This window comes from Nomia melanderi, chromosome 13 (genome assembly GCF_051020985.1).
Source record: "Nomia melanderi isolate GNS246 chromosome 13, iyNomMela1, whole genome shotgun sequence".
In the NCBI taxonomy this organism is placed as follows: Eukaryota; Metazoa; Arthropoda; class Insecta; order Hymenoptera; family Halictidae; genus Nomia; species Nomia melanderi.
The window spans coordinates 7,230,724-7,374,233 of NC_135011.1; the positions used below are offsets into that span (position 1 = coordinate 7,230,724).

General features: G+C 42.6%; 10 protein-coding genes and 2 long non-coding RNA genes across 19 annotated transcripts; 7 read left to right on the forward strand and 5 right to left on the reverse strand.

Annotated features, from left to right (window-relative positions):
* The first annotated feature begins 540 nt into the window (after window positions 1-540).
* LOC116424051 (heat shock 70 kDa protein cognate 4) lies at window positions 541-5,611 on the forward strand. The gene is made up of 4 exons (XM_031969976.2): window positions 541-698; window positions 2,275-2,491; window positions 3,372-4,616; window positions 4,927-5,611. Exons 2-4 carry the CDS (start codon window positions 2,284-2,286, stop codon window positions 5,418-5,420), a joined length of 1,947 nt encoding a protein of 648 aa, XP_031825836.1. The 5' UTR covers window positions 541-698; window positions 2,275-2,283; the 3' UTR covers window positions 5,421-5,611.
* LOC143175196 (uncharacterized) lies at window positions 3,784-8,027 on the reverse strand. The gene is made up of 3 exons (XM_076373079.1): window positions 6,882-8,027; window positions 6,065-6,579; window positions 3,784-5,996 (listed from the first exon to the last, which is right to left on the reverse strand). The coding sequence occupies exons 1-3, from the start codon at window positions 7,570-7,572 to the stop codon at window positions 5,931-5,933; spliced, it is 1,272 nt and encodes a 423-aa protein (XP_076229194.1). The 5' UTR covers window positions 7,573-8,027; the 3' UTR covers window positions 3,784-5,930.
* Window positions 8,028-8,047: 20 nt separating this feature from the next.
* Window positions 8,048-28,122, reverse strand: LOC116424043 (uncharacterized). 5 transcript variants are annotated; one of them, XR_012999932.1, is made up of 8 exons: window positions 27,373-28,122; window positions 22,452-22,595; window positions 21,152-21,313; window positions 20,140-20,316; window positions 17,701-17,961; window positions 11,622-11,881; window positions 11,184-11,376; window positions 10,973-11,061 (listed from the first exon to the last, which is right to left on the reverse strand). XR_012999932.1 is itself a non-coding variant. In XM_031969963.2 (7 exons), the coding sequence occupies exons 1-7, from the start codon at window positions 27,635-27,637 to the stop codon at window positions 10,885-10,887; spliced, it is 1,446 nt and encodes a 481-aa protein (XP_031825823.1). In that variant the 5' UTR covers window positions 27,638-28,122; the 3' UTR covers window positions 8,048-10,884. The 5 variants fall into 5 exon arrangements, 4 of the variants coding, with proteins under 4 accessions (XP_031825823.1, XP_031825824.1, XP_031825822.1 ...); XM_031969963.2 differs by lacking the exon at window positions 11,184-11,376 and having other exon boundaries at window positions 8,048-11,061; XM_031969964.2 differs by lacking the exon at window positions 11,184-11,376 and having other exon boundaries at window positions 8,048-11,064; window positions 17,818-17,961; window positions 27,373-28,121.
* Window positions 28,123-29,263: 1,141 nt separating this feature from the next.
* On the reverse strand, window positions 29,264-38,976 carry LOC116424055 (uncharacterized). Its single transcript, XM_076373362.1, has 14 exons — window positions 38,613-38,976; window positions 37,631-37,709; window positions 36,274-36,731; window positions 34,755-35,833; window positions 34,235-34,345; window positions 33,795-33,993; window positions 33,627-33,726; window positions 31,782-32,993; window positions 31,394-31,658; window positions 30,943-31,207; window positions 30,342-30,845; window positions 30,112-30,278; window positions 29,523-29,678; window positions 29,264-29,433 (listed from the first exon to the last, which is right to left on the reverse strand). Exons 1-14 carry the CDS (start codon window positions 38,801-38,803, stop codon window positions 29,366-29,368), a joined length of 4,854 nt encoding a protein of 1,617 aa, XP_076229477.1. The 5' UTR covers window positions 38,804-38,976; the 3' UTR covers window positions 29,264-29,365.
* Window positions 38,977-43,611: 4,635 nt separating this feature from the next.
* LOC116424056 (uncharacterized) lies at window positions 43,612-69,685 on the reverse strand. Of its 3 annotated transcripts, none has more exons than XM_076373076.1 (11): window positions 69,315-69,685; window positions 64,301-64,478; window positions 63,676-63,806; window positions 63,100-63,226; window positions 51,556-51,736; window positions 49,987-50,104; window positions 47,982-48,205; window positions 47,112-47,408; window positions 46,087-46,314; window positions 45,338-45,481; window positions 43,612-44,885 (listed from the first exon to the last, which is right to left on the reverse strand). In XM_076373076.1, the coding sequence occupies exons 3-11, from the start codon at window positions 63,768-63,770 to the stop codon at window positions 44,743-44,745; spliced, it is 1,557 nt and encodes a 518-aa protein (XP_076229191.1). In that variant the 5' UTR covers window positions 63,771-63,806; window positions 64,301-64,478; window positions 69,315-69,685; the 3' UTR covers window positions 43,612-44,742. The 3 variants fall into 3 exon arrangements, with proteins under 3 accessions (XP_076229191.1, XP_076229190.1, XP_076229192.1); XM_076373075.1 differs by having other exon boundaries at window positions 64,301-64,452; window positions 69,315-69,681; XM_076373077.1 differs by lacking the exon at window positions 43,612-44,885 and adding an exon at window positions 44,912-45,127 and having other exon boundaries at window positions 64,301-64,452; window positions 69,315-69,684.
* Window positions 69,686-81,037: 11,352 nt separating this feature from the next.
* On the reverse strand, window positions 81,038-143,252 carry Ance-3 (angiotensin-converting enzyme Ance-3). Of its 2 annotated transcripts, XM_031969972.2 has the most exons (14): window positions 143,186-143,252; window positions 141,571-141,647; window positions 135,279-135,518; window positions 133,043-133,201; window positions 132,449-132,545; window positions 131,042-131,185; window positions 130,505-130,696; window positions 130,280-130,377; window positions 129,426-129,595; window positions 129,206-129,330; window positions 127,004-127,346; window positions 100,192-100,332; window positions 87,049-87,215; window positions 81,038-82,802 (listed from the first exon to the last, which is right to left on the reverse strand). In XM_031969972.2, the coding sequence occupies exons 3-14, from the start codon at window positions 135,513-135,515 to the stop codon at window positions 82,660-82,662; spliced, it is 2,016 nt and encodes a 671-aa protein (XP_031825832.1). In that variant the 5' UTR covers window positions 135,516-135,518; window positions 141,571-141,647; window positions 143,186-143,252; the 3' UTR covers window positions 81,038-82,659. The 2 variants fall into 2 exon arrangements, with proteins under 2 accessions (XP_031825832.1, XP_031825829.1); XM_031969969.2 differs by lacking the exons at window positions 141,571-141,647; window positions 143,186-143,252 and adding an exon at window positions 136,686-136,867.
* Window positions 106,907-108,912, forward strand: LOC116424049 (uncharacterized). Its single transcript, XM_031969974.2, has 2 exons — window positions 106,907-107,017; window positions 107,408-108,912. Exons 1-2 carry the CDS (start codon window positions 107,006-107,008, stop codon window positions 108,494-108,496), a joined length of 1,101 nt encoding a protein of 366 aa, XP_031825834.1. The 5' UTR covers window positions 106,907-107,005; the 3' UTR covers window positions 108,497-108,912.
* Window positions 113,424-116,503, forward strand: LOC116424048 (uncharacterized). The gene is made up of 3 exons (XM_031969973.2): window positions 113,424-113,624; window positions 113,987-114,191; window positions 114,428-116,503. The coding sequence occupies exons 1-3, from the start codon at window positions 113,613-113,615 to the stop codon at window positions 115,459-115,461; spliced, it is 1,251 nt and encodes a 416-aa protein (XP_031825833.2). The 5' UTR covers window positions 113,424-113,612; the 3' UTR covers window positions 115,462-116,503.
* LOC116424044 (uncharacterized) lies at window positions 118,628-119,959 on the forward strand (the record flags this gene model as incomplete). Its single annotated transcript, XM_031969965.2, has 1 exon — window positions 118,628-119,959. A coding segment is annotated over one exon (1,332 nt), but the record flags the coding sequence as incomplete, so codon positions are not given.
* On the forward strand, window positions 124,151-125,971 carry LOC116424053 (uncharacterized). The gene is made up of 2 exons (XM_031969977.2): window positions 124,151-124,301; window positions 124,436-125,971. The coding sequence occupies exons 1-2, from the start codon at window positions 124,290-124,292 to the stop codon at window positions 125,615-125,617; spliced, it is 1,194 nt and encodes a 397-aa protein (XP_031825837.2). The 5' UTR covers window positions 124,151-124,289; the 3' UTR covers window positions 125,618-125,971.
* Window positions 133,356-135,237, forward strand: LOC143175197 (uncharacterized). Its single transcript, XR_012999934.1, has 3 exons — window positions 133,356-133,757; window positions 133,837-133,921; window positions 134,155-135,237. It is a non-coding gene; the product is annotated as an uncharacterized LOC143175197 (long non-coding RNA).
* Window positions 136,896-139,844, forward strand: LOC116424050 (uncharacterized). Its single transcript, XR_012999933.1, has 3 exons — window positions 136,896-137,034; window positions 137,966-138,193; window positions 138,495-139,844. It is a non-coding gene; the product is annotated as an uncharacterized LOC116424050 (long non-coding RNA).
* Window positions 143,253-143,510: the final 258 nt, after the last annotated feature.

Sequence of the window (143,510 nt, forward strand, 5' to 3'; positions counted from 1 at the left end):
TATGTATGAATTATAAAATAGAACTATAATTCAATTATAATTCAAATTAATAATATAACTTAAATGAACAATATGTACGAACTATAAAATAGAATTATAATCCAATTATTATCCAAATTAATAATACAATTAACAATATGTACGAACTCTAAAATGAAACATGTTTTTACGAAATAAAAATTAAATGGTTATTTCATGCACAATTCTTCATGATGAAATCCTACCGGAAAAGGTTCAATTTAATTCAGAAAAACAACGGCGTACCGATACGACTGCGTGTTATTGGAAAGTATAATTTTCAGCAAACGATTCTCGAACAAACAAGACAAGATTTAGCGTGCTAATTATAACCGAGATCGCGAATGCAACGAGTTCCAGCACCTTCATACGTGTGGCTGTTCACGCGGCTCGGTCTCTCTCGTTCTCTCCGACGCTCTCGCGTCCCGTTGCGATATATTTATCCTCGTTCTCGATGTGTCTAGAAGCGGCCGGCCAATGGGAGCCGGCCGTTGGATCGCGCAGCAGAACGCGATTGGTCGGCGCTTCGAAGATTCTCGAAGCGCGAGATATGAAGTATAAAGGTGCCGGCGCGCGGCCGACGTTCAGTCTGAATTTCACAAGCAAACTACGAACACTGTGCGCAACTGGCGATAACAGTGCGACTTATCGAGACAAACGAAAACCGAACGATACGAAAGGTGAGTACACCTTGCTCTGATTTCATTTGCCTATCCAATCGACTTCCATTCTCCGAATCTAAATACGTTTCGAATTTCATTTCGCATTTTCGGGGATTTAACATTGAATTGTTTTCGTGAATTATTTGAAATCTACTTGGCAAACGTGACCCAAATATAACACTGACGCAATTTGGACATAACTGCTGTGTTTGAATTTGATTTTCGTTTGTGAATGAATACTGGTAATTTCTTTATCATACGTTGGATCATATTTTAGTGGATAATTGAATGAATTGATTTGTAATTTTATTTGATATTCTTTGGGGATTTAATAGTGAATTATTTTCGTGAATTATTTGAAATCTACTTGGCAAACGTTGACCCAAATATAACAATGACGCAATTTGGACTAGGCTCCTCTCTTTAAATTCAATTTTACTTTGTGAATGAATGTTAGTAATTTCTTTATCGTACGTTAACTTTGTTTTAGTGGATAATTGAGTATATAAATTTCCAATTTGATATTCTTTGGGGATTTAATACTGAATTATTTTCGTGAATTATGTGCAATCTACTTGGCAAACGTGACCTAAATATAACACTGACGCAATTTGGACCAGTATCTCTCTTTAAATTCGATTTTTTGTGAATGAATACTAGTAATTCTTTTATCATACGTTGACTTGTATCGTATTTTAGTGGATAATTAAGGATTACGTTTGAATTCGATTTTATCGAACGTTTTATTCAATTCGAGAGTTCCCACTGTGAAATACTATCGTCTCTGCCTCTGAGTTCGTTTTTACGTAACGAGACACCGTCGTCGCTGTGTCGGTTTCGTTGTTCCAGCATCGTAAGACGAAACGAAACGATGACGGTGCGCGACGAAGGGCAACGTTGCACGACGTATTTAGCTGTGGCCATTGAAATTCGCGGTATCACTGTGAATTAAACTGGGATGAGTTAGGAATACCTGGGAATAGTGTCTGGAGCTGTCATTTATTCCGCGATCGTATTGAATTCGTTTGGCATGCGTGCGCGGCAAGTTATTTTGGAATCGAACAACCGATTTGGGATAAGAATATCGCGGCGGGACTTGATAAAATTATCGAATAGCTAGCCAACGATTATTGCGTCGCGTCATTGAGCCCGTCACGGGGACTAAAAATAGCCGCGGCACCATCTGAAATGATTTTAACGGTGATTTTTCACCTGTTAACCGGGGAAGACGAATTTATTTGCCGTTTCCAGTAGATTTTATCTATCAGTGATCTTTCATTTCTTTTAATAATCTCTTCTTTCTTTCAATTATTTTTTATTTCAATCTTTCGATTATTTTTTTATTTATTCAATATTCTATTGTTTACATCGGATATTCTTGTACTCGAGTGCATCAGGTTCGCAATGTACAATGAATTAAAATATAATCTCATCGATCGGAATATTAATATTTAAGTGAATTTTTTAAATTTCAGTTTTGTTGATATAACTCGAGTTGATTGTTAAATTGTTGAAAAGTCGAGACGGGGTAATGTTTCTTATTTTGTGAAATGGGCTATTATTCGTAACTGGATTTTCGTGTTTCCTTTCGCAGCGATAAAGAATGGCGCCAAGAGCCCCAGCAGTCGGAATCGATTTGGGCACCACGTACTCGTGCGTGGGTGTCTTCCAGCATGGAAAAGTTGAGATCATTGCCAATGATCAAGGAAACCGGACGACACCGAGCTATGTCGCGTTCACGGATACGGAAAGGCTGATCGGCGACGCGGCCAAAAATCAGGTCGCGATGAATCCCAACAACACCATTTTCGGTGAGTATTTAAATCCATTAAAATCAATTTAAATAAATTTTAATCCATTTTTATATCTCCACTGCGAATTTTCGAATGCGACGAATAATGAAACAGTGGAATGTAAAATATATTTCAAACTCTTCCAAAAATGAAAGTAAATTGTTTGCGAATTGCATCAAAGAAATTTGCTTCTATTCGAAGATCAACGATTTAAACGTATCCCTTCGAAACTGATTATCATTCTGTGACTTAATGAATGATCGCATCCAATCAACAAGTTTGTATACACGTTTACTAGCGTATAAATAGTATACTATTTATATATAGTATACTATTATATAGAGCACGTAACTGATCTTGCACAACCGTGCGCGTCGTGCGCGTCACTGATGTGTCTGCCCTCCTTCCGCTGACAGTGGAATTGTGTAACAGCAATTTCCTCGCCAGGTGACGCAGCGTTTCAAGTTTACACCGCGTTGCTCGTCGTCAACGCAACCGTTTCATATACATGCAGAAAAGATGGCATTAACGTACCGTTCATTTGCAATCGGTGATCGGCGATTCGTACGAAAATATTGATTTTTTATGAAACTATAGTCCACTGAGAATAATTTTCTCCACTATAAACAACGACTATATGTCAATTAGAATATACTAAATGTGCCAATATTTTCTTCAGTCCTTGCTAATCTTTTACAACACACACGCAAATGTAAAGCATCAACATTAAATCGATTAAACTCGTTTATCAATCTGTACAAATTTCAATGCAATCTTACCATCAACCCTTTAATTTCGAAAATTCGCATCTAAATGGAATCTTGCAATAAAGTCTCAACATCTAAATATCTGTATGATACCCACATATGTACATACTAAATATTTTTCATTTCGATAGACGCCAAGAGGTTGATCGGCCGCCGTTTCGACGACGCGACGGTGCAGAGCGACATGAAGCACTGGCCGTTCACCGTGGTAAACGAGGGCGGCCGTCCAAAGATCACAGTCATGTACAAAGGCGAAACGAAGAGCTTCTTCGCCGAAGAAGTGTCCTCTATGGTGCTAACGAAGATGAAGGAAACAGCAGAGGCCTACTTAGGAGTAACAGTCACGGACGCGGTGATCACGGTGCCAGCGTACTTCAACGATTCTCAAAGACAAGCGACAAAGGATGCTGGCGCGATCGCTGGATTGAACGTTTTGAGGATCATCAACGAGCCAACGGCAGCTGCGATCGCCTATGGCCTAGACAAGAAGACAGCTGGCGAGAAGAACGTATTGATCTTCGACTTGGGCGGCGGCACTTTCGACGTGTCGATCCTGACGATCGAAGAAGGTATCTTCGAGGTGAAGTCAACTGCTGGCGACACTCACTTGGGAGGCGAGGACTTCGACAACCGAATGGTGAACCACTTCGTCCAGGAGTTCAAGAGGAAATACAAAAAGGATTTAAGCGTTAACAAGAGAGCTTTAAGGAGACTGAGGACAGCCTGCGAGAGGGCCAAGAGGACGCTCAGCTCTTCCACGCAGGCTAGCATCGAAATCGATTCCCTGTTCGAAGGAGTTGACTTCTACACATCGATCACCAGGGCCAGGTTCGAGGAACTCTGCGCTGATCTCTTCAGGAGCACGCTGGAACCCGTAGAGAAGGCTCTGAGGGATGCTAAAATGGATAAAGGCCAAGTCCACAGTATTGTCCTAGTCGGTGGCTCCACCAGGATACCAAAGATCCAGAAGCTGCTCCAAGATTTCTTCAACGGAAAGGAACTGAACAAGTCTATCAACCCTGACGAGGCTGTCGCTTACGGAGCCGCTGTTCAGGCTGCCATCCTCCATGGAGACAAGTCTGAACAGGTGCAGGATTTGCTGCTGTTGGATGTCACGCCTTTGTCATTGGGTATTGAAACCGCTGGAGGAGTGATGACCACTTTGATCAAGAGGAACACTACGATACCAACCAAGCAGACCCAGACGTTCACCACGTATTCCGATAATCAGCCTGGTGTGCTGATTCAAGTCTACGAGGGTGAACGAGCGATGACTAAAGATAATAATATTCTTGGCAAGTTCGAGCTGACTGGAATACCTCCTGCGCCTAGGGGCGTGCCTCAGATCGAGGTTACTTTCGACATTGACGCTAATGGTAGGTGCTACTTTCAAGAATTTGTTACTCTTGCTTTCAAATTGCACTCTGACACTTTCAACTCACGATTTGTATCATGGGAAACCTTGGATTTCGACTAAATTTCCTTTGACATCTCGTTACATATATTAACTTCTCATTCCTCTTAATTATATTGTCACTATACAATAATCCCTTACAGCCTCATCAAACTCGGTATTCAAAGTCGAAAAAATACAATTCCTCCAATACAGTAACTTCAAACAAGTCCAAGAGCAATAGATTCCAGTTCTACGTGCAAACCACTAACATATATTCGTAACTTCTCCAGGTATCCTGAACGTGTCAGCAGTCGAGAAGTCCACCGGAAAGGAGAACAAGATCACCATCACAAACGACAAGGGCAGACTGTCGAAGGAGGACATCGAGAGGATGGTGAACGAGGCGGAGAGGTACCGAAGCGAGGACGAAATGCAGCGTGACAGAATCGCCGCGAAGAACGCTCTTGAATCTTATTGCTTCAACATGAAGAGCACGATGGAGGACGAGAAGATCAAGGACAAGGTCGACGAGTCCGACAAACAGAAGGTCCTCAACAAGTGCAACGAGGTGATCGCCTGGATGGACGCGAATCAATTGGCGGAGAAGGAAGAGTTCACTGACAAGCAGAAGGAGCTGGAATCGGTCTGCAATCCGATAGTGACGAAACTGTACCAGGCCGGAGGCGGCGCACCTGGCGGATTCCCTGGCGCGCCTGGCGGTGCACCTGGAGGCGGTGCGCCCACCGGTGGCTCCGGCGGGCCGACAATCGAAGAAGTAGATTAAAGGCAGCGAATTCATTCGTCGAAAGCACTGACTCATTGTTCCTCATTTCATACTCCATTGTATTTAATTCATGTAGCCGCCATACCTTCATTTCGATCATGTATTTGTACCTTGGATTCTTGTGAAAGAATTTAGAGACTTTATTTTTCTGCTGGACAGTATTGCAATAAAGTTTCTTAATTTGTTATAAATTCACTGTGTGCTTCTTTTGGGATATCCTTCCTGTATACCCGAGAAACGTGGTTTATTGAATGTTAGCGATCGCAGATGCTTTTTTTGTTATTATTGGTGTTAGAGGAATATTGTACAAGAGTTCCGAGTAGGTTTCTGGTATCGAGTTAGGGTATTCTTGGGATTTATGGTGCATGAAACAGGTAATCGCACGCTTTTAAAGTTCGATAAATTTAGATTTTGAAGCTTGGATCAAGGCTTGGATATTTTGAAGCTTAAATGTTATTAAAGCAGAGATTAAATTTCACTTTGCGGTTGCGTAACTCTTGCGCGAGGACATCAGAAACCGTCAGGCTTGTAGAACTGCACGAGAATGATTAAGTATGTCGTGATCACGCTGACAAACTGAAAAACAGTGAATAATTACATTAATGGAATCGATAATTCGAATTTCACTTGGAATTCTTACTTACCCTTGTTAGCAAAGAATTGTCCATTTCGAAGAAATCGCAAGCAGTGAACTTGACACGAAGCTGTTGCAGCTGCAACGATAAATCGTTCGCCTCGTTCCGAACGCAGTCACGTTCGAAGTTTGCACGTAAGAGACTGTCCATTCCGAAATTATTTAAATTCATGTTCGATTGTTCATCATAAATGTTAGTCCGTTCATCGTTACAGAAGTCTCTAAAAGAAGCTAATTTATTGAATTTCGTTGAATGCTGTGCATTCAGTACGAAGTCCCCTATCAGCGGTCCAATTTGATTTATCTCTCGATGAGTTAGGGTGCACACCCAGCACATTAGGACGAATTGGCCGCCGTAGATCATCCAAATTAAGTTGTTCAAGAATATGAACCCGTTTTTTCGTTCTGCTGCGCTCATGTATATCCTGAACAACTTGGCGACCACCATTATGAACGCGTTCGTGGAGCATAATAATAAATCCATCCCGAAAATCTCGTTCACCGTTGTTATTACCGAATAAGCCTCTGGAAGAAAGAAACAGAGCTAGGAAAAGTTTCCTTCTATATAATTATTGAAAGGATGTAAATATCTATATAAGAAATTATACGTTGATTTAACAATATGTATACTGAAATATAATTCATATAGTACAAATTAATTTCTATAAGGAAATACGAACGAGATAATTTAATTTCTGACATGTTCTAACAGTATTGCATTTATAATATATTATTATATCATCAGATAATCATATTTTCATATTATCATGGTATCATGGTATCATGGTATCATGGTATATAATTATCATATTCCAAAATTCACTCACCACTATGCAGTTTCCTAATCCTCCTAATTTTCAAAGCGATCCAATAATTCCCCAATCTCTCATCCAACCCCTTGATCGCATGATTAATCGCTCTGAACCGCACACAGATCATGTAAACCACAATATCAAACACAAAACTGTTCACCAAGGTCTGCGGAATTGTGTAATAAAGAAGCAAATCAGAAGCATAGATCTGTTCAGGATCAGTAAAATAATAATAAAGAACGTGACCAGCCAGTGAAATAGGTCCACACACACAGATAGTCAATATAGCCAGGATCTGTCTGATCCTGACACCTTTGTCATCGATCAACAGCTCTTTGCTAATGTGTTCATCCAACGATTTCATTGTCCTCATCAATTCTGGCCATTTGTCGTAGTGTTGGGCTATATGGCAGACGTAATAATACGCCGCAACGTGGCAAATGGTTTCGTTCATGTAGTACATGATCTCGAACAGTTTGCTGGTGAACTGTTGGCCGAAATTCGTGAAATCCATCACGCTGAATGCGACGATCACCGAGCAGATCCCCAAATGGATCATTCGAAGTATCACGGTGACCAGTTTCGGACACTTCTTAGGCCACGCGACGCCCACGCCGAGGAACCAGGACACGTATGTTATCGGACACAGTGTACATTCCGGTTCTGAGGTATTCCCTTCTATCTGCACTGTTATTTCTTCCTCCATAATTGAGAATATTAGATTAAATATTGACCAAAACGAAAGACTACCAGTTCAGATTTTCAGGAAAGTTAGTGTTGTCTGCGAGGGAACTCAGAACAGTCTGCCGAGGAATCGGTAGTCTGTACTGGCTGTTGGTGGATTTAGATTAGAACGATAAGCGGGATCATACAAAATTCAGGGAAATTCGGCGGATTTATGGGACGGAGGTTCCTTTGGCTAGATTCGGCATGGATAGACACGGAAAGGGACTTTCTGCTCGTCAACTCTTCTGGAATCAGCCATTTAGAAACATACGATGAAATACATATTTTTCACTGAAGAAAGTTTCATAGAAAATTTATAGAAAGTACCTGGTCGTTAAGAAAGAATTACTGTTCAGACATCAACTGATAGTAGACGATAAATCGGGGACCAACGATGAAAGTTTGATCCCAAAAGGATTGACGACATCCTCGGATCGCAAGATTCACGGGTGTAATTATCGAAAAACGAGCTTTATTTGCCCAACGACTATATTACAATGTTATCATACAGTAAACATTTAAAATTGGGATAAAACGATAACGCTGAACATCGACCATTTCTTTTGTTTCTTTTATAATTCTTGCGTGTCATCTTGCGTTTGAGTTTGTCCTCGGTGTTTCGTGTACCTCTTTGTTCGCAGTTCTCCTTTTTTTGTTCTTTTTGTTTTAGAAATCTGGCGGCGTGGCGGGTCGAGTCGAATAGTTCGGGAGAATATTTAATTGTGGGCTGTGACGATAGAATTCTTCGTTTTATATTTGCTCGTTCGGACCGGCGCGGCCGCGATCGATCGGTCCCCGAGCGAAAGACGATCGAACCGCGGAACGGAACGCGTCGAATCTCTCGAGACGTTCTCTTCTACTATTTTTATTCTTTTTTTTGTCGTTTTCTTTTATGGTTTTTAACGTTTCTTTCTACTGTCGTCTCGTCCGTGCGCTTCTTCACTTTTGTTTGTGTATTTAATCGGGAAAGGCAGCGTAATTATTCGAACACCGGACGCCGGCACGCGTTTCCATCGACCCCCAAGACAGGAATGTTTCCTTTCACGACGCTCGTGAAACGTGGACACAGCCTGTCGCGCGTGGCCGCTTCTTACGTATTTTACACGCGTATATTGTATATAACATATATGTATAATTTCATCTGTTAACGATTCATTATCACTACGATTCGCCGGGCGACCCGAGAGACTCGCGGGGCTGAAATTAAATGGCCGCCGTTACGTGACCCGGCCTCGTAAAGCTTTGAAATCCTCGCGTCAGTACTCTGTTCACGAGCAAAATATTTCATTTGGTAATTTGGATAATGAGTTCTTGAACATTCGACAAACAATTCTGTGACACGAAGGGACACAAAGAAACCGATATTATAATTTACGAAGGTAACAATGAACACAATAAAGAGGCAGTTAGTCTTTCTCGAGAATGCCATTAATATCTTGCGAATGATCTATTAACCCTTTACAGGAGGAAGATGACTCTCGCCATTTGATTCGATATAGAAGAATTATTAAGTCTTATATATAATAAGCTTTATACAATGCGTCAACATGTGGAATATTGAAATAAAATAGCTTTGGTTTTTAATTTACGCGTGTTTTCACATTAGTTAGAATGTCGTCTATATCTCATCGGAAAATGTTGAATATTTTTGTAGAACTTCCGAGTGCAAAGGGCTAACGAGGTTTCCTTCGAATCTGATGAATGGCTATATTGTAAAGGAAAACTAAGAAACGGTAAATTTTGTCATTTATAAGGGCAGTAATGAACGTAATAGGCAGTTGTTTTCATTTGTGAATGTCCTTGATATTTGTACGTGAGACAAATCAATGGAGAAATGAACGAAACGAAGTGGAAACGCGATTTGATTCTCGCACGATCCTCGGGACGCCCATTGCCCGCCGCCATTTTGTTCGCGGCGCGTCGTTGCAGCCGCACAGTATTCTGACTCCGTCCGTCTCGTTTTGGTTTTTTAATAGTTTACCTAAGATTAGAGGTATGTTTAGCCTCGACCCACTCGAGAATGCCCTGCCAATTGCTTTTCTGTCGCGGCGAGTCCCGTGTCGAGCGAACGAAACGATTGAACGCGTCGGTATCATCGCGTCAGACGGAATGTGTATCGATACAGGTGCGCATTCTTCTTTAATACATGCCACAACGATGTTCGGATCAATCCTTTTCCCCACCGCATCCTCTTTATTTTTCTATTTTAATGCCACTGTGCATCACGATTCTCCATACTCCTTCGCGATCGTTTGAATCGTTAGAATCATCTTCATTTTATATAGGCGCTTCAACGAATTATTCTCTCCCTTCGTTATTCCTCCTGCTGGATCGATTTGTGCTCTTCGATTCGATCGTTTCAATCTGTTGCTGATATGTGAGATTAAATTGTTCTGTCGAATAGTTGCGTAGGAAATAAGGAATTGTAGAAAGTCGCGACTTAAAATTATATTCGTCGAAGGTCGATCATTGTGCCATCGAGCTGATGAATCTACTGAAAATACAACCCAACCTCCACTTGCAAACGATTACTGTCCGCCGAAAGGAAAATCGATATTTCTTTGATATGTAAGTAAACGGTAAACGGAGTTTAACTTGTAAATCGGTACAGCCTGACATCGATTCCCTTCGAGAACTCTAATCTTGAATCAACGGCTCGCGCAGGTTTCAAAAATTCAAGCTGTACGAAATCATCCTTAGGATATCCTTCGATCTTCGATCCTTGCCCGTAAAGCGAAGATTATTGTCGCTAAAAAATGAACGATTTCGACTACGTGAAACACTTTGTCTTCGAATGTTACAATAAATTCTCTTATATCGACTCGCGAACGATATATAATGAACTAAACGATTTAAACAGGATCATTACGGTCTGAATTGAGTTCACCAGGCAAGGAATTTCCGAAAAATCCAATGCGATTGAACGTTTAAATTATTCTTCGAAGATCGTCCCCTGTCTTCCGGTGTTACTGGCCAAATGTCGCGCGTTTCACAATCGAACGATCGCACGATCTCCGATCGCATCGACCCAACATTCTCGTTTCCGATTTAAGTGCAGCCGGTGTTATTGAAAAATATATCTTTTAGAATAAACAATTCTAGGCCGTCGCGCTTGGCTCGAACAAACAGCTTTAACGATCCTTCTCGCGGTTCCCTCAATCATCGTTAGCGCTTCGTCGTCGTCCTTTCTTTCGGAGGACTTCGGGCGAGGATATTACGCTCGGTCTTTTAGAATTGTATTTTTCCGCCGTGTTCCCGCCCCTGGGTCACATTTTCGGTCGATCAATCGCGACTACACTTGGAAAATGTCGCCGGTGGCGCGCGGCGCGATGTTCGTCTCGAAAATGGAGCTCGTCGGCGTGGTGGCCGCCGCCATTTCGACGAACCTGCCCGCGTTTACGTTGCCCGTAATGGCGGTCGTCATCGTCTTCACCGGTGTTTCTTCGGTGATGTCTGATGTCGTTGGAACCTGCTGATTTAACAGTAACAATGTTAACGGTATACTTATTGCACACGCCTACCGCCAATCATAATTTCCGTGCAAACATTGAACGACAATAAAAGAACATAGAAATAACGTTGAACATTTACAGTTTCTCAAGATCTCGAGGAAAGAGCAAAGCAGAAATTTCAGTAATCTTTTCATTTCTCGTTTTTCTAAACCTCTCGAAGCCATTAAGGCCAGAACGATCCCGTTTTCGCCGAATCTCCGAATTCCCGATCATCGGCTATACAAATCTAAATTTGTAAAAACGTCCGAAGTCCGCTGGTGAACAACTGAATACTAGAACAAAATCAAACAGCAATTAGAAAGTGGAACAAAATTCAAATGAATATAATGGAAAGAAATAAAATCAGGCGGGGTGCAAGGATAGTTTTCAGTAACAAAGAGTTGTAACAAGTCTCTGATAATACGATTAAATCTAATTTTTATGAAGAATATTCGTGATGAGCAAAGTCTATTGAGTTTAGAAATGATCCTCTGACGACGATTTACAAATGTAAGATGACCGTTAATCCGGAGGATACCTCGTTATAGAAGACCTCTTTCCCTTCCTCGACAGAGGGCAAAAGCTCGTCGGTTGAGTGGGGCGTCCTAGGGCTGGGGGTGGGTGCGACTTGATTTTGCTGTTGTTGCTTTTCCTGCTCCCTCTGCTTGGCTAATCGGAGCTCTTGAAGCGCCTGCCGTTGCTCCTTCTCGTTCCTCTCCTTCTCCAAACGCCGGGCGCTGTAGCTACGCGCCGACGACGTTGAACTGTGAACCGAGGTTAAGCTAGGACGACGAGAACCTATTAGAAACAAGGACGAGAAGTTCAGTTCGAGCTTGTAGACCTGCCATACCTATACTTTCTCGCTGTTCTAAACTCGCGAGAGCCAATTTGCTAAGTCGATACCGTAAACGAGTTGAAAGTCTAGCTGGTTCTGATCGACTATTGCACCGTCCCGTTTTCTATATGATTGATTTCGCCTACGATCTATCAACGATAATCCGTCGTTCTAAGTCGTTAATGATAATGCAAGCTCAATGATCGTTACGAGATATGCTCTCAACTTATACATTCTTAATTCCCTGAAGATGGACATATATTCGTAGCAAGCGCGAGTCGATCGAGTGTTATTCAACGTTGAATTTAAACTATGAAAGCTTCAAGGAGAATAATCGGATAATTAACGCGAACGAAATTGGACCAAAGATGACGTCCAATTAGGAGAACAGGTTTATCTGCACGTCAATCGTCGTAAATTCCATCGAATTATAATTGGAGACGGAGATTTACTTTTCAATTTCGATTCCCATTCGTCGGGAACGCGTAATCAGATCCCGTTGCACCCAACGCCGTCTCAATCCACTCCCGTTAATTAAACAACTGGCTCGTGTGTCAAAGGACATTGAGTCGATTCGAGACTCCACCGATGTGAATAGAGATCGCTGTTAACGATCTCGCGAGATCGGGGGATCTCGCGGTCCAAGCACAGGGAACACAGGGCTCGTGTGAGATTAATCCATCGAGAATGATCTTTATGCGTCCGTGCGACTTGTTTCTTGTGTGAGGGGGGCATGTGGTGATTCAGAGTGAACGTCTATCACAGGTGTAACGCCGTAACCGCGTTCGACCAACGGGGCGAAGCATTCTCCGCGAAGCGCATACGAAAAAGCGGATGCAGCGGATCTCGGTCGGGTCCGTTCAAGAGAGCTCCCCTTCGCTGTCCGTTCACGCGTTGACTGCCGAACTAATATTCCTTGGAATCTCAGGCAATCGAAGATAATCGTTCGCTCGATTATTGAGCTTCTATAAATCTTTCGGAAATAAACTCTGGCAAGCAAGTGAAAAAGCGAATCGAGTAAATATTAATTCTAATAGAATCGCGTGAAGTAAAAAATTGAATCTCTAAGATTTCCTATGTTAGTGGGCAATTTTATAGAATCAATACAGTAAAGTATACAATAAATGTGATCGATTGTTAAAGATTAAACATTCTTAAGATACAGGAAAGTTGAAATTATTGTGAAAAACTTTCTTTTATAAAACACATAATGTACATTTCAAGTTTTTCACGATCATTTCAACTTTCTTGCTCCTTGAGAATAATTAACTTCTAACAGTAGATTTCGGGACACGTATTGCACACTTTACTTATTGATCCTAGGAAAGTGCTAACCCGCATAGATCTCGAAAATAGAAGTTCCAATAAATTTAATACATTTTACTAATTGTAAATGATATTTATGAAATGTAATATCCCTAAAATCGACGGGTTCTGTAAATCCAGCGTCAAGTTTGTAGAGAAGTTTGTGTTACTCGTATCCGAGTCGTGTGGCAGTGAACGTGTCCATCAATTCCAGGACCGCTGATGCTCCTCTCCCCAGGTTTAAGTGTGGGCCTTGATATTATTTTCGAATCGAGAGATTCCTTAATGTCAAGAGTGAGAACGTCACACGTGGCGACGAAGGAACGCAGGTTTCCTGGGGAGCGGCCGCCTTTCGAGCGTTCCCAATTCAGGGGACCTCGTTACCAGTCCTTATTGATTAACGGCGCGCGCGAAGGGCGACAGAGAAAATGCGGGCTAGACAGAGAAAGAGTGGCGTGTTTGTGCATCCTGTTGCATATAGACCGTCTATAGGTTGGCTCTCGTTTAATTGCTCGCTCAAGGCTGACGGACTCTGCTGAATTGCCCAAGGACGTTCGCCCGTTCGTTTCGCTCGAACGTCTTGTCATTTTCGGGTCCTCCCTTATTAACCCTTCACGGTCCTGTGTCGAGAACTAAGAGATTCGACGTTTCATTTTATTTCAATGGTTAAGTATTGTATTAATTTACACTACAATTATTCATAGTGTCAATTATATGATTTATTATTGCAATTAAAATTGAAGTAAAAGTATTAAAATGCTTCTCGAGTGTTCTTAGATAAATGATTAAACTGTAATTTAAACTATAATTAAACTAACACTAGAGATTTATTGTACACTTTATTTTATTGTTTCTAGAAAAATAGGTGATCACTTGTATAGATAAACTTTTACCAAAATGATATTTCCAAAATTTAGTATTAATCAATTTGAAAATTATTTATTATATTATATTTATTTGAAAATGTTCAATTTTAATATTAAAACAGTTCCCTAAATGTAGTGTCGCGAAACGTTGATACAACTTCTATAATGAAAAACCAATTGTACCGCAAAGGGCTAAAGGAGACAACGAGTAGCAGCAGTGACAATAGCCTGGAACGTTCAATTATTTCTGGCACGGCTGTACAGAGAAAAGCTACCGGTGTATACCACATTTTCGATTGTTAGCAAGCACATCCAGCCGAGAAGTCCGCGGGAGTCCTTGTTTTTAATTGTCAATGTGTCAAGCAGACGGTCTTTCGCGAAGCGGAAAGCGTAAGTAGTTTTTCGAAGCGGATTGGACGCACGCATGGTTGCTGGATGCTAGGAAAATGGATTTCTGCATTTTCCTAGTACCCTGAGGGCTTTTAATCTCTTCGGTGGCCATATTTGCCGGGTGACGATTGCCGGTACGTGCAATAATAAATAGCAATTTATAATAAATTGTAAATCTATTGAAATCATTCTAATGTATTCTAATGAAATTAAATTGAATGAAATTGAATAAAATATAATTGAACTAAATCGAATCCAATATAACTGAATTAAATTAAATGATATAATATAGAAGGACTTCGATTAATTGAGTTACCATTTTCAACGGTCTCGAATATTCTTAATTATCGACGAGCTCGATAATCAGATTTTTTAGAATGTACAATGAATATTCACTGAAACAAGTACTCGGCAATAATGATATAATAAAAGGTAGTAAATCAGAATCAATGATAAATAATGATTAATTAATCAGGAACAGAAAATAATTTCCATCCGAGTTTTCATTTATTCGGTCCGTTAATCGCCCAATTAAATTATATAACCGAGGTTCCGAAGTGCATACGAAATAGAATATACGCGACGCGTGTCGCGAAGTTTCTAATTGACGCTGGCACCGGAGAGATTAAAGGATTCGGGGGTCCTGATCCCACAGTTCGCGGAGAACAGAGAGAAGCGAGACTCGCGAGGCCGTTCCCCAATTAGTAAATAAGCGTCGAAAATTCTCCCTCGTCGAATTTATTTATTTTTCCTCATTTTCCCGTAGTTTTCGTTTGAATGCGACGTTGAAAAAGCACGGAGAAGAAACAAAAAAATAAATGGCAGGCGAGAAACCACCCCCGGCCGAGCTTAATTGGAAGATTCGCCGTGGGAACCGTCGGGTGTTCATTAAAAAAGGAAACAGAGTGAAAAAATAGAACGGGCGGGAAATAAAGATGAGAAAAAGAGAGGAGAAAGAAGAAGAGTTTGAAAATGGAGAAAGAAAAAAAGACGAAGAAAAGAGAAAGAGAGAGAGAGAGAGAGAAAGAGAGGAACTCGAGGACCCTCGCATGCGATCCGACACTGTGATTATGCGTGCGTGTGCGGCGAGCTAGCTAGTGCGTAAAGATTTCGTGTCTCTCTACGTCTTACCAGAGAACAGTTCGTTCGTTAACGAGCAACGAAATCGGCCGCTGCCATCTTGCTATCTCGTAACACACTCGTGCAGCGCTTTATTATTTTGGACAGTACAATTAGAATCGTTTCGGTCGTGGTGTGTGAGCTCTTCCGTGTATCTTTGTGTGCGCATGTTCCATTGTGTACGTGTACAGACTTAGGTATATACTTAGGTACATACGTGGTGTCATATTGTTTTCAACGCGATCGTTCTATCATCATTTTCTCGATCGATATCTCGAGCGATTGTATTCGTGTAGCACAGTCAACATTTAAACAGAAGTTTCCTTCCTCCTTTTCGCGTTAGAACGGTTGCTCGAAATGCCCGGCAGCCGTTAAACGGCTGCAGCGAAGTGAGAATGTCGAGCTGAGTGGAAGAAAACAACATTCTAATTCTGGGCAAACAACAGAGAAGGAGGGCCGGGTTCATTGTGTCGGGGAACGTGAACGAATTTCCGAGCGCTTCCTCGTTTCTTTCGTTCCCTTTCGATGGGACCATCGTCTTCTGTATTGAGCTACGAAACTTTAGACGAATTTATGAAGAATTCAAGGAAAAATGAATCTAGTGAAATTTTATTCGGTGTCTCCGGCTGATCGATATCAGGTCTATCGGAAAGTCCGTTTTGTAATTCGGAGGAAATAGTATATTCTCAATATACGTTTATTAATATTTACTATATAATATGATTTCTATCGTTATAAATGACTTCTTACTGACATGACGGTGATTTGTGGATTTCGTTTCTGTAGAATGACTCATTTTTGGAAACTTGTGATCACATTATCGCAGAGAACTGTCCGGTAGACTTAATATATCGAAGTTTTTTTATATTTAATTTTTGTTTGCATTTTACAAATTGACGATGTGTTTCGCACGAATGTAGAAAGATCCGTAGCGTGTTAATAATTGCATCGAGAATCGATTTGAACGAAAGTCAACCAGGAAACGCAGTCGGGAGGGGTAAACGCTAAATATAACCAGTCACAACAACTACGACACAACAGCGACAACGGCACGGTACGACTCGAAGCACCACCATCATCTTCTTCTTCTTCGTCGTCGGTCTCGCCTCCTTACCGTGCGACTCGCATAAGATAAGAAACCAGGGGAATAACAAATGGAACCAATTGATAGAATTCATTTCAGTGAATGGATAATGGGAGTCGAGTGGTACTACTCCGTGGTTCGAGGCAACAGGAGGCTAACGAGGACCGTGCTTAACTTGTTAATCGGACGATCTTCCAGTCACGAGCAGCGTTCAATAAATGTAATCCGATCGATTGGCACTAGAGATGTTGGGAATTTTAGTGAAAAATAAGTGCAATTAAAATCGAGAGCATTCTGCAATCCTTTTCACGCAGAGACTAACACTTTGATCAGTTGGATCCTACAAACTTAATTTAAATGCGAACAAGAGTCATCGTACATTTAAATTTCGTCAAATTCTGTGGGTACACTGATATTGGAACTACTGAGTAATTGGCATAACTGTTTCACACTTTATTACACAAATTGCAAGAGTATGTTTATTGAAATCTGGCTTCACCTGTATTTTAGATTATATTACTAAATCAACTTACTTGATCATTCCACAAATCGTAAGACTAGCGGTCTATCTTTCTAATAATCGTAAGAAGAGTACCTACTTTAAACAAAAATTAATTATCCGGTAATTCTAATGTTAACCTTCTCATTGGACCCAACAGTAAATTTCTATTAGCTTCATAATCAATAATTTACCTACTGCAAATGAACAATTTTAATAATAATCTTCAATGATCTTCCCGTTGCGTCGAGCGCAAGATTTCAGTGCCGCTCTAAGGCAGATGAAGTCAGAAGGGAGGCTGAAGAGCGAAGAACGAATCATTCGAAGGAGAAGAAGAGGAGGAATCATAAACGGACACAGGTGGCGGTGTTTCAGTGTGAACGGTGTTTCCTGTGTGTCCGTGTCAATTGTGTTCGATGTGTTTCTCTGTACGTGTACTGTACACACTGTGACAGATGCGGGCAGATAGAAGAGAAGACAGACAACGAAAGAGTTAGAAATTGATCGTTGATCGTCTACCGAGGCCGTCGGACGATCCCTCAGCAACGTCGCTAAGGGTACGTCGATGCTTGTTCCCGCCTTCGGTCGCCTGCAGGTGATACGATATAAGCAAGATGGCGGCGGCTCGTGCCGCACCTGTTCTCGACACTGGCACCGGGGGACCACGGCTGCCGCCGCTGCTGGGTCGTCTGGTGAACGCGTAGGTCAACGGTCCTCCTGTGCTGCTCCTTTGGCTGGATCGAGAGGACGGTCGGCCGGTGTGAAGCGTCAATGGTATACCTGTTGGATTTTAGTTTCTCCTTTTATATCGATCTTCTTTATTCTATTAGGTCATCGCGTAAGTAACGTCGTTTCTTATCTTACTTTGTAGGATATTCTTTGACACTTTGATTGCTGTGTCAGCTGAATTCGGGCATCTTTTACGTCAACTTAGAAATTAATTTTCTTGGTGACGAGCGAACTGAATTTTTTTGGATGTGCTAAATATAGAAAGGACAGTGTAGCGATCGTTATGAACGGTTTTGACTTTTTAGTTTCCGTTTTGTTAAGAAGATTGTTTCGATTGTATGGGAGTTTTGTGAGTGTTTATTTGGCAGTGAACGTGTTACATTGAGAAATTAATCGAAAAATGGGGGAAGGTTGTATATAACGATGGTCAATACGTCGATGGTTAAAAAGGTATATTAATTTGTTATACCAGAAGTTGGTGTTAGAAAACATTACTTATGGGATGACCTTGTATTTAAAATTGTTCTTCGTTTCATTAGAATTTAAATAACCACTCATTAGGGTCTTAAAGATTTTAATCTCCGTAACTACTAAATGATGATGCTGCGTTATATGATAGATTGCAGATAAACTTGTAAAGTTTACTGGTTTTTAGAAACGAATAAATGAGGTTACGCGTTCCTGTAGTAGATAATATTCAGTGAATGTTCCATAGAAGACATAATTAATATCTTAGTGCAACATTTATTTCCGTGAATGCTAGCGACATAGTTTAATTCACTGAGAAACTCGTTAAGCAGAGCTCGAGGTATTTCGAATTTAATTGTCATCGACATGAAAGGTTAATTCCCAGCAATTTCTAATATACTAGCCTGAAAGTTTCCTCGAAATAGGACGAAGCGAAGATTGGAGTGCTCCTCGATACTTAGAGTTATTGATTCCGCGGCGGGGAGAGCGTCATAATGGAATATAGAACGGTTTCGCTGCAGGTAGCGCGACTAGACACGGATTACTGGTATCGTTGGGCCTGGAGATCAGGCTGACATGATTAGACTGCGGATGTGTATGAAAATATTCACGTTTCTCGAACTACGAGTAATGGAAACTGGGATTTTTACGTCAACCAATGTGCCTCGCTAGTAATGTAATCGATCACGAAGCGCATTAACTCTCCGACAGCTAGATTTTCCTTATTTATGTAATAACCAACTCTAAAACGTTTTAAAACTTTCAACCTTAATTTAAAATTCACCTTGTTACACGACTGAGCAATTTTTACAAGCAGCATTATTCTATCATCAGAAGAATGAAGGAAAACAAATAATCCTGTAGTACTGACACACGAAACTTTTAACACAAAACGTTCTATCAGATCGAACATGAACGTGTACGACAGTGAAACGTGACCCAGAATCAACTCCATTACTCACAGATTAAGTCCACGTTCAAGTTGATCAAAATTTGTGCACTTTACTGTGATCGATAAAACTCGTTATAAATAAATTCATAAAGATTCGCAAACCGTGCACGACTGTTTCATTAAACAAGTCTTTCTTAATACAAGAACTACCAAGTACTTGAACTGACTTAAAATTTCTTTGTAAGTGCTACAAGTCTGTAGTCATTAAGATTTCAATTGACTTATATATCGATTTAGGTATTACTAAATCAGTTTCCTTAATAATTTCTATTTCTTAATAATTTCAAAGAAGTATCTGTACGTTTTCAGTGATTACAAAAGAAGAAATCAGGAACGGATTATTTTGAACCATCTCGTAGTTCTAGTGTTAAGAGGGGACATTACCTACACGAATAAAAAGAATTAATCTGTTCCTTTCTTAATTTTTCCGTAACATCAAGTATATAGAACAATTAGTAAAAGGATCGTTCCAAATTCAAACCATCCAACGGAGTTATAGCAATGTATACGGATTAAAGAACGGTCGAAAAAAATCACATGAAAATTAAAGGAAAATGTGGAAACTACTAACAAAAAATCAAAGAAACTAACTACAAATAGTTTTAAATGGTGTCTGCCCTGAAATCAGGACAATCAACTGCGTTTTTCCAGCATTTTCTAATTTTCTAATTTCGTTGAGTGTTATCCTAGTCCCGGTACCGCGGAGTTGATCACTTGGCCAAATGAACGGCTCGAGTTTCGATCGTGTTCGAGATATCGACCGGCAATGAAGATTCGGCCGCTGGCTGTTGCGCGAGAGTGGTACTCACCCGTGTCGCTGGAGAACAGCATGGGCGGCGCGTGGTTCGCGTTGGCGTAGTGCCGCGGTCTTGAGTATCTCGCGCGGCTGAACAACTTGAGCACGAAGCATATCATCGCCGTGAATATAGCGATTCCCGATGCTATGCAGAGCAGGGTCGGAATATCCGTAGTTATCAGCACCAGATCTGCCAACAGACGCGAACGCTTCGGCTTCACAAACACTTTCGCGCGGAATTGAAAGGTCGCCCCGCGAGCCGCCGCCGCCACCGCGGCGGGGAATACTTTGTGGACTAGTTTCGTGTGGAGTTGTCGAAACTTTTCTTTGAAGGCGGCCTATACGTGTCAGGTGGATCTATAATGGCGCACCCGGCGCGCTGTGTTACTTTTGCATGCAGTGCTCGAAGAATGAGATAATGTTCGTCGTCGATTTACAATCATTTCATTTTCTGCTCGCAGCGACGCGGCGTGAAAGAATTATGGGCATTGTGAGTTTCTAGGGTATACGAGAGGATTAATTCATCTGGGATTAACGCGAGGAGTAATTATTTCTCTTTGAGAGCTGTGCGATATTATTGTTGCTCGACGCTGGTTAGTGTGTCGAATACATGTTATTGATAGAGAGAATATTTGATCATTGATTTGTCGTATTTTAATAGAAATAACGAAAGTGAGTGTTTGAGCTTTTGTGTACTCGGCACGTGCATCCTGATATGAATGACGAGGAATTTCATAAAATAATAGGCTAAAGACTACTGGATTTTTCATATTTTCTTCAGAATTATAAGTTATATAATCCGTTATTTTTAAACTGTTTCAATATTCATTTAATTTATTGACTTATTATTTAAAAAAATAGTACGGACGTATTAGTTTAGACAGATTGACACAAAAATAAGCAGGCACTTGCAAATATTGGTACTAATGTAATTTTTGCAATAATGGTAAAGAAAACGTGATAGGAAGTATGTTTAAATATTGACAATGTTCAAGAGAGGTTGATAATTAGCTAGTGCATTGTACCTTCGGCGCAGAACACCTTCTTGTTAGGCCTGGACAGGGAGACCCTATGGTAGCCCTCCTCGCAGTCGCACACAGCATTGTGCTGCACTTGAGTGCAGGTCGAGTGCTGATCCGCAAAAGTGCAAGTCGCGCGATAGAAGCACTGCTCCCCGAGTCTTTTGGCTGGAAAAACCGGTTCGCCGTTCGATTACTTGACCTATACTACTTCTCGATAGCGTCTGACCGAGTCCTCGACTCCTTTACTAATAACACAAATCTTGGACAATACTGTTTACAACAGTGTGTAGCTCCGACACTTGGGACAGGAGTAACAAACTGTGAAAAGCGAAATGGCAGACTATAAACTCTTTTATTACCCTTGCTTCGCGTTTTAAGAGGATGTTTAAAGAGGCAGGTCTCATTTTAATTGACTTCGATATTTCGAGAATTTTTAAGCTATTCTTATTAACAAGTTCGCTATCAGTGACATATATATTCACAGTTTACAATAAATATAATTCTGTATTTCATATAAAGGAAACATAATTACTTTTACATGAATTTTTATCTAGAATCATAACATGGTCTAACATTTACCAAGTTAATCAAATCTATTCCTCAAATATTCACATTTCATGACGATAATACGTTCAATTCAATGAAATATGAATTTATACTAACACAATAATAACTATTATCCATAATGCTATCATAAATAATCAGTCACAATTTCAATATAAACGATCATTCATAATCAAACTATAACAATTCCCAATCTATACTTCTCCACACCGAACACCCTCAAACACGAACAACTGTAAAATCTTGTTGATCAGCTAATTCTATTTACCTCCTAGTTCCCTGTCAACGTACACGCGGCGATGCGTTGAAAGGTAAATAGTACCGCGCGCGGAACGTCCCCGGAAAAAACGCGAAAGACGAGCGTACAATGGGTCGCAATGGAAGCGCGCGATCAATTATCATTCGTTAAAAGCGGCGCGGCGCGGCGGGGCCGATGAATGCTCGTTTGTAACAGATAGAGGGATGAGACGCGTTAATCCGTGACAACTGTCTGAATAAGCGGGCCGTGGCGCGGGACGGATCCGTGGGCAGAGAAAGCGACACAAAACGCTTCTATTCACGACGCGTCGGACAATCGTTTGAAGATGAACGCGCGCGCGGGAGGGTGGGTGGGCAAGCCGACATTTATTTTCACCCCCTTTCCACCCTGTCGCAGCTGGTTCCGCTCGCGTTACCATGGAGTTTTTGATATCGGAACGACCTACTTGAACACAGGCGCGCACGCCCGCGTGCTACATACGTTTGGCACATCCTTTGCTGGACCCGAGGCGAACCGGATAGAATTTCTCGCACTCGCAGAGACCGGTGACCGTGTCGCAGAACACGTGCAGCAGCTTCGGGTTGCACGAGACATCGCACGGCGAGCCCAGGTACTTTCCTTTCGCTGGAATACACAGGAATCGATCGGTATTGGCTGGTTTCGGTGCCGCCTCGATTTGTAAATGAAATATGTATGGTGGTCCGCAAATAGCGGACCTATCGAGCGCCGAATTAATGATCCCACCCTGCGGCAGCGAGTGACGGAGACGCTTCGAGGGCTAAGAAGCACCCTTGTATTCTCTCGATTCACCGTTCAGGGAATTGTGATTTTGTAAATTGATAGACTGAAGTTGCTTTTGTAAACTTGTGAAGGAGATGTAATAAAGAGGAATGATTTAAAATTAAAAATTGTTCTTTCACCCCTTGTATCGTAATGAAATTCTTTACTGTTATTATTAAGCTTAACGTTTCAGATTATTGGAACAGTGATATCGATAATGGTGGAGATTCAGTGTGTTTTAGATATTGAAGTAGTCGATTCTGAAACACGTTAATATTAGCAAAAATGATTCTCCACTCTGGCGCAATTGGTTGTATTACAGAAATCAATTGGAAGTCAAAATATGAAAACTATTATATTCTCCAAAGTAAACTGAATGAGGTTGAGTCTGATAGTTTTAAAGGATCAACAATACGTTCCTTCGCTCCCTTTGTCTCCCTAAGCCCTTTTGTACTATTAACAAAGGGAGAAAAAGCATTGTAGCGAGCAGTATCTATTTCCTCGATCAAAGGGTGCCAGTGCGGCGTGTTTCTTTGTAGCCAACAATCGAGCGGCCTTCCGTGCATAACCGAGATATACCGCAGAACACGTCCGCGTATCTCGCTGAAGCACGATCTCCATTGGCCCGATCATCTTGTTTGGGCAATTAACGTGGCAACTTTTCTCGCGTTAATTGCGCCGTTCGCGCGAGAAGCTACCAGGTCCGGGCAACTCGCCAGAGAGTAGTCTCGCTATCGATTTCACCTTAATTACGGTATTACATCGTTATTAAATGCTCCACGAGCCGAGCTGCGCCGCGGAGGCGGCCATTAGTTTCTTTGGCCAGTGTTCAGCGCGCGATATGCCGTTTCCTTGTTAATTCAGGCTCCACTGGGAGCTGCACTGCAAGGAAAATGAAACGAGACCCCGCGATTGGAATTAGATTTCTTTTATTAGGTCCGGCGATCGATTGATTCTTTGGTGCATCGGTTCTCGCAAAGGCTTCTTGAAATTTTCATTCGATGGGACTTCGGTCGGTTAATTGAATCCACGCGAAAACGGAATTCTTTCTCGACACCGAGGAGCACGTAATTTGTTTAACAGTTTTTGCTTGACTGAAGACTAGATAATTTGTTCAGATGTACGAAATAATGTAGATAATAGATTTTTAGCGGTACTTCGTAATTTGTTCTAGAAACTACTTGCACATCAATATTTTTAGAGTCAACGAAGAACGCTCGATCGGGGTGACCGAAGGCACTGACAAGAATTTAAAGTCTATACGAAATATTCCCCTTCCATTACAGTGAGTGCTGCAGATCACAGAATCGAAGTTACTTCAATCCTCGCGATTTCTATACAACCGTCATACGTTTCTGCAACATGGTGATCCATTAAATCACTCCTTCTCCTACTTAACTGAATCTGTATACTCAAAACATCATCCACGAATCAACCCTCTACCCAATAATTACAAAGCAAAATTCGCATCTATGAACACAACTTTTATGAGCACCTCAATCTATCCTCCGCAGCTAACAACAAACTGCTTCTCGACTGTAGTCGAACCTTAATGTCCAAGGAAAACGTGCACTGCGCGTTAAATGCGAAATTCTCTTAGCTTCCCTGAGTTTCTCAATAACGAAGTACCACCGTTACAGAAAGAAATCGCGAGGCCAGGGGATAAATTGGAATTACGAGGTCTGAAGGCATCTCCCAGGAAACCGGGCCCCCCGGAGCCGAATAAAACGGATCGTCGGGAACGCGATTACGGTGGTGACCTCGTTCGGCGAGTCCACGGGGCGCGATCCGCCGGCGTTCGCCGGTTATCGAGCTCGCTCGCAAGTGGGACTCGACTGAATGGCATCGGGGCAGGGGAAAAAAGAAAACGGAGGTGAATGACGCACAGGCTCTCCCTTCGTTAACCTTTTCGCTGTGGAGCAAGCGGCCCGAGGAAGGAGAGGCCTTCCTTTGAAGCTCACGCAGCCTGCAGGCGGTGTTGCGAGCCTCCCACACGCGGACGCCGTGCGAGAGAGCTTGCAGCATCCATTAAAATCAATACCGACGGCGTGGTTGGCGCGAAAATCAAGAAGGACGAGGCTCCGGCCCGTGCTCGCGCGACCACGCACGCGCACCAGATACGTTCCGCGTACTATTTGTTTTCTTCCACCCCCGACAGACCCAGTTTTCCTGCGGATTCAGGGGATCCGTGCAACTCCGATTAGGCTGGCGAGAAATTTGTCGATCTCGACTTCGATGGAGGAAAATCGCAGCTGCGAATAGACGATGAATGACTGAACAGAGATGAAAGAGAAGACTGATTTTCTTGGAATGTTAATTGATTAATTTGTGATGTCTTGGGGTTGACTTGAATTTTATTCTATTTTGATAGAATAGAACTTTAGTTTGTTCCGATGGAATGGAATTTTATTTTATTTCGATGAAATGGGGTTTGTTTTTATTTCAATTGGAATTTAGATTTTATGAGAATTTTGGAGAATTTTGTTTCACCCTTTGATTGGGTAGGTTAGGCACATATGCTATGTAGATTAAACGTTTTTTCATGAGGATATATTCGGGAGAATTTTCGTAGGATCCGTGAGATGAGGGTCGGCTGAGTTATCGCTAAGACGTATCATGATTACGCAGTTCGTACGACGTTAAATGAATTGCTTCCATTTCGCGGGATTTTATGAGCGCTGGGATGTGACGATAATAGGCGGATTGAGTTATTTCAGACTTAGTATGAAGTATATGGTTCACGTGTTGAGTATTAACTTATTTCGAGTTTTAGAGTTTCTGCTCGACAGTGAGAACAGGCTTTTTGAAGGAGTATATCGAGTTATTAAACGATTGATGGTAGAATCGAAGATTGATATGAGAAACTACTAAACTACCCTTTCGAAAGTGAAACTGATCTTTTAGAATTATGTTCTCTATACACATATGCATCCATTAACTGTTTAATCACAAAAGAATTAGTTTTCTAAAGATAGCTTATCATATTTCGATACTTTAAACTTTTCATCAATAATTTTCTTCGCTAAGTATAATATTGTTAATTAATAAAAGACTTTCTTCTGCTATCAAGTAATAAAAAACCTATAAATCTTCTCAATGACCATTTGTAAAGCCACTCTCAAAACATCCAGCCGAGAAACGAAAATTCAAACACTGTTGGAGATCCTTCTAGACTGAAAGGAAGTTTAGAAACTTCGAATTTAAGACTCGTGAAGCCTTCTCTTCAAAGACTCTCGTTCGAGGAGAAATTAATCTATGCAGAGATGTAACCGCGATTGGTAGTGTTCGAGCAAACGTCTCGATTGAATGACGATGACAATGACAAGTGTTTACTCTCCGGCTGAAGGTTCCGGAACAGAGTGTTTGTACGCTCGGTATCGAGCGAAGGAGAAGAGCCGAGGCGAGATAGTTCCGAGTAGAACACGCGTGATACGTTCGATCGTCCTTGTTTCCCGTGAAAATAAGATAAACGCTCTTCCTGCGAAGGGCGTGTATCGATTCGGAAGTAAACTGGTCGGACGAACTACGCAAAACCGAGAGAGCTTCGGGGTTAAAGCGAGCCGAGGGCCGCTTCCAGAACCCCGACTGTGCCCTCGATTCGATAACATCCTCGGTAGTTTATTCAACGACTCTCAAATTAGCTTTTAAAGGGTCCTTCATTTGTTGCAGGCTCCACCGACGAGTCTTTATATAATCCATTTAGCTGGGGATGACCAGAAGCAACCATTCTCGACAGTCTTCGTTTCTCCAACCCTTGCAAATATAACCAAAGTGTTCAAGTTAAAGTTCGAATATATAAATTTTCAAAGCGAAAAGAAGATTCCTAGCTAAAAATATCGTAATATTTTAAAGAACAGACATTCTGGAATGAAAATTTTGAAATGGATAGTAGGTCATCTATACATAAATATTGAAATCTTGATTTTGTTGAAGCTGACGGTAGCTAATGCAATCTAGGAAGAAGATAATAAGAAGAAATCCCAAAGGTGAGTTCTGAAACACTGAATGTCCATTGCTCAAACAGGAAGATTCCATTGAAGAATTTCCAATCCACCTGAAAAATGGCTGCAAGAATTCCTCGTAGCCATAGCACTCAAGAAGATTCTACTACTTCAAGAAACGATCAAAAGACGACGTTGCAGTCGTTCTTACAGGTGCACCCTCGCCAGGGCGTCTCGCCCTACTTATTCCTCCGACCGAAGCTGCAGGTTCACCGCAAGCTGCCCGCCCCAAAAGCACACGAACCGTTCTCCACTGTACCCAATCAGCAAAATTCCAGCAGCCTCCTCCGTGCAAGCGTAAAACTACCAATCCTACACCTGCTGCTCGCGAAACATATCCGTAGAGACACTCCGCGGCACTCGTCCCATCTCCGTGGCCTCCAAACGTGTCAACAACCCTCCAACCTCCTCGTCCCAATTTCCAACCCCATCGAACCATCCAACGTTTCCAGTTGCGTCCTCATCTCTCATCACCATCAGCGTCCCACTGGAATCCATTTACTATCAACGGACACCGTCGACCAGCAACCCATTAGAAACACATCCTCTCCACAGCCCCATGGAAAAGGGATCGCGTCCTCGCGTCCTTTAACAAGGTCATCAGGGTTCCTCCGACTCACCCGCAGTGATGTTCTCCTCGAGGTAGTCCTCCTCTTCATCGTACGCGTCGACGTTCTCGTCGTCGTCGTCGTCGTTGTTGTTATGATTATTGTTGTTGTTGCCGTAGGTGGAGCCGCGCAGGTCATCACCTGCGTGGAGGAGTCGCGGTGTCAAGCGATCGTGGCTTGCGCCGCGGCTGCAGCTCGAGGCCAGGAACACGAGGCAGATCAGCAGGAGCCAGGAACGGCAGCAGGTCAGTCTCAGGGCGTAGGGAAGTGCGCTCATCGCCCCCGCGGCGCGAGTCAACCCCCGAAACCGACCACCGGCGGCGCATCGACATCCTTCCCCGTCGCCTGCCCTCCTCCGCCCCCCCGCCCGCCCTACAGTACGCCCTCTCGCCTTGATCGGCAACCGACCAGCGACTTTATTCGATCACGACCGACCAGTACTCCAACGAAACTCTAGACTCCTGGCCCAAAATATTGGACCCGACTCCTGAATCCTCGGCCCGACCTGGTTCGATCCGATCCGGAGAAGGTTTGCCAGGTCACCGGGTATCACCTGTTCACGCAAGCACACACTAACACGCGCGCGCGCGCGCGCAGATCAGTTCTCTCTCGGACCCAGCCAGCACCGCGGGCCAAAACCAGGGAGTTCGCCGATACTGGACACGGCCCCGTGTCGCCGGACAGCGTTCTCCGTCCCGTTGCTCCCCGTTCACTGACGCCTTCCTTCCGTTAGCCGGTCGACCACCGCGGCCAGCTCGCAGCTGCGCGATGCACCGCCACCCGTTGACCCCTTCCGCCCTCCCTTTCGGGCCGACGCGACGCGACGCGACGCAACGCGGCGCGGCGCGACGCTTCTCGCCGATCGAGATCTCGCGCCGCGGCTCTCCGTCCCTACCTTCTCGGTCTACTCTTCTGAACTGTGAACTGGACAAGCATACGGCGTATCGACAGTTGAATCCGTCGGTTTAACGTCTGGCGAAGAGTCTAGGTGACTACTTATGTGTGATAAGGTGTTTTCGTGATTAAATAGTTCTGAAAGCCTTCCGTTGAGTTGGTTTGTCGTCAAGAATGTTGGATTGGGAGGATTTGGGCAATGGACGAGTGGGAGGTTGAAGATGTATGAGAGTGTTTCAGGGATACCTCTTGTTCTACTTTGTTGTTGCTTGAAGATTGGTTTGAAATAAATTGTTTCTTGAGGAAGTTCGTTCTGTATCTCTTTTTTTTATGAGTTTCGTGTATGTATGTTTCTGGTGGATGAATTCAAAATCGTGAGTGGGGGAGGCTTTGCAGGATGTTCAATGTGTGATGATGTTGGAGCCTAGAAAGATCCCGATGAATCCATACATAGAAACGACTCCACGAAGAGTGCATGCGTGAAGACTATTTTACGAAGGGAGTGGAGGTGCAGAGGGGATAATGGAGGTTCGTGCATCGCGTTGGAGGCAGTAGTTTGGCTTCGGTTGACACTGTAGGACACATGTACCGTGATTCTTGATTGCATATCGATTTCAAACGTGAATGCGACGGTTCTTGCAGGTTATACACGTTTCGGAGCGCAACATGCAGTTAGCGTCGTGATGTATGCAATGGTTTATGACTCATTTTCAATTTATTTCTGTTCTTTGTGAACTGCGGGTAGAATTAAACGACAGGAAACTGTTTATCATTGTCATTATCACGCTTTGTTAACGTTCCAGCGGAAGCGAGGCGCCGCGTTTATCTTCCTATAAGTTTCAGTCCGCTTTCCTGTTTATGTCTTCTTTATTATTGCTTCAAAACATAATATTTTTATCAATATTTCGTGTAATCAAAATTTATCGATTCGCCCTTGTACTAGTAAACTCAAAATGGTCATACGAAATGGACACCCATGTTATTTATCGATTAACCAGAATACTGGGAATATTGAAGAATATATTAACTTATTTATTAAGAATCATAATAATAAAGTCTATTTAACTATTAGTTTAACAAATTGTAATTAGTATGAGGTCGTCTCACAACGCTAAAGAGTACTGTCCTCCGCGGGCAGCAGCGACGCGCAGCTATTCAATGCACTCGTTTGGGCAGCACCTGAATAGGACGGAATTAATGTAGTTAATCATTTTTCGATGCTTCGCGTATAAATTGTTTTTATTCTTTTATATCAAGGTAATGATTACTTATAGCAAAACTCCTTGTTCTGTACTTCCGTATCGCCACAAGCAATGCGATGATGGCTAATATCATGATAACCAGATTGCCTGCGATTAAGATGAAGGTATAAGAGTTGGCAATTTTGCTCTCTTTCCCCGCGGCGATCGTGTAACAGGTCGAATCTAAAATGGCAACCGAGTAACCATTGGATGTTATCGTTCCTGCTTCTCATTGTCACTTTACTTTAAACACTTTTGAAATCGTTAAGACGTAAATACATAGGGCGGTGCTTTAACTAAATTAATTCGAGGAAACAACTATTACCTTAGCTCTTTACATTTTGAAGCTAAGTATCGAGCACACATTTAACCAAACCTGTTAAACTTTCTCAAGTACCATTCCATACATTCATGTCCTAACGAACGGAACAGTAAACTAGAACCATTAATTCAAGACTCAGAAGCTGAAAGTATTATCATGGCAAAAAATGACCCAACAAAAAGTGATTAAATGATAAATTACTATATCTTTGTACACTTATTTTATTTGTATCTTCTAGTCCATTTCATTAATAGGCACACTCAAACGAATAAATAAATAAAAGAAAACTCTTACCAGTGTTCATGAGGCACGCGACAAAATCATTTTCCTCGCCGACAGGCCTATACTTGTCAAAGCACAACGTCTCGTTACCGATCTCGTCCAAGCAGTCGTTGAAACATATCGGGCTGCTGGAGAACGTGCTCACGATCGTGTCGTTCACGTTATCGGCGACGCTCGTTCTGCCGAAAAGACGAGGAAAAGAAGAAAATTTCCATTATCAATCACGCTGATCCCATACTCACGCGTTCAAGTACTCGGTGCCATTTTCAACGACCAAAATGCAGAACGCCGGCTGCTCGCAGAGCGGACCGTTCCATCCGTAATAACATTCGCAGGTGCCGTTCTCAGTGACGCATAAGCCGCGATCGTTGCAATTGTTCCCGCAGGCGCTCACGCAGCCGGTGTCGTTGCCGTTTTTCACGAAACCGACGTCGCATTCGCACTCGCCGACCGCCACACATTTTCCGTTCGTGCAATTGCCGCAGGTGATCTCGCAGAAGCTTCTATTTCCCTGCGCAACGAGAGCGTAGCCTTCGTCGCACTGGCACACCTCGGGAGCTACGCAGGTGCCATTCTCGCAGGAGGCGCAGGTAGGTTGGCAACGACCGTCTTCGTCCTTCGCAAAGCCCGAATGGCAGGTGCAAACGTTCGGAGCCTCGCAGGTACCGTTCTGGCAGTCCAAGTCGCAGACTGGTTCGCAGGTGAACTCTGTCGTGTTGTTAACGTAGCGATAGCCATCGTTGCACCTGTGAGATGGGGAATGGAGAAAATGAATGGAAGATATGAACGAATAATCCAGTAACGGTGATTACATTCCAGCCGACTTTCGTTCGACCGATGTACCTGCAAGCTCCCGGTGCCACGCAGAGTCCATATTCGCCGCAGGGCTCCGTACAGACCGGCGTGCAGGTCAGTCCGTCTAACACGTAGCCGTCGTAGCAGACAGGTACACAGACGTTGGGTTTCCCCTGCAGGTAGCGATGAACATTTGAATTCAAGTTTCCAAGCAATCCGTTGTTTTCGAGACAGTTGAAGTTCGAATTACGATTGAATCTCGGTAACTTGAATCGCGAGAAATGACACAAGATCTTCAAGGTATAGCGATCTTATCGAGTCTCCGAGCAAAAGGAGCTCAGCGAACGAAAGTCCAACTTGTTGAGGTTTTTTAAAGGGTTCGACGTATGTATAAATGTGAGTTTCGATGTGGACAGTTTAATAACATTGTGAAGGCTTCTAAACGTTTGAGGTGTTCAAGAGTTGCAAGGTATCGAATTCTATTCGAATTGATTCGAACTTTCCCAGCACGTGGATACAAGGGTTCGACGACTTGCCGTTAGAGGTTCATAATTCGACAGGCAGCCGCATTTGTTCGGTGTGTCGCAGTAACCGTTCACGCACTCCTCGTCGCAGACAGGCAAGCACATCATCAAGTGTTGATGGAACTGGTAACCGGGATCGCAGGTGCAGACACGTGGTGAGCTGCAATGGCCATGCTGCTTGCACCACTCCTCGCATTCCGGTTGGCAGACAACAAATCGTTCGACGGTAGAGATCGACGTCTGAAAAATCGTTCGATGTTCCGATGAGAATCATTAACCAGTGGAGCGACGTTTTTCATTTGTTACACCGTTCGATGTCCGAAAATAGAGTAACCAAGGTTCTATGGTAATTTATTGACTCACGTTGACAGAATGATCCATGCTTTCAGCGTAGTATCCCTCTAAGCAGGTGCAGGTGTTAGGCGCGGTGCACTCTCCGTAAGGTCCGCAGGGCGGGTCGCAGTGAGGCTTGCAGACGTGTTGCTCGGATTCGTCGTCAGAAAGGACGAATCCTTCGTGGCAGTCACAGATGCCAGGAGCCGTGCAGGTACCGTTCACGCAGGCTTTCTCACAAACCGGCTCGCAGATGTAGGCTGAGCGTTCGGTTAGTCCGTAACCGTAATAGCAGGTACAGATCTCGGGAGCGATGCACGTACCCATTTCACAGGGTTTAGAGCAGACTGGTCTGCAAGTGTTCTCAATTAGCTGATAGCCCGGGTCACATTCACAGACATTAGGTTCGATACAGACGCCGAACGAACAGCCGCCGTCGCAGACGGGCACGCAGACGAATGAACCGTACAGAAGTGGGCCCGACATGTAGCCCGTGTAGCAGGTACAGGTTTCCGGCGCTGTACAGTTTCCATTCACGCAGGTATTCTCGCAGACTGGTTCACAGATGTGCGCCGAGCCTTCAAGTAACTTGTAACCGTACTCGCAGAGACAGGTCTCGGGAGCGATGCATTTGCCCATATGGCAGGGTTCAGAGCAGACTGGTTCGCAAGTGTTCTCAATTAGCTGATAGCCCATGTTGCATTCGCAGGTGTTGGGTGCGACACAGGCACCGAACAAACACCCGTTGTCGCAGATGGGTTCGCAGACGAACGGGTTTGTTAAGTCCTGTTTGTAGCCTGTGTTGCAGGTGCAGGTTTCCGGCGCTGTACAGTTTCCATTCACGCAGGTATTCTCGCAGACTGGTTCACAGATGTGCGCCGAGCCTTCAAGTAACTTGTAACCGTACTCGCAGAGACAGGTCTCGGGAGCGATGCATTTGCCCATATGGCAGGGTTCAGAGCAGACTGGTTCGCAAGTGTTCTCAATTAGCTGATAGCCCATGTTGCATTCGCAGGTGTTGGGTGCGACACAGGTGCCGAACAGACACCCGTTGTTGCAGATAGGACGGCAATAGAACTCAGAATGCAAGTCGTCCCTTTGGAAGCCATCGTTGCAGGTGCATGTGTTAGGATAAGTACAGGTCGCGTTGCGCGATTCGCAGTCAATTTCGCATATTGGCCTGCATAAACCATAGACATTCTCATAGCCGTAGCAGCAATCCCAAAAGTGATCGAGGTAACTCTGAAACGATCGCTCGTTACGCGTGTATTCGTGTCGCGGGAGTTATCGGATAGTAACATGAACAAATCTGGCAGCATCTATAAATATATTCTAATTCTGAGAATTAAATTGTGAGTTACCTAAATCTAAATTATATAATTTTTTTGTATACAAATTGAATATCACTCTTCTGTCATATAGTAGCCCTATCGAACACAGTCACGAAATAAATCATAGGACAAAGGGTTAAAGAAACCATGCAACTGAAGTACCGTATTAGATTGGGTTGATGCAAAAGTTTTGACATTTTTGCATAAGAAATAAAAGAATAGTTTTCAACTGTTCGCTGGCTAAACCGAAGCTGAGCGAAAACAAAGCAAGAAGTATTCCTAGCCGTGTACGAAAAACGTAAAATTATTGCATGAACTCAACGCAAGAGTTGCCTGCGCTCTAACTCACTCGCCGCCGCCGCGGTTCAGTGACAGTGCGCGCAGCGTGGCTAAACAAAGAAACCGTGGGTCCAACTGGCGCCTAATTACCACCACCACTGTATCGAGTCCGACAACCCTGCCACTTGTCACCGGAATTTTTCTTAATCGAAACGATCCGCGATTGTCGCGCGAGTAACTGGAAACGTGCGAACGCGCGACTTACCACCACCTTGTAGTTCACCCTCATTTTCGTAGTGTAGAAGATGCCCCACGTCTTCGCGCGATACGTTTCCAGGTACGACTGATACTTCGTTCTCCGTGCGCTGTGGGACACATTCAAATCTCACTTAAGATTGATCGATTCGTCTGAAAATCGTAGCAATCTACCTACGTTTTGTAACTTTTGCATCCAGATTGAGGAGAAACAATTGAGAAGAGGATAATGACGAACACGAGAAGCTTCATCTCGCAACTGTTGGAACGAACGATGGAAGCAAAACTAACACGACGTTGGGAGGAGCTCAGCGTTTCGCCGTCCCTTATCGCCGCTTGCGCCTCTGGTAGCCGCATCCAGAAGGATGACACAGGATGTTAGGCGATATCTATTGATAAGAACCGCGTGTCTCTCTCCCGTCGCGACTCATTACGTTGCCCGGGCTCTCTGTCTTTGCGTCTACGGCATCTGTGATAAGGCTAGGGCATGCAACTTCGACACGTAGCATCTTAAACTAATTTACGCGAAATCTAAATTAGGTACCGTGTAGGTCCCACGTTAACCAAGCCGACCTTTGGTTCAAAAGTAAAGAGGGGCAAGGGAACTCTTCCACTCACAGCATTCGACTTTCGGACGCATGGTCATTATTGGCGCTCGCTGAGGCTCGAGCGTCTTGAATGGAGAGGTCCCTTTATCCCTCTTCACTTTTGAACCAAAGGTCGGCTTGGCTAACATGAGGCATCCACAATAAGCATTTTACAACTCGTATTCACTAGGAATCGGTTCATTAGAGATGGATGTCGCGCGTTTGAATGCCTTGCTATAATATTGGAAAGAAGAGAAAACCAAAATCAACAACCGCAGCGCGTTCCACGCTTGTGTGGACGGTTGCATTGGACTACATCTTTAATGTGCAACATGCCCCGTGCAACACGCTCGTAGTAAGCTTGCCCGAATCCTCGTGACAATTCCAGCCGCCAAATCCCTTTATTCGTGAATCAATGTTACAAACGATACAATTAAACAATATCGGCGTCTATGATTATCGCTACACCTCGAGATTCACAGTTACGCGGATGATGATCTCCAATCGTGGATTGCCGCTCCGAAGTCCGGATTCCGTCGATCGGGTCTATTAAACCGGCACGCATCTCTGTCTGCCCTTGACCCCTGTCTCCTTCCTGTAGCCGATATTGCAGATACAGAAGTTGGGTGCGGTGCAGACGCCGTTGGGGCAGCCGCCGATGCAGACTGGCAGGCATCTGGACCGGGTCGGGTCCGCTAGGTCCATCGTGTAGCCGCGTTTGCAGTTGCACTGGTTCAGTCCGACGCAGTCGCCGTTCAGACAAGGCGTCTCGCAGATCGGTTCACCCGCCTGCGATGGATCCCTAGTGGGTTGCGTGCAGCGGCCGGTCTGGAGATCCATCACGTAGCCCGCCTCGCAGATGCACTGGTTGGGTCCAACGCACCTGCCGTACGGGCCACAGCCGTATCTGCACATGGACGGCGTCCGGTCGGTGGGTCTTGGCTCGGGACACTTGCCAGTCTCCGGGTCCACCATCAACCCGTAGTCGCAGATGCACAGGTCGGGCCCGACGCAAACCCCATGAGACCCGCAACCGTTTCTGCACTGGAATGAAGTCAGCGACGGTATGCACATGCCGGTGTCCGGGTCCACGCGGGACCCCAAGTCGCACACGCAACGGTTCGGTCCCACGCAGGTCCCGTTCGCGCCGCAACCGTATTTGCACAGCGGCCCGGTGCTGGACATGCCTGGCAGGGGAACGCAGCTGCCGGTTGAGTCGCGCGTGAAGCCGATCTTGCAGTTGCAGACACCCGGGGAGACGCACTCGCCGTTCGGGCAGCCTTGGGGACACTCGGGTATGCAGTTGCCACTGGGGTCTTGGGTGTAACCTGGACTACAGTTGCAGGTATTTGGAGCCACGCACACGCCGTTCGTGCATCCTCGAAGACACTGGGGTGCGCATTTGCCTGTAGGGTCTATTGAGTAGCCTGGTTTGCAAGTGCAGACTCCTGGGGCCACGCACTCGCCGTTGGGACATCCTGTGGGGCAGTCTGGGACGCAGCGGCCGTCCGGACCTAGAGTGAAACCTGGTTTGCACTTGCAGACTCCCGGGGAAACGCAGTCCCCTCCTTCGCAGAGGTTTAGACAGACTGGGTTGCAGGTCTCGGTGTCGCCTGGGGGATTCTTGTATCTGAGGAATTGGATGATGCAGGTAAAGTATTGACTACCTAAGTGTGCGCTAAAGCTTACTGTGGGGTAAGTTGGGAAGCGATGGCCCATGTTTCTTAAGAGAACTATTAGATTATAAATATCATTGATGACTAACAAGCAAAATATATTTATAAAAGCAAATATATATATATATATATATGTGCCTCTTCTCCCGTTAATCGTCGTCTCGTATAGTCGTGGCGTTTATATCTCTACCGCGCACTCTCGCACACATATATATATATATATATATAAGGAGAATAATTAAATAGGCCTTTGAGCAAGAGTCAATGCGCCACTGAAAACAATAGAAAATACAGAAATTTGACAATCTAAATGAAATTAGGCCATCTCACCTGGAATTAACCTGTTTACTGTATTTACTAGTTTCACCAATGCCATTATATCAAGAAAGCTTACCCTTCGTGACAGGTGCAAACTCCTGGAGCAGTACACTCTCCATTGCGACAGTTCTCGCAGACTGGCACGCATATCTTAGGCTCAATCACTGATGCAGGGTCCGCAGAAGACTGCAACGAATAGCCAGGCTTGCACCTGCAAACCCTCGGTGCTACGCAGTCTCCATTGTTGCAACCACCTGGACAAATAGGCTTGCACTCGCCGTTCACCTCGTCGTAGCCTAATTTACAGGCGCACACGTTCGGCGAGAAGCAGTAGGCGTCCTTTTGACAGGGCATCTCGCAGTACGGCATACAGACACCCTCCTGCGGGAACCAACCTGGCGGACAACTGCAAACGTTCGGCGCGGTGCACTTGCCCCCGTAACAGCCCTGGTTGCAGCGAGGCTCGCAGCCTCCGGACATCAAGTTGCGCTCATAGCCGTCGCAGCAGTCTAGGATCGTGATCAGTCCATTTGTCTAGTGGATTTGGGGGAATTCTTAGATTGCATGTCCTTCATCGAGATCTCTGTTGCTTAAAGAAATTGGAGGGGACTGTTTTTGTTCGGACATCGTGCAGATTTTTGTATTCCAACGTTTCATTCGTCGAATCGAATGGAACAATATTGGAATGAATTTAGAAATTTGAAATTTCATTTGACGCATTTTCACCAATCTTTGCTGAAACATGTTACATATATGCAGTACTGACAAGAGGTGTTCACATTGACGATCATATCCTGTGACGTCAACATGTCTGCGAAGTTATGATTAAATCCGATACATCCTTATCAGAGTTCAAAGAATTTCAAGTTCCCGGGCTCTTTAAGACCTTCAGAATTTAGGGTATGCGGTCAGGGATCTTCAGAATACCAAACATTTTACGAGAATTTGGGTTCGTTCCTGTCTCAGATAAGACTGTGCCACGAAGAGCGAGCATAGCCACTTTAGTATCACGATTTCACTGTCTCAACGACAATAAATTGTTTTTCCCTCGGTTAAACCTCAAAGGCTATCAAAATGACCCATTACGGAATTTCTGTTTTCACAAGTATTGTAATTACAAAGAAGTTCCTGTGAAAGATCATTAATCTAATTTACGCATTTGCTGAGATAAAATAATAAAGGTAACTCAGAATCTCAACTACATAATCTCGCATTTTTAAAGGGGAATTTCAAATAAGTCACCATAACTATACGATAGTTCTAGTTTCAACATATTAAGGGTTCTCTTGTTTTCATGTAACATGTTATCCTATTTTTACAGTCCCCAGACACTGCACCCAAGATGTCTACCAAACGAGTCCTCCAATCATTTCGAGCAGCATGTTATCAACTGTTGTAACAGGTCTATGCCTTGGCTAGCAAAACGTATTTACCGTTCCAGCCTCGTGTGTCGAGGGAAGAGTGTTATGAGGGAATTGTCCCGTGGAGTTCATAGCCAGTGCATCTGCGTAGCTGTAAGTACACGAAGTCGCATGAAAACATAAGCAAACTCGGGAGCTCACGTTGCCGTGATAACCGCAGGGGCCAAAGGTTAACCGCGTTCTTACGCCGAACCCCGTCCCGCGGACGCTGCGTTTCGCTCTATTATAATTTCAGCAATGCGTTCACGTATCACACGTTACAGGTCCGCACGCTCGGCCCATTTCTGGAACGTTCGGGGTTAAGCCGCGTCCCCACTTCAACGGTAAGCTACCTCGAGTACAGTCCCACGAGAAAGTCTCGAATGACACAATTCCATGAACCGCGGAAATTTTCAAGTAGCCTAAACAAGGAGCCCTCTCTCAACAATGCATGACTAACAATCGTTCGAAGACACAACGAAACAGATAAAACAGGACGTCCATTTGCAAACATAACAGACGATTAACCGAATAAACATTTATGTTCCCCTTATCGTCAGCCTTTCCCCCGTTTTGCTTTTATTCCCTCCAATCGCTTTGGAACTTCATTACGTTGAATGAAGAAATTAATCTTCCCGAAACCGTGATGAATGGAAAACATTAATCTTCGCGTTCTCTTCATTTACTACAGAAGCTACAGTTACTACAGAAGCTGCAGTTTAAATATTACCAGCAGCACAAAGCGATTGAAATTCATTTTCAAAGAATGACGAAGGTAAAATACAACTTTTATGCTTTTCAACTCGAACTATAGTACACTGCGGTTGCTAAGCGACCACTGTGGACCTTGAAATTTGTCGGTAAAGCTCTCGAATTATTCAATGTTTACGGGAGATCGGAGATATATTGTTTACAAGAAACAACAGGATCTCGTTAACGCTTCGTCCGAGGTGATAGCGACTCTGTCAACGAAAGGGAGCGTCGCGGGAGCACGCGGGAACGCGGCATTACTCACGGTATCGTCTTGTAGCAAAGTCCGGCGGACACGGTGGTGTTCACGGCGACATTTTGCCCGGGCCGTCCTCCTTTGGCACCTGTGTGGGACCGATGGCCGCCCTTCACGCCCTCGATCGCCAGGGTGTCGACGGCAAGCAGCGTCAGCAACGACGCGCATACGATCACCGTTCGCCGCATGTTGTTGATCATGTGAGCGCGGATGGAAGACTGGTTTCTTATTTTCGTGCCGCGCGCGATCACATCGATCCCCGATAACACCGAGGCGGCCACAGGGGTCACACCAGTTACATACCCATCTTTCGACGATCCCGGCTGCGTAGTTGTTCGCAGAAATGTTTATGGATCTGCCGTGGCGAGGCTGACCGAGTTCATAGAAATCAGCGCGCGCGCGACGAATGCACGCCACCGATTCATCGACGGGATGATTCTTTTTCATTTCTTTTTCGTTCGTGTTATTGGAAACGCGTCGAAGAGAGTGGTTGAAGCTTCGATCGGAGTCGGGCGAAATATAATCTAGAATGATTGATCTTTATAGAGACGAATCTGTTTGGGAGAGATGGTTTCAGATTCTATTTCATTGGAATTTGTAATGTTTGGAGAGGTAAAAGGTTGAGCAATAAATTTGAATGTCAAGATAAATTAGATATATAAATGTGTGCTGGTAACTTTGAAGGAACCAGAACGTACGTTTTATTCGATTATAAGTTGCTACTCGTAATTGTGAATTGGGGCCCACTGTAATTAGATCAACTTCGGTTGTACGTTAGTGAGAATTGGAGATCGTAAAAGATGATATGTTATCGTATCAGCCATTACATTTGAATCATTGTCGGTAATATGTAATGAGATAACGTTTTGCTCAACTCTGATTCCGATGAATGGAACGGAATATCTTTACGCTCTGAAGTTACAGTTTGACAAGCTATTTTAATTATTCCTCGAAATCTCGAGCGGAAACTATCCTCGCCCACGCTGTTTAAGATGAACTTCAACTTTTTATGTTACTTCACGAATCTATCGTGGAAACGATGAAATTACTTCTAATAGAAACTCAAATATTTTAGCTACTTTCGTAACAAGTGCTAAGTACCTTGTTTGATCAAGGTACAAGATGGTTCGTCGTGTGACCATAAATAATTTATTACAAGCCGATTCCACTTCCAAGTGTACAAGTCCTCGGAATACTTCAACATCAAAGAAAATTAACAATAATCGATGGTCGAGTCAAATTCAACGCGGTCAGAGGTAAAAGTATTAACCCTTTAAACTTGAGACTCAAATCACAGTCCCCATTGTTTAACAAAATTATACAATTGGATATTCTATACTGAATATAATCTAATGTAATGAAACATGAAATATTGGAATCAAATACATTGAAATTAAATACCTCTGTCCCTTTATAATATATTATCTCTATTTTGTACATCCAAAAATTTAATCGACGTCCCAGTAGACAATTATGAACATACGCAGCGAAAAATATTTTGACTGCAAAGGAGTTAATCGAACTGGCTGTCTCCGCACAAAGGGTTAAAAAAACTGCAGTTCCGTGCGTCGTTGGTTTACGTAACCCGCAGATACCGATGGACAAAGGAAGCAGTGGTGTACGGACGATAAAACGAGGAATCGGAAGCTCGTGATGGCCACCTAGCGCCCCAATTTTCGATTTCAGATAAACTTCGCACGGTGTCCGGTGACGTTCGATGAATCAGGAAAAAAATAATGGGGAGGAATCGTCCGGAAGATCGAGCTCATCGTTCGTAGAAACGGCGTTTCGCTTTTTCCCGCGCGATTATGGATCCCGTGGCCGAGATAACGTCGTGCGGTAACAAAGAGAAACGCGTGGCGATGAATCGAGCCGCGCGCGTCTTTATCGTGGCGCGTGCACGCGGCTCGTCATCGTTGCGAAGTATACTCAGTATGAATCAAGAGTATTAATTTGAATTTATTAAAATTAAATTAGGAAAGTATTAAATCGAGTTCATTAGAATTGATTTAGAAAAGTATTAATTTGAATTTATTAAAATTAAATTAGGAAAGTATTAAATCGAGTTCATTAGAATTGATTTAGAAAAGTATTAATTTGAATTTATTAAAATTAAATTGGAAGAGTATCGAGTTGAATTTATTAAAATTCATTTAGAAAGGTATCAATTTGTAGAAAAAAAGTGTCAACATCACATTTTTCAAGAGGAGGAACAAAGTAGCAATGTGCCAGAATTCGAAAATATCGAGTTGGATATCTTTTTAAAATTATAAAGGACAGAATGTGGAGCAAGAATAATAACCAAATAATATTACATTATATTTTATTACATTTTACTCCATCTATTATTTTCCTTTTACTCAAACTTATAAATAAATTTACTTCTACTTAAATCCGATTGTTTTCCTCGCACACCTTTATAAGTTACCTAACATTACGCTGAACATTCTGTCATACTGATACCATCGTTCAATATTATCAATATCATGGTTGACTGCTACTATTCATGTCTATTTACAAAAGGGAAATTGCACTTAAATTGTATATTACAGGATAAGAATAGAAAAAGGAAACTTTACAGTTGTGCCACTTAGAATGTTTTCCACGCGAACTCTTCGATTATCGACATACAAACAGCGAATTGCGAGTCCGGATCGAAGCTGTTTTCCTTTCCGTTTCTTTTTCCTCGCTCGACGAAGATGGACCGCGAAGCCTCAGAAGATTCGTTACGATTTTATTATTATCGATGATGTCAACACAGTAAGTGCAGCCTCGAGCTGCGAACACGACTCTCCGGTTATCGCGCGGCCGCCGATACACGCGGACGTTTAGTGCAGACTTCGGACACGATCCGAAGACGAACGGTTCCGGCGATGACTCGATCCGTTGAATCTCTTTGGCATCGTTTGCATCTTTGGTAAGTTTTCCGCGATGATCTAGGGATGATTCATACGCGGTGGTTGTCGATCAAGTTGCGTCACCGTACATACGTAATTTATAATTGTTGTAGCTGTTGTTTCAAATGGGCGTTCGCAAATTTCGTATCTCTTGCATGTGTATTATCAGCCGATTCGTCGTTGCGATCGATACATGGCGTATCTTTGAGCATTATAATTTGGTATAAAAGTATAGTTGAATCGAATTATTTCGCAATTTTTCATCTCTTATAATCGAAGTGAATAATTCTTTGTCACTTGCGATTGAATTGAATATTGTGTTGCAACCTTTACTTGTGTATAGCAGACAGAAGATGGAAGAGCTTTTAGCCGTAGGTATATTAATTAGGATCAATCCGTGAGCAATCTGTTAAGTAAGCTCGTCAAATATTTTCCGACTAATGTAGGATTTATCTGATCTTCGATCTTCGTGAACGTAGAACCGTGTTACGGACCCATGTAATCTTCGGGCCGCTGACAGCTTAATTCACGCCACGCGTTCTACTTTTCTAGCCTCTGATATCTTGAGCTATCCATTCATAAAGTTCATGACTCCATGGATAATTTCAGACAGCCGCCTTTTATCGGATTTATATATAGAAACGCTATAGAACCCGGGGAAATGTTAAAATAGTACGGTAGATTCTTTCCCAATCAAGGCTGTCCGATTTAATTAAAGTACGAGCGGAACTCTGTAGATCTTATTCGCGGCGATCGATCATTTCCAGCGTTTCGTGTGTAGGAAAATAATCTGCGAATAAAAGAGTCCGCCATATTGGCGTGCCCGGCATGTTATGTGAATTATCAATTCATAAACCATCATTTGAACACTCTCAAAACACACTTTTTTATACCTTTCCGTACAATTTCAACGAATAAAGTCAGTCGTAACAGTGGCGGGTAAAGATCATTTTTCTTTGTAGTTTAATGCTACTTAGAATTGCTTTCAATCATAAAGAACTGTATATTTAACCCCTTGCCCTCTAATCTCATATCGGACTCATAGTGACTCAAATTCTATTTAATAAACACGAATATTACTCAATCTTTTTACGTCGAAATGAAATACTATTCTCTTGTTATCAACAGACTGCGCATCTTCGTGCGTTTATAGAAAAAAGAACGTGCAAAATACGAAGTTAATCAAAACATATTTCGGTTTCATTAGAATTTTCCGTTCATAGAAGCAAGAGCAGAGAATCCCCTTTTCTTCTAACAAAAGATCACCAGCAAAATGCTTTGACAAACGAAATAATTTGCGATGAATCCCATACAATAAAACTTTCGAAATAAATTATAAGGCGAATGGTTAACAAATACCAAAATACTCGAGAATCCTAAGAATCTCATAATGTCGGAGCTCAAAGAATTCCGAGGACATACGTTGAATGACTATTCAATGAAACAATGTTCCCAGCCATCCAACATCCGCCGGGTACCAAAATGGCGGTGGCGCCGCGATAGAATCGAGGGAACGCCGAGACCGCGAGGTCTCGCGTGTTCATGGCTGACGTGAGCTCACCGGGGGGCTCGATGGCCACGTTGACGTCAACGTCGCCTGGGGAAAAGTTGTCTTGCCTGTAAGAACACGCCCCGGCGTGTAATCTAATCGGTGTCCGTTTTTCTGCCGACCGAGCGCCGCGTGTACGCTTGGCACGGCCGAACGTCCGCGAGGCGAAACTTTCCAGGCCGGTACGCGAGATCGAGCGATCTCGGTGACGGCGTGAATATAGTCGTCGCCACGGTACAGCGAGACACTAAATCAACCCCTTACCGTGTTATGACGAGTGAGATCCGTGATAAATATTTCTAGTTAAGTCTAATAAGAATGAATGTGGATCCATTCTATGTGGATCGACGTGAAGACTCACTTTGTCTTTATCAATACTTCATTCCAAGAGAAAATTAGTTCTTATGCTAATAGTAAAATGAATCTAATAATGAGTAGCATAGTCGTTAAGAAAGTTTGATGACCAACCGGAGCTTGCAAATTGCTTCAGGGCAATTACAATGGGATAATTGATGTCGAATAGAAATACTAGTAAAGTAAGTAATTAAATAACAGTGTAACATAACAACACTGATACAGAATGTTTAATTATTATCTTCATCACTTATCTGTTCTTCTATAAAAAAATAAATAATAGTATACAAAACGCTGAGAATTCTCGTGGCAGTCTAGTTAAAGCAGGATACTAATCTTCAGAGTCGGTAGTAGTTGATGTTGCAGGCGCTGGGGCAGTCAATTGCTTTATCCCGCCGCTCGGAACATGTTTAATTTAATGCTCGATCGGTTTCACGATCTCGCGATATCTTGGCGACGACTGTACCGATCGTAGTGTCACGTTCAGCCTTGCAACGGTGGACGAGTCCTAGCGCGTAAGGTCGGGAACCAGTCCGGTTGGATTTTTCCCGGCCCCCGTAGACGAGCCAGCTCTCTCACATCCGCCTCCGGAATCGCGCACACGTGAGAGATCGTGAGTGGAACAATGGCACGCGAACGCCTCTGGCGCGACAGTTTTCCTCGCCACTCTTCCGCGAAACCGGCCCCGCCGGTAGAAACACATGAACAGTATCCACGACGCCACTCCGACCGCTGCTTTCTTAACGGATCAATCGAACACGCTGGATTCCTGTCGGTCTTTGTCTAGATCAGGTCCCATAAGGTTATTACTGTTCTACATAGTGTTCTCGAAGCTTCAAGTGTCAACTTTAGATTCTGGCTTTTTCAGAGTTTAAAGTTCTTTCATTCTCGAAGCTTCAGGGTTCAACATTGCAAGTCTTTGGCTTCAAGGCCTAACATTAAAGAGTCTTGACGGTCTAGAGTTCTGTAAAGCTCAATTCTTCGAAGCTTTAGTGTTCGATATTAAAATTTGGGTGTTTATTGTATTATTGTTAGTACTGTAATATAGTATTATAGTTTATATGTTAGTAATGTGATACGTTAATGTAGTATTAGGTATTCGAAACCTTAAAGTTTAACTTCGAGCCAGCTCAGAAATAAGAGTTCGGCTACTATTGTTCTGAGCCACGCATACGCGTACCGCGGATTCGGTTAATGAGAGCAAAATATCATGGAAACTTTTGCAAACACTTGTTGCACGTCTTCAAAGACAATTTGTTCTTCTCTCCTTGTGGTCCAGACAAACCAAATATTTGAACACCCATGGTCTACACAGGCCGGGTATGTACATGTATCTCGATCATGTGCTCCTGCGAGAACACATGGGGCTCGATTGCAGCGGGATCTCGTCGTATATGTGCTCCGTGGTCGGGTCGCAGCTGAACGTCTGCAGACGCACACGGGTTGATGGGGGTCGGTCATAGTGGTCGTCCTGCAGGAAATCTGGGGAAAAGAGTTTCTCCACTGATTTCCCTAACGTTAAGGTTATTCGACCCATTGAATATTCCAGTGAATCGAAATGACCGTTGCTGCCGAAGCTTTAGAAAATTGACAGAAAATACATTAAACTGTGAGTGCCTCAAATACATAAATTTTGATGTATATTATTAATCAAACTTGATAATCTGACAGTTGATAGTGTGCTCGACAAAAGCAGTAGAGCTTCATTTCCTTGCGAACAAGATCTGAAATAAATCAATGTTATCCTATGTCTTCGATTTATAGTCTCACATATGAAATCACAGTATTCGGATGATTGAATAATCGCGACACTGTATGTATAACTGAATCGAGGATAACGGTAGAGTTAAAACCGGAGACCCTCCGTTCAGACTAAAGTCCACGGAATCGAATAAACAGTACCGACAGAGTTAGCGATTAAACTACATACTTACCGCGCAGACTGTCAGATATGCGAAGACCGATGGTGGCAGCACCATTGGCGTAGATGCTCGCGGGATCCAAGTTCGGTATTGTTAGAATGGTCCCAGCGTCCGGAGTAGTCGCGAGATACGCTGGACTCACGGTCACCGGGGATTCTGGAATATCGAATGAAACAATTTCTAGAAAACCTGGCTTCTTCATTCAAGTTCACGATTGGTAACACAAAGAAGAAGTCTTAAATAATTTTTTTCAACGGATTTTAAAATAAAAACACCCTCCGTGGAAAGCAGTGTATGCTTAACTGGAAATGGAAAACGCGTTATATACATTGATCCTTTGTTGTTCGAGTAACGAAATAATTTGCTTGCAAATTTCGATTCTAGATACCGAGGTCTGATGCCAGAAATGTGACGACATTCGTCCCTGCTGCAATCGCACTTTCATTTCTTTCGAACCAATCATGATTCTTCAAAGTTTTCCAATTTAATAGGATTCTTATTTTCCCAAAGATACTTCCGAGTTTAAGAAGAACGCGGGAAAACACTTATCAGCGTAGCTATTCCTATCTATTTCAAAGGAATGTTCCTTGAATGGCCAGATGAAATGGGGACTGTAGTAGGGTTAATCCGTCGCGAGTAATCCACGCCTCGGAACGGTTCAAGATGGCCGCTCCGATAGGATTACAAGGAGGAAATCGGGGTCAAGGGTAGACGGATTTCACTGAGCAAGGGAAAAGTAGGATTTCAAAGTCGCTACTCACGGGACAAAGTGCTGGTGACTATGGAGGTGTTCCTTTTATCGATTGTACCCGTGTTTTCTCGGTTCCTCGTCTTCTCTACCTCGTAGATCGAGAGTCTAGCCGATTCGAAGAGCTTCGACCGCATGTGGAGGACCATCACCACTGCCACGGACGTCAGGCCGAGGAATATGATCGAAGCTACCACGATCAGAGCGATGTCCAGAGGGATTGACAACAGGTGCATCGCATCTAATTAAAATCAAGGACTTTGGTGTACGGTTTAAGTAAAAATCAAGCACTTAGTGTATGAAGTCTTTGAACACAGTTTTATGTATCAAGATCTTTCTCAAAATAAAAGATCTGTTTAAAAGACGTGACTTTTTATATAATGGCTCGTATTAGCCCTTTCAATCCTTGTGTAATCGATTCAAAGTAAATTCTAGTTTTGTATCACATTTTTTAACCGAAACGTTCATTAATACATTAACCTACAGTTCATAAATATTGAAAATTATATTTGTTTGGATATTAATGCAGTATCGTAGTTTTAAGACAGTGGGACAGCGAGTGTTCTAAGGGCCATAAAAGAGAAAGGGACTCATGGAGACCAAACCCAAGGGTTGGCGGGTTTTTCCGAAGGATGCGTAAGCGAGGAAGAGTGGGGTGTGTTTGAGAATTTGGTGTGTTGCGTTGACCCGAGAAGAGGAAAGACCTGTACACTGCGAGCTATATCGTTTCTATTTATTTGTATTCTATTCAATTATCTATTCCTGTGTTTTTTTAAATAAACCATATTTAAATACCATCAATACCCCATTAATTATACGAAATATTCTTTCCCCTCGTACAATGCAACAATTATCTAAACAATAACGGTTGATGATCCAAACATTCAACAATAATGATCTATTTTTAATATTATTACCGTAGTCTTATATTCATTTCAATTTTATATCTATCTAGTCCTACAAAAGATTCAAATAAGAAGAATATTTTACTTTAGTTTTTCCTAAATTTTTCTTTTCATTTCACTGGCTCATCATTACCTTTATGAATATTTTTCACGTAATCCGTCTTCGACGACGGCATCTCGTGCATATGGTTGCTGTCCTCAGCGTGCCTGAGGAACGGGTTCTTCAACGCGAACTTGTCGCGATCCTTCTCCAACTTCCGCCTCCACTCGGGAACAGAAACCAAGACGATCACGGGACCGGTGGTGCTCGAGTTCCCGTCTTCGGTCGGCTGCGCCCTAGTTTTCAGGTGATCCGGGGTCGAGGCGGCGGTCGTTTCCGGGCTCGTTGTTTTAGAAGGATTATCCGTCACAGCGAAAGCTCCGTGACTGGCTACAATTAAAAAAAAAAAAGAAGGAAATACACTCCATACGAGTATCTACCGAGTGAACGAACCAACGAGCGGTTTAAAAAACGAATTACCTCAACGAAATTGAAAAAACGAATTCGTCTATCATCGCAGAAACATTTGACCACACTAACGTTCAGTTAAAATAAACATTACACGATCTCATTTCACGAATTCGAACAGCTTCCAATAAATTACTCAACGTTATAAACTGACCGAAGAGTGGTTAATATCAATAAACGACATTCAAATGAAAATTATTCTAATCCTTAACGTTAAGATGTGGCTTATAATAGAATATGTTGCGAACGTTTACGAAAATCAGTGTCGAACGTAACCTTATTAGAAGCCTCATTATCGAGACGTTAATGGCCGTTCGAAATCGTCCGTAAAATCGTCGAGTTTATCGTACGCCATTTCATTTTTTCCTCGAAGCCGCTAGTAAAATTACGAGCGGTGCCGTATGTTTTATGTATTTAGGAGCGCGCGACTTTCGAACAACAGTTGCATCACGCGAATAAATATTCCATTCCCAACGAACCCGACATTTTAATTACCTTCCGTTGGGGTTTCTGTCGTTTCTGGAGCCGTCGAACGTCCTTCGTCTTCGATGGACGTGGCGTTCGCTGACTCGTCCGTCGTAAACGTTTCGTAAACGTTCCCCGACGTGATCTTGGCGCATCGGCCGGTTTCCGGCTCACACCTGTTATCTGCGTTGTCGCAGAGGCACGGAAACAGGCATTTCGGCCCCCAACGGCCTACCGGACAGGTCTCGTTGCAGCTGCAATGAGAAGATAGATTATGAAAGTCATTTATCGAAATTCGATGATCGGAATACGTATCGATAGGGTTGTGCGGGTACCTTAACACATTGAACGTCGAATTTTTGCTTTACCAACAATAATCTTTGCAATTTGTGTTAAGAAGATAATCGGGAAATTAGTTGTTCGCATCGTTTATCTGAGAAAGTACTATGTATCTTGGGATTCTTGAAATATTCTACATTTCTGAGATTAAAGAAAGTTCCGAAATGACGAAGACACTTTCAAGTGAATTCTCCTCATGAATTCTTAGCTTCGATTGAAGGTTAATGTATGATAAATCTTTTAAGCTTAGAAATTTAAGGCGAATTCTTACATTATGTCCCGAATCTTGAGATTCAAGGTGAATTTCTATCTCGAAATAGTATACTTGTGTGTCAGGTTAATTTTTGGGATCCGAGACTTGTATAGAGCATCTCTAACTCTTAAGTGCTACAGTCAGTCTGCCAGACCGCTGGCAAACCAATGCTGAAACGTAAAGACATAAATTATCAATAATATCAATGATCGAACATTACAATGTACTATATTCTCGCGATTGGTACCCAATCCGATCTGCAGGATTAGTGCTCATTACTCATCCCCACCACTGAGTTCGACGGTCGAGGAGTTGTAATATGATACGTTGTTCAGTGGTGGTAGATATCGATGAGACAATATTAATGCAATTGTGAAACTTTTTGCAAAGGTATTTTTGTAAACCAAATCTTTACTGACGCATTTGTGGGATTCTTCTAATCAAAACAACACCGAACATGATACACTTTAAGTACAAATTTACTAGAAGAAAATAGATTACTGCAATTTATTAAATAAGTAAACATGTTCCAAAATATATCGTGTCTGGTCTCGTTTTAACCAGAGAAACCTTACAATTCAATTGGTAAAAGTTTCAATTAGTAAAAGTGGAAAATAGAAAAGTTTAACATTCCATTAATATCCTCTCACTTATTTGTTTCTGTTGATCGTTACGAACTTTCGATCTCTTGTTCTTTTATTCGCACCATCCTTTAACCCTTTGCAGACGAAGACTCATTAAAGTATACAAAACCTTCAGAAGATGAAGCCAGATTATATATCAGATACTTAAATAATAGAGAAAAAAGAAACTATATACATACGGATTTCCAGATATTTGAATAATTAAGTAATTTGTTTACAACTCAGTATTTCGTGTATGAAAGTTTGATCTCGGCAAAATATTGACATCCGTCCGCAAAGGGTTCACTTACATCACGATTAGTGCCCGGTTGTACTCTCGATTTTCGGGTACTAATCGCGAGAATACTGTAATGGAAAGATACACGGTTCAAGATTGTAAGTAATGCACGAAGGAAATCGAATATAAAGAAAAATCTTGACCGATTGTAGCACCCAAGGGCTATATAGTGTTAGGCGTGCCGATTCCGGCTCGATCGACAGGACGATCGACACCGCGAGTTTACGTAATCGAATGGCTAGCTTGCCGGGCGGAAGTCGCGGAGACTTGTCCAGGTAACAGGGACAGGAAGCGTGTTTTTCTCCTTTTCTATTAATAGCCTCTCCGGATCCCTCCGGTTGCATAAGGTTCCCGTGACAGTCGGCCCGCGAGTTTATGAATCTGTTTCTCATTAACGGGCCGGATAATTGCCGCGACGGAATTGCTCGGCCGCGTTCGTTGCCATTGTTGGGCAATATAGCCGGCATTTCGTCCGATTTCCGCGCCACGGAGAAATCTATACATTAAGAGATGCAATCTTACCTTAGTCCACGTAATCCTCGCGGGCACGGACAGTGGCCATTTGTGGGATCGCAGGCTATGCCCTCCCCGCAGTCACATTTCTCTTTGCATTGCGGGCCCCACGTACCCGCCTGACACACTGGAAATGAAGGGGAGGGTCGTTGCTTTGTTGGATAATCATTCTTTGTCTTGAGAACTTTGTGCAAAATTTTGTTTCTTCTAACAAGGTACATGCTTGTAAATTGTATCGATCTTTCTAGAAATGATTTTCTGAATCTTGTGTTTTGAAATTTATTAAAGGTAATCTTGCGTGGTTGATTTAAAAGTGATAACAGATAAATTAACTGTGAATTGAAAAATTAAATGGAAATCAAGAGAAATTGGTTCCTGGTAACTTTTTTGTTGGTATTATATACTTAATATTCTAACTGGTGAATATTTAATTAAGAATAATCGTACTTTTGTTCTATAATTTTGTTTCATTTAAAAGGCATATGTTTGTAAATTATATTAACCGTTCTAAAAAGAATCTTTAGAATCTCATGTTTGTTGGTTTATTAAATATAACATGCAGTAATTGGTCACACGGAACTATTTGCTGAAACTGTTCACAAGCGAATTAGTCATGAATCGAAAAGCGAAATAGAAACAAAGAGGAACTGGTTACTAGTAATCTTTTCATGAAGCTACATATTTGACAACCAAACAGGTAAACATTTAACGAAGAAGAGTAACCATAATTGCTGCAACGAGCTACTATTTCAATACCAGAGTTTCGAAAGTTGTTTGGAAAGTCTGGATGGTTTGTGAACCTTTCCCCGAAGCTTGATTTACAACCATTTACAAGTAAATCGCGAAGCTTCCGCGTGGAGGTCCGGTTCGGTTTCGTTCCTATCTATCAGGGGAAACGTCGGAATCACCGATTTCAGAATCGCTATGCACCGCTCGCGTGAAAATTATTCACCGGCCGCGCGTGTTCTCGCGATCGTGGAAGGTCGGCCTGTTTCGTCAAGCGTGAAATATATCCGACCCGGCGTGGCGTTCCGTGCCCTGCACATTTCAAGATCCGTGAAGCTTCTCGCCTAACCGGAAACAAAACCGATCGGTAATCGTTATCTCGTTAATCTGTTTAGAAATGAACATCGATACCTAGTCACTGGTCCGTGAAAACGGTACAAGCGAATACTTTCAACCTGTTACCTCATAATGTGTTCCTAATTAATTTCACCGGAATTTTCTCAGTAATTACCTAGTAGAAGAGAATATATGTAGTTACTGCAGAAGTACATTTACTGTACAGATTAAGTGTCTATAATTGAATGATAACTATGTTTATCGAATTTGTTACCTCATAATGTGTTCCTAATGAATTTCACCGGAATTATCTCAATAATTACTTAGCCGGAAGGAATATATGTGTTCGCTGTAGAAGCACATTTACTGTAAAGATTAAGTATTTATAATTGAATGATAATTATGTCTATTGTATTCGATATAAAGCTTTTTATATTGATGATGAGACTGTGATCAAAAGCGTTTAGTAGTATTGGAAATTATGGAGCAAGATTATTTTTTGCATTACAAACTCACTGGTAGCGCAGACCTCTCCGATAAAGCCGGGACTGCACTGGCACTTGTTCGGGGAGACGCAAACACCGACGAAACACTTTTCGCAAAGCGGCATGCACTTGATGCCGTTCTCCTCGCCGCCGGATGGTATCCTTTGGTAGCCTTCGCAGCACCTGCTCACGGTCTTCGTCCTCGGCTCCGTCTAGAAAAATAAATTCTGTCTTTAGGGGTCAGGCCACGGGAGAACCGGGAATTGTCTTCTTAATTAAATCAATTTTGTCACTCGAGAGCTTGAAATTCTCCTTTCGAAAAAAATTGCGAAAGAGATTTTTGGTTGGCCAATTAGTGAAGGTAAAGTCATAAAATACAATATTCTTGCTAAAAGGCATTGAATTTAATATTAACCAAAGAAAAAAAGCTGTTCAAGGTACTCAAGTTTCGCAATGAATTTAACCTAATAATATGTAATGTCCTCTTTTGCTATAGAATTATTAACGACCGATTCTTCTCAAAAGAAAAATTGCAAATGTGGAACAACCACCGCTAACAGTAAGTATAGTGATGTTCGGTTAAATTTTAAAGGAATCTGCTCGGTTATATTTTAATGAACTACATCTACTACTTTCTGCCTCGAGCTCAGTGTAGCGTGATCCCAGTGAACAGGTACTGCAGTGATAAAAATTGCAGTCTCAATAATTTTCGACTTACCTCCTCAACTGTAGTGCCATTGGTTTATTTGGTTTCTCCTGATTAAAATGAGTCCCAACACGACGCAGATCGGTCTAGTTTGATCGATTTAGGAGAAATGAACCTTCAATTTCGTTAATTAAATAAAGTGGCTAAAACCAGTCCGATCTGCGTCGTGTTCGGACTCATTTTACTCAGACAAATTTCAATAACGCATCGCCACTACATTTAAAAAGATAAGTGTTTAAATGACTGCAATTGAAATTTTCTTCATTGCATATTTACATTTGGCGGGAGCAGAATCACTTTGAAGTTCCGCCTCTCAACCCTTGATGCTGGACGAACTGTCTATTCCACTCCCGCTCACTACATCGATTCTCTATGGTGCAGCTTCAAGGAGTTAGCAGACTATCTATGAGCTGAAAAGTCAGAGGAGCAGGGGGATTCTTCCACTCGCGATGCTCAGGCTGGCTCAGTCTTCGACGCACAATTGTTATTGACCACATGGCAGTAACGAAGGACAGAAGCGAGATTGAATGTGACAGAGTGAGATGTAAAGATAGAGGACGAAGTTGGTGATACTGTGAACTGTGATCTCTATCGTTACATCTCACTCCGTCGCACTCAATCTCGCGTCTGTCTTTTACTACTACCGTGCGGCCAATAACGAGCACGCGTCCAAGACTGAGACAGCCTAAACGTCGTAAGTGGAAGAGTCCCCCTGCCCCTCCAATTTTTCAGCTTGTTGGTAGTCCGCCAACTCGTCGGAGCTGCACTATACCTTTGTCAGGCTGTGCTCGAGTCAATTTAGGGAGCACAAGGCTACCCTGCTCGCGAGAATGTTAATGCTGTCGAAATTTAAATATTTCACCGAGCATCAGAAAACGTTACTAACGTTCCAAGAGTCCCATCGTAGATGAAATAGCGTCCATATGTTCCAATTTCGGCACGTTCCAAGCAGTGCTCTCGGAATCGGCCGTTTAACGCGAATGGAGCCGTGAAACTCCGATTCAATAAACCACCGGACAAGCTTGCGGCTACCCAAACGACGCGCGCGGTAATTAAGGAAATGATCGGGGAACAAAAAGTAGGCCGCGCGCCGGGCCATCGGACGTTTTGGCAGTCTTCCGCTCGGACCGTTATTGGAATGGTTCCCACTTTTCTCTGATTCTCCGATCTCCGGCGAACGAGAGGGCCGAGTCGGGCGAAAACGAAAGCGAGAGGAGGCGCGCACGCGTGGCGAGTGTGTAACGGTTCCATTCGTAATCCGTCGTAAATGGATACGCGCGAGAAAAGCAAAGTCCGCGTCCATAAACCAGCCCGTTACACTCCCTCCTGCTACTAGCTACACGCCGGATCGTGGCTTGATCGCTTTACACGCGAAATCTAAGCGAAACCAGTGCGCCTCCCCTTTTTTTTGCGCCCTAATCTGCGATCGAGTTCTTGCACGCCTTTCCGAGGATCCGGGTAAATTCAATCGTGGAACCCAGATTTTCAGTATTTCTTGCTGGCGTCGCGTAATTCGGTTTACTTTGGCTTTTCAATGGTAAATTGGCCGCGAGCCCGTTTAAGGATTACCAAGATTAATACTTGGGGAGCGTTTATGGTGAAATTATACGTGATTTCGGTTTTGCTCGAATGTAATTTATTAGAAGACGTGGCGATTGGTGAGAGTAGTTTTGTGAGGTATTATCTGGATTATCGAATTATTAATAATTGAATTACTAATAATTATGGGTGGTTTGATTTCTTTTGATAGGAGTTTTTAAGGATTGATATTGTACACTCTTTTCTTAGGGTGAAAGAGAGTTGTGAGGTAATGGTTCCTATAATGTGTTGCCAGGGAGAAATTAACTTTCCCTGTAAAAAATCACCGTTGGTAACACCGCTTACAGGACACCCTAGATAAAGTGAGGCCATAAACTCGGAGGAACTGTTACTAAGTTATATAGTTCGCGAGGTTGAGCGTCAGTTTAATCGATCAACATAGCTAACATATTTACGAGCTTCTATAGACGCCTAAGTTTATACTGACGTTCCAAAATCTGGACCAGATTCTCCCTTAACGTGTTTGCTGGCGACAACCTACATAACATAACAAAGAAATATCTTTTAATAGATAATTTAACGAATATACACTGTAAAATAAATTTAAATATCTTTGAAATCTAGGCTCTAAGTAAATCTAGAAAAGTAATCAAAAAATATCGATTCTCGTTACCAGCTTCTTCGATTTCTTAAAAGGAATTCCACCAGTCTTTCGCGTCAAAAGTTGTTCTCAGCGTCTCTTCCGGGTAAGAAACCCACCCGCCATTAACGTCAATTTATATAGATACGCCTTGGACGATAAAATCGATTAACTCACACACGACCGTTTCCAGAGTCGCGGCATAATGTTGCAATTAATATCTCCCAGCGGATCGAAGGAGGAACTCTCGTTACGCAAGTAAATGGCTCGCGGATTAATCGCATCGGCCGGCGTGCAACTCGATCGTAGCCCGATGCGGGAGCAGAAACGAAAACGAGCGATCGAATCGGTTCGATTGGACAGTAACGATCCCTTGATTTCCCTTGACTATATATATCATTAATGCGTATCCATTACATTACGTCGCCCCAAAAGTTTCTTTCGTTTTATTAATGCATAATAGATGCACGGTATTCTACATTTTATCTCGCGTTATTGAATCACGTAGAATCCGTTCTAGGCCACTAGCTTGCTCCATTTTTCTGGAAGATTTATAAAGTATATAAAGCTTATATTTATAACATTTATAATTACACTGCAGATCTGTGTGCGGATTTAAATGTATAAGAACGTAATTAGAAGCACAATTGCGATAGAAGATGGTTCCCAAAGAACGTTACAGAAAGCACTACATTTTGGATATTTTATATGCACTTACACTTTTACTATACTTTATACTCATTACATATGAGTTTTCATATCGTTTCGTCCAACTTTGCATTTTCAAATTTTCCAGAAAACGCATAAAAGTCAGTTATAACGCGTCTCTCTAAAGTGTCTTCGAAGCTAAATATCACGAGCATTTCTTTCGTAGGAAGAAACTTATGAGACAACCTAATGCTTCGCTAAATCCTTTCACTTCGTCAACGAGTAAAACAATAATACAGAAGAAAGACGAAACATTTCGACGAGCGGAGGTTCGGCGAAAGCTTCGTCAGCGTGTCAATTAACGATATCACAGCGAACGGAGCTTTCGACATCGACCGGGATTCCGTTTCTCGGAGCCGTGCATTCTCGCAGTAACGATATCGAGTAGATGTCGATTCGATCTATCCCCTGGAAACCGCGAAATATTCCCTCCCATAGATCATTCGGTCACGTACTCGGTCGACGTAATCCCCGTGTAGGTACCACCTGTTTCCGTCTTTCTCGCTTAGTTTTGCTCTAGCGCGCGGCATTTCCTCCGATTCATGGCTGTTCACTGGTCAGCCAGTCCTCCAACGATCGCGTTGCCACGTCGGATTACGTTCCCAATTTCTATACGGAGAAACTTGCAACTAATTGGAGGGAAACCGATTTTTTCCCTTCCTATCCTCTTTTTTCCCTGTCCTCCTTCTGTTTCCGCGAAACGTCGAATGAAGACATTAACGATCGCCATTAGACGGCGAGTTGATCATTCCGAGAAAGCGGGTGGCTGCCTGGCTTCCGCGTCGAACCGCGTTCATCGATTATTAGGACCGTTGTTATTTTCACCGCGCCCGGATATTATCCAGTAAATCATTAACCCGTTAACTGCGGAATTCAGCTTCAAGAATCTCTCATTGCGCACGCAATAAAATTGGAGAACGGAGTGCACACTCGTCGAACGCAGAGCAAATCCGCTTATAATATATTGTAACGAAAAACTGAAGTGAAACGAAGAAGAATTAGGCGTTTCTCTACTAAGATAGATAATTGACCACTGAAAAAATTAGTATCATTTTGATTTTAAGATGATAATCGAAGAACAGGTAACTGATTAGTAACATTTTAATCGTACAATGATCGGGAGATATTTAGCGAACGAGACAGTGTCCGAAATATTGTTAATCTTTTGCCCTATAATAACGAATGATACTCGTGATGCAGATTTCTGGATCAATAGAACAAAAATCAGTTTTCCTCATTGCTCGTGGAATAACGTGAAACACTATTTCGCTATTTTCAACATTTCACCTTCGAAGTTAACGTGTGCTTGTAATAAATGAAACATTTCTTTGTATTTTTTGCTGATCAGTAATAACAAAATTAATTGATGAGCTTGATACTAAACCAACAGGCGGTGCAAAATGACCCATTCCTGATTTCTTCTTGTTGCAATCATTAAAAAGATTACAGATATTTCTCTGAGTAGTTATTCAAGGAATGGATTTAGTAGTACGCAAACTGAATTATAATTCAATGAAAATCTCGATAGATGCTATAGAGAAATTTCAAAAAGTTAATTCAACTGCTCGGTAGCTTTAGTGTTAATCGCGAAAAAAATCGCATGGAAAGAGGTTAAACGGTGCCTCGTGTCTCGAATATTTCCCTTGGAAAGGACACGCAACGAACCGGCATTTAAATGCGCTCGAAAAGGGAAACTTGCCTCGTTTTTCAAGCATGGGAAATTTCTTACGTAGAAATCCCGCGGTTCCGACGACGAAACGTTTTACATAAGAATCTCGGAGGATATTAAATAAATTATGATTAAAAAGCGAATGAAGTCGCAACCCTTGATCTGACGAAATCGTTTATCCGCGGTTCGATTTCAAGAAAAAAGCTCTCGAATGTTTCATTATAATTCAATTGACGCTCGTTATTAATTGCATTGTGGGTTTCGTAAGGGTGGTCGGGTTCCGTTCGTGCGAATAATCAATTAATTAAGGCGGGAATTACCGCAATTACGGGCGACGACAGCGATCGCGGCGATATTTATAGGCCGGCGTGTAACGCGTTACGGCGGGAACGGTGATTTTGCGCAACGATTGTTCCGTTTTTCGGTAACCGGCGGAATGATTGCCTCTTAACTATTTTCTATAGCCTCGTAAAATTGATTCCGCCGGTTCCCCTCGTTCGTCGACGGTTATCGACTGCTCGTAAACGCGTAACCATCTGAACGTTGTGCAACCCCGGGATTTTCTGTTAGCAGAAAACACCGAGCAGTCTCGGGACGTTAAATGACACATCCTACTGGATTTCACGGTTTTGTCAGCTTCTTCCACTTCCGACCGCCCTTTTTCACTATTATCGCTGATCGTTTGGGAGACTAGATGTTAAAAACAAAATAGAAAACGAAGGAAGAAGAAAATAGTGGATCTTCTATTTTCATATTATTAGAATAATACCAATAGTAGAGGAATACCAAATTCGTCGCTTAACACGTTTGCAATTAGCGTTCATGTCAATATCAATCTTTATAGTTATACCATTTCATTAAATGCAACAAATCATCTTCATAAAGTATAGTACAAGAAAAATATCTCGTTAATTTCTTACACGTTGCGTAACGATTTTAAGTAAAGACACACGTGATAATTAAACGTCCATGTTGCAGAATACAAAACGTTCAGCGTCACAAATCCGTTTAACGTTTCAACATTCGATCGTAATAATCGTGCAAAGTAATAAGTGGAACGTTATAAATATTTGAAAAAAGAAACAGTGCAGAAATTCTGAAAAAACACCTTGATAATCTAGAAAGATAGAGATAATCTTAAGAACGTTCCATTTTTAATGGCGGTTTCGAAAAAATTTTTACAACTTCTCCGTTCACGTTCGTCGATATAGACGCTAGCAACGGTCATCTCGCTCCGGCATCGTTTATACGAGCAATCATAATTCCGCCTCGCAGTACGTTCAAGGTCCGCTTCATTTGTCTAGCTAATGCGCCCATTGTATCGCTAATTCAGTTTTCTATGGCGAATAAAAGTAACTGGCGCGAGTCCTCGCGACGTCTGCCCCTTTAAGATCGAGATGACTGTGCTGTAAAGTTTTTTTGGTTCCGCTAATTTTTATTCAGAGTGCTGTTCTGCTGTCAATGTTTATTGAGGATGCGCTACTAATGGTTTCAGATGAACAGCGGTGTGAATTTATTATCAATTGATAAGTGTCCCGATTATGGAACTTTTATAGGTAATAAACGTATCTTATGTATCGACTGCACGGCCTCTTTAATAATCGATACAGTAACCAATCAATCCTTCTACAAATTAGCAGCGAGAATTCTCTGCGGCGTTTACGATGGTTACATAGTCCTTATCGAGGTTTAGCTCATAACTGGTTGGGACAATTTAGTGTTCCCTGAAGTGTTGTAAATCTGCTGGCTATTATCCTCCATTAAAATCGTCTAAAATTTTCTAAACAGACTAATTATAACCTTGTAGAAAGATTAGCTCGGGTTTTAGGGGAACATTAGCACATTTTCTCTAGAAATTCTAACCAAAGTTCTCTAAACAATTTCGCTTGAATCTTTTAAAAGAATTCCTCCAACTTTCATATATATAATTATTTTCTACCTTCTGTTGGACTGATCAAAAAGTCTCGTACTTCTAAACGAAGTTTAAATCAAAATTTAATTTTCTTGAATTGAACTTCGTTGAACCATACAAACTGAATATTCACTCTGTTTACTTACTCACATTATCACAGAACAAAGTGAAGTAAAACGGCAAGACTTGTTAGTCGACTAACCCTAATGCTAATGCTGACATAATGGTTTCCTAATTAGATTTTAAAAAATTCGCATTTCCATGAAGAACCCTAATCTACTCGTTACGTGTTCAGTCGCACCCTTTTCGCACGCGACGCGTTCGTTCGCTTAATCCAAACGAAAGAAACGCTCTCGAAGAAGGGAAAATCCGTGTTCCGAGGCAGCGGGTTCGAGTGATCGATACGCTGCGCGCGTACCGTTGCAACGCGTGACGAAACCCGCCCCGAGCCGAGCGGAACACATCGTCGACGAATTTTTCCGTTGCGAGGAAAATTCCCGCCGTTCGAAAGTCCTTTTCCGCGGCAGTTTACGCAACCCGAAGCCCACCACCGCGTAATGCGGAGCAAAATGCGGCGTGATGTTTCTACGCAATAAATATTAAGCCCGTGAGAGACTTGGGCAACGAGTAACACGCGGCGAGAGTTCGATACGTTGATATCTGCATACGCGCAGGGAAATATGTTCTCATTGTCAGTGCTGTTGCACGAGACTCTGCGGTTTGGGTGTTTTATTTAACTATCTTGAGTTACACCATGGAACTTTGGTTCTTAATCTTGCGGCCCGCAAACCGCAATGGGGTTGAAAAGTGTGGCGGAGTATCGAAATTACTGCAGACGCCGTAGGTTTCGTGAGAAAGGGATTTTTTAGTATTGTTAATTATTGTTTTAATTAAAGAGCAATAAGAAAGGAATGTTTTGATAGTATACGAACACTACAACTACCAGACGGGTCAAAATGACCCATTTCTGAGTTCTTTATTTTGCAATTATTAAAAAGACAACAGATATTGCTACGAGGAATTATTAAAGAAACTGATTTGGCAATACGCAAACTGAATTATAAATCGATTAATGTCTCGATAGATGCACTCTTGGAATTTCTACAGAGAAATTTCAAAAAGTCAACTTAACTGTTCGGTAGGATTAGTGTTAATTATTGCGTTAATTAAAGGCTAGGTTAGAACGAAAGTCTGAAGAGTCGATTATTCGATGTGATTATAATAGGAGTTCCAAAGTGCCGTAACTAGATCGAGTATAATTTATATGATACAGTAGTGATAAAGGATATCAAATAGAATCATCGCGCGGAATCAATATCAATTCTGGGATAATATTTCACGAAACCCGTACTTGCATGGAAACTGTGGTGGATAGGTGAAAGGTCACAAGGCGATTATCAAAAGGGGTTGATTAAAAGGTGGAAACTCTGCACTGGAGAGCTTCAATAAAAGGATCTTACCAGGGGATGAAATCCCTCGGCTTGGAACCTTGAATCTTCCGTGTCACAAAGGAATGTAAGATTCTTCAAAGAGTGCAGATCTGACATCGCGGAACGTTTCACACATCTACGCCACGTTTGGCCCAGTTCGAGCTAATTTGCATCGAACACCGTGCCCGCTTTCTTCCGGTGGCAATTCCTCGTCAACGTAGATCCCATAACGGCTCGAGTTACATAAGATCGAAGCTATTAGACCGGAATTCATCGTGATTCCGATCGATCGTGCGATAAATCGGAAACATGCCGACTGGATCGCCAGCATTTAATTGATCTATCTCGGCCGGACGGCAATTAATCGAAGCGTTGCCGCTCGGTATCGCATAAATTAACGATCGAAAGGCTCCGCCACGCGGAAATGAAAAAGTTTCGATTTCGTTTCTATTTATCACATTTGTTGCGATATCCCTTCTATTTCATTCTATTCAAAGATTTATCAATGTTCTCTTTACATTCTCCAATATTCTATTATTTTATAGGCGAGGATTGCTAAAAAATTATCCACTGTTCAGGGTTAAAATGTTCTTAGTTCATCCTTCAATTAAAACTTAAAAGTTGAGTGTACTTTAAACATTCTCGACGGGGGTGAATTTTAACAGTAAAGGGTTACACGGCGGAAACTCGAGATAAAGATCCAGAAAATTTCCGGACACGCTACCAGACACGAGAATCCACCAGACGACCGGAAGCAGTTCGCCGCAGAGGCGTCTTCCACGTGGAAAAGCTTTTCGCCGTGTATTGCGGTCAGTTTCGCGCTGCGTTAATTCAGCGTCGGCGATATACTTAACGGATTTTGTTTAATTATTTCCTGGTCGTGTCTCGTTAAGAGATAGTTACACTTTCGAGAGCCACGCCGCGCCGGCTCGCTCAGTTTTTTTCAGCCTCTTGTCTTCTCCGCGCGCACAATGGGCTGGCCGAGAGGACAGCCGAGAGCGCAAATACGCTCGTATTGCGCAACGCGCCAGTGCGATAATTAAAGGAAAGTTCTCAAACGTTTCTGCCGGCCATCAATCTCGCGCGCAATGATACGGTTCGACTTTTTCCTCGCGAAACGCAGCTGCCGTCGAAGTAATTAGCAATTAGGATAGTTAAGCGCGCCCGAAACGGAATGATGTTCTTTGCAAAAACTGACAGAAGTCGTGCGCCAAGAAATTAACCCTTTCAATTGGGTTCTATGGTTCTTTGGTAATATCTCATACCGTCTGTTTTAATACATAATATGATATAACAATGTAATATGAGATTTAATACTATTAAAATAAAACAATATATTTCATACTACAGTGATTACAATCATTCGAAATGGTAGAAATATTTTTTAAATTTCCACGTTCGAGCTCTCCACGTACTGTTAAGGGTTGAATAATAGGAAAAATGGAGCACTGAAAGTCAGTTCAGTTGATTTTTCTTAGTCCCTGGCTAACAATGTTCAATGGGAGAAGACTCTTTGTCATGAACTAAGAGTTCTGTCCTGTAAAGGGTTAATGAGACGCACGAAGCGTCGCTCGCTTTCCCTGCAATTAGCCCGGGCCCTCGTATCGACCGTGAGAGCGACAAGGACTGGGTGGGCACAGAGACGAGCCAAAACCGGAAGACCTGCTGCTTTATTGCCGCGTGTATGGGGGAACGTTACATCGTTGTCGGTGGATTTATTGCGAATGCCTCAATCCTGTTACTTCTGCGAGGAGGAAGCTTAATTTTTCGTGGCGAAACTTGGATTCTTAGAATTTCTTATAGATTCCAGCGACTTTCTCAGATTTTAGAGATTTTTAGAGTCAGAAAAGAATGCATTTTACCATTTTTCTTTCCCTTAGCATTTCATGAAACGGATTTCATATATTAATTTCTCGATTAGATGTGAGAAAACGTCTTCATAGACTAAAACAATTCTTCAGTACTAATCTCGAAAGAAGCAATCTCAATGAAATAATTACCTTAAATAATATTATTTAAATATTCTAGGTAAGAGAAGGAACGAATATTGTAAATATTTCGTAGCTGGACCCAAGAAACCACCTCTTACTCTGTCCAAAGTTAAATCCGAGTGTTCCAAGTTGCACGAGATCTTGCTAGAAGAGTCTAAATAGTATTCAGTAGCGAAAACCTTGGTAGTTTCTACTCTTTAGTCGAATCGCGGCGATTTTAACCTTCGTTTTAAGATTTCAAGCGGTCTGAAATCAAAGTTCACTTTTCAATCAACCTTCGACTTCGACGGAAAGTTTTCCGCGTTGCTTTTCAATTCCTGAATCCGTTCCACCGCAAGAGGGTAGGATCACCGCGCTGAAAGGAAGAAACGGACTGCACCTGCGGGGGATTCTAATCAAGCACGCCATTTACTCCTATGTTCAGTAATTAATTCAATTTCACATGAAATCGCTCTGGAATCGATATACGAGTTAAATAACAATCTTTGACCTCTCCTTTTAAAGATGCACGACTTAAAATATTAATTAATCAATTAATTAAAAAATCTCTTCGAAATCGCGAGTAAAATTCGCATTTACGATAACGCTATTATCCCACTCTCATGTTTTATCGCAAAAAGTTATCACATTTATTTCTCCCAATCACGTACTCGAAGCTTCAAATTAAAAATATTTTCAATACATACGATACCTGACAATCAACATTTAGACAAACGAAAATAATTGAAATAATTCAAACAGAAAGGATTTGAGTGGATATGAGAAGTTTCAAATTGCTCTCTATCATTGCCAACGGATGATGGAGATGTACATACGTGGTACTCCAAAAATATGGGGCGTAAGTGTGATAGTATTAATCAGAGTAGGTAGTAGATAAAGTTGATTTAATAAGGCGATAGAAATGAAAGGAGGAAGCAGCGTAGCAGATTTTTATATAGGATTTTCAAGCAACTTTTCGTTCGAGCAACATGGACGCTCACCTTTAGCCGGTAACGTTCCCTCATCACGGTCCGCGTCTTCAAGCACCTGGGCGGTATCTGCAGGCACCAGGTGAACGTGTCCACGGTAACCGGCTCAGTATACCTTTCCATCGACGTGACCGTGTAACTGAAACGTTCAATCAATTAGCTATCTGTTCCTGACGCGATATCCTTATCGGGACGGTGTCGGCATGCCGCGGAACCAGGTGAGAGCGTAATAAACCGTCTGGGTTATTGTCAAGGCGCGTCCGCGAAACAGAAAACACCGTGACGAATTTGTCAAGTTCGTTCACGTTTGCACCGAAACGTTTTTCTTTCACTTAAACGGCGGATACCGATGAAATTGAGTTTCTTCGTCACCGCGGCTACCGAATGGGTCAAAATGACTTATTTCTGATTTCCTCTTTTGTACTGATTGGAAATGTACTGTTGCTTGATTAAGAAATTCTTCGATGAATCGATGTTGCGATACGTAAACTGAAATATTGAACCATCAATAAATGTACTTTTACAGTTTTTATAAAATATTATGATTTATTGATTCGACTGATCGGCAATTCTAGTGTTAAATGGTACGTTTTTATTCGAGAGCAGATGCCATCTGTTGAGAGCACTCTGGAGGAAGACACGGCCAGTAGGAAGCTCAGCAGATAGATCCTCTCGGTGCTCATTTCAACGGAATCTGGATCACCTGTGACATCAGTTACCTGTTAACCGGAGAAAACAAGTCAATTCGTTTATTTCACTTTCCCCTCTTTTAATTATTGTCCCTCGAAAGGATTCTGTTATTCAAGTATTTCTAATCAAATTGGATTAAAGTTGACACCTGTTTTCCTCGATCAAGCGGAAAAACCTTCTTACACATAAAACATTCGTATTAAATTAATTGATATATTCCTATCAAGAAAAAATATTTTACGCTCCATAAATACGTGTAATTGAAAATAATATTTCACATTCTGATCAGATTTACTCCATTAATGTTGAGCATACGGATCGAATTTAATGTTCCTGAATTTACGAGTGTCTAGTCATATTCATTAGGAGATAAAGAAATATTTATAGAACGTACTCAGTAAAGTCAGAGACATTTATTTCTCCGCGCAACTTCAGTGGGATTCGTGTTTCTGTAAGTTAATCGATAGAAAATCGATATTCGTGAAAAGATCGTTATTTATCGCACCTGTGCGTCGATACTTACGATAACTGGCCGAAGTGTCGGGTTTGCAAGCGATTCTCTAGAACGACAAAACTTTAAACATCCTGCAGGGACGCCGGCGTCGTCTCGTGTGTCATTCTTTAGCCGCCGGAAGCGTGCAGAATTCTGCCGGTCTGGGCGGCCTGTCTCTGTCGCTGTACGCAAGAGGAGTGTCCAGTTACTATCGGTAACACGAGACTCGTGACAATACGATATTACGGGCGCCGATCCGCCGAGGCAAGAGGAAAAGCGCGAGTTTTCCAGAGAAAGTCAGTATTCCAGTGGTCAATCCTGCGAGAAAGTTTTGAGGATTTGTTTACAGTATTCCAATGCACGAATCGTCTTGAATTTCGCGGACTCTTCTTTTTTAACACCCTGTGTATGACTCTGGTAGGCAAACGTTCTAATCGCCTCGAATTTCGTAGTCCTTCGGTTTTCTAACACTCTGTATATAATTCTAGTAGACAAGTGTTATTATCGTCTCGAATTTCGTGGTTATTTCTTTTAGCAACACTCTGTATATGATTCTAATAACAAATGTTCTAATCACTTCGAATTTCGGTATCTTCTTTTTTCGTAAAACCTTATATATGACTCTAGTAAACAAATGTTCTAATCGTTTCGAATTTTAGGACCTTTCTTTTATAACACCCTGTATATAATTGGACAAATGTTCCAACCTCGAATTTCCACAGCCTTTTTTACGTAATATACTCTGTATACGACTCGGTTAAAAAAATCTTCTAATCGCCTCGAATTTCGTGGTCCTTTCTTTACTAATACTCTGTATGTGACTCTAGCAGACAAATATTCTAATCGCATCGAATTTCGCGACCCCTTTTTTTCTGACACCCAGTACACAACTCGAGCAGACACTTCAAATTCGTTCGACAACCATATCGATCTCATATTCGGTGAAATTATTCCACGCTCGAACACAATGAACGTACTCTCCTATTGTCTAATGCTTCCATTATTTGCTAGAATAGTTTCAACCCTTAGTGTTTTTATTGTTCGAAAAATCATGCATTCAGGGGTCGACGTATTGTTTCTGTCGGTGTACAATATCGCTCGAAAATATTTCGTTTCTCGTTTGGTAAACAATGATCATTGTTTCTGTAGTGAGATGGAGGTAAAACGATGCTTGAATTTTTCTATTGGCGAGTTGAAAGAATCTAAATAAATTAAAATAGTGAATTGAAGATCAAAAGATAATACTTTATTGTCTTTTCTATTCACCTTTTTTCTGCCCTACATTTTTCACCAATAGAGCAGCAATACTAATTGTTATTTCGGTAAGCATTATTAATATAATAAACGTTAATGAATAATATTAAAATGATACAATACTATAAAAAAATTATTAATAAAACAATAAAACTTCAATAAAACGAGACAAATAGTAAATGTAATACTTCCCGAAACAATTCGCGGCCCCCTTTGAGTACTGCCAACAGAAAAGCTTGTTACACAAAGCTTCCCGAAATGAAGAAACCACCAGAGGAACGAAACCGAGAAGCGTCGTTCCGCAGCCGGAAATTGTGCCGCCGATATTAGACGCGGAGAAGGAACAAACGGTCCCATTCAAAGGACGTTCTTCGCGACAGGAAGTATTAACTCGCTCCAATTGGCTGATTGGGCCCGACAATGCGCGGGTGACGCGTCTAATAAACATACAGCTCGACGTAAATAACAGGGTCGAAGGTTCTCCGCGCCCCAGCGGAATCTCGAGAGCGTCGTCATCGGTCCCAGCTTTCGAAATTGCTCGAGGAAACCGTTAATTACAGAGTTTTCATCCGTTTCGCAAAGCATCATGGATTTCCCAACATGCATTTAAAAAAAAAAGAAAGAGGTGCCGGTGTGAATCAGTTGTCGGGCACGATTACACAAGGCGAATTAAAACGGGTTCGATTTTGATCGCAAACGTACCGTGAAACCGACTTATCCGCGGGCCGACACTTTCATCCAGTTCTAATGTCACTGACTACCGCTCCATTCTCGCCTCCGACTAACTTCCACCGAGGCACATGTGGTTTCTAGTTCAATCTCCTTCCAGCGTCTTTTTTTTTGTCCCTTAACGACTGCACGATTCGAAACGCTCTTTCGGCCACGCAGCTGTTCGAATCGTGAGAAATGTCATCCTTGCTACCGCTAGCAGCCCTCACAATACATTATCTTGTCATCGTAGCGCGCGCTGAATGAACCGACTGCCAAGGAATGTCAGTTATTTCGAATGAGATACGGTCTCGCCGAGGTTCTCATGGAGAGACACGTTTCGCGGATGAATCTGCGAGCGTGATCGCCTCGATCGTGCTCGATCGGTCGATCATGTCGTCAGAATCTGTTCACGATGCAACACCTTAAGCGCCAGACAGATCGAAAATGACTCATTTATAAGTTGTTTTACGACCACCGGTTCCATAAGGATACTTTCTTAGGGAACGGAATTAATTCGTTTAATTATGTAATAATGTAATGACGAAAGTCGCGGATAAGCTTTGGTAATGTCTGTGAAACAGTGCGTCGAGGCAAATCGTTTAGAGTTTAGAGCGTCGGATATTTTCAGAGTTAATGGACATGTTCGGGGGATTCTGTTCTTTCCATCAGGCACCATCTTGTCGATTATGAAATGCTCTTATCTAATAGACGTTACAGGCCGGGGCGACTCGTATGATTTATTAGAAAGACTAATGAAATCTGAGTTAACCGGTAGAAGTCAGAGTTGAGCATAACTTAATCTGATTGCGTATTACCGGCGAGCTGACTGTGCAGATTTTATGCGTTTACAGCCTTTAAAAGTATGCCGGGATAATAAAAGAAACAGTTTAATTGGATATTTAATAGGATTATCGATTCACGTGCACTTAAGTGAAATTCTTCGCGAAATTTTGTAACCATTCCTGCTGGAATACAATTGCCACTGAGGCAATCGCGAGTACATTGTGTTCAGCCCGTATTTATGAACAAAAACTTATATTTAATTTAACAGGTATATTTCGATCATTATAGAAACTCCGATATCTACGAAAATTAGAAGTACCAATGGATCACTGCAGCAAGAAATTAGATGAAAGCTTATTGCCTCAATCTTCTAAAAATCTACAAGAATAAACGTCTAATCAAGTGACAACTCTTCAAAAACGAAGTCATCGAAAAACAGAGTTAGAATTTCATAGGTTGCATAAAATAAAATTGATTTTCAATAGGAAATGACGCATTTATTTAACTCCTCTTCTGACTTTCTAATAAAGCCCACGAATAAAATCTAAAAGTTATCTAATCGCTGTTCCAATATTCATGGAGGAAGATTACAGGTATCTCTGCCGTCGAATTAACCGCGTATCTTTTTATCGCGAATGGAAAGTTGCAAGAGCGAGTGCCATTCGGGCAGCATCCCTCCACCGCCCGTAGAATGCAAAATCCGTGGGCAATTACACTTGCCCCGGTCTCGTAAACCAGTTACCCGCCAGGAATGACTTCATTTTGCGTTCACCTGGGATGGGCAGCGGCAAAAAGTCACCGGGTGTTACATGATCGACGCTCCAGCAAAATTCTGTCGAACCCGTTCGCGAACTGCGCGGACTAATCAGCCACGTGGGCGCAACACGAGTCCTTATCTTCTTTCCGAGCAATTTCTCAGAGCAATTTCGCGCCACTCGCTTGAAACGACCGAATAAACACAACCGTTCAACGAAACACACCGTTTAACTGTTTCCACTCTTACTCGCGGTTTGTTTTATGTTCGGACACAGGATTGGTGTAAACTACTTATAGTCTATGCAAAGTACACAGAAAATTTTGATGTAATACTATTAGAGTTTTAGATGTTTGAGATAACAATTTACAATTTTATTTATATTATCTTTTCAATCATTCTGGATTATTTGAATTGCTTCATTTAAAGTTTACTTTGAAGTGCAATTGATTGATAAGAAGCAGCGTAAACGATATAGAAGACAACATCAAGTCATATTGGAATGCAACGGATTCAAAGAATACAAAAAAGAGCAGAGTAGTTTAATTCCATTGAAGAGAGGATTAATAAAAAGAATAAAAATATCACTGGAGTAGCTCGCTAAGGGAAAGTGAAATGAAAGAGTTCCAAAAGCTCGTAAACGCGGTAACGCGATCTTGCGTCGAACGGAGGAAATTCCGTCACACGTTTCGCATCGTTTGCAAATTGCGGCCACGATTACGGGGGTTAAGAAAGTAGAATCGAAGCGCTCGTTAAAGGAAATCGCCCCGTTCTCACGGCTTTCCGTGGCCGCGGGCGCGATGGGAGAATTATAATTCTTATGACCGGCTAATTTTCGTCGTGGAATCCGCAATTACCGTGGTCTCCTGGTGCAACCAACGCGATTTGCCTTCGCATGTACGTGATTCCCGAGAAATTCCCCTGTCCCGCGCGCGCGATCGCCGCGGTTCCGGATGGACGGCGGACACGCGAAAATCAACGGAACGAATGAAACGTCGCAAAGCTAATGACCGGCCTGCGCGAAACGGTGCGTCGCGTCGGTCGCACGAGTGCGTTAATTAGAATCCCGGGAAGCGTCGGGCTCGGTTACGCGGATTAATTGCCGAAGCTCTCACACGTCGAAGACAGCGGAATTCTTTCTGGGAGGTGTTCCCTCGAGAAAATTAGGAGTGGCTGCAATTAACGTGAACTTTGGGCACAAAGGATCGTTCGAGCGTATCACAAGGAGCCTCTGATTTCGGCGAAATAATCGATTATCTTTGTCGTGCAGCGTTTAGACTCAAAAATAAATGACTGTGACTACAACGTACTATATTTCATTAGAAAATTAAATCTTCATCAAAAACCATAAAGAAGCTGAATGAGAAATTGTGCTAAGTATCAATTTCCCAGCTCGACTTTCTCGAAATAAATTCTGTTGAATAGAACCTCCATTTTTAAGCTTTCAGCGTGTTTAGCTCTGGCGTAGCATCGAAACGAATACAAATCATTCTCTGAAAAAATCACTCTCACCCCTCGCCTCGCGTTCGACGAATAACCCACCTCCACCGAAGAACTTGTCACACGAAGATTGCAAATTTACAAGCGGCTCCGCTTTCACAGTGACGCGGCACTGAAATTTTCAGCGCGACGGGACGATCATTACGTAACGGTGCACTGGTCGGGATAAGAAAAAAAAGAAAAATACAAAACCAACGAAGATCGTCGTCGATCCCGTGCGGGAAAGGGATCCCGTGCGCGGAACGAAAGGGAACAGAAGAGAGACGTCACCGCCGCTTTCACAGACCGATTCACAACTGGCTTCACGTTCGTAACGAGCAATTGGCGTTGCCGGCCACTCGGGAATGCACTTGTGGCACAATGAACTCCGACCCCGCAGTCGACAAACGACAACTGCAACGGGAAGAAGGTGGGGTCAGGAGAATCCCCAGAAGGGGACCGGGCACAAAACGGTCCCTCGCCGTTCCTACGAGCAGGACAGAGAACGGACACTTGCTTGGCCACTCGAGGCACCCGAGGATATCCTGCGGAGACATTGACACTGCCCGGGTGGACCGGGTTCTCCGAAGCGTAACGAAGTTCACGACCTAGGTCCATCCATGCTGTTTTCGTCAGCTCTTCAAAGCGGAATAGAGGATTCGGCCGCTCGGCTCTATAAGCTTAGTTTGCATGGGGGTCTGGGTCAAACGATTGAATTCGCGGAATCTTGTTAACGGTCGTAATCGCAGAAGCAAGGTTCTGCTTTTGGGGACTCGTTGCTTGATTAATTCGATCCCCTTTGATCGCATTTAATTACTTTCATTCGGTTATCCTGCGTTTCGTTGAGATCCATTGACACTACGTTTACGGACGTTTAGTGAACGTTTTATTCTATTATTGCTAGAAACACTGATGTCTGTTTGTTTAGATCCCGGAAATTAGGGATTGGAAAATGGACTATTAACTACGAATTAATGTTTGTAGAATTTAATATGTATGAAATTAACGCATTCTGTAAACCTAGTGTTAATAAACTGAGGACTCTATAGTGGTCGTCTAGTGTATGTTCACTGATTGTATAGAAGCAGATTATATAGGGTTTATTGTATAGATTAGAAGAAACGATTGAGCAAGTTTTTGAGAATAGAGAAATGAAGTGAAGATGATTTTACAAGGATTTTCCGGATTAGATTTGACGTCAGCGTTGTTGGGATGAAGTATGAGCAGATGATTTCAGAGATGTGTAAAAGAATCGTGGATGGACGTCGCTGCAAGCATAATTTAGTCGTCCAATTAATACTGTAGCAGAGTTGACAGAAACTAGAGGTCAGCTTAACATTCGTGCGCGTTTGATAATGAACCTATGAATAATGCAGCCAACTACGGTTTCAACTGATATACGTAATTTTGAGCGGCGGGCGTGGGCGGCGTGGAGATTTGTACAACTCGACATTGAGGGACCCTGAGTATCACTTTGCTGGCCTATATTAAAATGGGCAGACTCTTTGATAATAGTAATTTGTACGAAGAATTCGTAGTATGAGTTTCTGAAGAAACTTGTTCTATATCGTTCGAAGGGAAAGAACATTATTGACACTTGTATATATTCTATTCCACGTTTACCATATTACTGTTACGGTCATTGGTCTATCTCACAATGTTCCCTTCAAGAAACAAGCTGTAGAACAAAAGAGAATTACTCGAACTTTCTAGGTCGAGGAAATGAAATGCTCTATTTGATACAACCCGACGAAACAATCGCCCCAATTGCTTTCAATTATTTACCGAGATTATGTGGAACCGTTTAGACCAACTCTGCGTCTTCCAACGACACTCGCGCAAATGGGAGACCGACTTTCGTGGGCAGTTGGCGGCACTGGAGCTAAGCAGACTCGCATAATGGGATGATTGGAAGGGCAATTCGCCGCGTTCCCTCTTGTTCTCCCAGCACGCAATAGAACGGACCAGAGGATCGTCCGTTTAATCCGGTGACAAACGACATCCGATGAAATGGGGTTATTAACAATTACAGCGAGAGGGGAAAAATTGAAAAGCCTCGTCGCCCGGGTGGCTCGGTTCGGCTAATGGCGGAAACATTCGCCGATACTTAAAACTTTACCCCTAAGCCATTTCCTTCGAGTTTCTCCGAGTTTCCCATCTGAAACTTCATCTCCCGGTTACTTATCTCTAATTAACGTGCCCGGCGAAACTTTTTTTCAGCGAATTTATGGCCGACTCGCGCTGACCCGGCAGCGACAAGATGGCGGACGACGTTGCAGCTTTACATAACCTTACCGCGACGACGTTTCGTTTTAATAACCCGCCCGCCGCCGGTGGAAATGAGCGATAGAGTTTTCTAAAAATAGATAATATTCAATTTCCGGCAACCAGCAGCAACGTAACACGGCTATTAATTTAATTTACGGTTTTAACGAACCGCGGGACGCCTAGTGCAGATTGGTTTATCAACGTGTCGCGACGATATTCTGAATAATTGGCCGGTTATCGTTTCCCGTCGCACGCGACAGTCATCCAATTAACATTGTTTTCGCCGGACGGTTTCAATTAAATGCGACACCGCGGAACGACGCCCCGCAACGACAGAGATTCGATCGTCCTGCCGGCGGATGAGACTTCGAATTATTGCTATTCATCGGCGGCGAAGCAATCGAGCGGCGAGTATCTGGGCCAAGAAGCTAGCCCGCGATTTAGCTGTCCCCTGCACGATCCGCCGACGATAAACAACCTCTCTCTTCCTCTCTGCGAGCCTGCCATCTTGCATTCTTCCTTTATAGCGTGCCCGGGTCAGATACCATCTTTTCGTTAAATGCCTCAGACCTAATTTTCCAGGGGCCAAGTAGCGGGCATCTCTTTGCGGTTTCAGTTCATCTTCTTGTGAACTGAGGAAAATCATCTTTGGGATATCTTCTATCGTTCTCTACCCTTCTGGGATGAATCTCAATTACTTGAATCTTTTCTCTTCCCGTTAACAATTTTAATATAACCTATTGATAATTTAGATTTCTTAGTATTTCTCGTAGTTCTCTATAATTACAGACAATGAGAAATGATAATAATTGTATAATGAAAGAGAAATATCCGTTGTGAAAGGTATGAGAAACAGTCCCAGGTCATCTCTGAAAGGTTAATAATTGAACATTGGAATAACCATTTTCTAAATCAATTTCAAATTATCGTTCAGTGTTGTCTATTGATTTTCAGTAACGAGAGCTCTGTTCCCTACTATTTTAAAGCATTTACGGAAAAATACGAAATGGACGCCCCGAAGCGATCGTTGCCTATCTTGAATCGGCCCGCGTAAAATATAATTCCTCCGCGGGGGAAAAAGTCGAGAGGGACAAGCGCTAATGTTGCCCGGCGATATTAGCCTCTGCAAGCAATGGCCACTTATTCACGGTCTATTGTTCTCGACGTTGGAGCGGTTGGTTACGGCCGGTAAAGCGTTAATCGATACAGAGAGCCGTCGCGTCGTTTATAAGTACACGGTTTTCGCTGGGAACCAGCTGGGAATATCGTTTCGTGCAGTGAAAGTTCGTCTAGGTCCGTCACGTTCAGTGAAAATAATCAGCACAAGGATACGATAATTGGCAATTCCTCGTTAACACTATTTTTACAATATCTCTCTTTGTTCCTGAGATGTTTGTACATTTCACACCCAAAATTTCGAAATACTATTTCCAACTCTTTGATACGAACGATGACTGACAAAAGCAGAAAAATCCGTATTTAACACTTTTCTAAGAACCATTATTTCTCTACCGATCATTATTATTTATCCATATTTTATAACAATCAGTGGTCGTTACTATAAGCTGCCATCGCGTTTTTGCAATACTTGCTAATTACCAGGTTACCAATAGTATTTTCACAATATCCCTATTAGTTTCTAAGATATTTGATTTTCTACATTTCTCGCCCTCAACGTTGAGTACTATCACTTTAATACGAACGGTGACCGACAAAAGGAGAAAAATATATATCAAGCACTTTTCCGAGAATCATTACTTCTATCGATTATTACTACTTATAGTTGCTCTAAAAATTAATGGATGTCACTTCGGTATGTTCTCTCATTAGTTAGCAACCTAATAATGTGCCCGGTGCTTTTACGACGACAGCAAGGTTGCCCTGAATAGTTCCCGTGTCCGAGTGCCTCTCTATCTATCTCTTTCCCTCCGTGTCGCCGCGTTAAACCGGATCGGTTACGTTCGTCCATAAATTTTCCGCGACGCGAGTCCGTGTACCCGTGAAAGTTCCGTCCTTCCTGTACGGACACGAAAAAAATTTTGCTGTTCCGCCTCGAAAAACCATTCTGCGTGGTTCCAGCCCCGCGCACAGGTATTTCCGTTTGTTCCGACGAACGCTTGGCCGTCAGATATGTAGGATGTTTCCAAAATTCTAGGGTCTCGAGAGAAATTGACCAATACGTGAAAAATCTTAAAAATTAGAGGATTATATTTTTTTCATAGGAGACTTCATTAATACTTGTTTGATTCAATAACAATTAATAAAATTTTGATGTAATAATAACATTTTCATTAATAAAATTTTGATCTAATAATTTGAATATTTAGGTTTCTATAATTTCGATAATTTTGTAAGAAGTAAAAATGGTAGGTTACGGACAGACATATTGAGCTGCTTCCCATTCAGTAGCAGTCATTTTCAATCGCGATGGGTTAGATAACAATATCCTACGAAAAAAATTATTTTCTACTTAGCTTTTTATGTAAAATAATTTTCTTGCTGGTTGTCCCATAATTTCAGAAACACAGCTGTGTTTCGATAGGTGATGATGCCGAGCCAAATTAACGTCGCTCGGCTGCTTTCGTCGAAACACGATCCGAGGAAAGCCCTTGGCGTCGCCTTTTTGCGAGGATTGCATTGCTGAAGGAAGTACGAGTACGGACATACGTCGCGTTCCTCGCGTTTTCTTCCCGCGATCGAATATTTCTGACGCGCTCACTATTCGATGCCCCGCGAGCGTGGAACTCGCTCTTATATATCTACATTATCGCAATTTAATGAAAGAAAATTGTTAGAAATCGGTCAGCCAGGATAGCCCGTGTTGCGTGTTTCTGTACACTGACGCAAATATTACGTGAACATTTTTATACTCGTTACTTACGAATGCCACAAAGGATTGAAACGAAAGTTCCATCGAAACAGAACCACCCCTCGCGATAACGAGTTATGAAGTAAAAACTTTCGAATGAATTTAATGAATAAGAATATATCTTTCCATTTAAAATATACAATTCCGCGACGAGTTTCTTTTCCTGCTGACCATTCTTAGCAATAAAATAATTCTTGTTTGCAGACTTGAAATGGATCATACGGAAAATGGTAAAAGGTAAGGTAACACGTTGAATCATATCGATTGTCTTCTTGAAATCGTTTTTACAAGATCAGAAAACCTATACAGGCCTTGACTAACAATGAGTAACGTAACGTAGTATTACTTTTTCTCCTCCAGCTTCTATGTATTTTTTACTTAAACTTCCATTGTATTTTTACGTTCACTCGCTGTTACAATGCCCGTTCTCTTATCCAGTTTCATTACTGCGATCTCTTTCTTGTACAAAATTCTCAAATGAACAGGCAATATCGCGTTATTAGATTAAAATAATGAACCCGCGACGATAGCAGGGGAACGAGGGAAATCGGAAATCGCGTGGGCGTCGGTCCCAGTTTTTCCCAAAATGACGCAAGCCTTTGTAATCCGGCCGGATCATGAGATTATGAGCCGCGAGTCAACGGAACGTGGAAGTACAAGACACATTGCGTAACGATTGCGCCAATGCACACCGCGTTGTTTACCGTCCGCATGAACATCGAGAAACGTTCAATTAATGTCCGCCGCCGTCACGGGTCGTACGGTTTTGACACAGAGGAATAGAAAGCGTGCGGGGTTGCGTAAATTTCGAGCTTGAATTTTCGACGAGATTCCATTAGAAAAAAAAAAAAAACACTCGCTCGCTCGCCGTTTCCGCGGATCCTGCGAAGAACGCGTGAATCATCGAGGCTTCTGTTCCCACGTTCTTTGCCGCAACTGTAAAACGAACGCTTAAGCCGCATTTTCAGTCTTTCTGCTCTAGAATACCGCGTCGAGGCTTGTATTCCGAATTCTACCGCCCGTGAAAGCGAGATTTTCGTGCATCCTTCTTGGACCGATTCGATTTCGACATTCATACCCGTATCCTTCGTTTCTGGTCCACCGGATGGCGTAAAAATTGATTTATTAAAAAGATACTTGCATGATACTGCCGCGAGAGATATACGAAACGATAAAACATGGTTCCCGTGATGTTCGTTAAAGGGAGCTAAAAATTCAACTCATACGAGATTTACAAATTGGTAATGTACCATTGCTCTTTTATTTATTTACGAGAGTTTAAGATGCTTCTCTTACGAGATTGGTAATCATCGTTCTTGTAGCGTGTTGATTACGAGTGAAACATCGAAACCCGAGAATAATTACGTCCAGCCAGTTTACTTACGTAACGCCCGGTCCTTTCTTCTCCGTTTTTCGATCCTAGAAAAACGGCCCCTGACCCAGTTCGTTACGTAAGTTTATAGGCATTTTCATTCATAACGGTAGCTTTCTTGTAGTCCTATCGCAACGGTCGTGCCACTTTTTCGATAGGATTGTGCCGGGATACAAATACTCTCGAATCGAATCGCGACAGAGCTTGGAAACGGGATATCCGATCGGCCAGCGCGTGAGAAGCACTTTTCACGGGGACAAAAAGTGACCGATTAAACGCGACCGGCTTCACGAGCGTCGACCAATTTCACAAGACAGTGACATTGGAGCACGCTTTATTTATCGCGCCGGTTGCGCAAGCAGGCCATTGTTCCCAGCTGATCTTAATTACCGTCATTACGCTCGCGCCAGGTATTAGTCTCGAGTATCGTTGACCTCCCGCTTCATTCTGCACGCTCGTTTTTTTACAGTGCCGCTCGTAAAAGACGCGCAACCTGGAAAACTGTATCACCGTGTCCGATTAGCGAGGAATTCCCTTTCCTTCTGTCGAAAGGAGTTACTCCCGGCCCTCAATTTACGCGGCACATTCTTACGTGGTAAATTAGAACACTTTACACGGTAGATTTTACGCGCGATCTTAATTCACGCGATCTGAATTTAGTAACACCGAATAAAATCTACTTTTATTTTCTGTAATGTCATTATTGTTTCTTTCCTTTGGCTATTTGACCTCTTACCGTACAAAGACGAGCGAGACTCGCGATGAAGTCTTCTAGATTAATTTAACAAAAATCAATGTTGTTCATTGCCCACGGATCGAAGCAGAAAACTATATTGCTCTTATGAATTTATTCAAATGAAATTTTCACTTAAAGTACATTGGAAAATTTTCTTGTTTCTTCCAAATTGTTGACAGCAAAATGTTACTTAGCGGTGAAAGTAAATAGTATGCAAAGGGGTTAAATGAATATGAATTTTTAAAACTTATGTCAACTTTTTTTTCCAATATCTTGTTTCCTTTTGTATCGATAGATTTCTGTTCGCATAAAACGAATCCACGTGAAATGGATTTTCGTGTGAATCGAGAGTCAGGTGTATTTTTTTTCTTCCGGCGGCACAGAATCCTCAAGACACAAGCTTCGAACACCTTTCTCCCGAACCGTTTGACTCGAAAATCTCCCTGAAACAACCGGAGCGCCAGCCTACGGGAATTCCTGACCGCATCCAGATGGCGATTACGCTCGACCCGGCCTTACGTCACACGCCGTTTCCTCGTCGCGCGATCTTTCTCTCCCGTTTCCGTCTCCGTTTGCTTTCACTCTCGTTTCCAGCGGCGCGTACATATCCGACGCCGCTCGATGTCGATGGAGCCTGTCATCTTTATGGGAACGGTTAAGACACGGGGACCGAGAAACTGGTTTAGAATCTATAAACGGAATATGACTGGGCGAAACTTTACTGGCAGATGTTTATTGGAGTTTATTGGGTACGGTGAAGACTGGGCATTTTTGACTTTGAATTCTTGGATCTATTTCTATCGGTTTCTTAAACGAAACCCGTAAAATAGTACACCTCGACTTTGAGTTCACATGAACCCATCGCATAAGGAAGAAAACGCAAGTACAAATTTGAAACAGGAAAATGTACTCGTTTATTGGTAGATATTCTGTACTGAATCCATATAACAAAGTTTTTATCTATAAAACCTGTATGGCACCCAACTATGGGGAATGGCAGTGAAGATTCATATATCGAAACTAGAAAATCTGCAATCAAATGTCCTTCAGACAATAGAACAAAAAAAAAACTGTCTGTGGAACAGAAATATCTGTCTTTTATACTTGGAAATTAAAATAGCCTACGGAAGCCTGTCTGATCAATAGCAAGCTAAATCCACTAAATCTTCATAAAGGAGTATTTCATGGGCTGCCGGTCACAATTAATTCCTCCATTGTCTATATAACATGATCAATCACACTGACTAAAAGCTTGTCTAACACTCTTCCAAGTCCAACTGAATTTACGCTCGCTTGACTTGTCAATCCATTTCTCAACTATCTCAAAGTGTCATCCATTTCTCCCAACGTTCCACCATATTTCAGTTTACAACATCAATCCTCTACATCAACATCATATCGGCAACAAAAACAGTCACCCAGCACACCTCTCGAAATCTGACAAAAGATCTGAACATGTATTAAGATCTCGCAAGATTATCTCGAGAATGAATATCGTGCACCGCCAAACCGGTAGCGATTCTCGATCCCCGTTGGCATCCCGGAATTTCCGTTGCAGTTTCTCGATCGAATTTCAACGACGCCAGCGCGTCGATCCAAGTCGGTGCGTACACGAGGCGGGCGCGTATGGGCACGCGGTGAAAGTAGACGAGTCATTGTGCGGACGTTTCGCGGAAAGGCCAGGACTTCCCGATCTTCCGATTACGCAACCGGACGGACCAGTTTTCGGCGAGCGGACAGACGATCCGCGCAGCCGTGCAAAATCGAAAGGGAAAGGGGCCCACGGTCCGGTCCCTCTGCGTCAAACTGACGCTCGGACACGGTCGATCGCAGAAAAATGACCCGGTTAACCCTTTCACGTGGCCCGAGGCGACGAAAACCGGCGATCGAGGGATCGAGATCGGCGACCGGACCGTGACTTCCAGCACTCCTATTCTTCTTTCACTCTTTCTCCCTACGTTCTTTCTCTATTTTTTCCCTCATTTTTTTCTGAATGTCGGACGGTGAAAACGCTCGAGGCTTCCACTTGCGAGCAGACATATCGTTGTCTCGAATAATCGGCGAGGATTAACGCGCCGACACGATCCGCTGAGCCGTAGCAATGCTAACGAACCGACCAAGGTAAAAATCGTGAACTCAGCGGCCGTAAATTAACCGGTTAATTAGGAAGTTCATTGATGCGGGTTACGTAAGAGCGCGCGGATTATCCCGGATCGGCGTTAATTCGCGCGACTCGCTGCCTTTCGATTAAGTTCCGGGCGCGGGCGTACCTTCGCAACCGTTACTTTCATATGGGAATAAATCGTATCGATGTTCCTGTTGATTCAGGAAGCTTTCGGTTCGGTTTACCGTTGCGAGTTGGCAATAAATCTTTCTCTCGACGACTTTCCTTTTTGAAATATAGCGAACGAATTGTATGTTTTGGGATATCGTTATCCGAATATAGCAATACTACTTTTGACGGAAGTATTGATGCTGCTTGTTTGACATTATTGTATTGAACAAATTGACCAAGTGTTTGACTGTGAAAAGGATATTAATAAACCGTGACTGTTAGCTGTCATCAACTCATCAATGATCATAAAACCTTCCGAAAACATATATTCCGTTAACAAAAGTAGAAGCTTCAATTAGATAAAGTGTTACCATTATACTACGAATTTGTATGCAAATTAAAGTATTTACGAATATACTTATAAACCCAGTATCGCCATAGAAAATTGTTTATCCTAATAACCACTGTAAAAAGCAATTATATATACTATGATTGCCTGCATTTCGTGCAATATTGCACTCTAAATTTATGATAAGTGCCTAAAAATCATCAATCATAGTATCCCCCGACATCTATGCAACAAAACATCTCATAACCACGAATGTTTCTCGGAACGTTCCCCACTATGCTTCTCATTACGCCTTTCTAAGGAACATTCTTGCACAATAAATTAACAGAAACGGTAATGGCACAAATATCCGGTCCCGCAGATCCGGATAATCCGGATACAATGCCCGGGGGATAGGCATGATTTACGAGGAACGTTTATTAGTCAGTCGCTGGACAGATCTGGATCCGGTCCAAGCTGACTCCACTTACCTACCGGCTTCTATTCCGCTGCTGGTATCGGCGGGCATCGCTGTCGATCGTAATATTCGAGACGCATCGGACGCGAAAGGCGGAGAACGATAAGATCGGGACACGTTTTCACGCGGGACGAATAAAAGCGTCACGTCGCGGGCACGTTCGGTGATGCAACCGTCCCCCTCGGACGCGGTTTCCGCATCTTCGCGTTGCGCAAGTGGGTGAACCAGTTTCTGGACAGACCACCTTTGTGTAATTATGCCTGAGCAGCTGTCCCGCGGAAGAACAATACCGTCTCCTGTTCTGGCTGCCGTGAAAGCTGTCGTCCTACGCGCTGTCAACGCGAACGACAGCTACGGCTAGAACCGATTATTCCTTTCTTTTCTTTCGAATTTTGTTCATTCGCGTTCATTTACATAGGGAACCGCCGATGAAAGGCTGAAGGATTCACGGCCTGCGAAGAATGAGGAAACCACCTCTTGATCGGAATCGCACGAAACGCGGGTGTTATAAGTGTTAATAGCTTTCAATGAAGAAAATCTCTTAAAATTAATTAAATTAATAAGAAAATTTAAAATTTATGAAATTATATTTATTGATTTTATTCAGTTATTAAAACTAGTTGATGTATGATCTGCTTTGTAACTGCGGTAGCTGGGATAAGGTTGACGGTAATAGTTCACCGAAGATAAATTTTTAGAGTATCTCATTCGAATTTGTAATTTAGTGACATGTAGTTTTTGTAGCTTCTCTTTGATAACTCGTTTAAGAATTTTTGTGGACAAATGCACATAGATTTGATTCATTATTTGTTGCGCAATCTTATTTTCCTCATAAGTGTAACCTATACTAAATTCTGATGAATCGATGAATATTAAAAATTTTGAATAAAAGGCACGTGAATTCTCTTGATCGTTACATATATATTGTTAACAATCCATTTGTCGTACAGTAAATTTGTTCTGCAACCAGAAGCCTTCGGTAACTCCGGCAAAATTAAGAACCACCGGTGTAAAGTATTTCGCATAGGAAAATGTCAAAACTACGAAAATATTCTCCAGTATATCATGTCCGTGCAAATATGTGCCGGTTAAATTTTCGAAATGCAATGTTTGTTCAGCCGGGGACAGGCTTCTGCATATATACGTGGTTTAAGCGAAGAGAATCGTCGAACGTGCTCGCGGAATTACAATTCATCTGCGTCGTGTGCCGTGATATGGATGCGGCCTAGCAGGTCCTTCGGTTGCGCAACCGAGCCGGCCAATTTCGGCTCAGACGGCGTGCAGCTTTTGTTGGCCGACCGAGGGCAGCGAAAGTCCGGAATAATGGTTACCGGACAACGGGTTCCCTTTGTGAGCGCCGGCCGATCGAAGAAAGAGAGGAGAAATAAAAAAACCGCCGGTCGCTAGCCTGCCGGAAATTTCGTGTCTTCGGCTTGCGACACTGCGCCTAATGTCGAATCGTTCGGAAGAAATTCGTTTATTTCGTTCGCATCGTTCCTACATTTCTTTACTGCTGTAACAGTAACGTATATATTCGAATGATTCTTTGAAGATGTATCACCGTGAAAAATTGTTGCGTTCAACGAACGTAGAATTAATTACTATATATTTCATCGTGTGCATCACGGATGAAAGATCGTATCAGCGATAGTGAAACGAAGTTTTCTGAGCCATTTTGACTTTATAAGTATTTTATAATCTATTCATTGGCGTACGATTTTATTCATTCTTCGTTTCTTAGTTCTCCAATTCTTCTACGCGGTACAATAACGTAGTAGTATAAAATATATGTATACATATATAACGTAAAATGTATTTTCATCTTTGTGGAAACAGCGACGATATCGGAGGATGATTTGGATTAATTACGATGAGATTTCGTCAACCCCTTGCCTTATGTATCAGACTCGTGAGAATTTGGAACTAAATTCGAGAAATAGTGATTTATTTATTTTTAGCATAAACTAAATACTGCTTGTCTATTATTGATTTTTAACATTTGTAAAGGCAGACACAAAATAAATATAAAACTCTTCTTTTTCTATTGAATTATTAATGATGAAGTTGTATTGTCAAGCACTGTTCAGAAATAAATCATAAGGCAAGGGGTTAATCCACAATTATGCGTAGGTCGACGTAAACACGCAACGTGAGCTATAAACAACAATATTTACATTATGGACACGTCGATAAAAATTCACTCGCGCGGTGTCGACGAAGCACAGCGCTCGAACGAAAATTTCTCGCCGACGCAACGGGGACAGGAGGCATTGTTCGGGATCCGCGCGGATAAATTTGTTTTCCCACAAAATGGTGGAACCCGGGGCGTTACAAGGCAGTGCACAGCCGCGGCGAAGAGGCTCGCGTGTAGGGAATTGTTCCATAATTAGAAGCCCGCGTCCAAACTCGACAATTTACGGTTAAACTAATAATGAACGCTTACGGCAACAATGGCTCGTGCTCGTTCGTCGCTTAACGCAGCCACGCGAACACGTCGCATCCACTCGATCGGAATGGATTCGTTTCGCCTGGCGAGGCACCGTGCAAGTCTCGTCAAACGTCTCTGACAGCGATTTCTTAACACTTTGCCCAGTCGTTGTTTAATAGTCTTCAAAAAATCTGTGATTAGCTGCCGAGGATTTCTTAATAAATCTTCCGATAGCTATTTCTAAATCGATTTTCCAATAACATAACCTGTTGCTCTCTTTCGGAATTATCGTTGAAAAATAAATATACATTAATATAGTCCTTTAATATAATCATTGTGAAGTTTATAAATTATATATTAACAGACTTCAGCTAGATATAAATGCCTGACGATCTTGATGTTCCGAAATAAAATTCCAATTTCTACAGGCATTCAACCGGTACCAAACTTTTTCGTCGTTATTTTCAGACGTACAGTAACTCATTATAGTTTCTTACATACTTCTTAACTCTAACTCTGACAATTAAATATAACTAATATAAAAGCTGTCGACTTCTGTGAGAGAATCGATGAGCCTCTCCATCACTTTCCTGTCTGTAGATGTATGAAACACTGGAGAAACAACGGTAGACTTGACCCAAGGGCCCATCTCCATTAGCGTAGCGCAGATATCGTCAGTACCGCGATGAGTCCAGGTAATATCGTCATCGAATACGTAGACCCGGCGCCATTGTAGAATCCGCTGCCGTAGACCTGCAGTCCGGCGGTCTCGATGCTGCGCTTGCAGTAATCCCCGTCTGCAATTCAGCCGGATTCATGGTTTCCGGAGGTGATACTCGTGTTATCGGCCGGTGGTTATTGTTATTACACCGATGAACACTTTTACGAGGATGATTGCCGCGTGGCGGGCAGGGTGGCGGCAAAGCGGTGCAAATTACGGGGCCGTGAAACCCCGGTGGGGATGATTGTGCGGAACAATAGGCGTGAGAAGCGTTACGAGGGCACAGCGCGGTAATAAAGTGATATCAGAAAAATTCACAGAAAATTTCATCTCCATCTGACCCGCGTTCCAGTTTAATTCGATCGTAATATTCTTCTAACGAGCGGCGAGAAGATGGAAACCGCAATTCACCCTTCGAACGCTGCATTCCGCGCGATGGTTTTAACACTGAACGTACCGTGAACGGTCAAACGGCCGGTCTGAAGATTTGATTACAAATTCTGCATTTTCTTTCACCCATTTATATCGATTCTTACATTCCTCGATTAATCAATCTTTCGATTTTCGTCTTTCCTTCTGTTTCTGTTTCTAATAATATATATTTAGCGTTTAACTTGTTTGCACTTGTTTTATAACTAATTGACTGGTTACGGTAGATACAGTTGTATACGAAGTGTCGGTACGTTTAGTGTTAAGAGATATTACACCGTGAAACGTGCAAATGCGAGATGGAAAGAATGTTATTCAGGGTTCCTCAGGCGTAATAAGCGAACAATCCCTGTAATTTGACCTCACAAAGTATGTCTGTAATTGCCGAGTTGTTGCAAATGTAGGAATAATTGATGAGTGCAAAGGGTTAACTTTAAAGGTGAATCGTTACGGTCATTCGCTGAGAAGAAAATTGTTCGATGAACATGGGATGAATAAAACCAGCTGGAATAATGCGAGTCGTTAAGCCAATAGAACGTGCTGCAGAAATCGGCGGGTCGTTCCCGCTCCGGGGCGATGTAGAGCAAACCGTTCTAAAATCCCGTGATCGAGATCAAGTAGCAAACAAAAAGGTACGAAAGAGAACGTGAAGAGGCCGTTTTCGCTTTCGATCGGTAACGCGTCGCTCCGAGACATTTCGATGACGCAAAATCTTCTTTGCGTCACCGATCATAGGCAGGAAAAAAATGAAAGAATTCCTGACCGCTCCAATAGGACCGTTCCGAACGGGCCCGTTAATACATTTCGACCCGAGATCTCATTAATAATTCACTTCCTCCGATGCTGGAGCATAAATCGGTGAAAGGAGACGATTAGATCGCGGAGGCTTCTGTAAACACGGGCTCTCATGGGCCGGCTAACGAGCACTTGAAATAAATGCAAATTCATCGGGCGTGCTTACACGGTAACGGCCGATGACGCGTATTTGCGCCACGCGGAATTTATTCGCGCTCGGTATATCGGTGAAAATATTTCGTCTGGTAAGGAACGAAATCGAAAGGGTACACGATATCGTGATCGAAAGAGAAATTATACAACCGACGATTTCTTTCTCCTCGGTTGTCGCACTGCACCGCGTGTCACGTACATCTGCGCTTTCCATCGCGCGATGACTTCTCGGAAGCAGTCCATTTTTCCCGAACGGTGTCGCCCGAAACGGTTTCCTTTCCTCGTCACCATCGACGATCGGTGTAAAGGCAGGTGTCCATTTGAGAACGAAAGTGTCTTAAGTTACTCTTGAGAGTGATGACAGATTTTTTCATTTAAGAAACGAGGAAGTGGAGTTGATTAAATTTCAATTGATCTATTGAAAAAACGAGAAGTTGAAAATAACTCGTCGAAAACGATTGCATTAGCGTTTGTCCTCAAGTAGATATAGAAAAATATCATTTTTGAACCGATACTTTCACAGTACCATCCAGTTTGGAGTTTTAAGGGTAGAAATATTTATTTGAAAATAAAACTACCTCAAGTTGCTCTCGACAATATTTCTCGCTAACGAACACTGCATTGAACATGGCCATTCAAGAATATTGTCAAAATCGTCCTCACTCTCAACGTAGTTTCCACTTAGAAATAATCCCTAAAGCAACGATAGTTTTGTTCTGAGAAATCTAGCTTTACTTTTAAAAAACCGATGTTCCCCAGGAATTCGAAACTCAAAACTCGTATTGCAGTTCTCCAAGAGCGATATTTCTCTTCTATCCATTTGAGAACAAAAATGTCGTTTTAATAACCCTCTCAGCGCAGCATCCGCTCACGGGAAATGCTCCCGACGTCTTCACTCTCAAATGGACACCGAGCTTAAGCCATCGATCCGTCGCGCGGTGAGTAATCGAAGCAGCCGTGTAATCGCACGCGTGTGTGCACTTACATACGTGCGAACTCGAGCGGCGCGGCGGATCGAGGCGCAACGTGCAGTGGAAACGAGAGTCGAATCGACAAACGTGTCTCACGACGCTGATTTTCTCTCTCCTCGCAGAGGCGGACTCTTTCACTCTTCCTCTCCGTCGTGCCCGCGTTCGTTCCACTCCGATTTCGCAATTCGCCAGTCCCACGGGGCCAGAACTTCGCCGGCCGAGGCTTGGCCGGGACCACTTTGCGTTTTACGGCATGAAATAATTACACGTCGTGAGTCTCCTCGAGAGGATCCTTTCAGAAACGACGGTTCCCGGTCGATACTTCCGACGAGGGAAATACTCAAAGATTTTGAGCGGCGAACGAAGGCGATCAATCAACATCTCACCTGGCTTGCTGCCTTATTTCTGGATTAATGAGCTCTGATTTCGTAAAACATCGTGAGATAATCGCGCCACCGATCGACTGCGGATTCTTCGTTTTCGTTTGGAATGTAGCCAGCGCGAGCTTCGATCGGTTTAATTTTAATCTACTCCAATTTGTTGTTCTTTAGATAAACGAACCTGCATTGTGATAATATCACTACTACAGTGTAATTTCTTTTTTTTGAGAAATGGTAAAGTAAGCGTTAATCAATTGAAACTCTAACAAGATTCCTATCTCACTTTTACCATCTATGAATCATCGAAGAAAGTTCAACTTTCCGGTGAGACAACATCCGGATGAAAGAAAGCCAAATTTGCGTGAATGTCCGTAAATCATTACCGGTGAAGGATGGTTACGTAACGCGGCGTTACGCGAGTTTTCCGCGTGAATTTGGCAACCGAGGAAGACGCAACGCGACGAGTCCCAATAATTTCTCCGCACACCGGATCGTAAGTCAGCCGAATGTCGTCACACAATGAATATTTGTAGCGCTCGACGGTAACTGGCACGTGGGAACTGCAACCTTCAATCTGTTACGGTAGGAAGTTGCATAATTTGTAACGAGTTACGATGAAAGGCGCGCGCGTGCACCGTCCGCGCTCTACGCCGATATCGTTGTAGGGTGTCACGTGAATCGGTTCCTTGTTTGCGTCTAATTGCCCGCGGAAAAAATCGCTTGTCTCGAATAAGAATCGCCTGGAAATGGCACTCGGACGCGGAATTGGAAAGCAGCCGGCTCGACGACGGAGAGGGACGACAGCGAGAAGTGTTTCTGTTTGTTCTGCTCGCGTTCGAATTATTCACCCCTTGCAGTATGATTTCCTTCGCGACTGTGCTTGTTATATTTGCATTACTATTAATAGTTTATGAAATTGAATAAAAATTTTCTCTTCGTTGTTGAATACAGACTTGTTTTGAAGATACAATATTGATAATAGTATAATTTTTTATTTGGAAATATGAGCAACGAAATGAAATTGATGTTTATTAGACTGAGTTGGAAATCGTTCTATCTCTGAAATGTCATATTACAAAGAGTTAATTTATCGAACGTCTCGACACGAGACACGATTTGATTAATTCAAAAATGTCTTATTTTGTTAGCTGAATTATATATTCACAGGTTAATAGACAAAAGAGCATCTCGCAGATTTTCAAAGAAGCTAAAAATGAATTTAGCGATAAGTTTGTGAAAATATAATTGTTCATTTTGAAATGAATTTCCGATTCTAACCTATGAAATTTTGAGATCGTGGGAAGATAGAAATTTAAGCAGTGTCTTAATCATTTCCCCCTGACAGCTTAGTATATTGCTGGTCCCTGAAATTTTCAAGCGAAACATCCAGCGAAGCTTGAAACAAATATTAGTGAACGTAACTGGAACTTGTCCCTGACCATGACCCAACACTGTTCGCCGAGAGGCAACCGAAAATACTTGCGAATAGAGGAAAGAGAACAGGTTAGGCTGTTCAAACAATGAATGAGAAAGGTGAAAAAAATGAAAAAAACGTAAATTAATAATGAAAAATACCAAAATGTAATTTCCTTACCGTAAGACCAACCAACGACGTCTCCGGTTCTCAAGTTCTCCGTTCTGAGCCAATCTTCGAGAGGTCTGAAGTACTCCCTCAACGCGGACGCGTCCAATCTACCCTCGCCGATAGCTTCTTGCAATGTATCCTGCCACGGTATCGACGATCCCTTTTCCATAATTCTCCTGCAGATGACAAGAACTGATTACCTTTCAATTTAACGTCACACAGAACGTCGTATTACCAACTACACAAAATATTTCAAAATATCGTCCCCCATTAAAACAGAAATTAACTGCATGAAAAGCAAAAAGAATTCATAACGACACAAGAAAATTCCAAACAATCTTGTACCACAATTTAATGTCTAATAACCTTAATCTTCACAACACATCGAGCAAGCCAGTTTCTATATAAACTAGCGCGGTTGTAAGAATGAAGGAACACGGTTACAAATTAATCTCACAAATTGCCGCAACATTAGCCGCGAATTAAAAACGTAAAACGGTGTGCGACAGAGTGCTCCTCGCGCAACCGGGGCGGGGAAAACCGGCAGCCCGTGTATTCAAATCACGATCGTCGTTAGGGCTAACGAGATCGCGGGCTGGTTGCAACAGACGCGGCACGCAACAATGAAAAACTGCGCGCGGGAGGCGAACCCCGCGGAAAATCGCGGGGGGACTGGGAACAAGAGAAAAATAAAGAGCCATAACGAGCCTTCTTTCTCCCGCGGCCGCGCAGCGATCCTCTAATTAGGCTATCTTTGGCAATCGGCGGTGCTTCGGAGGCGTTCGAGCGCGGCCCGTATCCGCGATTTCTCGCTGCGGGTGTGTCACAACTCTCGTTCCCCCGCGTGCTGATTCAATGCCTCGCCTCGTAAAGCGTTCTGCATAGATTATATCGTAACATGCACGCTAACTCTTCCTCGGAGTTAGCATTTCTTTCCGTGAGAGTACGATCTTCTGAAATTTTTTCCCAAGTCTCTTTTCCTGTTCTGAGAGGCTATTCTTGGCAGTCGATGAACTCAGGAGATTAACACTCGGTTCACGGGACACGTTTGACGCGTATTGGATTTTATAACTGTTATTTAGTAAGTGTTATAAAGTATTATAAATGTCGATTTCGATTGATGCAATTATAGGAATACATATATCAATTGTGGACTTTTAAGCACTTGATTTCTGAAATCTGAGAGAACGAAGATCAATTCTCCTAGGGACATGTATTGCACAGTGTACATTGATAAACCTAGTGTTAAGAGAAAAATGATACTGGAAGGAATGGAGTTAATTACAACACTTATAAGGCTACTACTTAGCTAGCTCTCAGGTTCGAAAGTTAATCATTTAGCAGCCAGTCGGCTGCAGGGAGTAATCACTTAGCTACCGTTTAACGTCAGCAAGTAATCATTTAGCTACCGAGTTATTAGAGGATTTTCAATTTCTCTCTCTTTACGATGTTGCTTATACAAGTAACAGTGTGGGACGTTCAACCAGTCAGTTTCCACATCGATCGTCGCCTAGCTCAGAGGCAGCAGCGAACCTCCCTCGAACATAATGCGCGCTTTGATTCTGAGCAGCTACTCCCACGCGAGGACGCCGGTTCGCGCAGACGGCCGCCGGTCTTTATGGCCATCGTACTGTCGTCATCGCGGAGAAACTTGGCGTTGCGGACGTGCTTATCCCGATGACGATGGGCGTGCGATTGGTCCCACTTCTATCGCCTCTAATTGTGGCCCTCGTTGCACCTTACCCAATCGCAAATACAAAGAATCAGGACGAGGAAACGGCATTCAATTATTCGGTTCTCATTGTTTAATGTCCCGTGTCCGTTGGAAAAGAAATCATTACAATTATACAATCTCGCATTGCGGTGGGAATTCCACGTGGAACACACGAATCTGCGTTTCAATGGACTTTTTCCAAGAAAATGTTCATCTTCCTTGAAGACGTAGTTATCCTCGCGTAAGTTGATCCCTTTGAAGACAGTTGCAGTCATACAAAATTGGATTCCAGTGAGAGTTTCCGTTTCGTTGCGCTGTGAGAGCCTCGAATCTGCATTCAATTGATTTGTCTAGGAAGATGTTTCCCTTGTCGCGGCGACTTTCGTCGGTGGCCTGTCGAGTTGGCCGATTGGATTAGCAGGGTAACGATGCGAGCATTAAATCTCCGCAGACCCGGTCAATTAATTTCGATCGCGGGAGGAGATAAACGCCGCATGCCGATCGAGAGTGAACGTCAACGAGAGGTCGTCGACACGCTAAATCCCCCGGTAATGACTCGACAAGGAACGTTCATGCAAATTCACGCAAAAATAGAATGAAACCGTAATGCGATGAAATCGTGTATCTCATGGTTTTTCTTTCCTGCGTTTTTAATACGCCATAAACACAGAAACTTCTGCGGTTTAGTAATAGCGGCCGACGGATCCAAAATGGCGAGATCGACGAATCGGAAATGGCGGTTTCGAGCATTAACATTTCAAATTGAGAAGTATAAATGAATGATTTAATTATCGGAATAACGAGAGGTTGATATATATGGTTTTCTTTTTTTTCTAGTACCTAATTATCTAAGATCTCGATGCATAAGTCACTTTTTTGTGGAAAGGATTTTAAACCAGTTAACTATGTTTGACGAGTATACACGTCATCTTAAATCTTGGAATGATACTAATTCCTTCAACGATGAATTTCTCATTTTTTCAAATACGTATGTAATTCTTTGTTTTGCTTTGGGGTTTTATTTAAATGTACCTTAGGTACATTCGTTCTGTGTTTGACGAGCACAGACTTAATTTCTTTTATTTTATCGCGCACAAAACGAGAGATTTTTGAAACTAAATTCCACAGTTAACAAGTTAAAAGATTAAAAAACTTCAAAAATGTTAACAATATAACTACCAAGTAGTTACATTGATTTTCTCTAATTTGTTCATAAACATCGTTAAAGTGCATCTATTGAAATTTCGATCAATGTACAATTCATTTCGAGGGTCGCTAAATCAGTATCTTTAGCAATCTCTCGAAGCAACACCTGTTATCACTTCAATAATTATAAAAGAACTGGAACGACGTTAGTGTCAGTGTCAGAAATAGCCGGCTAGAGGCAATAAAGAAATTTGTTACGCAGTCCCCGATGGATTGCCGGATGACTTGGCGGTCGTTTCCTCGCTCGTTCGCGATCGCGAACGATCCCTCGTTACGACGGTAAACAGGCGAGCCGGCGGAGCCTTCCGACGGGATTTTACGGTGGAAACGGCGGCGCAAGAAAAATCGTAAGCCTCTCATTACGTGATTCGTTTTACGTCCACGTTTCACCGTCATTCGAGCTTCTTTCTCCTGGCGACGCGACGTAACCCCTTTCCATTTTCCCATTTCTTTCGTTCGCCAGCGTCACAACATGTCACCGAGCTGAGCGACACATCCGAGGATTCGCAGTACCAGGTGTTGCGCAAACGGAGTTGAGCCTCGCGTCGAGATTTCAATCCTTTTGTTCGGGTATTATCAAGCATCGCAGTGATTGAGCTGTACGAAGGATTTACCGATTATTAAGTTTTTATTTCGAAGCTGTCTTGTCCGGCCACGAGTGCGCAACGCTGCTTACGATTATCCACAGGATGTCATCCGCGGACTTTACATTGCGTTTCGTTTCAATCGTTTAATCAGGTATACTATGTTTCGACCGTTTCGAGCAGACACGTTTTTGGTTCTTGTTGCCTCGAACACATTTCAATTAGAATAATGAATAAACTTCGCCCCGCGCGATGGCCGGACCGGTTAAACTTCCGAAGTCGGTTAAAGTTACAAGAATTATAGGCGCGACGAGAAATGGTTTCACATTTCAAACGAAACGATCCAACTTTTGAGAAATTTAATGTCGTTCGAATAATCACGAAGGCACTGAATCTGGCCAGTTGATTAACTCCGTTTCCCCTTCGTCCAATCTCGCACCGCTAGGAAGAAGACTTTGCAGTAATCCCATTATCTGCTCGCTTGTTCCGCGAAAGCGCGGCCGGTTCCTCGAAGTTAATTTCTGATTTCAATTTCCTCGGGCGGGAACGAGTTTTTTTTCGCCGGGATTATACAACGGGCAGCCCTTAATCACAGAAAAAAAGTGTGGCCGGACCAGGGAAAGGCTTATCGAAAGCGATAATTGGTTATTAACACTGACGCAAGCGGATATTTTGGAAAGTCGTTCGCTCGTTGCCGGTTACTTCCGGTTCCTAGGACCCCGTGGGAACCGATCGGACGCGCAAAAACATTTCGGTGTGGCCTAGATATAATTTATACCGGGCTGACAATTTCCGGTGCGCGGCGAAATCGCCACTTTCCTGCCCCAAGCGCCGATATTTCGCAACGCGGGATGCTGGCCGCCCGATTCTGCGTTGCTAATGCGTTCCCGGTGTCCGACTCGCTTTATTTACTTGTGGGAAAGCTGATAGACACGGCGAAAGCGGTTGACAATGGCGCGTTACCGTCGATTCCCTTGGGGTTGGCTTTTCTAGAGCTGAGAACGCTGTTTGCTATATTTCCGAGACTGTTTTTCGCATTATGGTATCGTTTGTGGATCTTTAAAATCGTTATGATATTCTTATAAAGGTCTACAGAGATTGAAGCTTGAGGAGATTCATTCTTCCGCGATCAGACTGTTACGAAACTCTTTTGCAACATATTTCCTGGGATGTTATTATATTTACTATTAACAATAGTGATTAATTCTAGAAACAATATCATTATACATTTCACCATTGCTTACTTCTCTTTGATCTTCTATTCATTACAATTACACATTCTCCTTCTCAATTGTACAATCTCAGAATTTTCGAAAGAATCTTCCCTTCACAGTTACATACGCTGCACTTTCGTTAACCTTCTTTACCATTCCCAGCTCGTGTAATATTCCTATCAAAATATTACCATTTTCATCAAGCTTCTTTAGACACACAGGAACCGGGCACGTCATCCCTCGTTTCCTCCCACAGCACTCGAGTCAGCAAGGAACACTAAACGATCCTCTCTTACTCAACCTAGCACTCGACGCGCGAACGACCGACGTGTTCCATTGTATGGCGGGGAACCATGAGCCGGCGCGACTGGGTTTCCAGCAAAATCCGTGTCGAATCATTTCCATTCGCCTCGTAGAAGCTGGTCACGAGGGACCGTCTACCGTGCACCATCGTTCGGTTCTATCGTCGCGTTTTTTAAGGGTGAACCGCTGACTCATTACGAACGGTCCCGTGTCTACTGTGGGAAACGCGTGTCATTTGGCTGTTCCGAGGTTCGGTTTTGCACGGCGCGGCGGCCGGCTGTTCCCTCGGTTACCCGTTAGAGACCTTGAAGCAATAAAACCTGATTCACACTAGCGGTTGACGGTATGATCGGATCAAGTCAGATCAGCCGCTCATGATCGTTGTCAATGGGTCGTACGCGTGAAAGGAAGTATTATCTTTTACTAGAGAGTTCGTCAGTGAATAATCGGTCCTACGTGCATTAAGAGTGAACTTGTTACTGGAAACAGTATTTACTTAATTTTTATCTAGCTGATTGTCATCGCAATAGGTAGCATTGTTTATAATATAGAAATATTTTCAAATAATCATCGTTCAATTCCTTAGATTATTTTTCATTTTAAGACAATCTCCTACCCGTTCAAAATTAATGTAATTTTGATGAAATTATATTTAGAAAATATCGATGGGATTTGAGTGCTTTCGATCGTTGGATACGAACGCGACGTTAATATCCTTCATCGTGAATAATTATCATCCGACCGTACCGTTGTTCAATAACTCAGCATCAAACTTAACCCTTTCGTCCCGAATGGTACACATAGGTACAACGAACATTTTAAATTACCGGAAAACTAGAAAATGCCTTAAAAATAAAGGAAAATTGTACTATACGAGGATCTTTGCTTATGGCTAACAACTTAGATGCTAATTATTGTTATTACTAGTGCTTATCTCATTTCTTTCATTGAAAATCTTCAAGTTCATTTAAAAGGGGGCGTATTTGGTTCTCTCTTTGATTTAAGAGAAAAAGTACGTATCCAGGGACGAAAGGATTAAAGAAGAAGCCGACTGAGATTTGTGCACCGTCCCACATTGTTTCTATTATTATCGGAAAACGTTGTTGCGTGGATTTCCTCGTGGCGAGCGAGCGTTGCTCAATTCTTGTCGTTGGACTTTCGAAAGACGACCACGGGATCGATCCGGCGTGTTCAAGGACGGATACCACGCGATTTGCATGAATTCCAGCCGATTCCTGGTTAATCGGGGCCATTAAATTGTTGATCTTGCCACGGTCCTCGTATCTCGCTTCGATTTATGCGGCCTGTTCCGTGAAATGAATCCCCGAGCTCGATTCCGATCTAGGCGAAATGTTACGTATTTGGAAAACAGCTTTGTGATACATGGAAATATTGCATCATAGAGTTAATTACCCTTAGAGTAAATTGCATCTTGTTTTATGATTGGTTTCGCGTGGATACGCGGTAGTTCTCCTATTAATAATTTTCCAACGAAAAGAGAAATCCAATGCTCGACGCGAGACGATATTTACTAGATATTCTGAAGACCGAGGAAACAGTTTCATATTTATCAAATCGAAACTGCTTTTGAAAAACAACTCCTAAATAGGTATTAACCCCTTGCCTTCCAGTAACGTATGAGACTCGTGGTGTTGATTTCAAACAGAATTTAACAAACATACATATTACTCAATTCTTATTTTCTTACATTCTCTATTATATTATAGAGCTAAAGTGTGCATAGAATACCTATTTTCACTAAATTATTAATGACAAAGTTGTATCGATTACGGTTGAGAAATAAGTCATAGGAGAAGTCAGTAAACAAGAGTGTAGTACAATATTAATAAATATCACGGGCACCCAGAGCCAGTCACAATAATATCATCATCGGAATAATTCCCACGGAATCAGGTTATCCGAAACGATTCTACAAAAACCAGGTCACCGTATTGCTTCAACACCCACGTTTTGCTTCTAACGATTCATCGGCGATTGTAAATTGATCGAGTAGCTTTTAATCGAGCCGGGAAGATGAAAATATTTTTCGACTACGTTGCCCTCGAAATTCCAGCCAGACGGAATAACGAATCGAATGTGATACTATTCTCGTTGTAGTAGCAAAAAACCAGCCAGACAGAAAGATGGAAGTCGAATTAGCATTTTGCTCGAAATGCTAATTGGCCGAGCGCTGTTCCAGGAAGTATGAAATATCGACATGCCCCACCCTCTCTTTCTGTTTCTCTCTGAACAGTGCTGTTTCTCAACTAGGCTGTTTTTCCCTGGCCGCGAGTAATGTTACACGGCCCCGCGAAACGGAAGTGCGGCGCGTAACAAGCCGCTGCTGATTTCTTCTGTCACACACGTGCTTTTTGCTGGGCCCGATCGCTTTCGTAACGAGTGTCCCCGCGAGCCGAGGCCTAGACCGTCTCCCTTGGTCGCGGGAACCTCGCCATTTTGGACGAGCGCCCGATGATTTCATTCTGCCGATCACGACAAGTTCGATTCGCAACGGAAAAAGAAAACAATCGTTACAAGAAGCTATTATTAAATCGTGTGGTACGAAATATCGGATTTTTGTTATTCATAAATATTTATGTTCCTGTTGACGCTATTCCCTTGTTTTTCATGTAACTTCTTAAACCGTTTCATTGTCAATTATCGGAGTGACCTTTCGCAGAACAGTTTTTTCAAATTGTGCATGACAACTGTTGCTTGCATCGTTTTTTGAAGTATATAATAGGTCGTTTGGAAAAGTGAATGCTTATAAGTAGATTGCGGATTTGTGTGCATCTATGGGAAACTTGAAAGCGCAAGATTGCATAGGATGCACTTGATATGAAGGAATACACAATATCTATAGTATAGTGCTTTTTATAGTAGCCTTTAAGAGAAATTATTTTCCATTGTTAATATATTTTTCTATGTTTTTGAGCATTTGATTTTGCATACAAATTTACAGTCGATTTGTAAGTGATAAGTAAAAGTAGGAGCGAATGATGGATTTGTTATGCATAATTTCTGACTTCTTTTTATGCGCGTTATCTATATTGATTTGAAATTTGAATAATTTGAAATAGCGATCATAATTATTATACAAGTCATTCGTATTCGATAATGTGATTAACTCTGAAAATAGAACATAGGAAGATTAAATAAAATTTTGACGAAACAAAGGATCAATTAAGAGCTCTGAAACTCTTCAAACTATATATTATCCATTTCGCATAATAAATCTTCTACTATCTTTGACGTAATATATCTATAGCCTTTGTCTGAGCCCATTAACACGAACAGATAATTCAAAAGCAATGACTAGACTCTTTAATCGATCTAATATATTATATAAAAGATATCCAATTGTGCAAGAGGAACATATGGTCAGAGGCAGTTTCAAAACCGCGTAAAGAGATCGTGTCGCGATTAGAGTTAAAGTATGCGTGAATTGGGTGTGAAAAATGTGTAACAAAAAAAAAACGAATAATGACCGTGTAATAACCAATGCTTTGGTAATTTCGAAATGGAAACGACTTCCGACGATTTCCCCACGGCGTGGCTGCGTGTGACGAAATTTCAGCCATCGGGCTTTTCGATTTTAGTGGAAATTGTTTTTTAACGAGGAATGATTTAGCGCGCACGCGGCCGGCGAAAGTTCCACCGGCTGTTCATCGACGCGTGTTACTATACGCGCGCCCATAAAATATTATTGATGGTTAGGAGGAGCCGGTGGACATTTTAATGCCACCTCCCATGCTCGCTGACGAGATTATTTAATGAATCTCGCGAGACTGCGAGCGTTCGCGGTTTTACGATTTCCGATTAATACATTTTACCGCGGAAAATACAATAAAACCGTATATTACTTTATAATCCTTTACAACGAACGTCACAATAATACGTTTCGCAATCTTCCTACCGTTTCGAACGCGTTAAAACCCCTCGTAAAGAAAATAAATGTCTAATCAACGCCGACCTTTAGGAATTTATTTTTAAAAGCTGGAAATTGCATAAATACCAGCTGCTTATCGACCAAGACTAAGTGAATTATCTAATCATCTGACATGTCCAACAGTACGAGAAGATTTTGTAACGAAATGAGAAAAAATGGGTCACTGTCTCTCTAAATCGTTCCCTAGCCGATGTCCACGTTAGTTAGAAACTTTGATTAAACTTCTGTATATTCTCAAACGAAATATTCCCATTCCAACGACACGTTCTCCGATTACAATCATTTGTCAACGTACGTACATTTCGAAACACCGAAAAAACACGAAGAATGCCACGAGAAGGAATCAAAATCATCTAGAAATTTCGACTGTTTAAGATGTGACATTTCATAATCCATCGAGCGGGTATTGCCAACGGACACCGTGTAATTTCTCCGGTTTAGGAATTTTACGCGAGATCCTCACGGCCGATATGAACGATTTATGATCGCACGGGTTGTATCGCAGTTTAATCGGTGGTTTCTCGCGGCGGATGCGAACGAGATGGAAAGAATGAATGGGGAAGAGAGAAAGAGACGTCGTTCAGCATAGGCGCGCGAACGACGATTCAATCGAGCGAGATTTTTCCAGCTGGCGATTTTAATTAAATCGCTGCCCAATGATACCGATGTCCGGGCTCGGCCGTCAGAAAATCGGGGAGACGGACGCGAGATTGGCAAGAGAAATTGCGGAACCGAACAAAGGTTTCCCTCTCGTTGACCCAGATAGACCGGTGGCTACCGGAGATTGTCAAGGGAGGAGGCGATCAGATCGCAGCCGAGATCGATATAATACGCCTTAGACCCTTCTCGACCCAATCGGTGAATACGGGTATTTTTCAATCGGCCGACTCTGTTTGCCTTGTATTCGGTACCCCACGTTACTCCAATGGTATCTTTCCATTTGAAAATATTGGAAGAGCCTTGGAAAACTCTCTTTGTCGACTATGTATCCGCAGCGAACCTAGCTGCAGGCTTCGTGATTTGCCGTCCCGAGGCCGTCTGAGCCCACGTTATTTATTGCAACCTACTTGCGCTGTTTGTCCAACTTATGAATAATACGTTATTTGTGAGAATGATCGATTAATCAGAGATTTACGGCGATCGATTAACGCGGTTAACGCGACTAGCGAGAAGATAAGACTGTAATTTTGTTAAAATTGAAATAATACAAGATAATAAAATACAAATGTAAATGATAAGAGTCTGTTTAACGATTTATGAGGAAATATGTATCTTTACGGTAGTTGTAATAGAATAAATCTGAAATGATTATTTGATCTACCCGGTAGTTCTATTAACATTTGTTAATTCAAATTGAAACGCGTATTTTTGTTGTAAATTACTTATGATCGAAGGGGTTCGATGAAGGAAATACATTCATATCACCGGAAAGTATATCTATAGGGACATTTTCAAGAAAATCTTCCTTTTAGAAGTCAGATGAGGCGAGTCGCAAATCATAACAAAATAAAGTCAGATGAAATGATAAAGGAATCGAGAGATAAATAATAATGCACGACGCGTAATATCTTCTGCTGACGAAAGCCCACGGGCTGCCGCATCATCTCAGGCCCGTTGCGAATTGCGGCTTGATTTAGTGTCAGCGCAATAAGTGACGCGCGCATCTCGCTTTCCTTGGGCCCCACGCATCGATGTCTCCGTTCCAGCGACGCGTAACCGACGCACGAGCGTAAAGAAACGTTTATAGTCGAATACAAATCTATTTTTCTTTTATGCTTTACACTCATAACTTAACTAACAAAACTAACAAAAATAAAAGAGTCACGAGGAGCTTTAACGTTTCGAAGAAACGAGAGTCTCGCAAGAGTTTTACGATCACGATAAAAAATCTTCGAGCACCTGATAGTTTCTGATTACAGGGTTTCAAATCTTCTCAGTTTTCACTTCGGTCCCAACCTGTCGAAATTTTGCTTGCATCTTTCACTGAACAAAACCAAAATTGTCGATTCTTATCCGGATTTAACGCTAGAACCACCGAGCATTTACTATGTTTCACATGTAATCCCTATAGAAATTGTAACAATCCATTATTTTCAGTTTCTTCAGACATCAATTATAGGTTATCCAAGTGAAACTATATGTTTTCCATATAATTTCGAGTATTCAATGCTTTTAAGATATCAATAATTGCAAAACAAAGAAACGGAAACCAGTCATTTTTACCGGTACGATAGTCCTAGCGTTAATGCTGCCTTTTACGCCACTGTAATTTGACGAGCCAAATTAAAATAACATCGTGACATTTTTAAAATCGATTGGATTGTGTTAAAATAACGACAAGTTTTTTTCATGATTCCACACTTGTTTTGCGGTTTACGACGATCCTTTCTATTCCTGGCAGAGTGACATTATTAATTTTGGAAACTTACTTTTTCCATGAAAGGTTGCTCAAACGGGGAACCAGTTTCGAGAACCAGACCAAACTTCGAAATGGACGCGATTTCGAGTTGTTTTTAATGCTACGGCTGCGAGGTCAGTCGAAAGGACGTATTTCGAGTTTATCGTTTTGCAATTGTCGAAAAACTGAACGGTGTCCTTGTGGAACGTTATAATTTAACGGTACTACCGTGATCTTTATAAGAAGCCGATAAGAGTCGCCTCGATTATTCAATAATTTTAACACCCAGTTTGGTCGAAGAAGCATTAAAACGATCGTCAGTGGAATACCCGGTTTTTTCAATGTTCCAGTTTCACGAATTCGTTGAAAAAACCGGAGAAGACATTCAGCATGCTTCTATGAAAAGCGTATCCGCGACAGATGCAAAGGACGCCGCCGTCATTTGCCTATCACCTTGAATGTATAACTAGAATCCATAATTATAGAATCTTTAATCGATCTTGGATCCTCTTGGCAATTCATTGCTATCTAAAATTCTGTCTGCATCGTGTTATCCTTCCCATTATCTCTTCTATTTAAGAAACGCTAATCAAAATGTATATCTTCGTAAACGATCCTCGTGTCTCGTTCCAAAAGTTCCTGTCTGGTCACGTTAAATATCAACTAACAATTCTCGATGATCATTAAACAGCTGCATTCCTATCGTTGGTCGTTATTGATCGAAATCTTTTTACGTAAACATATAACACAAATGATAACGAGATCGAAACCTGTCTGGAATTCCGGAATGCGATCAAAAATTTCCGTTTCGGCGACAGTCCAAATGCGGTCGCGACAGTCTCGTTCGCCGCCGGAGAAACTTTAATTTGCTTAATTGGGAACCGATTGACGCATAACTTGCATGATGTGCTTTAAATCCGTTTGACGTCTCTATCGATTATTCAATCGTCCGTCTGGATTATCCGCTTTCTATCGATATTCCGAGCGCGCGTCTAAAAGAAATCGCCTGGAGATTCGTGATGTTCCCTCGTCAATTTAGCTAGATTGGCCGAAGTTTTACGGCAGTTTAATGCGGCGTTAGCCGGCTCGACGGCACTGCGACGCTTTTTGCGGGAGGTCTGTTAACACGCTATCCCGTTCCGCTGTAAAAGCCAGCCATGTTAGGGCGCATTTGTCATTTGGTTTAGAAAGTCGAAAACGAAACGTCCCCGGGCACACTAAATTCGTAAAGGGATTTGTTAACGTCCACTTTCTTGTACGACTGTGGCTTTAAATTATGATTTTGCATAATTAATTCTAGACGCTAACTCAATCGTGCCGCAGTTGTACGCAAAGTGTAGACACTAGTATTCTTTGATTCATAAATCAAAATTACGGCCTTCGAGGTCTCCATTAACACATTCGTTGGCAGATCGACAGTCGCGAATAGATTCTGGATCTCCATGAGAGTTTTTATATGTTGTCCATTAAAATTAGCACGAAGGAAATAATTTAAAATGCAAAGTAAGAAACGTTAATGATAGTATTAATTTTCTTAACTCCTGATAGCTCGTGGAATCTGCACTGAATCTTTTAAATCAAATTTCACCTGAATATTTTAAACGTTTTAAATAAAGTCCCAATCAAATTTCTTTCCAGCAATCTTTAAACACTAATCCCAATCAACTATATTTTAAATCGCATAGAATTCTTACTAAACGTTTTAAATCTCATGTCCCAATCAAATTTCTTTCTATCAACGTTCAATCACGTTCAAGCTTCAAAAACACATTACAAACACTCACCCCAGCACCCTGCCAGCATTCGGACTCCTATAGAAGTCGCACCTGTGCAGAGGCCTCCTGGGATCATCGACGAACCTCTGTCCGGCCGCATTGCACATCGCCCGGTACAGCTGGAACTGTAGCACGCCAGCCACGAAATTCCTGAAAAAAATATGAGAGAAAGTGAATTAGATATACGATTTCCCAGTTAGAAACCCGCTGTGTGAATAGATCAACAGAGACGCTTATCCCCGGGAAGACGTCGGTTACGCGGACTCGGCTCGATTTCCGATTCAGTGATCAATCTCGAACAATGGGTCCTCGGTACAGTGGTAAATCGAGGTGCAGGACAATCGATACGGTAGCCAACGGAACGTGACAACGGGCCGGGAAGAGAGAGGAAGAGAGAGAAAGAAAGAGAGAGAGAGAGAGAGAGATTGATCGTTGGTAGCGTTTAATGACCCCCGTTAATGTCTCGCGGTTGGCTGTGAAGAAATCACGGAGTGTCTTCAAGGCCAGTGTCAACGAGGTCGAGATCCACCGGCTAGAAATTCCGTTGGCGAAGTCGAGCTCTCTTCCATGAATAGATCACTGGTGGAAAGAAAGAAGCGGCGTGTTTCACCGAGGAGACTCTTCATCGGTGGCGACCTTTACGTAATATCGCGATTCGCGATCGTTCGGTGTGTTACGTCCGCCTCTCTACACTTTCCATCGAAATGCCTCTGGCCGGCATCCCGAAGACTCCCGTGCGCTGCGCTGGAAAGTGTGAGGAATGTCGCGCGCACGCCGAGCCGCTTCCATGGCCGGATGATCGTTTCATAACGATTACGGGGCCGGTGTTTTACTGACCGATCGACTTTCGCGGCGAATTTCGTAGGCGGATTTGTGGGAGACGAAGATATCCAGAGATGGTCGATGGAGATCGTGAGATATATCGTTGTTAACTATAAGTATTTGGTTGCTTTATTTTGGGTATACTTTTGAGGTGGGTCACAGGTTTTTTTTTATGTAAGATCGAAAGCAAATTAATGATTGAATTGTTTGAGATTAATGAAAGATTGATATTGGCTTCCTTCTTTTATAGTGATTTAGTTGAGTTTATTTTAAGATCGCGTTAATAGTGCAGTCACTAGTTATCACGTCTTCCTGTTTACTATTTAAGATTTCGATGAATTTTCTAGCATCATTTCTGAAAGGGTTTTCGGTATTTTAAAAATTCCGTGATAGTAATGATAAGAGAAATAAAGGGTAGTTTTCTCACGATTAGTACCCGAAAATCGGAACTGCAACCGAGCACTAATCGTGCAGTGGTATTGATTCGAAGTCGAGATAAGATCTGAGCCGAGCTCCTCTGTTTGTCTTCTGTAGAGAAGGATAGCGCGAATGAAAGAGCGAGACGCCCGTAACGATCAAAACAAACAGATGAATAAGGAGATATTAATGCAATGTCAAACTTTTCTATTTTTGACTTTTAATAATTGAAACTTTTACCAGTTGAATATCCAGACTTTCTGATCAAAACGAGACCAAACATGATATATTTCGGAACATGTATACTTATTTAACAAATTACAATAATCTATTTTCTTCTAGTAAATTTTGACTTAAAGTATATTATGTTTGACTTTGTTTTAATTAAAAAAATATCACAAATACATTAGTAAGAGTTTCATTTACAAAACTATTTTTATAAAAAAGTTTCACCATTGCATTAATATTGTTTCCCGATATGTATCACCACAGAACAAACGTATCATATTATGACTGCTCAACCGTCGAACTTCGTCGCTTGCCGAGAGGATACCCATCAATGGTGGGGATGACTACCGTGCACTAATCCTGCAGATCGGTGCAGGTACTAATCACGAGAATTCTATGCCAGAAATGTAATTGTGTAATAATTAACAAATGCATACCGCGTTGAATAGATTCCGGTTAACTTTCAACAAATAGAACGCGCAATTGTATCGCTTTCCGTGCAAAGTATCCAATCGAGAATGTGGTATCCGATTCCTAACGCTCGTCCATAACTCGCAACGATCGTTTGCTCATTATTTATGACTCAATCGAAACAGTCGGCGGTTCTTATCTCCATTCAAGAACGGAACCAGGAGTTGATTAATGCGAACCGAAGGTGAAACCGAACAGTGGTAGGCTGGGGTCACCGATTACACGGCTAAGAATAATCCCGTCGGCGAATTTTATCGATTGACCTTTAAGATCTGCCCACGTGGAGAGGGATCGCGTGTAAGTGGCTAGACGCGGAAAATCGATCGAAACGAATCGGTCCCGGCGTCTCCATCGATATTCCAAGGGAACGGGAAACACCTTTGACAATAATTGGAACCGCGGTGAGACCTTCTCCGTTAACGGCGAGGCCTGTGATTCATGGATCCGCGTTCTGCTCGCGTTTTTCAGTCGAATTTATCGCCACTGATAAGCGCAGTCGAGGCAATATTCATAGATCCCCGCCACCACGCTCGGCATTTTACGAGGACGGCTGTTCTCTAAGAGCAGCAATTTTTGATTCACCGATCGCTCTCGAAGCCTTCGTCGTTAGGCAACTTCACGGCGCGCCGTTAAACGGAATCGGCTTTCAAGTCCCGTGAAAATCGATTCGAGAGTTTTTGCCAGAGGCGCAAAAAAGAAATTGGATTTCCTCGTGAATCCTTTCCGCCAATTTATGCGCCTTTTCGGATTACACGAACCGACACCGTCGTTTCGCAAACTTTCCCGGGAATTGATAACGCTTCTGCGGCGTCGAAATTGTTTTACGATATTCGTGGGTTCTGATTCATTGGCGGATCTTGAACGTCCGTCTTGGTAATATGTCTAAACCGGATATAAAGTGTGTCGCGGATAATATGTGTCTTTCGCTGTATTAATTTAATAGCCTAGATTCTAGAAACGATGTCAAGAGGAATGTACGCGTCGCTAAATCGGGAATGTATTAAGCTAAAAAATAAAAGGAATCCGGTTAATTATATTTCGTTGAATGTCTCGTGTTATAGTGCTGTGTTTAATTAAATATTACGTAAATTGGTACGTATCACCAGCAGTCCAATTATCTACATACATAGTTCCCCGTAATTTTAATTTAATTAATTTCCAGTTTGTACTCTGACATTTCGACGAAATCGCATACACAAAATTCTCCAATTTCGTCATTAAAACGTGGGCGGGGAACAGGACTGGACCACCCAATGAACCGAAGGTACAGAACGGTATCACGACTGCCGTTTTGGATACTGAAGCATGATTAATACACTACGATTCGATGCGTAAACCAGTGTAGGATAACATCAGTATAAAAACAATATTAAATTCAATCATATTTTATATTATATTAAATGAAACTTTGCATCATACTGGATAAAACCCAATACCAAAATCATCTCAATGACCAAAATGAAAATCCTAGATGCAACTACAAAGACAATTGTCATTCTTCCATCGTATGAAAAGTACAATTAATAAAGAATGGGCCATCACAATAAATTCAACACAGTCTACCATCCTAAATAAAACACCAAATTCCATCACATTCTACACCATACCGAGTAAAAGCTGAAAATCGTCCAGAAGGCAAACTAAACCGTAAAAATCCCAAATTCCGGACGCGTCGTCCTCAAAAACAATCGTCATTGCTCAGTTAGCGGGTAAACACGAGCATAACCGGTAAGTAGGCGTCCGCGTAGAAGAAAACGGAACCGCGTCGTCTCGGGTGAGGGGAGATCGTGACGTAGGGAGCCGCGTGTCTCATGAAAGGGAGGTAAATGGTTGCACCCACGAGATCGGCGGCGGATAAATCCTACGAGAGAGTCTTACGCTAACGTGGCACACGTAACCCGTCGAGGTTGCCTCGAGGAGAAGGACGAGAAACGGGAGAAAGGGAGGAGGGATCGAGGCGAGCCGTGTTGCATCGATCGCGATCCACGCCGGCAAAAAACAGAAATAAACAACGCCGCCGCAGCGTCGTGCCGTCGGTTGCGACGGACGGGACGATCATTTCGGCAAACGGTCGCGGATGATTTGTTCCCCGACGACACGGTACTTTCACTCGGAATCCGTTCGGCTGGAGGACGAGGGTTGAGGACGAGCGAGACCCGACCGACAACTTGGTACCGGCAAATTTACCGTGAAACAGTAATTAAGGGAGATACCTTGCGCGGCCGTCTCGGGATGGAATGCAAATTACTCTCGCTAGGCGGAACGAGACCCGGAACTCTCGTGCAACCGCGCCGGGAATTTGTGTCGCACTTTTTCGGACGTTGCGTCACTCGTATGAAAGTAAAAACTGATGATCCCGCCGATGTTCCTCGATATTTTTCACTCGATTTTCGGTTATTATGTTTTAAATTGTTTTCACATCATTCCTGGGTATCCTGTTTTCAGATATTTTTAGGGGGAAGGCTTCATCGTCTGGGAATTTCACCAGTTAGATGTTTTTGACGAGTACACTCGACAGGAAGGAATGGCGAGGTTTTGTATCGTAACGAGTATACTCGTCGAAAAATAGCTAACTGGTTATAATCCATTTGTATCAGTAGCGTATGTATACGCTCAGTTTTCCTGGTTACTGTCATATTTTTCATACTTCGTCGTGATGCACATGGTTGCAAATGAATTAAGGAAATATTCGTTTTCGAAGCAAACAGTTTTATAGGTATACGTTACTTGAATGAAAATTCTCAAGACAATTATTTGTAGATATGGTCATGTACATATGCTGGAATAAGGTATACAGTTTTTAAAGAGGTCACAATAGCTAAGTGATTAATCCTTCGCGGACGAGGAATTTTTGAAGTGTTCAAAACATTTCGCGAAAGTAAACTATCCATCGAACTCATAAATTCCAGTGAGAAAGAAAACTTTGCATTGATCTCTTGTCATTTAAACGATTCAATTATGTCTTGTATTCTATATACGCCTAAAGAAAGACATCCGTCCTCAAAGGGTTAATCGGCAAGCAACGTTTAATGAATTTTGCAGTGATTCGGGGCAATCTTGGATAAGGAATGTTGCTTTCGCGGTTGCGACGGGATATTTTTATCGGGAGAGACGTTTCTTCCAGCTAAGTGGAAGCTTAGTTAAGCCTCTCCTATTTTGGAGCGGTTAATGAATGAACGAGCGGGAATATTTCTCGAGGACGGCATCGTGAGCCTGTTGCGTAATCAAAAGCAAATTTATAATATTGCTGAATTTTAGGTTCGACGAATTTAAATTTTAAATCCGATAATACTATGAGATTATGTGTTATTGCGCAAAAGAGACCGGCTATCTTCGAATGGATGAATTCTAGATGCGTCTTGGGGTTCCTTGGATCGTACTTAAGATATGCTGCAGATGAACTCTTAATTTGAGCGTTTGCGGGTCAGATTGTCATAGTTAGGAATGTTTGACTGATTCATAAATGACGTGACGGGAGTGGAACACTTCGGGCACTTCTGACATAAGTTTCAGGTGATCTCAGCCAGTAATTGTAACCCATAATTGTGAGAATTGTTCCTCTAGAGAACTCGAGCAGATCAAGAAAGTAAGATAAGTGTATGACAGGCTATGAAATATTGATTTTATCCAAAATTTTAGCACAGTGACCTAAATGGGTTGCATTGAAATCACTGACACAGTTTGGTCGAGAAAAATTCATCGAAACCAGTTCCGACCGACACTGGCATTAATAGCATTCACTAACAAGATTGTTCCTTCGATGATCGCACTTTCGTCATCGAAAGGTCGTAGTATTTATACTCTTCTTATCTTTACGCATCGCGGCTATCTCGAAATCGATGAATATGCATGCATCTGTTTCTTAGTTAGATCAGCTGAGTGTTATTTTCATTTATTAGTACCAGTCAGTCTATTAGAAGCAGAAAATAGGAATAGAACGCGTGATGCATGAAAGAAAAGAGTACATTAAACATCAATATTGTTCAATCAATCATACAGGAGGGATTTAATTAATTACAATGAATATTCTTTATGAACCCAGGATATCGACAAAATGTGTCGATAGTGTTGCTGATTAATATCGCTATCAGTCGGATCTCGTTCCAATAAATCCAACCAAAAATACCGTGTTAATGTATTCTATATCACAGACGTTCGAGCGAACTGAAATTTCCACGGAATAATCCCCGAAGCCAGCACTCAAGTTATTGAATTAAAAAGTATGCCAAGATTATACTTAAATACCAGCCTCGTAGAACATAATTAAATCATTCAAGCTGACAAGTTAGTAGTGAATTTATCCCATTAAAATGCTTATCGAGCTAATAAAATATAATTACACCAACAACTACCGAAAATCCTCCATCACGCGGCAGTCGGCCACGAATATCGGCAACAAGGATCAGCGAAGTATCCAGCATCCAAGCAGAATGATTAGGACTCACCGGTGCTCCGCCGCGAAAAAGGGTCAAACGTCAGGCGTCGAACAGAAGAAACGACTCCCGGCCGCGTGGCATCGTCGGCATCGTCGACATCGTCGCGTAAGAGGTAAAGTCCGTGGCGGAACACCAGTGGGGATCCCATCGAACGAAGAAGAAAACGAAACCAGTGGCGCCCTGGGGGGTGAGGCGGGCGGGAGGGCAGCTTTTCGAGAGGCGTGGGGGAGGAGAAGGAGGACGAAGGAGGAGGTGAGCCCGTGTGGCCCCGAAGGGGAGTGGTAGCCGATCGTGGTCGCTCCACGCGAACAAAGAGGTGTAACGTGGGGGTACGCGAGTTGGGCCCGGGTGGCGAAGGCGAAAGTATGCCGCGTATATAAGGCGACGAACCGCCGGCAATCAGCATCCAGTTCACTCCTGGACGCACCTGGAATATCTCGAGAGCAAAAATGAGAATCCTGGTACGTGAACGTGTAAACGGTGACGCGGCGTCGTACCGGCAAAAATGCGGAGGGACGCGATTATCCGAGACACCAGTGACGATCGGTCGCGGCAAGCAACGCAAAGAATATCCGAGGGTACCTCAGGGCACAGTGATTCCCGAAGGGAATACCCCGCGATCCGTTTCGCGTTGTTCTCCATAGAATCGTTCGCGCCGCGGAAACGACTGAGCCGCAGTGTTAATCGAAACCGCGTTCGAGGTCGTATCAGAGTACCGGGTGAAATCGATAGTCTCCTAGCACCCCCGTCGGCAATCGTAGAACCGTGCCATTCGTTTCCGACCGTTAGCCGACTGTCGCTTTCGTTCGTGCAACCGCGGTAAAGCAATCTGACGTCTATGTGGTTTCCAGGTCTACACGGCAGCGATCGCCCTGCTGGTTTCGGCGGCTTGGGCCGAGGTGGTCAAGACGGCTGAGAAGGTAGAAGCGCCGATAGAAGACAAGTCCACGAAGAAGCAGGAGAAACGCGGGCTGCTCGGCCTGGGTTATGGTTACGGGTACGATGGTGGCTATGACATCGGAGGCGGTGGCCACGGTGGCTTAGAGCTCGGCGGTGATTACGGAATTGGTCTAGGGGGTGGCTACGGCCATGCCCTCGGCCACGGCCATCACGAGCATATCAAGACCATCACCGTGGTGAAGAACGTCCCTGTAGCCGTCCCGGTCGAGAAACATGTGCCGTACCCGGTCGAGAAGCCAGTACCTGTCCCAGTTAAGGTCCCAGTACCGCAACCGTACCCAGTCGAAAAGCCCTACCCGGTGAAGGTCTACGTCAAGGTTCCAGTCGAAGTTCCGGTACCACAACCGTACCCAGTGGAGAAGAAGGTCCCGTACCCCGTCCACGTGCCAGTCGACCGTCCGGTACCCGTCAAAGTACTGGTTCCCCAGCCGTACCCAGTTGAGAAGCACATACACGTCCCAGTGAAGATACCAGTGCCACAACCGTACCCTGTCGAGAAGCCAGTCCCAGTGCATATCAAGGTTCCGGTCCATATACCACAGCCCTATCCAGTGGAGAGATTGGTCCCAGTCAAGGTCCCGGTTGACCGTCCGATCCACGTGCCAGTACCCAAGCCTTACCCAGTGCACATTGAGAAGCCCGTACCCTACCCAGTCGAGAAACCCGTGCCCGTCCCAGTCAAGGTACCAGTAGACAGACCGTACCCGGTCCCAGTAGACAGGCCGTACGCCGTGCCGGTGAAGGTACCCGTTCCCCAGCCCTACCCGGTTGAGAAGCCGGTGCCCTACCCAGTGGAGAGGCCTGTACCCGTCGAGGTGAGAGTACCAGTCGACAGACCGTACCCAGTTCATGTTGAGAGGCCAGTACCTTATGCAGTCGAGAAGCCTGTACCGTACCCAGTCAAAGTACCCGTCGCGGTACCGGTGCACCACGAGCACGGCTACAGCAATGACTGGGCCGGCAGCCATGGATACCATTAAATATCGAGCTTCGTTGATTCACGGTCACGCAGATTAGAGAACCTGACGGCGGGTACTTATGGTGACCGTGTAAATCGACGATTATAGGGTTACACACGGGAGAAGAAAACGAATTCAAATTGGACGTGGCACGCGTCGAACACAGCACACACGCAAATATACACACGATTACCTTCTTTTGTACCTGGACTGCCACCGGGCGCGGAAGACTTCCGGTCGACCGGCACGCGACCCTGATGGCCCTGTCTACCCGCGATAGATCGTGCCGAGCTGTAAGGCGGCGCGTGTCACCGCAAGAAACGGAACGGTGATGCTCATAGGTGTGGAGCCTGTCTCTAGTGGCCTTCGCTCGCAAAACAGCCCGCTTGTCTTACGTTTTTCTACAGCGACATAGCAGAATATGTATTTTTTTTTACGAAATATATGTTAATAATGTAACACTGTTGTCCGATGTAACGACCCGCCAACCGAGTTCCCTGGTTACCCGACGCTGTCACGAGTTGTTTAACAATTTCCACTTTCATTTTCCGCATGCCCGGCTCACGGCCTAGTACCTGTATATCGTTTAAGCGGTTTACGACGACGATCAAGGATCCGTCGTTCTAGAAACAATTTCGGGTCAAACGATCACCGTCATTCGTCCAACGGTGAAATGCTGGAATTTCACGAGCGGTTGAGTGCCGCCCGATTTTATTCGCTTTTGTGCCTGAAAATTGTTTCGCTTTCGTTTGCGTCGCTGGATCGGCGATCATTGTAATCACGGTAACGAGCGTTCGATCGATTCCTGCGGGGAAAGTTTCCGCGGGCTCGGCGCGCACGTGTCCGCACAGATGGTGGCCGCATCGATACATCGAACGGGGCAACCGCGACCCAGTTCCTCGGGTGCCAAGGCATTCCCTTGCCAAATCGATGCTCTTGATCACCCCTCGCGTCGTCCACGTGCCCCTCGTAATTTGCCCCGACAGCCCGTCGCTCTTCAACCCAATTCTATTTTCTGGGGGATGATCCACCGGGAGGGTAGGTTCTCCATCCTAATTTCAGACGCGGAGGAATTGTGACGGTGTGAGGATGACAGAGACGATCCATACCTCTTGCTCGTATTTTTATTATTGTCGCTGGGGGAATCTGGGTTTCATCCCTCAAACCACCGTTCCTGTAGCTGTGCCTTGCCGAATGAATTTAGTTACGGAGTTTCTAGTATTCATCCAAATTATTATAGATTCTATCGCGGGTCAGAAAATCTTTTCATCCCTTGTAAAAAGATATATATTAAATTAACTTTCAACATGCTTCATAATATATTTACAATATTTCACGTGGAACTTTAGAATACGTTACTTTCTGGCCAAGTAAGTAGTTCTTCGACATTTTCGAAGGATTGAAGTTGAATCGCGAGACATCGACGAGCCTTCATCTTTGCCTCGAAACGTCGAAGGAAAATATTTATTAAGAAGGCAGCACCGAAGTCTGTGTTCCGGAACCTCAAGCCGGAAGCTTTAGCAACAGTCCAAAGAACAACGTTCAATTACGTTCGTTAAGCAACCGCGAGGATCTCCACGATTTCGAGTCGCGAGGAATTGTACGGACGCTTGCTCAACCTATTAAACAGGGATGACGAGTTAACTCGTCGCGGGTATTAACCGGTAACTTCAATTTAGTCCTCCTTTTCGCATTTACTTCGCTAAAGACTTTAGTATCTAATTACGCCACAATATTCGCAGCAGCGTCCATTGCGCTGCATACATTTATTACACTTTTTATTTAATACGAGACTCGTTTATTAGAACGCGAATTGCCTCAGATCGTCGTTATTTTCCTTTCATTAAGTCTCCGCGAGTATCCGCTGCAAAAAATAACCGGGTTAACGGAGCGAAGGCAGGGAAACGCAGAAACTGTTAGCGAAGAAAAATTCCGACGACATAACTGGAAGGATATTAATTTGCGAGGGGGCCGGTGCTGCGCGCGTGCCCGCGCATCCATTAAAAAATCTTCGATTGACTTCGTTAGTGACGGCGAAGGGCGGCGGACCGTGTCGGAGATCGCGCCCGGTAAGTTAATTCATCCACGGTGAAGTTCCGCGCACCGACCCACTTCGAACCGTGCCCAGCCGAGCCACTTGACTCACGAACGACTTACGTGCCTGTCCATTGGACGAGCCAGTCGTTACGCAATCGTCTTGCCGGCGCACGCGACTATCTACACAGGCTGAAAGTGAGAGACCTCCGACGAGATGATCACCCTCGGCGCGAGACTTCGGTTCCACGCCGCTGTGAATCGATCCTTTTCCTTTTCCGTCATACTGACGCGGTAAGTGTCGAATTCAAATGAGGAAATCGTTGCTAAAATGCTTAATTGTCTTTTTGCTATTTAATACGAACTAGGAATTATATGTAAATGAAAGGATTGAAAAGTTTCCAATGTTATCTGTAAATCATTATGTGTCGTTCTTGCTGTTTATTGCGTTACAAGTAAACGCTTTTGATTAATAACAATTTATTCGTATACTTGACTAGAAGGTGAGTATCACGCGAGTTAAAGAGTTAAATGATGAATGTAGCTTCAGAGGTGAGCAGATGATTATGGAGTATCAATTTGAGGTTATAGTTGCAATAAGATACATTTATGAACGGTTAATAGACGTAATTTGTGACGAATTCAATGTGTACCGTTTTTTTAAACTTCTGCCGCGCTTTCTGCGAGTCGGTGAATACTTTCGTGAACCCTTTCACTTAACGCTAGTCGGTAAATTGATCGACGAAGGTTCTTGTCGATGCTACTGCGACTGTATCTGCGCATTCGTTACTCCTTTCTCTGAGCGTGCGTCGATAAGTCAGTCGCACGATTTTCTCAGCGAATGGTTTATTCACATTCAACACTTAACTCGAAAATTTGTAAAACAATTTGAAGTAGAAATCTCTATACTCTCTTAGCACATCAGAATATATAAATTTAGTCAAAGTGACAGATGTATTAAAAAATCAGATAATTTTGAGTAGAAACATTCGAACGTAGTTACTAAATTTACTATCAAATTAAAAGGGCAATAATGTAGCCCGGTATTCGTTCGCTCACATAAATTGAGCTCATTTCGAAACATCAAGCGCCAATGTTTTACATCAAAGAGAATTTTTTTTTCTTAATGATATTTCTTAGAGCGAACGAACCGTATCGTTACCTTAAAAGGGAAATTAACATACACGCATCGAAAGTGAAATCTCCATGCGTGTTAAACACGTAGAACGATCCAGAAACGCCTAATTGTTTAAAATTTCCATAAACAACAACGCCGACTCGTTATCCGCAAGCTCGTTTGGCACGCATCGCGTGCCCTTGCTACTTTTCCCGACAAATAGTCCATTAAACAGGAATAATTGGCACAGCAATCCGAGCTGGCGAGAAACTTAACTGATAATTAATTGAAAATTCCTTTCTTCTTTTTCTTTCGAAAGCAGAAAACCCAATAACCGTTAATTAAAATCTTCGAAATATAGGTTTAACCCATTACCGTAAAACTGAATGTCCGAATAAAAACGTGAGAATCGATCCATTTAAAATTCCTCGGTTAACTGTTTGAAAATGTTCTCAAAATTATACACAACAATTAGCCGAAGTCTCTTCGTTCTCTAATTATTCTGTCAAACTAACAAGAAATTTCGTAAGTCTGGCAAATAAACATTTCGACAAATAATTGTTCGAGCATTTAGATATCTCTGGTCCGATAAAGAATCAATAAAAACGAGTGGGATTCACGGTACATAATTATCGCGTGTTAACCGTGAAAACCGAGGAAAACGGTCTCGGTAAACGCGATCGCCGTTTTCTCCACGGTAGGGTCCCTCTATTACGTTCGACAGCACGATCTGTCCACCTTCTTCAAGATTACAGTTGTAACGACGACACAGTTTCCGTTCACACAGTGCACGGCCGTGAAAGTCCACAGCAGTTTCCGGCCGTTACCCGGAAGGCAGCGTGCACTGTCTTTAAAACCGCTCCTATTCGCGATATAGTAAGATCAATTCTCCCCGAGTCACGCTCGATTAAGTCCCCATCAAATTTAATCGTTGATAAATGAGAAACCTCGGAACATCAATGATCAAAATGTTTCGACCCAACGGACGGAACTATTAAACCCGCCTTAATTAAGAATCCGCGATATTTCGTTAGACAATCAGCGGGATCGTAAACGCACTTTCGCCTGAATACGTAGAATAAAATAATTTCGTCATTCGGGGGCAACGATAAAAACCTTACGACATATTCACCGTAATTCACGCACAATGCTGTAACTCGCGCATAGTGCTTCGTAACGCGACGAACGTAAAGATCGGCGGGCGTTAACGAAGATCCAATAAACTTATCGTTTCGCTTACCGCTGAGTGAAACTGTACATTGACAGTAAATCACTCGGGAAAAAGTTCGAAGAATTCCGGTTTACATGAACATCCGCATACCGTAAATAATTAATCATTCTCACCGTTCGATACTGCCTAATTAAGTTAATCTATAAAAGATCACACGTTATCTTACGAAACCCTTGGAATTCGAAACCTGTATCCTTAACTAAATCGTTAAGGCAAGAATGTGATTTTCCCCTTCACTGAAGCTGCTATTATTCATGTAAAGAATGCCACGCCGAATTTTCAGAAATTCCTGCGCGTCCCGATTCCGTTCGCGAGTAGAAATCTTACGCGGTTCGCGTATGAAGATTGATCTCGGCGATCTTTCGCTTTCGTTTCACGCGTGACTCGCATCGAGATCGATCCGTATTCTCGGCGGAACGGTTTTCAAGGTCACTGGAATACATCGCAAAAGATCAAAGTCCAATGTCACTCCCTTTACGGTTCATCGGTCCTCAGTCTACATTTTTCTAAGAGGCTGGGCTCTGAAGCTGCGTCAGTTGGCATAGTTTCACTATCTGCGACGCGAAAGCGATCGTCCCCCCTCGATGAAGAGGCTACCAACGTGTGCAGCCTCTGGATCGGCAACGAGAAACGCGTATATAAAAGCTAGTGACTCTTCGGCATTGATTTACTTGCTACTGGTTTCGATTACTCGGCGTTCGATTACGTTCGATCGATTCTAATCCTGGACAAATTGGTGTTTTGCATCCTTTAGGATGGGTTTTATGGTACGTTTCCTTTAGGACGGTTTCTGGAGAACTGGAAGAATCGATATCGTGTGATTTTGGGTTAATAGTGACAGTGATTTTCGTTATTTGATCGTGTGGAGTGTTTTAGATTGGAAAATATAGTAATTTGTTTTGGGATTAATTGGTGGTGAATTGCTAAAAAAGATTTTGGTTATTTCGATTTAAATTTGATATATGATAGATCGATGGTGAATTACTGAAAGGACTTTGATTATTTTGTTTTAAATTTAATTTGTAATAGATCAGTGGTGAATTGGCAAAGTCGAAGTAAAAGATTTAACACTTATTGTTTCCTGAATAAGGTTTCGTTAATAATTCTGCAATATTAATAATTGTTGCAGAGGAACATCGTGGTCATTCTGTTACTCTTTGCCGCAACGTCATCGAGCTTTCCAGCCCGGGACAGAAAGCATCACAGAGCTGTTTACACTAAAGTGCAAAAGCCTTTGTATGGAGAACGAAGACTTCAACAACCAGCAGAAAAGAGAACGAACAGTACAATACAGAAAAACATTAGAGGCTCCGTGAAATTTGTTGGAAAGCGAGGTACGTAAATCCAGAACATACCAATTTTCCCTTGCAATTAATAAAACGACTCTAGAAACATAATGGTTAATAAATTCGAATCACAGCCAATTACAAGACCGTGAATCTTCTGCAACATTCCCCAAAACACACACACACACACGCACACAATTATCTCGTCAATGAAATTCGATCCCAAATATCTCTCTAATCTCCATAGAAATCCACAATCCACTAATCGTCCAAAATGATTGTAGACGATAAATATAACGGGCCACTGGAGGGAACCCAATACGACGTCGGACACCTAGAAGGCGAAAGCTTAAAAGCGGAACACCTAGCCGAAGTTAGAGGCTTCCACGGAGGAGAGTCCTTTGTTTCAGAGCACGAGAGCGTATCGGTTGACATCCCGCACGATGGACAAGTCCAAGGACACCAGATACATGCGGACATGCACAAGCTGGTGACAGTGGTGAAGAAAGTAGCGATACCATATCCAGTCGTGAAGAACGTCCCCTACCCGGTTGTGAAGAACATCCCCTATCCCGTCAAAGTACCAGTACCTCAACCATTCCCAATTGAAAAGAAGGTACCCTACCCAGTGAAAGTCTTCGTTAGGGTACCCATTAAGATTCCTAAACCGGTGGCTGTGATCAAGGAAATACCCTATCCAGTTCAGGTACCCGTAGATCGTCCAGTGCCAGTGAAGATCTACGTGCCAGAGCCCTACCCAGTCGAAAAGAAGGTTCATTACGAAGTAAAGATACCCGTACCCGAACCATTCCCCATCGAACGCAGGATACCAGTACCCGTTAAGATACCCGTACACGTGTCCCAGCCGTACCCGGTGGAGAAAATAGTCCACTATCCTCTAAAGATTGAAGTAGAGCAACCGGTGCCAGTACCAGTACCTAAACCTTACCCAGTGCCTGTGTCTAAACCCGTGCCCTATCCGGTTGACAAGCCTGTACCTGTACCCATTAGGGTCGAAGTACCTAGACCAGTACCTGTACCAGTAGATAAGCCAGTTCCAGTTAAGGTGAAGGTACCTGTACCCGCTCCGTATCCCGTTGAGAAAGAGGTACCGTACTCTGTAGAAAGACCAGTACCTATTCCGGTGAGAATACCCGTTGACAGGCCGGTACCTGTGCACGTGACTAGACCCGTCGCTTATCCCGTTGAGAAACCAGTCCCTTATCCCATCAAGGTACCCGTCCCTGTTCCAGGTCACGACGAAGGGGTTGGAATCATCGAATCCCCGGCGATCGAGTATCACGAATGGGCACGGTGAAACGGTTGCACCGACTATCATAGGGAAATATGTAATTCATTTTTAATGATACTTGGATTGACGACGGAAGCTTCGCAGCTTCGAGAATTGCGTTAGGAGTTAGCATCGTTCGGAAATGTATTTCGACTGAGATCGTTGTGACTGTTAATGTTGTTTACGACGATCTTTGATTGTTCCGTTAGGGGTCTTGAATATTTGTTACATTTTTTATCTTAAATTCGACGAGATTGAGAAAATGTATCGAGATTCTTATGTTGTTTAAAATATTTTAGTAGCTTCACTAATGTAAATTTTCTTTGATTCCAAATGTTAACAGTTAGAGTTTATGAAAAATTTATGTGTGCACGAAGATCCGGGAGCAAATAATAATGTAAGGTACAAAATACTTTTAATAATTGTGTCAAAGGTTGATGAGCGGAACGAATATCTAGAAAGCTAAGACTCTAGGACTCGATGCCTGTTTGTAATTTATTCAATATATTATTCTTTATTTTTCTGTTGCAATTTATTTTGCAAAAGCCCGAAGAAACCAGTAACGCCATCTTAATATCGCTGCAACTTACAGGGAAATGCATTTCGATGGAGAATCGCAGCACACCGCAGCGCATATCGACAGTGCAGTTTCTGTTCTAGTGCGAGCGTATTCCGCGAGAGGTGGCACGATATAAAATTAATGTTATCCTTATCCGATAGTACACTGAAAAGAAGTCAACGCTTCGATTTCATTTAATCAAAGAACTGCGCGTGAAAGCTTCGGTCAGTTTCATTTGCGCCGAGTATGTTAATGCTCGATAAGTATAATCCCCAGCCAGTTTAGAAACCAGATGCTCCTCAAACATGCGATTTAGACCATTTCTTTGCAAGCACAGCGAAATCTAGGAGCTCACTGCATTCCGGTCACGTTTCTCTTCGTCTCAATGTAATTGCATCGCGACAGATCGTGCCATAATTGATTCTGGAAACAAACGCGGTGCGACGTGTCTTCCAACCTTGATCCCGACTTTCTACATAATCAACCTTTGCTCTCGATGTCGCGAATTTAGAGCGGAAATAAATAAAATTGTATGACATCGAATCAGTAACATATTTAAAATATTCAATAAATAAATATCAAATATTATATAATATGTAATCAAAATTAAATAGATAATACACCCGATTTTTATCTTATATAATTCTCCTTAAGCCTTTTCCTACTCGTTTACCGTACGTTTATGTACGTTTTATATAACTACAATCTTTAATTATTTTAATATTGTAATAGTTACATTGAATTATATTTTTTAAAATTGAAATAGATTTCCTTCAGAACTTTGAGCAGTTAATAACTTGGTAACACGAGTCGGTCATTCGTGAAGATTTATTCACGCATCGGAACCACTGGAGCCTGACGACACCGCTTATACGAGCATTGAAATCACTGAACGCTGTATCAATTACCATTCCGTTCGGACTGCTACGGCGCGTTTCCTTTCCAATAATTCGTGTCTTATTTATCTGTTTACATTAAGCCTTTAATCCTCCGCTAGGAAAAAGTGAGATTATATAAAATTAATATACAAAAACCACCCGGCGTCCACCGAGTTCACGCGCTTCAAGGGATTTAATCGAAATTATTTCCTTTTACCATAGTATCTAGACTTTACGAGCCGAGCATTAGAAACTATCAGTTTCCTATAATCGTTAAAACACGCGTGTGTGCCGCGACGGTTACTCAATAATATGATAAATTCGCTCGAATCGAGGTGGAGTCTGGTGCCTAGCGACTTTTTTCTCGTGAAACCGTGTCACTGTGCAAATAGAAAACAGCAAACTGGGTGTAACAGTTTTCTGACGTGATTGGCGAAGCTGTTGGAAGAAAGTGGTGCGTTTGAAAATGGTAAGAGAACTTTTACACCGGTTTCGGTTTCACTGTACCGAGAAACTTGATGATCGAGGAGGAATTGGATCAAGTGAATACGTGGGAGAAGACTGGTCGAACAATGTCGTCGATTTAATATCACGGAACAATTGTGAAAAATCACCCCGTACCCGGTGAAGTATTTATTACCGATTCCGCGAAGAAACCTTCGACCGTTCCGGAACAAACGTTTCCGTCAAAAAACGCGTTCTAATGGCGGTGCAAGGTTCGCGCGGTTTTACGGTCGCCTATGGAAAGTGGACGTTCGCTTTCATCTGTCAGACAGCGTCGCCGTTCCTGCGAGATTTTCATGAAATTAATGAGCTAGAACTAAATAGCAACTGATCGCTGTCTCATAAAATACGGTTTAACACCGTCGTTCGTGGTTTTCTCGAGTTCATGGACACCTCCTGGTTGTCGAAACCTCGGTCAACGGTCCATTTCTTCTTCGAATTCCACGCCGAAACATTCGGCTCTGTAATTTCTGCTTCTTATCCCTAATTTTTACTACCAAGCAATGTTTTACTTTTCCTTTATAGCACAAAGCACAATATATTTGAATAACATTAAGGAAGAGACAAATGAGTAAACAATTTTCGATTGTTGAACACAAGAAATTAGGGATATCAATACTACTTATAACCATAAATCCATAGAAGTGAATTTCGATTGTTCAACCGAAACGACTAAGTTCTTTAGACACAGTTATTATACGGACTGGTTGCTGTTAAAATTCTTTTCGTTCTCGGAGATCGTTTTACGAGCCGAATAATGAATGCCCGCACGGTCAGCGTCGCGTTGTCGTTTCCGCGATGGTGGCGGGCTACACCAATTACCATGAAAAACAATGGCTGAACATTTAACCGTGGATAATTGTCACGAAAAGTGGCGCGAGCCTATAAGGGTACGAGCTGGTTGGACAGGCGAAAGTCGTCCACGGTATATAAATAATCCCGTGGCACTTATCCGTTTGGTTTCAGTGCATCTTAGTCCAGCGTCTAAGCTAGCAACAGCTCATCATGGGACAGCAGGTTGTTATTCTATTTCCTTTACTATTATTCTTTCTCGTATCCAACTTTGTTATTAACTTTCCTTGGCCAATTGGAGGTCAGTCACAACAAAAATGCACTTGTCAAAAACATTCTGTAACTACTAAAATATTTTGAACCCTCTTCATTAATTATTAACAGATTTGAGATTCTCAATCATTTACAATGCATGTAAATCTTAAAAATATAAAAACCTTCCATCGTTATACTAATATTTTCTTCCTCTTTCTACAAGAAGCAGCACATCATCATCGCATTCCTGTGTCTCTCAACAACCATAACATGCTCTGCCACCCGCAAAGAGGATCTAGAAAGGGCCGCAGAGCTGGCAGTCGAAAAAGCAGCTGAAAGAGTAGCCGAGAGGGCAGTAGAGAAGGCACTAGAAAGCGGAAACATGACTACAGAATCGAAAACAGTCCGCGAGTCCCATTCTACCGTCCGGAAAGCAGAGCAAATTGAAGACACAAGATACAACGACAGATTCATGGGAAGCCATTCATCCATAGAAGAAGACGACCAAGAAGACGACAACGATTGGCGTCCATTCTTGAGAGGAATGAGATTCAAACCGTCCTTCAATTGGTCTAGTAAAATGGACGAAGACTGGAGAAGATATCCTCGAAGTGACGAGGCACCAGAAGCTTGGGACAAGTCTCGAGTAATAACAATAGAGAAAAAGGTGCCTGTACCAGTAACCGTCGAGAAAAAGGTACCGTATCCTCTATACCGACATGTGCCCTACGAAGTGAAGGTACCGGTGCCACAACCATACACTGTCGAAAAGAAAGTACCTTACCCAGTTAAAGTCTACGTGAACGTACCGGTAGAGGTACCGGAGCCCTATACAGTGGAGAAGCAGGTGCCGTACGAGGTGAAGGTCGATCGTCCGGTTCCATACAAAGTAGAGGTACCGGTTCCTCAACCATACACCGTTGAGAAAAAAGTACCAGTAGAAGTTAAGGTACCTGTGCCACAGCCTTACATGGTGGACAAGGCTGTCCCATACGAAGTGAAGGTGCCAGTGAAGGTACCAGAGCCCTACGAGGTAGAAAAAAAGGTACCCGTACCCGTGAAAGTCGTTGTGAATCGGCCCTACCCAGTGCCTGTACCAAAACCCTACCCAGTGGAGGTAGCTAAGCCTTATCCAGTAGCTATACCCAAACCCTACGCCGTTAAAGTCAAGGTTCCAGTTGATACACCCTACCCAGTACTAGTAGAGAGACCTGTACCTGTTCCTGTCGAAGTACCCGAGCCAGAACCGTACACTGTGGAGAAGCCAGTTGAGGTAGAAGTGAAAAAGCCCTATCCAGTACCGGTGAAAGTCCAGGTGGACAGACCCTACGAGGTTTCCATGCCGAAACCTGTGCCTATTCCTGTGGAGAAACCGTTCCCCTATTGGGTGCAGGTGCCGGTGCCTTTCAGCCAGGACTGGAACGGCGTTGGGGTTCAAGGATTCGAAGGAGTGATCGACAGAGATGGCGCGGCCAAAAAGAGCAGGAAGTCTAACAGGGCCAAGACATCTAGGCCTCGAAGGAGACCTATCCACTGAAAGAGGATTTGGTTAGAGGCAATTGAGGATTGCAACTGTAGGTTAATTTATTTTTTGACTGTACCCCTTGGAGTTTGGGGTGTTAAGAAGTTTTGTATCAGTGGAAGTTACGGATTGTATTAGACTATGCTACTGAACTATTGATTTAAAATGTTTGAAACAATTACACATTATTCCTTCAACTTTCAAAACTCCTTCCTATGTACTCTAGCAAAACTTCGAATGTCTGATTAAATTCGAATGATGCAACGTTCAAAAATATTCTTTTCGAAAATGGTAGCGGAAATAAATGGCCTCACACGCAGATAAATTACCTAGTCACGAGCCTCGGACTTTCTACATTTAATCGTCAACGGGTGCAGTTAGCGGGTAACAGTTTCCGCGTGATAAAAATAAACAAGTATCGCGCAAACATTCCCTGCAACCTGTTTATCGTTGTCCTTCGCTCGTATTAACTCATCAACGTCCGATTAATCGCGCGATCGCGTGCGGTTTCCCACGGTGCACGCGTGCGCACGCGTTTCCTCGGTTTTCGACACGTTTTTTTGCCGAGAATTCCAGGCGCGGAAGTAAACTGACCGCTTCGAATTACCATCTCGAGGAATTCTGTGCGCGTTCCGCTGCGTACGCAACGGAATACGGAATATATTCGCTGCGACTGTAAAATCGAGCGGCGTTCGGCTTTCCCTGATCTCAAGGAAGAGCCACGCAGCGCGATTGGCCGATGATAAACCGACGTAGACCATCGTTTCGATCTGCCTCACTTCGACACGTACGTACGCTTCTTCCGGTCTTACTGGATGATTTAAATTGATCACCGCGAATTTTCCATCGATATTCGCCGGCCGTACGTTATAATTGCCCTCGCGATGGGAACTATAACTTTCCGTCTTCATAAATTCCGCGGTACCGCGCAGACACTCCTAGATCTGATTATTTATTACCAGGAAAACGAACGAAGGATTCCAACCGTCCTGTCCGATCCTTGAGGATTGAAATATCGCGGGAATCGTTACAAACGCTCTCGCTGCATGTGCGTCGCAACTTTCTCACATTCAATAAAATCTGTTGCACGGAATGATAATAATCGGACACACGCCACATTCATATCGGAGATTCCTGGGACTGTGAAACGATCGTTTATCAATTTTACTCGAACCATTAGATCTAATTAGATAACGATTTCTCAATCATTCCTGGCAATGAAATATCCAACAGAGTCGATGGGAATCGCGTATTTTTTTAAGCTTTCCAGCATTGAAACCGTCTGGATAAAAAATAGGAACAGTAAGAGGTTTCCGTTTGAAGCTACGTCTCCATATATGCGACGATGAACGTAGGATCACCTTGGAAAAATTAACATAACACTCCCGCGCTGCTGTGATATGCATAATTAGATTGATTACGGCACCGAGTGAGTCATGGAATTCCTCCGTAATTATTCCAGCAGGTGTTAACGATCGAAAAATCATCTGGTTGAGCCAGTTCTCGAATCTTCGACGTACGCGTTGCATTCCCTGTACGAATAAAAAGCTACCGGCGCAAAGACTTTAGCGGAAAGTGGTCGTTCCACCAGTGAATTATAAGGAAATCGAACCTTTTAACGACCGAAAAAGACTTCGATTGCTTCGTAATAAATATTATTCATTAGGATATTACGATATCAATTACCTATACTCTTACTACTTCCGCTGTTATCTAATCCCCCTCGTTAATCTCCTGACGTCACCCAAATTTCCGAACTGATCGAACGAATTACACCGTCTAATTTCCATTTAATTAGCAGCTGAGGTTCTGACCTACAACTTTCATATTAATTGCATGTATTAACGAGCACACAGATCGGCGAATAACAACTAATATGCTCTAGCTCCTGATTCGTAATTTCTTAGTAACATGAACGGTGCAACGGGTCGGTTGTACAGTTATAGTGAAAACGAGGCTCAACCCTACCGTGCAATTAACGTTCATCGACGCGTTGCCGTGGATCTACGCGATCGATCTCGAGTGCAGTTTCATCTGACACGGCAGATCGTATATCCAAGCATCTATCCCCCCACCCGAGGGACACTCTCCCTCTTTCACCGGTTTTCATTTTCTTCCACCGTCCCACCAAAGCACTTCTTCCTTCCTCTCGTTCTCTCCGTTCGACTAAAGGACTCGGTCGCGGACGAGAGGACCCGGGACTGAGAAACTCCGTGGTCACGTGCGCGTGTCCTTCCGTGGGGACCGGATACGGAGGGGGCCGGTAGTCCTGACGAGAAACTTGGAAATGTGGAAGGAGACAGACAACACACGGAGAGAGGAGAGGATCCCAAATACGGAGGGTAGAGGGGCGAATGTGAATTTGCGGAGCCACTGGCGTAGAATTTGTGATCTTTCGGGTTTTCACTTTGAGTTTAACTTTATAGATTGTTGGATTGATTCTTTGGGGAATAAGGAAGCTTAATTTGGGTAGTAATAAAACCTACAGATATTTATATAAAAATATATATCCTTATGTTTCAACAGAATTTTTGTACTTTTTGTTTGAATAACCTGTTTGATAGTGTTTTCTTTGTAATTGAAAAAGCAGGGACATTAAATATTTTATGAATTATACTTTTTAAATGTGATTACTGTATGAATGAGCAGGAAAGATAAGAATAGCTGTTGTCTTGGAATTATGTATCCTAGATTGTGAGAAAATAACAAATGTATAATTGTTACATTAAAATTTGCAACACATGAACGTTCGCTAGGTAATAATTCAGCGAACAGTCACTAATCTTATAATATCTGCAATGATGATATTACTCACTGTGTGCATAACCTCATTTTCCAGGAACACAAGTGTTTTCGAACTTTCTACGTTGATACAGATCAAACTGAATTCTGTGCAATGATTTTCCCTATTTATACATGCTGGCCACTTTATATGGCTGATTCTTAATTAATTTGGTTCCCTATGTACATAAATCTTATTGTTGTTTAGCTTCCATAACCTATCAAGAATTAATTTTCTTTTTCCTAACCATCTATACATTTGTTAAATTTAAACATAAATTAGAAACATAATATAAAATCACATTGCAATATGTTAACCTAAATGTTACAGGATTGTTAAGAAATGCAAATACTTTTAATATTTTATAAAAAGAGGTAAATATTGACACGTACCTCGAATTAATTCGCAGAGACACCGTTGAAATTCTTTTACAATAATTTACAGATGTTCAATATGTTCATTCTTATTATAACAGTATCCTTGTTCGTGCTTTGTGCTGTACTGATGTACCCTAGAGGTTCCACTCTTTTGTCAAATACACAGCTATTCTGAGACTTCCCTCTTTACGAAAATGTGCAGTTGTTTCCAATATGTTGTATGAATATCCCAAACAAACTTAAAACTTCTACCACATAACAATAACATGCTATTTTGTGCTTGATTGAAGAGCACAGAACACCCTTCTTCACACTCACAGCCATCTTGGATTACTGAGCTGTGACCGGAGGTCACGTGACTCAATGGCGGAAACAAATGTTCAAACTTGTCTCTACAAATCAATTCAAGTTGCATCTTAATATCAGAATTTACAATATTAATACGATTTTTGTTACAAAAACCCTATATAATTCTATTTTTATTACAATAAATCCAAAGTATTGGGTTAACTAAAAACTCTTCTTTCCAAAGTAGCATAAAAAAAACAACACACATTGTTCTCTAGCATCTTTCAGTTTCTACATTTATCTCCAATATCCCTTTCCCCAGAGAAATCAAGCCTCTCAACAGAACAACCCAATAACAAAGTAAAAACCACAAGCAAAAGTTGCGTAAGCTGTCTAAACCACATAACAAACCAGATCCGACGTTCCTCGTGTCTGAACAGCGTTCAGATACGTAACAAATATATCTTTATCCACGTCAACTCTTCATCTGCCCCGACGTTGGGGTGCTATTAACGATCAATTTAACTATTCCGCAGGCGGTATCGAGCGAGCCGCAATTCGACGCGTGAACGCTCGTATGGCTTCCGCCAGGTTCCTTTCACCCTGGAAGAGGATCCGGGCGTCGTCTACGCCAGTGGGCCCGGTTATGGAACCAGCGTCGCGGCAATCGGGGATTTAGAAAAATGCAACAACGTCGCGCGGCCGCTCGTGCGCCGGACGCCGCCGCCGCCGCGTGTTTCACTTTTCCGTGAACGTACCGCATACAGGGGGGCAGGCTTCTACTCGCTCGCTCGCGATGCACGGCCGGGGGAAAGCGGACTATAAAATCGGTGGCATCTTGGGGGGAAGTATCCAGTAAAGTCTGGACTACGACCAGATATCGGAGCGCCTCTAAGACATGAGAATTTTGGTGAGTACGGACTCCGATCCTCTACGACCGACAACACTCTCGCTCAACATCCACCGTTCGAGTTTCGCGTTTCAAGAATCCCAACTTTCGTTTTCGAAGAGGAACCAAGCGAACCTCATTCCCTATGTTTCCAGATTCCAATTTTATTCCTGGGCCTGTTGGCCGCAGGGCACTGCGAGAAGGAGAGCACGAAGACCGCGGAGGCTACGGAGTCTAACGTCGAGAAGAAACAAGAGAAACGCGGTCTCAGCGGGTTGGAAGGTGGCTACGAAGGCGGCGATTACGGCGGAGGAGAAGAATACGGGTCATCCGATGGTGGCGGAGGGTACGGCGGCGGTGGATACGGAGGCGGAGGCGGCGGTGGCTACGGTGGTGGAGGCGGCGGTGGCTACGGTGGTGGAGGCGGCGGTGGGTACGAAGAGGGCAGCAAAGTTAAAGAGATCACTATCGTGAAGAGCGTGAAGGTTCCGTACCCGGTTGAGAAGAAGGTCCACTACCCAGTGGAGAAAGAAGTGCCCTATCCAGTCAAGGTTGCGGTGCCGCAGCCGTACCCGGTGGAAAAGAAGATACCCGTACCCGTGAAGGTGCTGGTCAAAGTACCCGTGCACATACCACAGCCTTATCCGGTAGAGAAGAAGATCCCGTATCCAGTACAAGTTCCAGTGGAGAGACCAGTACCCTACAAAGTCTACGTGCCACAGCCGTACCCGGTGGAGAAGAACGTCCCCTACCCAGTGAAGGTACCCGTGCCACAGCCGTACCCGATCGAGAAGCCGGTACCTTACGCAGTGAAGGTCGTGGAGCACGTACCCCAGCCTTTCCCGGTGGAGAAGCCGGTCCCTTACCCGGTGAATGTTCCCATCGAGAGACCGTACCCGGTCCACGTACCAAAGCCATACCCGGTTCCAGTGGAGAAGCCGGTACCTGTGCCGGTAGAGAAACCGGTGCCCTATCCAGTGAAGGTCCACGTGGAGAGACCGGTCGGAGTACCAGTAGAGAAGCCAGTACCCGTTGAAGTCAAGGTACCGGTACCTGCCCCGTATCCGGTGGAGAAGCACGTACCCGTTCCAGTCGATCAACCAGTGCCCTACGCGGTCAAGGTACCAGTGGAACGACCGGTACCCGTGACGGTAGCTAAACATGTGCCCGTACCGGTAGCCAAACCCGTGCCCTACCCGGTCAAAGTACCCGTACCCGTTTCGGTGCACGGAGGTGGCGGATCTGGCGGGTTCGGCGGCGGCGGCGGCTATGGCGGCGGTGGCTATGGAGGCGGCGGCGACTACGGCGAGTCCAGTTACGGTGGTCACTCGTATTAGAACTTATTACTAGCGTCTGACGACTACCCGACCGTGCTGGGCCACGATCCACGGGCAACCACGTCACCGCGACGCGAGGAAGAGGGTCGTATTTATTTCCGCTTGATCGTACTCTCTCGATATTCGCTGCACTGGGAACAGGGGCTGAGACGTTCGATCGAGCCGCCGATTTTCAACGACGACAGATTCGGTCGGCGTTATTAGTTGCTAGTACTTCTTTTTTATAACTTTTGATACCTGAGTACCTAAGAACACATACTTGTATACACTTGTATTTTTGTACAAAGATGCTGCGTGTCGCCGAGTGGACGCGACGATATCACCTCTGTACCGTGTCTTTCGCTTCTTTCTAATAAAACCAAAGAGCAAAATTCAATTATCTGTTTTCTCACCGATACGCCTATCCAGATTACTCGAAACTAGGAATTCACGAAAATGGAGTGTTCTTTGTAACTTTCCACGGCTAATAGGAATCGAAGTTGTGAAGTAACCAGTCTTGAATAATGTAACCTAACGATCTGCCTTTTCAGGAGTGTTATTAAGCTTGTCTTTCCTGTCGCGCGGAGAAGTTGATTAATCGGCTTCCGGTGGAGTGTTAACCACGCTGCCTGTCAATCCTGCTCCGTCGTTAAATGCAAATGAAATTTGGTTTACGAGATTGTCTTCCGCAAATCTGCTTCCTGCTTTTCCTATCGAATAGCCGGCACGAATCAAGGCCGTGATTCTGCGGTTTCGCCCGTTTCGTAACGTTGCTCGGCGAGCAGCGGGGGCATGTCAAATGGCCCATTAAACGCGGAACCTGCGATAACATCTTCGATCGCGCTTTCCACGACAAGCGTAACGCGACGCTGCGCCCGTGACGGGGCCGGCTGCCCGGGAAAATTCGAAAGTAACGTTAAAGCCCGCCGCGCGATTCCGTCTGAGCCGTAAACGCGGAAGCGGCGCGGTGCCGTAATTAGCGCAACAAAAACCGGCCGGCAATTAGCTGGGCCCGAAGAAAGGGAAAGTTCCATCCGTCTAACCGATACGTAACATATGATGATATCACGCGCGATACCCGAAATATTCGACGTCCGCACGCTCAGAGAAAGCCTCTTTCTCTTCGGCCCGTCGATAAACGGGAGAGCGAAAGAGAAGACGGGATGTGCGGATGGTATCGTTATTCCCTCGCAATTAACGGAAAACCTGCGTGCTCATTGATATTACGATCCGTTGATCACGGACATTCGTGTAGAACTGCATTTGCCTTCACGGATTCAGAGAAACTTTATTCAGAGTTTCCTGTTGTTGGTTAATGACTCTAGCGTGGAAAAGAAGCTGTAAGCGCAACGAAGATCTACGATCTGATGGTTGAAATTAATTGAGCGATGGGGTGTAAGGACTTACCGGATGTACGGAATGTTGGCTGGAATGTGGTACTTGGATCCAGGATCGAAATCGTCCTCGGATCTAAGGACGGGCGGTTTGATTCCGGCGTATTGCTCCATCAGTCGATGCCAGTGGCAATTGTAGTCTTCCCTGTTGATGTAACCCCTGAAAACGTCCCATCGCCACCTGTCCATCGCGATGCTGAAAGGTAGCATCACTAGCTTGTCCATCGCCAGAGTGAACAGATAATTAATGTCAGCTGTTGAGTCGTCGATGTACTTGTTACCTAGGCCTAGAGTTTGAAGGTGACGGGGACTGGAAACGCTGAGGGCGACAGCTTCGCCTACGGCTTCGTGGAAGCCTGTAACGAATTGAACGACGATCCTTAATTGCAATACCGAATACGGGCTTAATTCTGTTACATAAACATTCGGAATCATTTGTGGTTTTCGATCAGTGAATTTTTTCGTTTACATAATTTCTCGGTACACGCCGAAACCGAATCCCAGTTGTTATATCAGAGGCCCGGCCGGCAGAAGGCAATCAAGCGTGGTTGAGCGACTAGACGGTTACAAGAAACGCATTAGATCCATTTATTCCATTTGTTACACCTGTAGCTCTCGAAGACAGCAACCGCAAGGGAAAGTAATTGCTAATTATACAGATGAACTCCCGATCAATCGAATCACGGAAGCAAGGAGTTAAATCTTTCCAGCTCTTTCACGCGCGAAGGGTGAACAGAGTGGTAACTTAATTTATGACTGTTAATAGGAGTGTCTCGGAACAAAGAGCATTTACTGAGACCTGATATTAAACATGTAATTGTCGGTTCTACATTAATCGATGCTTCTATAGGAAATCGAAACGTTTTTGTTGTGCCATTGATGTAACTAGCTGCTAATCAGATAAAAAATAATGTATAATCGTCGTTCGCTAGAAAGCATCTATGATTATTAATAAGATAATTGAATTAAGATCTACATATATCTACCGTCATTTTCGCCGTTTTCGATGCAGCTATTCATATTACTCTACAAAAATTACACAAAGAAGTTCTTTGTAAGTGCAACCAACTGCAACTTCATGTAAAAAGTATCGGCTTGCTACATAGTAAAAAGGACTCTACAAATATTTATATAATTGGAATATTATCGTAACAGTCCGCTGGTTTTTCGACAACAAAAACGCATTGTTTACGAGATACCGTAAACTGCAAGGTCGGATGCACCGTCTGAGATTGGTTCTCCCCGCGCAAAACTCTATCGAGGCGAACGACCGGTTGGCGGAACGGTGAAAGCGCGATTATACCATAATAAAAATATTTTAACGATCTCCCGTACGGTCTGTCGAGAGTACTCGCACATCCACTCGTACTCGGGCGAATCTACCTGGAGCGTATCGCTCTCGCTCTCGCTTTCGCGCTATTACCTGTAAAAGTACCGTCCGCGGACCGCCTACCGGAAGTCGGACGGGACCGCTTACGTAACCGTGGCGCTCGTCGTTCCTCTATTTCATACGCGAGGCGTGCTCCTCCGCTTTGTTTCGCAGTTCTATTAATCGAGCAGCGAGCGACGGTTTCTTTTTTTAGAATGAGTGAATCTTTGCCACCATTGCCTTCTTTCAAAGAGAATGAGTCTCGGTCTTCATTATTTTCATTGAAAAAGAGTGAGTATTCGTCACATATCTCCCTTGAAAAATAGTCTCTATTATCTTTATTTCCTTTTAAACGAAGTGAAACTTTAAATATTATTTTTAATTTCATATTGATTATTTTTTTATTTATTATATGGAGATAGATGTAATTTAATTGACTGATTTCAGGATAAATTGCTTACATGGAATTATACTGTGTTCCTTCAATATATGCATTTATCAAAATGTATTTGTTCTCCTATATTAATAGAAATTAAAGTCTCATACATTATTGATATAAATTAGAATAAAACAACTATCGGTATAAAATTTCATTCGATTGAATTCTCTTATTTAATTCTAGTATTGAACGATGAAAATAACTGGATGATAATTTCAGAATATTACCTTCAAACAGCCTGTTTCGATCTTATACACTCTCGCGCGGGTTCATTTGTTCCATTGATGTCTAATATTAATGAATACCTTATCGCAAGATCACGGAATAGTTTCACCGATGTTCATGAAAGCAGCGGCAGGAAGAGTTAATTAAAAGTAAATCAGGAAATGGTAGTAAACGAATCGTACCTGGATTTGCCCCGTCCCTGAATTCCCGCGAAAGTCCGCTGTACCGCAGGAAATACTGAATGTGGGCCATCTCGTGGTGCACCGTGATCAAGTCCTTCATGGTGACCTTGGTACACATCTTGATCCTGCACGAGAAGCAGAGCCAATTAAGACGTACACCAAGAGAAGCCAATTATCTTGCCGCGCAAAGACACGGTTAATTCGATCCCCGTCGAGTTACCTGTAATCTATGCGATTGCAGAAATCCCAAGCGGAAGCCTGGCATATCAAAGGACGGTCGCCCGGGTCGGAGATTATGCTTCCGGCCCAGAATTCCGGCGGCAGCGCGCTCAAGTTCAAGGACAGGTAGAATTCCTCTGCTACCCTGAACATTTCTATCGGTGTGAATCCCTGTAGTAATTAATATTATTGAAGTAAATAATATTATAGATGATATTAAAAGTTAACGATAATAATGAAAATAATGAAAAAGTAAATAATATTATAGGTGATACTAAAAATTAATAATAATAATACAAATAATGAAAAAGTAAGTAATATTAGTTTCAATATTAATGTTAAAAATAAAATTTTTCTGATATCGGGTCTATTAATGATTAATCCACGATGTCTAAATTAAATTCCAAATTTTTTAAATAAATTTAATTGTATAAATATTCACAGACCGTATACATGTTTCTTCAAAGAGCGCTCGATTCGCATTTAAATCATTTTTTATTGAAAGATCTAATTAAGATAGATAATGGAACAGAAAAGCCGAGGGAATTGAAAACGTAAATGAATACTTCTAATTAATGGAGATCAACTTTCGCGCGAGCGTATCGCTAATTAATATCCGGACGGTTCAAAGTGCCGTCGCCATGTAATAAATTTCGCTCACAATGAACAATAAAGAGAAAGAGGCGAGCGAAAACGTTTCAGCATTTCTCGAATCGTCCCGTCGCGTTGTGGCTTTCGAATAATAACTTTGTAACATGTTACTTTCGATTCCACTCGGAAACAATGGCCGAGGCCGGTTGAATTCATTAACGAGTCTGTTCTCATGATAATGATTATATAATTCCTCCCCGTTACCTGCGCCTGCATTTCCTGCGTCACGTCCAGGTAAACCTTACCCGGGTAAGGTATCGTTACGTCGATGATGTTGGTCCACGACTGGCCCCATATGTTCCCTGAGAAAATGCAATCATCACATTTTTTTCTTTTGCGAAATCTATCCTAATAGAACTTGCATAACGCGCATTAATAAAACGTCGACGGAACACTCGTTCAGCTCAACTGTTTGCTTTCAATTTGTACCGAGTATGTGAGCCGGAAGCGGAGCGTGAGCACCGATCTTTTCAGGCCCGTACAGGTCCCTCAGCTTCCTTCTAACGTACGCGTGCAATTCTTCGTAAAGAGGCCTAATCATCTCCCACACTTGTTCGATGTCTTCCTGCAGGTTGGGGCTTTCATACGGGAACATCCAATATTCAGCAGCGTCAGTGAAATCTATGTAGAAAAATAATTCTTAGTATCTCTTCATAAAGTGATCTCCTTAAACTATGAAGCCTTCATTGAATTAACTCCTAATTTCATGGAATTCTCTCAAATTTTTCTTTCCCCTTTATAGATTACCATACTTTTCTGATAATTTATACTTCCCGATATCTTTCGAACTAATATCTAACTCTAGAAAGTAGACAGGCGCGATAATTGAATAATGAAAGAGAAAATAAAAGTGTTCGGAATGATTTCAGGTCTAGTAACTCGTAGCTACGTTGTTCATAAATTTCCATCGTGACTTGAATTTCTTAAAGATTATAAGAAGTTTTGTTCATCAAGTGTTCAACCTACTGTTCAACCTAGCAGCCTCATTGTTCAAGGTAACCAGCTGTTGATAAAGATCTTTGATCCTCATCCCGCTGCGCCTCCTCCACTCGGTCCACACGTATTGCAATTCGTCCCAGTTCCGGCTTCTCGCCATGATCTGCGCTATATCTGTGAAAGTGACACATTCCCTTTCGATTCGACGTGATTGATTTTCATCGATCGCGGACATCAGGTGGGCATTGAATTAATTGTGCACACGGGCCTCGGGAAGGAAGGAAAAAAAGGTATTTTCACCGGGATGGAGGAACACGTCCGTGCAGCTTTCACGTTGATCGCGCGATCAATTTGTCTTAGATGGTTTCTTGCGACACGTGTGATCTAAGCTGCACGGAAAGTGAGTTACCGCAGCGATTACGGCCTCGCGAAACGACTAGTCGACGTTTCTAGTTTCAATACCGCGGCCGTCCGCGGAAGGCTCCGGCTTTTGCGTTTACTTTTTAGTCCTAGTTCATTAGACCCATCGTAATGAAATCGCGTAACACGTTTGTCCTTCCCGTTACAATGATCTGTGGCGTAATTAATGAAATTTCCGTGGACGTGAACATTGGGTTGTTCCGTACCTTGAACGTGTCTTTAACCCCTTAACCTACAGTATCATGAAAAACTTGAGATTAACATTTTAAACTGAATTTTACAGAACTCAGCGTTGTTTAATTTTTTTTAAATGTATATTAAGTAATAATTTTCTATTGAGAATTGTTAACCTTTGGAGTAAACGTATAGATCACAGTTTATAAAAGTATTTAGCTATTCATTTGCTGAAGTAAATAAATTTATAAAATAAACAATACAAAAATTTGACGAAATTACATACAGAACCAATTAAATATTTTTCTCTTACAATTTCAAGGTATTTCAGAATTAGAGAATTTTCGAACTTTCAAATAGAAGATCCAACAGCTTCATATCTCCTCCATAATCATTGAAATTGTACCAGTGCTCTAATCGAAAGTTAATAAATAAACAATCGTCTCATAAATAGTGTAACACACGCATGAATGTTAAAAACTGGTTATTAACGAAATATTGTTCCTGGGTAGAATGATTCCAAGGAAACTTTATTACTTAATAAACAGTATTCCTAAGATCAGCATTGAAACGCCAGAGTCTGGAGATAATAGAGAGATTACAGGCGGCAAGGATGCACGGAATTAATCGTCGATGAATTTTCATGAACACGTTCTACCGCGGCCGAGTGAAATATTCGTTCGTCCGATCGCGCATTACGATCGGAGAGAGGCGCGCTTTCTTGCACGTAACAGTTAAAACGTGTTCCGCGGCGATTTCGCGCGGCCAGGCGCCGTGAAAATCGATGCGGCATCGATACCGTTTCATTCGATAGACGATCATTCTATGGAAACAGTGTATTACCTGGATACAAACGCAGTCCGCACCGGAAGGGATCGTTGTACGCGCAGATGCTAGCCTCGTTGTACACCGCCAGCATGTCGTTGATCACACGGTTGTACTGAAAATCAACGATCGCCATCATTTCACGATCATTTCCATAAAAGGGATAAAAAGAGGGTTCCAACGAACGCTGCCCGTTGTTTCCTGCATGCAGACACGCACGCGTTTTTCGTTTATTTGTAAGCGTTCGCCCGACACTCGAGCGTTACGTGCCAGAAGGAAATTCAGTCTCGAAACGAAACTTTCCATGTCGCGGGACTTTTTGCTCCGCTAGGAGTTGTAAGCGTTGTCGTTGACAAACGGAAACACAAAGTTGCTCGGCGAATAGTCGCGTCGTTCTTGTTCCCTGCCGCGAGCTTCGGTGATTTGAACGAGTGGAAAGCAGGAACCTCAATATTTCCTTTCGAGAATGATCGAACAGTAATCGGATATTAATTGGATTCTACATTTTATTTTTAAACGATAAGTGTCTCCGTGTATTTCGAACGTTTTAACGCTACATATTATTCAGGGTGGAAAGATTTGTCGTGGTATTTCATTTGGTTTTATCTTTACCCTGTCTAACTGGTCCGGCGGAAATGCGGCTGGTCCCACTACCGACAAGTATCTGAGCCGCCGTCTAATCACTGGATCCCTGATATTATCTTTATCGATCCTCGATATCAAGTACCAAGCTTGGTTCTGGAAATCTGCGTATATTCGCTGTGCTTCCAACTGGAAAGAGCGAATGTACTGTTTAGTATTAATTTTTTAGATTTCAGTTAGTATTTAAATTATTTGATAATTGGAATTGTTATTAGCAAAAAGTTATATTTATGCCGCTGGTATTCAGTAAAGTAAAATTACTTTACAAAACTGTTGTCTGTGTTTGAATTTTAATTGAAGAACGCGCACTAACTTTTTTGCAGTAGCTGGTAATTATTATTCGCCGATGAGGAATCTGTTTTGCGAAAGATGTGAGTTGAAATTAGTTCGACGAAGGCAATACAGCGATCGCTCGGAAGGCACCGGTGCGGAACTGGTTCGAAGTGCAAATCGACGAACGACGGGTTTACCGTTAGTGATAAAACCGTGGTATCTTTATTCTTCCTGGGATTAGAGATAGAAGAAGTCTAGGAGCGAAAGGAAACGCGTTGGAAAGCGCGAGGAATACTTCAACGAGGAAGTGAAACACTTTCTATGTCACTGAAATATTTGCGAAAGGAATAGGATAATGCATTATAGACAATCGCCAATTTTCATCGAGGAGAAAATTCCACGTATTAAATGTGTAATAATTCAATCTTAACGTAGAAGTATAAATGTCGTTAATATTAAGAATATCAGAAATACATAAATTTTTTTTGCAGAAAAATGAATTTCTATTGATTTTAGACTATCGTATAAAGATCTATTATTCAAAGGTTGATGCTCTACTTCTTACAGGATAATAAGGTAATGACAAATAAAATAATGCATTACGGATAATCGCAACTTTCCATCGGAATATCGAATAAATAATTCCGTATATCAAATGTGTAATAATTCAATCTTAACATGGAACTAAAAACGCCATTAACATAAAAAATATCAGAAATAGATGGGAATTTTTAATAGACTAAATTTCTATTGATTTTATAATTTTGCATAAGGTTCTATTATCTAAAGATTGACGTTAAATTTCTTAGAAGGTGATAACGAGGACAGGCATGCTGCAAAAATGATATTGGGCAACGCCATGGAATTCAAAGGTGGCGAGCGAGGAGTTTCACGGAACGAAAAAGGAAGACAACGTCGGACAACGATTGTCATTAGCATCACGCGACCCGGTACGCGGATTTCGCGTTGAAGGCTGAAAATTTCCGTTCTCGTACGTTCGGCCGGCGAGTGCGGTGGCTGGATGCGCGAGTTACGAAATCGTTCGGGACTCCGTTACAATGGCACCGGCTGAGAACATTTCCCGCGGAGGTGTTCGGCCTCTCGCGGACAATAATAAAGGCCGAGCTGCGCCGGAGAAATCCTCCTCGCACGCGAAATCAGGATTCCTGGAGGATAGATCGCGACGTTCGACGGTCCCACGGGCCGATTCGTAGAGGAGGTCGAGGTCTCGGGACACCGTCCCATCGAGAAACGTCGAAATGGTCACATTAACCTCTTCTCTTATGATATCGTGTTAGACTCGTGATGAAAATTTTAAACTGAATTCAAAAAGTTTCGATGTTGTTTACTTATGTTTAACATAAATTGAAAATTACTTGTCTGTTATCAGTTTCAGAGTAAATGTAGACATAGAATATATATAAAATTCTTTTCTTTCTTTACTGAATTATTAATGATGAAGCAGGTTTATCAAGCACGGTGGTAGGAAAAATTATAGAATAAAGGATTAAGTTGTACTATGTTTCAGAAAATGATTACAATAATAACATTTAGTAAATTTCATTGTAAAAATAAAATCTATGGTACCAATGCATTAAGTTTGAAATAGTAACGAGACTTCAATGGAATATCAATTTTTCTATAAATTATGTTGTCAAAACGTTGTAAACAAACTCCAAAAGTTATTGCTTAAAGCTGATAATATACATCTATTGCAATTTTAACCTATTTAATATTAAATTTGTAACTGTTCCAGCTGTGTATTAAAAAAGAAAAAGTATAGTGATAAGAAAGGTCAGTGGGCCATTTTTCGGCTTACACAGCCCACAGAATGAAACGCATGCGGGTATTTCGTTCGGCGATTCAGATATAAACCACTATCGCCCGGTCTATCCACAGAATTACAAGAGGAACAAACAAATTTCGTAGTTACCGCCTGTAGCTGCGTGTACTCGTTTACATCCGTTTCGTACTGCCATTGGGCAGCGACGTTGGCGCTGCATCTTTCAGTTCCAAGGAAATCCAATCTCGCTAAAATGTCCTCTATTTCAGCGTCCGTGGGAGGATACTGGCCGACATTATTGTTTCTCGGATCCTGCCTCAGCGGGGGTAGATCCAGTTGACCGGAAACGAGAGAGGAAGTGGCGAGAAGAATCACCGTGATTAACATTGTCTGAAAAGAGAAAAACATCAAGGTGAATCTCGATTTTACGGGGAGAAATGCGACTAACATTATTTGGAAGGACAAGGAACAATTTAAACCTCGAGTTCTAGATAAAAAACACCATGGTTAGGTATTTAAAAATCAAAAGTTAAGTTGAAATAAATCGCACGAAGAAACATCGTGGTTGATAAATAAATCAAAAGAAAATAAAAAACAGAGAACAAATTGGATCTTGAGAAGAATCCTCTAACTTGAACCCAGAAGCAGGGTGAAACGGACATAGAGTATGGTATCCAAGATAATGGGAAGAGCTCGTAGAAGAAATTGCGGGCCACTTAACGTAATGAGAACACCGGTCAATTTAACCGAGGCAATTACGGCGCCGCGGAGGAGCAATATTGTTTTCATAAATCATGCCACGGCACCGGGAGCGATGCGTTTATGTGCAATTCATTTGTTGACTTCACGGTCACGTGTTACGTCTTCGTGTTACGTGTTTGCTCGCAGCATGAGAGGCTATTCATGCGCGGCAGTAGGTCATCCACGATCGCCGCGAGATCCTGCGACCTTGAACGTTCGAACCGATAGTGACACGTGAATCCGAGGCGTGAGAAATACATTCGCAGGATCTCTAACGCGATCGTCATGCCCTGACATCTAACCCTAGTTCTTCCTCGAGGATCAATCTTCAAGCAAGAAACGTGCAAAGGAAACTGAATAATTATCGTTCGTGCATGATCTATTTCTAGGAAACAACGCTTCTATTTTTAAGATACATAAATTATTCACTGAATTATTACTCGAGTTCATTAAGTTCCAATTTCTGTAAGAGTATTTTCCTTAAGGAAACAAGCTTCTATAGTTTCATAAGGGTTGCTCCCCTTTTAGCAACCCCTTCAAACTTCTTTCTCCAAACCCTCGCACATTCATCCTCTAAAGGAAGTAGCTCACAAGGTTCATACGCAAACAGATTCACTAATGTATTCATCAATCCCGTCGAGATTCTGGTTGGTCCACGCACTTTCACCCCCCAGACAAGGTCCTCGAGGTCTTCCAAAATGAAGCGAGCACCTCTTCTTGTACAAGGATATTCGAGAAAACTGATTGATTGCAGATCACTGAATCATCGGTTAAGTCCAAGTCACCCCTGACGGTCACTCGAAGAGGAAGACTTACGGGTCCTTTGATCTTTCAGCGATGAAGCGTCGAACGGCCTGCTTTATTGGCCAGGACGCTGCTGAGTCCTGGCTCGATAACAAGCGAATCGCACGGGTGTCGCGGGTGTCGACGATGCACGATGAAACGCAACGACCAGTGACGAGCTACCGTATCGTTCTGGAGTCGCTAAAAGCCTCGTGGCTTACGGCAAGTGTACATTTATCCCTGCGAAGCAGTTCGAACGCGACCACGAGGAGGTCATCCGTAGCGAGAGGTGGGGATCCATGCACACCTCGGTGTCGTCGTCGCTTCGACAATGTCCCGCCGCGTGGGAGGACGTTAGAGGAAGGGAAAACGCCGGAAAATGGTACGGAGATACGTGACCTGGCCGGGAAATCAGTATTTTTCGGAGCAACCGTTGGCAAATCAGTTGGAATCGTTCCCATGAGGGTGTAGAACGCAGATTCTTCAATTTTGGTTGGACAATTTATGGAAAAACTTGTGTAGCTGCATTTGATTAGACATGGCTTACTGACGAAGTCTTCTTCATTTGATATTAAAGAATTCTTTTGTAATTAGAAATATTGAACTGTCATATTTATTAATTTTTCTGTTATCGATGCCAAAGTCTACGAAAGCAGTTAAGAATTCAAGAAGGGACGACGTTACCAAGGGACGAAATAAGAAATGGGTCGCTGAAAATCGAGGGCCATCTAGCCATTGCGAAACTCAAACTCTCACGTTGACAAGCGACATACTCGTCTGAACAAGCTTCATTGTCTTCCAGCGAGTATACGTATACACACACGTTCCTCTTGCATCTCGTAACAGTTTACTAATTTCCCTGGTTGCCTCGAAAACTAGACCAAACAACGGAGTCTGCGTTTGCGCGAGACTAATCGCAAAATTGGACAATTACTCCGCGATTACCATCTAATAAAACCCTCTTCCAATTTAGGGGGTTGTCTGAGAGAACATCTCGTGGAAGAACATCTTTACAGTTCCATTTATTTCGGGTGAAAGGGTTCGTCGGTTCCAGTGGATAATCAATCAAAACAACGACGGGAAAGATAGATCGAGACCCGCGGATGATGGATCGCGGGGAATAATGCGCGGAGATAAAGTTAGGGGATGAAACGGTAGACAGATTCGAAAGTTTGATCGACAGGGCCGAACGCTCGGGATTTATTTCGGCGGTTGAAACGAGCCTGCACGCGATACGTGAAAAGAAGCAGGCAAAATGACTGACGAGATGAATAATCCATGTCCGTTCGTCTAATTGCGCAATTATCTTTCAGAGCCAGCCTCATCGATGCCACTTCCTGCTTCGCCCCGGCCGGTCGACCGTCCTGAGAATTCAAGCGCCATTGTGTCACCGTCCCATCGGTCTTTAATTCAAATTGTGATTCATAATTTTGCAAGTTTTAATGACGTGGGAAGCGAACGGGGCGAAAATTGCGCCGCTACGCCGGTGGTCATTGTTCGGGTGAAGCTTTCGACGACGTTCATCGCGATCTTCCGCTATCGTGAGTCGCCCGACGATTCATTTTTCTCGGTGATTCGTTCGTTTCGAGCTTGGATGAATCACGCAACTTATCTGCGAACCTAGCCGTTTATTTTTGTTTGATTCTTTAATATCGATGTTTAAATAAAAGGGAAGAAATATATAATGATAAAATATGAATGAAACTATTGCGATTGTAATGCACTGTGATTCGCGTATCATATTTTCTTTGATTAACTTATTAGAGAAACCTCTCACGGCTTCATTCTTTGTTGAGATTTACGATAGTTCATTCGAAATGATCAATTTTTCACGGATTCCAGAGCGAACAGCCGTGGGAAATAGTCCGGCGCGAAATCACCGATCAATATTCACCGCGAAGACTCGTCCAAGGTGATCTCCGCGACGTGAAGAAGTCATTTCCATCGATCGCGGAACACGTCCGCTCGTGATGCATAACGACAGTGACTAAACGCGACTCATTCATCGGCATGAAAATTATAAACAACCGCGCCCTGCCGGCGGGGATAGATCCCACGATGATCTGGAACGCGTGTAAGTACCACGTAACTGCGGCGTCTACGACGGTTCACGAGGCCTTGAGTTATTACGGAGAACCTCTGCCCAGGTGCATGCGTTTTCCGCAGATTCTGGTGCGTTCAGCGAATCACATGTGTCCGCCATTTTTAAATACTTCTGCCAAGGATTCAGGTTTCATGTATCCACATTTCCGTTAGAATCTTTCAAATTAAATCTACCAAATAATTGAATTCTTGATTTTTAAGCTTGCTTATCCTACAACTATTAAAAATATTAAGATCAAACTTCTTTTATTTAAGAATTATTTAGTAAATTAATTTTTATGATATATCGTAACATGGTGATTTTAGGATTTTTAAGGAATATCGATTTTTATTTCGATTTGGAAATAACTGGGAGAATTTATAGTTAAAACTATGTAAGAGAAAAGTAAGTACCAAAAAACGTCTATTTGAAACCGACAAATCCGAAGGAACAATTACGTTACAAGACGGCCACTAATTGCCACACGAGCGAAATTGAATTAACACCGAGGACACGACGAATTCAGGTTTCAATGCCGATGGTGCGCAATCACGACGCGCCAAGTTTTCAACGTTAAAAGCGCGCCCGGTGTTCGCCCAACCAGCAACTTCGACAATGCTAATCCCGTCGGGAGATAATGCGTGCACCGGTCCCACGTACCGGCCGCAATTCTGGGTTCAAGTACGCGAACGTTTACGCGGCTCAGCCGTGCGTTTCTTCGACCTTTTTTGTGAATAGTTCTCGAGATGGATGGTGATAGATCATTCGAAAAAGTTTCTAATCCCTTTCTCTTCTTCAATCCTGTTCCCTTAATCAGTTGTACGTTGCGCAGAATTATTACGTTACTATTTTGAACAGAAAAATATCTTATACGAAAAAAGATCGATGTTAACGTCTTATTTGTTCTATGGTGCCTGATGGAACCACATCTTAGTATTGTATATAAGGCGAAGAAAAAATATCGAGTATATAGAAAGTAATAAAAATTCAACTATTGTAAAAGCTTACATTCATTTATATATACCATTGAAATTACGAGTGTATCATGTGACAGAGTTAAAAGGTATTGAAATTGATGTATTTCATTAAGACTATAATAAGTTCATATAACTTGCAATACAGGTTAACTTCAAATTACGTTTAAAAGTTTAAAATTTAAAAGTTTCGTTATAAAAGTAGCTACTGAAATATTAAAGGTTGATTGCATCGAAAAATGTTAAGATATACAAAGTACTTTTGTCGCACGTGGCGGACGTTAATGTGTAAATAAAGGAATTGCATAATAGCGATGGAAGACAGAGAACTTTCGATCTTATTCGACCCACTTCCATTTTTTCCTTTCATATACCCATGGAATTTATTTTCTAAGAACGATTCTCAGAGGCTCGCTTCCCTCTTTCTTCTTCGATCGCCGGTTATTCAAGTCGAACGACGTGAAACATTCTCGTAAACACAATACGCTTCCCTCGCGTTCTGCGCGCACGTTCGTTTCTCTAATTTATTCGTCGGCTCTCTGCTTTTCATATTCGTACGATTAAAATCGGGTGACGCAAGCCGCCTTTTGTCTACAAAACTTATTGTTCCTTGCAAGAAATATCGACTCACTTCCCGTTCGATCCGTTTCCTTCCTTTTCGTGGCTTTCTTCCCTCTAATTGGCGTCGTGTGACGCAGGATTCAGCATTTGAATAAATTCAGCAATTACGGTAAAACTTGGTGAGAAGGAACCGCGAGGATACGTCGGGAGATCCGCTTTAAATACAATCGCGAGTGTTTGAACCGAGATTAATCGCGAATGAAAGAAGAAAAAATTAATTCGGGTGTTGTCTGAGTGAACTAGAACAGAACAATTCTTTTTTCCCCGTGTAATAACGCTTTCGTTATTCCAGGAATTCGTCGAGCACGAGATTCGCGGAAGGAACGAGTGCGATTTAATCAAAGTAATCTCTTCGAACGAAAGGAAATAAGTCACTACCAATTACGTACGCTTTAATTGATAGTTTCACAACGCTAAAAAGTCGATGTAACACTATGTTAATAGTTTCCTAGTCATTAATAAGTGATTTAAAGGAATTTAACCCCTTAAAATTAATTGCAACGATGTAATAACCACATAAGTCAAAGTGAGAAGCTATTCTAGTATTATCAATACTTTATCTTTCAAATAAATCCATATTTATAATTTATTAAAAATTTCTTTGGGTTTCGTAAATTATAAGGGCGAAATAAATTTAAATTTGTTAAAAATAAAATTTCTATGTAAAATAAATATTTTAAGACGTTGAATAGATTTTGAAGGATTCAAAAAGATTTTCGATGATACGATGACGATGATGAAATACAAACTCATCGGTTTTCCCGTTTCTTCCGTCGCACGAACACACGACTTCGCAAGTCGAGCGATAATCGCTATGTAAACGTAATTACACGTTGGCAACCCTCAATCCTCGTTGTTATTAAAAAACGACCGACGAAACGTGGGAGAACGGTGATGGATGTGTTACAGGTATTACGACGGTTTCAGGATTAGTTGAATTGGTGTGAAATTAAAGGCAAAGGTTGATTTACAGATCAATCTACTTTACGACGATTGTCTTGTCAATGAATCATAAGTAAATATCGTTACGAGAAAATTGGAATATCGTTAATGGCTCGTTAAAAATGTTTCAAATGAAATCGTTATTCGTAATGTTGCGACGATTCTCGCGAGAATTTCCGCAGATTTGACGTGTAGCTGCATGGAATAATTTACGAGGGAGGACACGCGAAATTCAAAGCAATCTTCCCGGTTCCATTTTCGTCGCAGTTTGTAATTCAAATGAGGAACCGAAGCTTACCTTTGCATGGGCGACGGGACGAGACGGATCGAGACAGTTTCTGGACAATTCGAGGAACGAGCCGTGTCACAGGCAATCTGTAACACGAGACAGAGGAACAATTTAACGACTTGAACCTCGTTGACGCTTGAAAAGGAAACCGTACTTCGGGATCGTTATGTATGACCCATTAGATTAAATTTTTGATCATTTCTCACGAAAATGGAGATTGTTCTTAACGCTGTGAAATATTAATCTGATTCGTATATTGCACTGTCTTCCCGTTAGAATCTGCAGAACAATGAGTGTCAAGAAAGAAATGAGAATTGATATAATATTTCTTTTATTTATTTCATTTCCTTCGTAAAATTATCAATTATGAAATAAGATAAACATACCAGATAATAAGTTTCTCTCAAACAATAAATAACAAACTCAAAGACAAAGTTGATTAATTTTCTATAAGAAAAATTTAAAAACTCATTAATCAGGAAATTATTTGAACGAAAAGAGATGCAGAATTTTCAATCGAATTTTAAAACTAGCAGTTTACCGAGAATGATACATTTAGGGTTAAATATAAAAAAATCATTTTTCTAGTAGTTTCAGGGAAATTGTTGTCAGTCTATATAATAATTGTATAATACGCTTAACGTATTACGCATGGTTAGGCGTACAATGACAATTCTGGCAGTGGATGGCAAAAGAATGCGGGACACAACCCTCTCATTCTGTATCGCGTAATGCATCGGTGCACACGAGTTTTCGGGCCCATGTTTAAGGCAGTTTTCTCCGTATTGCGCAGTCATTAACGGGATTGCGCATTGTCGCTCGTGTCTACTCACGAACCACTTGAATCCCTGGCGATTGAGCAACCCGCAACCTTCCATTTCCTCCACCTGTGCACGCGGGACCGAACAAAATCGAGGATTATGTTAATCCGAACCGATTGTTCTTACGATGAACCTTCAGTTTTAGCTCGAGGTCGAATGCGAAATTACGAAACACGAAAAGATCTAGATACTGTCTGGTATTAAACCCAAAATGCATCTTAATCTTAAATTTCAATCACCGAAAATACTGCTTGCCATAGCACAGCTATATAAAATTCATTTAAAATTATTCTGACCAAACTATGAAGCTGTTTTCGTTCAAAAATAAATGGCAATAAATTACAGAAAAGTATATATGATAACTGCATTTAAAATGTATTCCAAATAGAAAAGTAAAGAAATAAACTTTTATATTTATTCAAGAAATTGCAAAAGTGAAGTAAATTGAAAAATTATCACTTCAAACATGCAAATCTGTCTCGAACGATGAATAATTCCAGCATAAGGAAATTGCGGCAGAGACAAAGGCGAAAGTGCAACAGTCATTGGAAAGATCAATCATAAAAAGCAAATACTGGAATGAAAACCGTGTTAGTTAATAAACAAATATTCATGAAACTAGCATTGAAAAGTTAACTGTAGACGCGTTGATAGTGTTTCCATATTCACAGGAAGATCAAGCACGCGAAACAGCCTCCGGGCTTATCACCGATCTACACCTGACGATACGGTGCCGGTTAACGTAATTAGAAGAATTATTAATTGCCGATAGGATCGGCGAGAGAGGAAGGAGCGTCACTTACAATGAAGTCACAGTGGTGCGTATCCTGAGGCGTTGCGTAAGGTACTGAACTGCGGAAAGAAACTGATAAAGGAGCCGAGGACACTGGGACAAGTGGAATTCTATTCCCAGTTGTCGCGTGTTTGCGTTTTTACAATGTCCGCCAAGACTTTACTTTGCATTATTTTCTCAATTGCCGCACGCATACATTAACGAGATGCCCCGTAATTTCATGATTTCTTTTCCATCCGTCTTACCTCTTATTTCCTATCTTTCTATCTATCTCGTGTTCAATGTTAAACACTCTTACCGTTCTTTTCGTATCTTAGATAATTAATTCTATTATA

Coding starts and splice junctions, on each gene's coding strand:
- LOC116424048 (XM_031969973.2), top strand. Junction 114,192..114,427: donor GAAATTTGTTGGAAAGCGAG/GTACGTAAATCC, acceptor AAATGATTGTAG/ACGATAAATATAACGGGCCA.
- LOC116424056 (XM_076373076.1), bottom strand. CDS start 63,770: ATGAGCACCGAGAGGATCTATCTGCTGAGCTTCCTACTGGCCGTGTCT. Junction 50,105..51,555: donor CGGAGAGGTCTGCGCTACCA/GTGAGTTTGTAA, acceptor CTTCATTTCCAG/TGTGTCAGGCGGGTACGTGG. Junction 47,409..47,981: donor GACAGAAACCCCAACGGAAG/GTAATTAAAATG, acceptor TTTTAATTGTAG/CCAGTCACGGAGCTTTCGCT.
- LOC116424051 (XM_031969976.2), top strand. CDS start 2,284: ATGGCGCCAAGAGCCCCAGCAGTCGGAATCGATTTGGGCACCACGTAC. Junction 2,492..3,371: donor TCCCAACAACACCATTTTCG/GTGAGTATTTAA, acceptor TCATTTCGATAG/ACGCCAAGAGGTTGATCGGC. Junction 4,617..4,926: donor TTTCGACATTGACGCTAATG/GTAGGTGCTACT, acceptor TAACTTCTCCAG/GTATCCTGAACGTGTCAGCA.
- LOC143175196 (XM_076373079.1), bottom strand. CDS start 7,572: ATGGAGGAAGAAATAACAGTGCAGATAGAAGGGAATACCTCAGAACCG. Junction 6,580..6,881: donor GATTAGGAAACTGCATAGTG/GTGAGTGAATTT, acceptor TCTTTCTTCCAG/AGGCTTATTCGGTAATAACA. Junction 5,997..6,064: donor ACAATTCTTTGCTAACAAGG/GTAAGTAAGAAT, acceptor ACTGTTTTTCAG/TTTGTCAGCGTGATCACGAC.
- Ance-3 (XM_031969972.2), bottom strand. CDS start 135,515: ATGTTAATCACGGTGATTCTTCTCGCCACTTCCTCTCTCGTTTCCGGT. Junction 132,546..133,042: donor CGCCGGACCAGTTAGACAGG/GTAAAGATAAAA, acceptor GTTGATTTTCAG/TACAACCGTGTGATCAACGA. Junction 130,378..130,504: donor GCTTCCGGCTCACATACTCG/GTACAAATTGAA, acceptor GCATTTTCTCAG/GGAACATATGGGGCCAGTCG.
- LOC116424043 (XM_031969962.2), bottom strand. CDS start 27,637: ATGAGCGCACTTCCCTACGCCCTGAGACTGACCTGCTGCCGTTCCTGG. Junction 20,317..21,151: donor GAAGGTGTTCTGCGCCGAAG/GTACAATGCACT, acceptor GTCTGTTGGCAG/ATCTGGTGCTGATAACTACG. Junction 11,882..17,700: donor GGGATCGTCCGACGGCCTCG/GTAGACGATCAA, acceptor TGTTTCTAATAG/GTTCTCGTCGTCCTAGCTTA.
- LOC116424055 (XM_076373362.1), bottom strand. CDS start 38,803: ATGATCAACAACATGCGGCGAACGGTGATCGTATGCGCGTCGTTGCTG. Junction 33,994..34,234: donor GCGTCCGAAAGTCGAATGCT/GTGAGTGGAAGA, acceptor ATATCGCCTAAC/ATCCTGTGTCATCCTTCTGG. Junction 30,846..30,942: donor GTGGCACCGGGAGCTTGCAG/GTACATCGGTCG, acceptor CCCATCTCACAG/GTGCAACGATGGCTATCGCT.